The sequence below is a fragment of the Haliotis rufescens genome, unplaced genomic scaffold (genome assembly GCF_023055435.1).
Source record: "Haliotis rufescens isolate VD_foot unplaced genomic scaffold, xgHalRufe1.0.p SCAF_15, whole genome shotgun sequence".
NCBI lineage: Eukaryota > Metazoa > Mollusca > Gastropoda > Lepetellida > Haliotidae > Haliotis > Haliotis rufescens.
Genome location: NW_025963835.1, coordinates 34577668 through 34706408, shown reverse-complemented (window position 1 = coordinate 34706408; position 128741 = coordinate 34577668). Strand labels below are relative to the sequence as shown.

The 128741-nt window shown below is 44.9% G+C and overlaps 5 protein-coding genes and 1 long non-coding RNA gene across 11 annotated transcripts; 3 read left to right on the top strand and 3 right to left on the bottom strand.

Annotated features, from left to right (window-relative positions):
* Positions 1-8146: 8146 nt before the first annotated feature.
* On the top strand, positions 8147-20477 carry LOC124151878. Its single transcript, XM_046524556.2, has 2 exons — positions 8147-8448; positions 18454-20477. The coding sequence occupies exon 2, from the start codon at positions 18487-18489 to the stop codon at positions 19174-19176; it is 690 nt and encodes a 229-aa protein (XP_046380512.1). The 5' UTR covers positions 8147-8448; positions 18454-18486; the 3' UTR covers positions 19177-20477.
* A 4600-nt stretch (positions 20478-25077) lies between these two features.
* Positions 25078-58153, top strand: LOC124151876 (BICD family-like cargo adapter 2). Of its 5 annotated transcripts, none has more exons than XM_046524551.2 (14): positions 25078-25202; positions 34935-35233; positions 38022-38237; positions 38718-38834; positions 39234-39380; positions 39879-40064; positions 40948-41139; positions 42352-42540; positions 43634-43849; positions 45657-45746; positions 49421-49554; positions 51467-51587; positions 52036-52059; positions 57199-58153. In XM_046524551.2, the coding sequence occupies exons 2-14, from the start codon at positions 34976-34978 to the stop codon at positions 57358-57360; spliced, it is 2052 nt and encodes a 683-aa protein (XP_046380507.1). In that variant the 5' UTR covers positions 25078-25202; positions 34935-34975; the 3' UTR covers positions 57361-58153. The 5 variants fall into 5 exon arrangements, with proteins under 5 accessions (XP_046380507.1, XP_046380511.1, XP_046380510.1 ...); XM_046524552.2 differs by having other exon boundaries at positions 25079-25238; XM_046524555.2 differs by lacking the exon at positions 45657-45746.
* Positions 58154-66565: 8412 nt separating this feature from the next.
* LOC125379970 (interleukin-17C-like) lies at positions 66566-68538 on the bottom strand. The gene is made up of 2 exons (XM_048395895.1): positions 68499-68538; positions 66566-67090 (listed from the first exon to the last, which is right to left on the bottom strand). Exons 1-2 carry the CDS (start codon positions 68523-68525, stop codon positions 66566-66568), a joined length of 552 nt encoding a protein of 183 aa, XP_048251852.1. The 5' UTR covers positions 68526-68538.
* Positions 68539-93319: 24781 nt separating this feature from the next.
* LOC124151875 (alpha-L-fucosidase-like) lies at positions 93320-110241 on the bottom strand. Of its 2 annotated transcripts, XR_007221089.1 has the most exons (9): positions 109853-110241; positions 108006-108112; positions 100865-100995; positions 99886-100016; positions 98279-98376; positions 97902-98034; positions 96695-96865; positions 95070-95759; positions 93320-94760 (listed from the first exon to the last, which is right to left on the bottom strand). XR_007221089.1 is itself a non-coding variant. In XM_048396500.1 (8 exons), the coding sequence occupies exons 1-8, from the start codon at positions 110203-110205 to the stop codon at positions 95492-95494; spliced, it is 1392 nt and encodes a 463-aa protein (XP_048252457.1). In that variant the 5' UTR covers positions 110206-110241; the 3' UTR covers positions 93320-95491. The 2 variants fall into 2 exon arrangements, 1 of the variants encoding a protein (XP_048252457.1); XM_048396500.1 differs by having other exon boundaries at positions 93320-95759.
* A 3424-nt stretch (positions 110242-113665) lies between these two features.
* On the top strand, positions 113666-114193 carry LOC124151906 (interleukin 17-like protein). The gene has a single exon (XM_046524596.2). It carries the CDS (start codon positions 113666-113668, stop codon positions 114191-114193), a length of 528 nt encoding a protein of 175 aa, XP_046380552.2.
* A 1634-nt stretch (positions 114194-115827) lies between these two features.
* On the bottom strand, positions 115828-117817 carry LOC125379992. Its single transcript, XR_007220987.1, has 2 exons — positions 116866-117817; positions 115828-116476 (listed from the first exon to the last, which is right to left on the bottom strand). It is a non-coding gene; the product is annotated as an uncharacterized LOC125379992 (long non-coding RNA).
* Between the last annotated feature and the right edge of the window lie 10924 nt (positions 117818-128741).

Sequence of the window (128741 nt, the reverse complement as noted above, 5' to 3'; positions counted from 1 at the left end):
AGTGACGTACAGTGATGTGAGTAAAGTGATGTGAGTAAAGTGACGTAAAGTGATGTGAGTAAAGTGACGTGAAGTGGTGTGAGTAAAGTGATGTGAGTAAAATGATCGGAGTAAAGTGACGGTGAAGTGATGTGAGTAAAGTGACGTAAAGTTATCTGAGTAAAGTGACAAAGTGATCTGAGTTAAGTGACGTGAAGCGCCCAAGTAACGTAACGAGAAATGATCTGAGTGAGTGAGTGAGTGAGTATGGTTTTACGCCGCTTTTAGCAATATTCCAGCAATATCACGGCGGGGGACACCAGAAATGGGCTTCACACATTGTACCCATGTCGGGAATCGAACCCGGGTCTTCGGCGTGACGAGCCAACGCTTTAACCACTAGGCTACCCGACCGCCCCGAGAAATGATCTGAGTAAAGCAAAGTGACGTGAAGTGATCTTAGAAAATTGAGGTGAAGTGATCTGAGTAAAGTGACGTGAAGTGATCTGGGTAAAGTGACGTGAAGTGGTCTGAGTAAAAGTAAAGTGACGTGAAGCGAAGTACTCAGCTAATGCAAGAAGTGACGCCAGAACATTTCCAGTAATTGCTCCCGTATATCTATGTTGCTGTGAATTTGAGGGTCAGGGAGGGGAGGAAGGGGGGAGGGTAACACAACATTGTGACCATGAGGTTATGCTGTCCCTGTTGACCGCGTGACTTGACGTTGACGCCGCTGTCAACAGTTCACTACCAGTCAGGTCAATGTGTGAGGAGAGTCGATGACACAGGTCGTACACCTTCGGCAAAATTGGGGAACCCACGAGGTGGGAAGTCGGTATGTTTGGGAAACCAACGAGGTGGGAAGTCGGTATGTTTGAGAAACCCACGAGGTGGGAAGTCGGTATGTTTGGGGAACCCACGAGGTGGGAAGTCGGTATGTTTGGGGAACCCACGAGGCGGGAAGTCGGTATGTTTGGGGAACCCACGAGGTGGGAAGTCGGTATGTTTGGGGAACCCACGAGGTGGGAAGTCGGTATGTTTGGGGAACCCACGAGGTGGGAAGTCGGTATGTTTGGGGAACCCGCGAGGTGGGAAGTCGGTATGTTTGGGGATCCCGCGAGGCGGGAAGTCGGTATGTTTGGGGAACCCGCGAGGTGGGAAGTCGGTATGTTTGGGGAACCCACGAGGTGGGAAGTCGGTATGTTTGGGGAACCCACGAGGCGGGAAGTCGGTATGTTTGGGGAACCCACGAGGTGGGAAGTCGGTATGTTTGGGGAACCCACGAGGTGGGAGGTCAGTATCTTTGGGGAACCCACGAGGTGGGAAGTCGGTATGTTTGAGAAACCCACGAGTTGGGAAGTCGGTATGTTTGGGAAACCAACGAGGCGGGAAGTCGGTATGTTTGAGAAACCCACGAGGTGGGAAGTCGGTATGTTTGGGGAACCCACGAGGTGGGAAGTCGGTATGTTTGGGGAACCCACGAGGTGGGAAGTCGGTATGTTTGGGGAACCCACGAGGTGGGAAGTCGGTATGTTTGGGGAACCCACGAGGTGGGAAGTCGGTATGTTTGGGGGTTCGTTGTTGTAAAGACCGAGATTCGACCTGAGAAGGCATTGGTTATAATGTTTGTGAAAAAAGAAAAATGAGAGGTGACGGGCATACTTGTAAAACCACCCCTCCCACATCCCAAAGAACATGACGAACGAAGCGTGGTTTATTTCACGATAAAACATTGCTCTGTCATGACGTCATTTCTGGAAATTCGAACATGCGTGATGACGTCGAAGTGTGTGAGTGAGTTGGGTTTAACGCCGCTTTTAACAGTATTCCAGTTATATCACGGCGTGTCAGCTTCATGTGGGAGGAAAACCCGAAGTGATGCAGGTCTTAGACGTTTACCACTTCGGTGAAACCCACGAGCACGGGTATGGTGCTAGATGAACGCAATGGCCGGACGATCGCTTTCACAAGTGGGAGAGATTTGACAATCGGTACTTATTTTTACGTCGTTTATCTATACCTTTTCTGTACAGATAGCCGACGTGAATATTGTGAAAATATGCGGGAAAGACCAAATTTAATCCCCCTGTTCATAAAATGGGCATTGCCGCGGTCGCGGTCGCGTTCTGTTCAGGGAGTCATCATTATTTAAATACGGGTAAAATATTGTTTTAAAGCGTGTACTTTTTACTAACATCCTTAAAGAGGCCGTACGTTATGTTGATATCTTATAAAAGAAATAAACGACTCGTGGTCGTTGTTTACCTTCACTAAAACACTGCAGGGACTGAGCCCTTCGTGGTTTATTCGTCCTGTAGTGTTTTATTGTACAATAAACAACTCCCACTCGTCGTTTATTTCTAATAAGAGACGTCGGGACACTGTAGATGGCGTCCTGTTGGCTTCTGTATCATCTGTTTGTGTATATCCGGCGGAGTCCGGCCATTACATGTGGGAATTTCTGACAGATTACACTGGATATATTTTTAGGGCAACACCTGTCATTTGATATCATGACCACCTCACTATCGTATGGGACATCAGAGCGCAGGGAAAGACTTGTCCAATGAGAGATCGATATTGGATCACGTGACGTACATACATACATACATACATACACACACACACACACACACACACACACACACACACACACACATACATACATACATACATACATCGATAAATACAGTGCATCTTATCTTTGTTTATTTATAGTCTGTGTATCCATAGCGTAACTACATATAAATCTACATGTGTCAGTCATTTACCTGGTGAAGGGGGAAAAGGTTGCCCTGAAACGTAAGTAAAAAAACAGAAGTTGTTACCCATAGTTACATATACCCTGTGGAGACAGAATGATACCACTTGTGGCCTGGACGTGTCGTTAGTCGTTATTGCACAGTGTTATATTTGCTGTGTTTGCTTGTTGGTTGACGCCGCACTCAGCAATATTCCACCTTTTTGAATACCGCTATAAATAATTGAGTCTGGGATAGACAAACCAATGACTGATATCATGAGCCACCGGGGTACGATGACACCCTATAACCAGGTCACCACCCATCCATATGGTTGCCTCTAAATAAAGGCCTGCAAATAATCGAGGCTGGACCAGACAATCCAGTGAATGATATCATCTGCATTGATCCACGTTGTTGGGATACGTTGGCATGCATTTACCAAGTCAACAAGCTTGACCACCCAACCCCGTTAGTCACCTCTTAGGACAAGCATGGTTTACTGAAGACCAATTCTAACCCGGATCTTCACAGGAATACGTGCTGTGCACAGTACAACGTATATGAGTAGAGGAGGAATGGCGGCATCGCCATGACAACACTGCATGCTCGCCTCAGATTACTGTGTATCCAATACAGGGCGTTGTGGTAACCTAGTGGTTAGATCTTTACGCGTTGGGGTAACCTAGTGGTTAGATCTTTACGCGTTGTGGTAACCTAGTGGTTAGATCTTTACGCGTTGGGGTAACCTAGTGGTTAGATCTTTACGCGTTGGGGTAACCTAGTGGTTAGATCTTTACGCGTTGGGGTAACCTAGTGGTTAGATCTTTACGTGTTGTGGTAACCTAGTGGTTAGATCTTTACGTGTTGAGGTAACCTAGTGGTTAGATCTTTACGTGTTGAGGTAACCTAGTGGTTCGATCTTTACGCGTTGGGGTAACCTAGTGGTTAGATCTTTACGCGTTGGGGTAACCTAGTGGTTAGATCTTTACGCGTTGGGGTAACCTAGTGGTTAGATCTTTACGCGTTGTGGTAACCTAGTGGTTAGATCTTTACGCGTTGTGGTAACCTAGTGGTTAGATCTTTACGCTTTGGGGTAACCTAGTGGTTAGATCTTTACGCGTTGTGGTAACCTAGTGGTTAGATCTTTACGCGTTGGGGTAACCTAGTGGTTAGATCTTTACGCGTTGGGGTAACCTAGTGGTTAGATCTTTACGAGTTGGGGTAACCTAGTGGTTAGATCTTTACGCGTTGTGGTAACCTAGTGGTTAGATCTTTACGCGTTGGGGTAACCTAGTGGTTAGATCTTTACGCGGTTGGGGTAACCTAGTAATTAGATCTTTACGCGTTGTGGTAACCTAGTGGTTATATCTTTACGCGTTGTGGTAACCTAGTGGTTCGATCTTTACGCGTTGGGGTAACCTAGTGGTTAGATCTTTACGCGTTGTGGTAACCTAGTGGTTCGATCTTTACGCGTTGGGGTAACCTAGTGGTTAGATCTTTACGTGTTGGGGTAACCTAGTGGTTCGATCTTTACGCGTTGTGGTAACCTAGTGGTTAGATCTTTACGCGTTGGGGTAACCTAGTGGTTAGATCTTTACGCGTTGGGGTAACCTAGTGGTTAGATCTTTACGCGTTGGGGTAACCTAGTGGTTAGATCTTTACGCGTTGTGGTAACCTAGTGGTTAGATCTTTACGCGTTGTGGTAACCTAGTGGTTAGATCTTTACGCTTTGGGGTAACCTAGTGGTTAGATCTTTACGCGTTGTGGTAACCTAGTGGTTAGATCTTTACGCGTTGGGGTAACCTAGTGGTTAGATCTTTACGCGTTGGGGTAACCCAGTGGTTAGATCTTTACGTGTTGGGGTAACCTAGTGGTTAGATCTTTACGCGTTGTGGTAACCTAGTGGTTAGATCTTTACGCGTTGGGGTAACCTAGTGGTTAGATCTTTACGCGGTTGGGGTAACCTAGTAATTAGATCTTTACGCGTTGTGGTAACCTAGTGGTTATATCTTTACGCGTTGTGGTAACCTAGTGGTTCGATCTTTACGCGTTGGGGTAACCTAGTGGTTAGATCTTTACGTGTTGGGGTAACCTAGTGGTTCGATCTTTACGCGTTGTGGTAACCTAGTGGTTAGATCTTTATGCGTTGGGGTAACCTAGTGGTTAGATCTTTACGTGTTGTGGTAACCTAGTGGTTAGATCTTTACGCGTTGGGGTAACCTAGTGGTTAGATCTTTACGCGTTGGGGTAACCTAGTGGTTATATCTTTACGCGTTGTGGTAACCTAGTGGTTCGATCTTTACGCGTTGGGGTAACCTAGTGGTTAGATCTTTACGTGTTGGGGTAACCGAGTGGTTAGATCTTTACGCGTTGGGGTAACCTAGTGGTTAGATCTTTACGCGTTGGGGTAACCTAGTGGTTAGATCTTTACGCGTTGGGGTAACCTAGTGGTTAGATCTTTACGCGGTTGGGGTAACCTAGTGGTTAGATCTTTACGCGTTGGGGTAACCTAGTGGTTAAAGATCTTCACGCCGAAGGCCTGGGTTCGATTCCCAACATGGGTACAATGTGTGCAGCCCATTTCTGGTGTCCCTCGCCGTGATGTTGATGGAATATTGCTAAAAGCAAACAAGCAACCAATACGTCACGTCACTCTGTGTTTGTCTGCCGTACATGACACTTGGTCTCCCTACTCTGTTTGTTGTTTTACGCCGCACTCAGCAGTAGGCTGTTTGATGCGGCTTGTAAATAATCGGGTCTTGATAAGACAGACGATTAATAGCCCAGGCAACAGGCCACAGTGTATGAGAACGCCGACACAAAACCAAGTCACCGAGCGGGACCCCCGATCCACTTGGTCGCTCTTAGGTTACTGGGGACCACGTGACACGACAGTGGTGACGTCACACGAATCGTTCTCTGTCGTAGACTGGTTCCCGGATCCTCCGCTTGGTGTCGCTGCTCTTGCTCCGCTTTCCAATGAAAGGACCAGTCTGTCGCAGGAACGAACGGGAAGCAGTCTATCTCCATCATCACCTGGTAGACGATCTGGACCACGTGACGCGAGAGTGGTGACGTCACACGGATCCGGATGCGTCATAACATGTTAGACGTCGTAAAATGTCTGCCTCATGTCAATCTCATTAAAATTAGTTCTGAATACTCAGAACCGCTTCACAAAAGAGCGATAGCGAGCAATGTGATCTGATTTTAATGTGTTTACCTCAGAGTGGAAGAGAGCCGGTAGTAACGGTTGGTCAAACACAGAATTCTCACACACTCAAAATTCAAATCACACGAAAGTCTTTGAACGTCTAAGTATATCTATTCCCCACTGTCCTATAACGATTTTTATACAAAAGTGGGAATCAATACATACTGTATACCAGGAGTGGTTCCTTTATAACGCGGGAAGACGGTGGTCCAGTAGTGTTCCACGTGCAGAGTTGTCTCCCGTCAATGTGTCAAGATCCGCCTTTCGTTTGTTCGAATCCCAGATTTTCCCTGATAATTATGCATGGTTTGACATCACCACTCGTATATGAATACACTACACTTCTTTATGGATAACAACTTCGTTTATTCTTTTTAACGACGTTTCAGAGCTACTCCTTGCACCTTCATCGAGTGAACACTGAGTAAGCGGAAAGCGTTTATATATATATATATATATATATATATATATATATATATATATATATATAATAACATATATATGACATTCGGGGCGATGGCTAGCACAGTGCTCAAAGCGTTCGCTCGTCACGCCGAAGACCCGAGTTTGATTCCCCACATGGGTACAATGTGTGAAGCCCATTTCTGGTGTCCGCCGCCGTGATATTGCGGGAATATTGCTAAAAGCGGCGTAAAACAATACTCACTCATGACATTCATATGTATACCTGTATAATGTTGGGGATAGCCACTGAAGGTGATAAAGATGTGTGTTAGATGTGTGATGTCTTTGTTAGTCAGGATTGCAGATGGCGATGAATCGTCGTGAGTGAGTGAGTGAGTGAGTTGAGTTTAACGCCGCTTTGAACAGTAATTCACTTACATCACGGCGTGTCAGCTTCATGTGGGAGAAAAGCCCGAAGTGATGCAGGTCTCAGACGTTTACTATGGTGAAACCTACGAAAACAGATATGGTGCCGACAAACCACAAACATAATCGGGGGGAAGCTTGGATTTGAACCTGTGATCATAAGTGTCTGGCACACTCAAGGGAGGGAACTGCGAACCCAAGGGACGACAATAGCGGCGCCCTCGACGACTGAGCAGCAGGGGCCCCTTTGAGGTCGGAGGCAAGATGCTCATCAGTCTGAGATGCGGTATTGCAAACATGAAACTGGCTAAGACGTCATTAATCAATCATTTATTTTGATATGTAGAATGCCACATGTCTGTTTTGTGCAAGAAGTTGTGCTGTCCATATAATGCCTGCTTTGTGCTGTCTGACCGGGAGACAGAGAGAGGCCAGCGTTAACAGGCTGCCACGTGCAGGAACATTGTCGTAATTATGGATTAGTCTGGAAGATAAATCGATGAGTCCCGTTACGTCAGCTGTTTCATCACACTACTACGACAGCACCTACCGCAGAATAATTTCACCAGCGAGCGACTTTGTAGTATGATAACCACTTCATTCACAATGTCGGCATGACATAGAGGTATGTCTGCCACATGCAGCATCCCGCATGACGAGGGGGCGGTGGGGTAGCCTTGTGGTTAAAGTGTTCGATCGTCACGTCGAAGACTCGGGTTCGATTCCCCACATGGGTACAATGTGTGAACCCATTGCCTGGTGTCTTCCGCCGTGATATTGCTGGAATATTGCTAAAGGCGGCGTCAAACCATATTCGCTCTCGCATGACGAGCAGGGAGTGAAAGACTTCATGGCCCCTTGTCGGCGGTGGGGTAGCCCAGTGGTATAGGCGTTCGCCCGTCATGCTGAAGGTTCGGTTCGATTTCCAGAATGTGTGAAGCTCATCTCTTGCATCTCAAAAGTGATGTTGCTGGAAATTTCATAAAGTCACTCACTCACTCACTCACTCACTATATGAACAGTTTCTAACTTTCTATACCATTAAGAGAGGTGCAGTTCAAAGTTGGATTTCGAAATATGTTGCACTCGAAGACCAGGGTATTAGTGAGCCCTGCTTACTTTTGCCATGTTTTGACTGGGATAGTTTGAATATTTTCTCACTCACTCACTCACTCACTCACTGAAACGGTTCTATTGTGTGTAAACTGAACGTTACAAGGCAGTCATTAACTGTTAGATTGATGTACTAAAGTAAAGTTAACAGCCAACGTTGGGTTGAATGACGTGAACGTGCCTCGACTGTTGTCGAAAAAACAAAAACACAAGGGGGGTAACTCCTGCTTGTCTTGGGTCACGTTTCCAAGCTGTGGACAAGGAGGGTCTGCGAGCGTCACTGTTACAGCTGCTATTTGTCCCGTCATTAATCTGCCAAGAGCCTCTCCCCCACAGAGCTCTACCCTGACACCCGGGGACATGTGTTAACACACATGGTGTGAAAGATGAGTGACCTATAGAGATATAACCACCCAGTCTCGCGGTGAACAGACCCCGGCGAAGTAAGACTCATTTAGTCATACCTGACAGGTGTTTAAGACCAGTGGCAGGTGAGCAGCCCGAGGATATACAAGCAAGCTCCCCTGGCAGAACGCAAGACATTTTGTTGGAATCTGTTTCAGATAAGTAAGTATCATTCATACCTTTATAATGTATATTATCATTTGTCCGTATAAAAACAATATGCGTGTTGTACGTCCATGTGTGTTGATCAAGTGGTGTGTTCGATGTGTTTAAAAGACATGAATATCACGGTGTACGTCAATGTTTGTTGGGGTAACACTGACACTATTCGTAGTTGTGTCTCACAATCACACGTTAGTGTACTGATGTATTCCCCAGTGTAAAGCTCGTGAATACAACACTGTGTTTACAAATAAAGACAGACTCCGTTAATCCGTGCCGTTCAGAGGGAAATCGTTCAGATTAACTAATATCTGGATTAACGTAATCGTCCGCAATGCGGGATGTCCGGATAAATGTAATTGTCCGCAATGCGGTGTGTCCGGGTTAGCCGGGCGGAGTAACGAGGATCGTAGAAGGACAGAGTATGGCACGGAACTGCAGGTTTCAACTTAAAAGAAGCCAACGATACAATGATCGTTTACGGCTTGTTTGGTGTGCTGCCATGCGGAAAGAGAGATAGATCTGTTCGTAACCCCATCCAACGAAATAACGTTCGAGTGCCTTTCGCGTAATGTGTAGTGGGAGTGTGGGTAGTAAGAAGAGACGCTTGTCAGATCTGCTTAACAGCAACGTCAGTGACGACGACGTCATTCAGTGTGACGTAGATGAGGACAGTGACAGTGATGAGAACTGGACTATTACTATAGAAGAAGTGAGGTATGTGCTAACGACTGCTAAAGGTGTGTGTGTGTGTGTGTGGGGGGGGGGGGGGGGGGGGGGGGTATAGAAGATCTAACTCCTCCGCGTTATAAACTTTACTGTTTAGTGTTGAACTACAGACTGAGCAGTTGCGTAGAATCAGACTCCCTCCTCCATGACTACCAGAACGGTTTCAGGACAGACAGATCTACCATTGAACGTGTATATAATGTTACTACTATATATTATAAAAAAAAACACAGAAAAAGTATGAACAAATCTACGTTCGTGGCTTTGGTGGATTTTAAAAAAGCCTATGATTGTGTTAATAGAAATATTTTATGGCATAAACTGTTTTCCAATAACGTAAGGGGCAAAATGTACAATGGTGTTTTTTCCCTGTATAAAATGTACAGTGATCTGTACGTCTGAATGGTATACTTACACCCTGACGTCAAATGCGGCCTTAAACAAGGCTGTTTATTGTCTCCTTTGTTATTTACCATGTATATAAATAATGTGTTACATGCACTAGATAATTTATCAGTCGGTGTTAAGATTAATAACACAACGGTTGGTGTTTTAGCCTATGTTGATGATATTGTTAATTCAAATTCTGTATACAGTGATAAATCCCAAGTTATTAATTTTAGGCCACAATCTGTTATTAAATCAAATGTTTTATTTATGTGCCTGTCAATCAGTGGCTATATACACGCCCATGTCTTTGCCAGTCAATCAGTGGTGTGTGTGTGTGTGTGTGTGTGTGTGTGTGTGTGTGTGTGTGTGTGGTGTGCGTGTGCGTGTGCGTGTGTGTGCGTAGACGCATGTGTGTGTGTGTATGTGCGTATACGCATGTGTGTGTATGTGCGTATACGCGTGTGTATGTGCGTATACGCATGTGTGTGTGTGTGTGTGTGCGTAGACGCATGTGTGTGTGTGCGTATACGCATGTGTGTGTGTGTATGTGCGTAAACGCATGTGTGTGTATGTGTGTATGTGCGTATACGCGTGTGTATGTGTGTATGTGCGAATACGCATGTGTGTGTGTGTGTGTGTGCGTAGACGCATGTGTGTGTGCGTGCGTATACGCATGTGTGTGCGTGCGTATACGCATGTGTATGTGTGTATGTGCGCATACGCATGTGTGTGTGTGTGTATGTGCGTATACGCATGTGTGTGTGTGTATGTGCGTATACGCATGTGTGTGTATGTGCGTATACGCATGTGTGTGTGTGCGTATACGCATGTGTGTGCGTGCGTATACGCATGTGTGTGTATGTGCGTATACGCATGTGTGTATACGAATGTGTGTGTGTGTATGTGTGTATGTGCGTATACGCATGTGTGTGTGCGTAGACGCATATGTGTGTGTGCGTATACGCATGTGTGTGTGCGTATACGCATGTGTGTGCGTGCGTATACGCATGTGTATGTGTATGTGTCTATGTGCGTATACGCATGTGTGTGCGTGCGTATACGCATGTGTGTGTGTGTATGTGCGTATACGCATGTGTGTGTATGTGCGTATACGAATGTGTGTGTATGTGTGTATGTGCGTATACGCATGTGTGTGTGTGCGTAGACGCATATGTGTGTGTGCGTATACGCATGTGTGTGCGTGCGTATACGCATGTGTGTCTATGTATATGTGCGTATACGCATGTGTGTGTATGTGTGTATGTGCGTATACGCATGTGTGTGTGTATGTGTGTATACGCATGTGTGTGTGCGTAGACGCAGATGTGTGTGTGCGTATACGCATGTGTGTGTATGTGCGTATACGCATGTGTGTGTGTGCATAGACGCATGTGTGTGCGTGCGTAGACGCATGTGTGTGTGTGCGTATACGCATGTGTGTGCGTGCGTATACGCATGTGTGTGTGCGTGTGTGTGTGTGTGTACGCGCGCATGCATATTTACTTTGAAATGTAACAAAGGGACAAAAAATGGGAAATGAGAAGAAACCAACTTAACTATTAACATTTGTGTGTGGGGGATCACGCCAATGTACGTATATGTGTGTGAGCGTGAACGCTTGTAAGTATATGTGTGAGCGTGCACGCATGCACGTTTACAATCGCCTGCCTCATCAAACAGTACAGTTGGTTGCTACTGTTATTCACAGCTCTAATCGCCCTTGTAATGTGCTCAGGCTGGTGTAGTGACACGTGGGTTAGGCTGGGCTATTGGGATAAGTCCCCCCAGTCCAGATTACAGCACACAGCCCCATTGTCCGTTCCTGCTGTGCGTAGCTTGCCAAGATCGATATCTGGCCGGAACACTTCGCAGCTGTCAGCGCTTAGCCTATTAGAACCTACATGAAATATTAATATGGTCTGGATCCGATATTAACTACAGCAGATTAACTTTGACCGATGTAGTTCTTATCTTTTCTCAGGCTTGACGCGTACGGTGAATTGTCTTTACTTAACAGAGTATTGTACATATGGTTAGTGTGATTGTGCGTGTATCGTTAATGATTGATTTACAGATATAAGCGTGTATATAGGCTCTTAATGACAAATATAGATATAAGAGCATTTGTAGCAAGCCGCTGATTGACAGACATAGACATGGGTGTGTTTATAGCCACTGATTGACAGACGTAGATATGGGTGTGTATATAGCCACTGATTGACAGACATAGACATGGGTGTGTATATAGCCACTGATTGACAGACATAGACAGAGTATTGTACATATGGTTAGTGTGATTGTGCGTGTATCGTTAATGATTGATTTACAGATATAAGCGTGTATATAGGCTCTTAATGACAAATATAGATATAAGAGCATTTGTAGCAAGCCGCTGATTGACAGACATAGACATGGGTGTGTTTATAGCCACTGATTGACAGACGTAGATATGGGTGTGTATATAGCCACTGATTGACAGACATAGACATGGGTGTGTATATAGCCACTGATTGACAGACATAGACATGGGTGTGTATATAGCCACTGATTGACATGCATAGATATGGGTGTGTATATAGCCACTGATTGACAGACTTAGACATGGGTGTGTATATAGCCACTGATTGACAGACATAGACATTGGTGTGTATATAGCCACTGATTGACAGACTTAGACATGGGTGTGTATATAGCCACTGATTGACAGACATAGACATGGGTGTGTATATAGCCACTGATTGACAGACATAGACATGGGTGTGTATATAGCCACAGATTGACAGACATAGACATGGTTGTGTATATAGCCACTGATTGACAGACATAGACATGGGTGTGTACATAGCCACTGATTGACAGACATAGACCTGGGTGTGTATATAGCCACTGATTGACAGACATAGACATGGGTGTGTATATAGCCACTGATTGACAGACATAGACATGGGTGTGTATATAGCCACTGATTGACATGCATAGATATGGGTGTGTATATAGCCACTGATTGACAGACTTAGACATGGGTGTGTATATAGCCACTGATTGACAGACATAGACATTGGTGTGTATATAGCCACTGATTGACAGACTTAGACATGGGTGTGTATATAGCCACTGATTGACAGACATAGACATGGGTGTGTATATAGCCACTGATTGACAGACATAGACATGGGTGTGTATATAGCCACAGATTGACAGACATAGACATGGTTGTGTATATAGCCACTGATTGACAGACATAGACATGGGTGTGTACATAGCCACTGATTGACAGACATAGACCTGGGTGTGTATATAGTCAATGATTGACAGACATAAACATGGGTGTGTATATAGCCACTGATTGACAGACATAGACATGGGTGTGTATATAGCCACTGATTGACATGCATAGATATGGGTGTGTATATAGCCACTGATTGACAGACATAGACATGGGTGTGTATATAGCCACTGATTGACAGACATAGACGTGGGGGTGTATATAGCCACTGATTGACAGACATAGACGTGGGTGTGTATATAGCCACTGATTGACAGACATAGACATGGGTGTGTATATAGCCACTGATTGACAGACATAGACATGGGTGTGTATATAGCCACTGATTGACAGACATAGACGTGGGTGTGTATATAGCTTCTCACTGACAGGAATATGCTGATGCGTTATGGGGTGAGAGGCATAACGAACGCAAGCCTCGAGTTTAGCCGACTTTATACCTGCTTTAATGTTGCCTCAATAGACTATCGTATACGTAGAGACATATGAAGGCATCTGAAGCATTCCTTGTCTTCGCCAAGACCGCCGTGTTATATCTGCCACTGACATCCAGCGCCGTCAACAGCAGCGTCTGGCCAAGAATAGCATGCTGTCGATGTCGTCACCGGCGCCGAAAACGTCTTCTGCAGTGACCACACACTTATAAATATACCATCTCTCTATGGCAATGCGAAATATACCACCTCTATATAACAATACGAAATACTAGAATACCACCATTTTGGAAATATACAAAATATACCACCTCTTTACAATACAAAATATACCACTCTTTATAATAATACGAAATATACCACTTTTAATAACGATACGCAATATATCTTTAGAAATAAACAAAATATAGCACTTTTTAAAACAATATTATTATATGGTAAGTGATTCCGTGGCATCTGATTGGCTTTGTTTAGCGGTAACGAGAACTAAGATCTGATTTTAATGAGATTGCTGATTGGCTAACCAAACAATTGCTTTGGCGCCATGTTTCCATGCCCACTGACGTATTACTAACTCCTGATTGGCTGATACCTTACCTTCATCTCCCATACAGGTTGCAGTGTTGTACATTATTCTGTTGTATCTACTGAGTTATTTCCAAATGTATTAGATATGTCCGTTTCACCACGCACAGAGTCTGATCACTTACCTGCAGTATGCAGTTTCAAGGATATTGTTACTGCTGGAGTCTACAAGGAAAGAACTGCTTCTGTTAATTTATCCTATGTTCCTAAATATAAATAATCTTCAGAACAGTTTTCATCTTATGTTAAGTATCTCAGCGAAGATATTTGTTAAGTGATGTTTGAAGAATATATATTATTGGTAGATCAAAATGTAAATGCTGCAGTATGTAAGCTGAGAGATATCATACTCTACTGTGCAAAGTCAGCTGTTTCTATAGGAACTTCAGGTAGACAAAGCTATCAGCCTCCGTGGTTTGATAAGGAGTGCGAGTTTCTGAAGTCCGAGAAAATACAGACTTTTGAATACATTTAGAAGTTGTAAGTGTGATTCAAACTTAAAGCAGTACATATCAGCCAAATATGGTTTCAAGAAATGTTGCAACAAAAAGAAAGAAATCAATACCGCTGCTAAACACAGTGATTGTAAACAGTTTTGGAAGACAGTGAAGAAGACCATACAGCGACGTCCACTGAGAAGCTACATATCTCCAAGTGACTGGCTGACTTACTTTAGAGATCTTCTTTATCCCTAACAAGGAACTGATAATAATGAGTTTGGTCGTTTTGTGGAGGAGTTTCTGCACTCTCATACATGTGATAACTGTAATGATTCACCCTTTTCGGATGAGGTCCTGTCAGGTGAGATCACTGAAAGAGAGGTCACGGACGCTATAAATAATCTGAGTACGGGCAAGTCCGCAGGTGAAGATAGGATACTCCTGAATTCTTTAAACTACCATCGAATCTCTTTTCACCATACTTGAAGCTATTGTTCAATAAGACTTTAGACATGGGTGTGTTTCCAGAATCTTGGAATATAAGTATGAACGTACGGAATGCTTTACAACATCTCCGGTGTACGACAAGGTTGTGTTTTAAGTCCGTTATTGTTTATTTATCTCGTAAATGAACTTGATATAGAGCTGCAAAATAGTTGTCAACATGGGATATTTGTAACACAGGATATGATGGACATTATGCTCCTTCTCTTTGCTGATGATGTTACAGAGTTACTGTTCAAAATGGAGTCTTGAAGTAAATCTGAACGCCGACGCCGAATCTGAATGTTGTAGTTTTTAGAAAAGGTGGTATTGTTGCAAAACATGAAAAGTGGTTTCTTGGTTCGTCTGCCTTGAGTGTAGTCACTTACTTTAAATATTTAGGTCTTATGTTCTCCTCTAGATTGTCATGGTTTATGGCATGTAAGCAATTAGCTGCTCAGGCGTCTCAAGCCATTATACCTCTTTATAATTTATTCAGGAAAAATAGTCGCGTGTTTTTTTTTCACAGCATGTACCATTTTTGAAGGCAAAATTATGCCTATACTTTTGTATGGTTTTGAAATATGGGGTGCTAAGTATTACGCTACATTTGAAAAAGTTCACACTTCATATTTCAAATGTTTTCTAGGTGTTGGTAAGTTTGCCTCAAACAAGGCAATCCTTGGTGAAACAGGCCGTACTTGATGATAATGGAAACATAATTGGGTTTCAGATGTGAGAAATCCATTATTTATCAGAGGCTTTTCATATGTATGGATTTCCCAACATGTGGGAGATCCAAAGTTATTTTTATGTGCATTTAAGCAAAGACTAAAGGATATATTTTGTCAACAGTGGCACCAAAGTATTTCTGAATCACTTTATCTGATCAATTACAGCAAAGTAAAATCATTGTTACAAACTGAAAGATATTGAACTTCTTTAAATGATAAAAGTTTAATCAGAGCTTACTGTAAACTTAGAATTTCATTGCATAATTTTAATGTAAATATATGTCTCAAGTCCAAAGACGGTGATATTGTGAACTCTATTTGTACAAACTGTTTATCCGGAGAAGTAGATGATGAATACCATGTCCTACTTATATGTGAAACGTATTCCCATTTAAGGTACAAATTTCTCCCAATGTAGCAAGGTATTTTTAAAGACCGTCAGTTAATGATAAATCTGCTAAACTCTGAACATCCTGATATGATCCAGGCTGTTTCTGTTTTCTTAAAACATGTCTTTATAATGAGGAATGTGTAACTTGATTTAAAATCTAATCATGAACACCACGTGACAAATGTTAATATCCAGTCTGCTTTGTACTATGGGCCTTGATGCCTAAATTACTGAAAACTGTCCGTCTGTCTGTCTGTCTATCTGTCCGTCCGTCCGTCCGTCCGTCCGTCTGTCTGTCTGTCCGTCTGTCCGTCAGTCTGTCTGTCTGTCAGTCTGATTGGTTGACAATGGAGAAGGTGAGGGTTGTTTTGTATCATGGCGTTGATCGATGCCACTGGTTCGTATCATTGTCTGCGGGGCTTTCATGTTCATGACTAAATAAGCAGTCTGGGAAGCTGTTAATGTTGTTCTTATCTATTTATAAGAACTGACTTCAATGTTATTGTTTGTTTATGGAGTTATAAACGTAGACACTTTGCTTGTAAACAAGCTACTCGGATAAACACAACAGAGCTCCGCATAAGCTGCTTACTTGCGTAAATACGTATTGCCCAGTTAATGTTGAGCTGCTTATGTATGTATTAGTGAGTGAGTTGTGTGTGACCCCGCTTTTAACATTATTCCAGTTATATCACTGCGTGTCAGCTTAATGTATGAGGAATGGCCGAAGTGATGCAGGTCTTAGACGTGTACCACTTCGGTGAAACCCACGAGCACGGGTATGGTGCTGACAAACCAAGAAACATAATCGGGGCGAACTGGGATTCGAACCCACAAACACAGCGAGGTGCCGGCCCCCTGACGACTGGGCCATCTCTGCCCCCCGCATACAATTTAAAAACACGCACCAGTGTAACAACACACTGCGTAATTATCTAAGTATCCTTTTGAACTTGCCCACCAATATATCTGTACAGATCTCTATTTACTTACTGAATGCAGACATCACGCATGCATGAATCCCATTGCAGTGAAGATGCACAGACAGGGCTCTCCATCTCGCCTACAGTTAATCAGACATGAACATCGGTGTTTATGCGTCATGTTACCCACGTGGGTCAGCACACGAACAGATACATTTTAGAAGTCACACGAAACAGCATTTTTTGGTGTAAACAACTCAATATACTGGACCCACGGGGTGCTGATGTGGGTTTTAATCATAAAAGAGAGCTGAGATTTTTCCAAGTCGCATTTTAAATTATACATATGGACGGAATGTTGAAATTATCTCACTATCTACTTAATTATAAATTAACAGTACAGACATATGTGCTTTTAAAACAATCCACGTATTTCTGCGTAAAAAAGAATTTGATTGATTTATGGCCCTATTTAGCTATTGAATTCCCCGCCCCCAGGCCAAGTTAGCAAAATAAAAAGCAAATAACACCGCTCAATAGCGCTGAGTAGTACGTACTTCATAAAAAGCAATAGTGTTTTCCTAAAAACAACGCTTATATCAATGCTTATTCTGTTTGCGGAGTAGATGTCATCAAAGTGGAAGTCCTCACCCAAGGAATGGTAATACTACCGGATGTCCATTATGTAATTTCTAGTTGTTGGATGACATATTGTTCTCAGTAACCGTAATGTGGAAATAGGTAGTTGATTGGTTTTATATTCAAGTGGTTATTTCCGCTATTCAAAGTGTTCAGTGAGGCCGTCTTATCAACAGTCATTTCTGAGACATAAATGCAAAGTATAATTACCGTATTCGACGTAATAAGCGCCCCGCTCTAATAAACGCCCAAGGCAATATTTGCTAATATATTGGCTAGTGAACAATCCCAATTAGCACCCCTTCAGATTGATTAATGTACACAAGACTTCTTTATTCGCGTATAATATCTGTCGTACATAAACATTTCAGGCTGTCAGCATAAACTACGAAATTCATCTTTCAACTCAACTTTTTTTTCACCAAAATAATATTCTAATTTTGAGAGCGCCCTGGGCGCTTATTACGTCGAATGCGGTAATTAAGTCTACGCTAATTTGTTTGCATTTATAATTAACTCTAACGTTAATTTCAAGATTTACAGTACATACTATTCAAAAGAGAAGTTAAAGAACACCCGATTCCTTCATATGACTATGGTTAGCCATTAGAGGAAGCGATAGAGCAAGAAAGCGATAAAGCGAGAAAGCGATAGAGCGAGAAAGCGAGAGAGCGAGAAAGCGAGAAAGCGAGAGAGCGAGAAAGCGATGTCCCCTCTCGGCCACCATAATTTTAACCAAGGCGGATTGAATATGGTTTTACGCCTCTTTCAGCAATATTCCAGTAATATCAGGGCTGGGGACACCAAAACTTGGCTAGACACATTGTACTCATGTGGGGAATCAAACCCGGGTCTTCGACGTGATGAGGGAACGCTTTAACCACTAGGCTACCTCACCGCCCCTTTAACCGGAAGTCACCTCGGGCACATAATAATGCAAAGAAATGTAACATGTCCTTGTTGTTTTTCAGACGAGAGCAGGCCTGTAGGGACTACCGGGTGAGATGGGTGAAATGGTGAGACGTCTGGAGTATGAACGCCGAGCCAAAACTCTGGTGAAACACCAGTCTCGAGACAAACTGACGGGCCGAGAGTTCACGCAACCGGTCCGCGCTGCCAACGTCAGCGTCTCAAGGTCACTGGAGAGTACGGTGAAGAAGGTCGATGACGCAAAGAGAGTATTCAGGAACCGATACTCCAAGAGCCTGGGAAACATATATGAATTTCAAAGAAATCTTTCCTCCAGGTCACTGAAATTCACGGATGATAAATTCAACAGCGAAAATCGTCTGCTCCTACCGCCAATCACCTCTGGGGTCCAAGATGGCGGAGGTTTAATGACACCAGACATGCAAAAACCAAGGCTTCGTCGTCGACAGAGTGGAATGTCCATCGCTTCATTACTGGAGGAACAGACAGGGGGTGACATCAAGCCTGATGACACGTATGTGCCTTGTTTCCCTGATGGGACTCCCACCGACAGTGCCCGCAGAGGCAGCACGGCGGGTAGAAGGGCGAGCCTCACGGAAGGCAGGTCATTCCGGGTGCTGAAGGACAAATTCACCGCTCCACAAAACCCAGAGTCGAACCCCCGCACCAGGAAGATTCTTGACTGCAAGGCAGCGGAACACAGGCGGGGCAGTCTCCTTCATGAAAAGATTCAGAATCTATATCAAGGCGTGGAACAAAGCTAGCTTGACTTCAGCTGTGGCAGTTTGTCCGTACAATGCATTTACATGACAATTCCAAGTGCGGGAGTGAGATTGGTTCAACATCGCTTTGATTCCAGTTAAATCGCGCCCTTTCAGCTTAATGTGGGAAGAAAGCCCGAAGTGATGCAGGTCTTAGAGACTTAGACGTTTACCACTCTGGTGAAACCCACGAGCTCGGCATGGTGCTGACAAACCAGAATCATATTTAGGGCGATCCGGGAATCGAAGCCAGATCAAATGTTCTGCCACGTCTAAGGGACGCAACTCTGCAAGGCGAATTACGGCACCAGAGACACGTTGACCATGTCGCCGACAACTCAAAAAAGCCAGATTGATTGGCTGGGGCAAATGATGGGAAGGGTATCTATGATGTAGGGGGGTAACGCCATATTGGGAGCACAATAGCCCATGTAACTTGATATATAGGTAGCACAAACATCCTATAAATGTTCATGTTTTGAACGGTTACGATTGTGTTTACAGTCAGTTTATCGCCCCATTTAGCAATATTCCGGGGAAAACGGGGCTCCCACACTGCTATCATGGGTGTCGTCGTTAATCCATCGGTTTACCCAACGCCCTTGGTAATAGTGAAACGGATGTAAATCCATTTATTCACACTCACTACTGGGACGATTTTGCGACAATGAAAATATACACCTAAATTTAACTGTGGGCGTTGCGATAGTCTAAGCGCCAAGATCGCTTTGTGAAACGGGCACGCCCTAGACCACGTAGCCCTAGACCGCGTTAAAGCGTTCGCTCGTCACGCCGAAGTCCCGGGTTCGATTCCAGACATGGGGTACAATGTGTGAAGACCATTTCTGTTGTCCCCCGCCGTGATATTGCTGGAATATTGCTAAATAAAGCGGCGAAAAACCACATTCACTCACTCACTCACCTGGAGTTTGGAGCACTCAACTCAACACTTCCTACATCAGGGTACCCTCAGTCCCATTAAAATTAGATATTTTACTTTAATACGATCTGGTGAAGTTTTCAACGCAACATTTCAGATCCCTGACTCCCCATGTGGGTTGTCCCTTACGACTAGCGGTGAGTGAGTGATTGAGTATGTTTTACGACGCTTTCAGCAATATTCCAGCAATATCACGTCGAGGGACAGCAGAAATGGGCTGTGCCAATGTGGGGAAGCGAACCCGGGCCTGGGGCGTAATGAACGAACGCTTTAACCACTGGGCTACCCGACCGCCTCCTACAGACAGGAGGTGACCAATCGACGCGGACTAACTTCAGGGACGGGGGAGTCATGTCTGCCTCAACCATGCTAAATAAAATGGGGGGGGGGGGGGGGGGGGGGTGGGGGGGGGGGTGCACTACTTAGATCTATTTATTGTCTTTGGTGGTAATTTATACAGAAATAAAGTTTTTTTCGAAATAAAAAGGGGCACCCACCCTCTGTATCCGCCTATGCGTTGGTTTAGAATTCTACTTTGATGTCGTATTTCAGAATCTACACAATCCACAACATCTCTTTCTAAATGCGCCATTGTGTGCTTCCCTCAAACATTACAACTGTAATAGTGTCTTCAGACACCCATGCTTGCTGTAAAAGGCGATTATGCTTGTCGTAAGAGGCGACTTAGGGGATCGGGTGGTCAGACTCGCTGACTTGGTTGATACCGTATCCCAGTGAAGTAGATCCATGCTCATAATGTCAATCACTGGATTGTACGGTCTAGACTCGATTATTTACAGACCGCCATCATATAGAGGTAATATTGCTTATACAAACAAAGAAACGTATATGCGCAACCTACACCATAAGTCTCGTGCTGCACGCGTCTCTCCTCCGACTTGACCCTGGGTTGACCTGAATCTATAAATACTTTGAATTAAGTCTGATGACGCTGGACGCAACAGGCTATATAGAATGTTAGTGAAGTCACAGCTGTGTGTGTGTGTGTGTGTGTGTGTGTGTGGTCAATAGGCTGTCTCAGATAAACCTAGCATCACAGCTGAGACTCTACATCCGGTTGTCAAGGTAACCCTATCGCACGAAAATATTCTGATCCAAATCGATGGACGCTGACACACGACAGACTTAAACTGCATGGGATTTCAAGCACGGTGTTTAGAAATACCGGCAAGATGAAAGCACCTCGTGAACAGCCGCTGTGACCTTGTTCTCACACACATCTACGCAATAGTGCCACGATATGTTTAGGTGTGTTTGTTTGTTGTTTTACGCCACACTCAGCAATATTCCAGCTTTATGTCGGCGGTCTGTAATCGAGTCTGGACCAGACAATCGAGTGACATCGTAAGCATATGGATCTAATCAATGATCTAATCGATGATACGCATCAGCCAAGTAAACGAGCCCGACTACCTGATACCGTTAGTCACCTCTTACGACAAGCATAGTCGCCCCTTACGATAATCTTAGTCGACCCCTGAAGATCCGGGGTAGGATTTCAGAAACCCGTGCTTGCTGTAGGAGGCGACTAACGGGATCGGATGGTCAGGCTCGCTGACTTGGTTGATGCATGACTTCGTATCAAAAATGCGTGGATCGATGCTCATGATTTCAATGACTGGATTGTCTGGTCCACACTCGATTATTTACAGACCGCCGCCATAGAGCTGGAAGATTGCTGAGTGCGGCGTTAAACAACAAACAAACAAACAAACAAACAAGCATAGTCGCCTCTTACCACAAACATGGTTTGCTGAAGATCAGTAATATCCTGGGTGTTCACGGGTTTAAGGTCAGTGTGAGGCAACATTCACTGTGGCATACGCAGTAGTATATGACATTGTCTATATGACATAGTATATGGGTATATAACAGTATTTATAACATAACAGTACAGATTGCATATATGACAGTGTACACAGCCTATATGTTTCATATAACATGGTCAGAGCATATACGGTAAGGAAGTGTGGTGTTACGGCGCTTACAGCATCATTCCAGCAACATCACGACGGTGACACCAGCAAGGGGCTCCACCCATGTGGGGAATCGAACCTGGGTCGGCTGCGAGACGAGTAATCACTACCTGACTAACAACTGCCCCACCCTGCTGACAGTGACACGTATTTAAACACATTTATACACACTCTCTTCTGTGGGGGATCGTGTTCGGTTATGTAACATCTGTCATAACCTATGGCATACAATATATACTCACACGCAAAAGAAACGCAAGTGGTTTAAGAAAATAGGTAACAAACACGGAACCATAAATTGATACGAGTTTTAGCATGTAGTAAAGCCTGATGGTGTTATCAATATTTTTGGTTGCATTTTGGAAGCCCCGAGTAAAAACGCAACATAAAAAACGAATCGCCAAAACGCACCATTCCAATGAATATGTGAGTATCAGGCACCCATTTCCCGCGAAATCGAAAATGCACGAACTGTAGTGGGTATAAAACTGTGGCCGTTTCTTGGAACTACCACTCCTTAGTCAACAATGCCACGCCTAACTCAAATTCAGAGAAACCAGGCATTCGGACGTTTGGAAGCTGGAGAGTCTGTCCAAGATGTTGCCCGTCATTTCAACATTAACATAACCACAATTTACTGTCTCCTGCATCGATACAATGCTACACAGACCACAGATGACCTTCCTCGGAGCGGTCGTCCTAGGGTCACCACACCTCGACAAGATCGGCAGATTACCCGTCAACACCAGCGACATCCGTTCCTAACTGCAAGTGAAAGTGCTCGACAGACCATAGGAACACATAATCGACACATTAGCCGGGACACTGTGATCCGACGTCTCCGTTCAAACAACCTCAGATGTCGCCCACAATCACGTCGTCCTGTTCTCAACCACGGCATCGACAAGCACGACTTCAGTGGGCACAGGGTCATCGCAATAGGCGTCATCGTGAGTGGAGGCGTGTCTTCTTCTCTGATGAAAGTCGCTTTTGTGTCTCCCATGCAGACGGAAGAGTCAGAATTTGGCGGCGTCGAGGTGATCGTTTCGGTGACAGAAACGTTGTGGAAAGGGATCCATGAGGTGGACCTAGCGTCAGGATATGGGCAGGGATTGGACTTAATGCGAGACTTGGACCCATGTGCTTTCTGAATGTTGGTCAAGGTCGGGGACACGGCGTCACTGCTCAGCGGTATATCGACCAAGTGATCAGACCCCACGTTGTTCCATATTTTGCACAACATCAACAACACATTATCCAGCAGGACAACGTTAATCCCCATGTTGCCAGAGCTACCATGGCCTTTCTGCAACAACACAACATCCGTGTTCTACCGTGGCCAGCCCTGAGCCCTGATCTGAACCCCATCGAACACTTGTGGTATGAGGTTCAAAGGCGTATGCACAATGTGCGCCCAGTCCCTACAACTGCCGATGAACTACACACAGCTGCTCTGGATGTGTGCAGGAGGATCCCTAGGGCCTTCACAAATCGTCTGATCCACTCAATGTACAGGAGATGTGTGGCAGTGATCAATGCTAATGGTGGTCACACCAGGTATTGATTGACATTTTGGGTATTGACCCGAAACTGTGTCAGCCCTTAACATCTGAAAAAAAACCAATTATGTCCTCTGCCTTTTAATCCATTAAACTGTCTTTAGTCATTTTTTTTGTCAATCTTGCCCTATTAGTATTTCTTGTCTTTACTGTTGAAAATAAATAACATGTATACTATCTATCTATCTATCTGACTTAGTATATAGTAAATTGTGTTATTGACATGCTCTTGAGACCCGTGACGATCCGGGATAGAATAGGTCTTCAGCAACCCATGCTTGCCGTAAAAGGCGTCTATGCTTGTTGAAAGAGGCGACTAACGGGATAGGGCGGTCAGGCATGGTGACTTGGTTGATGCATGTCATCGTTTCCCAATTGCGTGGATCGATGCTCATGATATCAATGACTGGATTGTCTGGTTCAGACTCGATTATTTACAGACCGCCGTCATATAGCTGAAAGATTGCTGAGTGCGGCGTTAAACAATAAACAAACAAACAAACAAAAACATGCGCTTGAAGGTCATACCAAGTAGCCGGAAGATAATGTGTATGTATGGTGGAATAACACTGGCAGTACTGTAAACGTAGCACAAATGTACCTCCTCCAATAGACTGATGAAAATAGAATATATCTGTTATTACATGTAATTTGGGAGTTGGTTGGGTATCGACAGCTACGGGAATATAGTTGTGACACGTGACTGCTTCCATCTTGGAACGAGCACGTCCCAGCAGCTGGCGGACGTTATCGTGTACAGGCAGCGACAGGTGCTCGGTGATAGGTCACTGTCGACAGGCTCTGGTCTCGGACCTGCCCTGGTGTTAGTCGACGTGCTGGTAGTATTGACCCGAGGAGATCTGGTGGTCTTAGGGACCCGTGCTTTGTGAGAGGCGACTCACGGGATCGGGTTGTCATGCTCATGATATCAATCACTGGATTGTCTACCCTAGACTCTGTACAAACCGCCGTCATATAGATGGAATATTGCAGAGTGCGGCGTTAAACAACAAACAAACAACTAGGTTAGTAGTATTACATCACCAGAGTCGTACATGGCAGGACGACTTGTAAATAATATAAAACTGTAAACGCCTAAGGGCTGCATCCATCTGGGCTCCCCCTCCAAATCTGCCTCTGGGGTGAAATAGGGGTCATAAAGCGGAAGGATATATATTTTTACACGTCTACATATTAGTTTTCTTAAACGTGTGCGCGTTTAGCAAGATGTATGGTGCAGGTTCATTGATTAATATATCCTAAACACGACAACAATAGCATCAAATAGCACATGTCGCTAATATGATGGAAAGTTGGAATGATAAACACTAAACATGCGTTTTCGCACGTTTCAATTCTGAAAAACAGACGAGAGCGCTACCGCTATTCAGTCAAGACGAGTTACTTGCCCTTCCGTACCCTTACGTCATTTCCGGTTCACTTGCTGGCACTGGGAGAGATGCACTGCACATTAATACAGCCTCATTTGTGAATCAACAACGCCAAAATGCCATCAACATGCGCGTTGGTCAGGTAATCCATATGAAAATATGAAAGATAAGCAAATTGGTGAGTTCTGACATTTTAAAATGGCTTGGTGTGCTTTGGCTTCATGTGCTCTCGTTCTCACCTCGTCTCGACTTCGATTTTTCGAAAACAACGCGCCATGCACCCGAGATGTCAGTGTCACCAGTTTGGTAGTTTGTTGATTGAGTTTGCTTCAGATGGTCGGAATACGATGTCTCCATGCAGCTTTATATGTGATGTTTTGAGATTTCAGCATATATTATCATTATGAGGCTACACTCATGACTCATTCTCGCATATCATTAGCCTGTGACCATTGCTAGTGCCAGTGCTGTACTTAACAGCAGAACTTCTGCCGCCAACTGTGCCTAAATATAGTCAAATTAAATGTCTCTTCTGAATGGATGGAGTCTTTGTGTGAATTTAATTATGTTTCAATAAATAGAAAACGTCTAGATTGTTGGTTTCCTGGTTTTGAGTCTAGAATGGATCCAGTTCTGCGGAGCCTGTTGGCATATTTATAGCACTGAATAGAAATATTGGTTTAATTGTCGACTTTACAAACTGCATGATTTATGAACTCGATTCAAGTTTTTAAGACTTATGATTTTGTTTTAAGTAGTATTGAAGAAATTCCTTCTAATCTGGTAAACATAAAATGATACATTAACATGTTGAATAAGGAAAAGTTAGTTATTAATGCATCGTTTGCAAATGGGTATTAGGAGAAAGTCTGCTGATCAATATAGGATATTCCTTAAATATATGAATACAGACATTTTTCTAATGGCCATGTAAGTGATGTTCATTAGTTGTCAAATTTAATATTAATAGAAACTTTTTCACTTCCAGGTCCAAATTTTCTTTTTCTTTTTTTTTTTTGTAATCACTAGTAATTGGTCTTCCTTTTTAAGCCTAATTATTGACATGCCAATTTAACTTCCTGTTCCAAAATATATAGTGTCATTTGTCACATAACATGGCTAATGTTAGAATAGGTAGTTTGTTTTCTGATCTTTCGAAATATGTTTTTACTATGTTTACACTATCACTTTGGGATCTCCTCCAAAATCAAGCTGGTACACCAAGGTGTGACTGAAATACTGTACACAGTTGGTAAATATCACAATGATCACTTCAAGATGCCTTGCTGTGTTTTGCGTAATCATTGCAATAACTTTGGCCGGGGGCACGGGTAACCCGGTCGTCTAAGGCGCCGAGATTCGCTGTGCAGAATTGCGCCCTTGGGCACGCCAGAAACCTATGATTGTGGGTTCGAATCCTGGTTCGCTCCGATTATGTTTCTAGGTTTGTCAGCACCATACCCATGCTTGTCGGTTTCACCAAAGTGGTAAACGTCTGAGACGTGCGTCACTTCAGGCTTTCCTCCCACATTAAGCTAACATGCCGTGATATAACTGGAATACTGTTAAAAGTGGTGTTAAACCCAAGTCACTTACTCATTGTTATGGCCAATCATGACATAGTACAGCTATCCATGTATCTTGTTTCCATGTTTTATTATTATGTTATTTATATTAAAGATGCTCATCTCACTGTACAGTGTGTACACATTTTAGACTATCGCATGTATGGGGGATACACAAATGTACCATTCTTACTTTGGGGAGATTTTGAATGTACCAGTTACATCTTTGTAATTGTTTTTTCATTGTGTATCTTTTAAGCAGTGTTGCATCAAAGGGCAAGTAAACTGAACATAGCAGCTTTGCATACTTAATACTTTAGTGCATGCTAAGTCACAACTGCTTGACCAAATTTGAAAGACGCAAATAGTGTCAGACGATGAAACATGATATGCTAAGTCCTCAGCCAAATTAAAAAAAAACACCACTGGGGTTAAGACATGTTCCAACTGTTTGTCGCACTGTGCAATTTCGACATTTGGCTCAGATTTGTTAATTGCACTGCATGGCTTTTCTGTCTGTTCATCCATTTTATAACCATGTTCACAGCTTATGCCAAAAAATAGTAACGACATAGAGAATGCCTTCAGTTGTCTACTCAATGGATTAATCCCAGACTAGCGTTCATTATGTGGAATAAGGCCCAGGACACCAAGTGGTTCAGTGTACCCAAACAGGATGTTAGTTAAAAAAATCTGGTGACAGACATTAGTTCTTATTTTAATTACCATATTCAACGTAATAAGCGCTCCGCTCCAATAAGCGCCCATGGTGATAATTGCTAATATATTGGCTAGTGAACAATCCCAATTAATTATGGGCAATTAAATTCTGGAAAATATATCTATCAGGTATGATACGCACATACTTTTCTTTTGTATCATTTCAGGCTGCAAACATAAACTACGAAATTTACAATCTTTCAACTCACCACTTTTTTTCTCACCAAAATTCTATACTGATAAGAGCCCCCTATTTCTAATTTTGAGAAGGTGCTTATTACATTGAATACGGTAATCACAAAGTCAAGATCAAAGGTTGTTTCATACACTCAACAATGTATGCAATGCTGTTATTTATGTAGGATTACCAGAAATAGCCACACCTTTAGATTTTCTCTTGACTTGCTGGTCATTTCCTGGTGTAGCCAAGTAGCTGCTAAGTATCACCACTTATGTGTTTTAGTAGAAAGATGTGATATCATATATCAGCCAACGAAAACATTGTCACCCATCGTTGCGTCGGTAGCTTTAGCATGTTTAGGCCATGCCTGCCAAATAGGTTTGTTTGGAATCCTTTACAGAGCGTGTGATTTCAACAGTTACCTGGACATGAAAACAATTTCAACGTATGTTATGATTTTTTTCCTTTTGAAATTGACTTCATGTGTCTAGAAAAAAAGATATTCACAACAAAATTGCAGTCAATATTTTCACTTTACTTGCCCTTAAAGCATTGTTTAGAAACAAATATATGTTATTATTATCCTGATTGATTGTGTGCAATGTGCATGTATAACATACATACTGTATTGAGGGCGTATTCGACGTAATAATCCCCCAGAGCGCTCTCAAAATAAGAAATGGGGGCTCTTATTAGAATATTATTTTGGTAAAAAAAAAACAGAGTTGAAAGAGAAATTTCGTGGTTTATGCTGACAGCCTGAAATGTTTATGTACGAATAAATAAGTGTTGTGAACATTGATCAATCGGAAGGGGTGCTAATTGGGATTGTTCACAAGCCAATATATTAGCAAATACCGCCGTGGGCGCTTATTAGAGCGGGGTGCTTATTACGTCGAATACGGTATGTGTCACATCAACCTTTTGACACGATGCTCCCTAACCAGCCCTGCTCACTGTCGTGTTCCAGTTAACATGTTACTAGTTTCAATACAGTAAATTCAAGAAGATTCCACAGCATGATAGAATTACTTGTTAGCACATGCATCAATAGAAACTCATTTTGTGCTAGTCTGAATATACATGGCAGTGTAATAGTCTGTGTGAAAAACTTGTTTACCAGCCCGAAAGAACCGTGAAGATCTGGGTTAGAATAGGTCTTCAGCAACCCATGCTTACAGTCAAAGGCGACTATGCTTGTTGTAAGAGGCGACTAACAGAATTGGGTGGTCAGACTCACTGACTTGGTTGATGCATGTCATCGATCCCAATTGTGTGGATTGACGCTCATGATATCGGGGTCAGGCTCGCTGACTTGGTTGATGCATGTCAACGTTTTCCAAGTGTGTGGATCAATGCCCATGATGTTATATCCTAGATTGTCTGGTCCAGACTCGATTGTTTACAGACTGCCGTCATATAGCTGGAATATTGCTGAGTGCAATGTTAAACAACAAACAAACTAGCCCAAACATTGCTCTTAACATCAGTTTCATTAGATTTTAGTGTCATTATATTATTAATTGAGCTTACTAGACTGAACGACCCGTGAAGATCCGGTGTAGAATAGTTCCAGCAACCCATGCTAGCTGTAAACAGCAACTGTGCCTGTCGTAAGAGGTGACTAATGGAATTGGGTGGTCAGACTCTCTGACTTGGTTGATGCATGTCATCAATACCACTTGTGTGGATTGATGCTCTTGATATTAATCCCTGGATTGTCTGGTCCAGACTTGATTATTTACAGACTGTCATCATATAGCTAAAATATTGCTGAGTGCAGCGTTAAACAACATAAATCAAACCATACTAGACTGAACAGGGGGCCACAAGTGGCCCAGTCTTTTTCCTGAAGCGCTGCTAGCTGCTGAACCGAGTTGCATCCTTTGCCAGATACTTGTGATTAGGGCTGCAACGATACAGGAAGGTCACGATAAGATACCCATCTCAATATTCTGGTCACGATACGATACGTATCTCGATACACAATGATAAAAAAAAAACAAGACTTAAAGCATGTAAAGATTGAACCTTTTGGAACAGTCAAAATTATTTTATAATGACAAGACTACTGAAGTTTTTCAACTTTCCTTCAAAACAATTCAAAGTTCAAACACCAGAAAATAATTAATGTACTCCACCAGTGATACAACTTCAAAGAATTTTGATGCAATGGTCGAAAAAATTGTATCTGAAATTATTGTTTTATCAGGAATAATTTATTCCAATATCGTGTTACCTTAGTTGCAGCTTTCACTATATAATTATATATATAATTATAAGAACCACAAGTGTAGCATTTTGGTACTGGTGATTGCTGTTACAGGATATTTTTACGTATGGAACAATTTGACCAGTCACCCTAGGGACTTCCCGTCCTACATGTATTTCGATTGCGATAACGTTTTGTTGACATAAATTAGCCAAATTGCCACAAATATGACTTTTAACGAGTCAAAGTATGGCATTTTTAATATATGTATCCATTCTCTAGGAACTAAAGTTTGTTTCAATGCCTCAAAAGCGGTAATCTGACCGTGGTTGCTGTATCTCTTCACACACGATTTCACATTACTTAATGAAAACAATATTAATGAAATTTTGAATAAAATTAATAAAATATATTACAAACACAAGTCCAGATATACAATGAACACGTTTTAATAACAAGATAGTATAATAATGGTATTGAATTGCGTACTTTAGTTCGGATTTGCTGACTGGTATTTTCGGTGTTATGTGCTTGCGGTGATCAGCTGATAATGTTTTATGAGATGGGGAAAAACATCTGTCGGTGTAAAACCTGAGCTTATTAAAAATGTAAGTACGTTTTTGGGAACCATGCGTTACGGTGCGCTATAACCAAGTTAGCAGTTTATTGAAAGGCACAATAGCGAGGAAACGCTGTACTTGAGATTTGCGTTCCGTATCGTGGCGTATCGATAAATGGGCCCACGTTTATCGTATACCATATCATGGGTCAAGTATCGCGATGCATCGGAATATCGGTGTATCGTTTCACCCTTACTTGTGATTGTCAGTGTGATTCTGGGTTTGCAGGGGTTGAAAAATACCATTGCCTGACGCCGGTGCCAAGTACGGTTTAGATGTCGGGCGAGTTTCTAGCATGCCTGTGGACAAGTAGAGCATACAAAATGAACTGGGTCAAGTTTCATGAGCATGTAATCATGTGATCATGTTACGATTATTCATTGGCTAATATTTTGCTAATGTAACAGAATGGCAATCTAATTTGCATACACTTACACCAGTCAACCAATGGGATTAATACACTTTGATGTCAGGCAGGTCAGCAACAATGAGAACCAGGTTTGTCTCATTGGTAGATCGTAGTAACACTTCTTGGAAATTGAATGATGGACAGTTGACTACATTTCTTGGAATTTGTAATGCGAGGTAGGTCTAGTACTGACTTTAGAAGCTTCGCTTGGTCTAGCTTTGACGAAATATTATATATGAACACACAAGTCACGGTAGAGGCTCACACACTCTCGATCGCGAAAACTTTGTTGACACATAAGTCAGACTCTAAGAAATATGACTTTTAACGAGTCGTAGGGAGTATACAAAACAGTATACATGCTCTGCCTACCTAACACTATCTATGTTGTACATTTCAGAGTTTAAAATAAGATTAGAATAGAAGTTGTTAATGTAAAATGTATTTCCTGCTCTCCAAGGCATTGTTTTATATGCAGAGATTAAGATTACCATGGGTATTTTCTCGTAAACTAAGCCGGAAATAGCAATCAGCTGTGCACACGTTTCCTCCCATTCTAGCGGGGATTCAGTTTAAAAGTATCCAATGATACAACTTCAAAGAATTTTGATGCAATGGTCGGAAGAAATTGTATCTGAAATTATTTTTTTATCATGAATAATAAATTCCAATATCATGTTATTTTAGTTGCAGCTTCCACTAAATATACTTAAAATTATAAGAATTATAAGCGTAGCACTTTGGTACAGGTGGTATGCAGGATATTTTGTTTACGTATGGAACAATTTGACCAGTCACCGTAGGGACTTCCCATGCAACATGTATTTCGATTGTGAAAAACGTTATGTTGACATTTAATAGTCAAACTGCCTCAAATGTGACTTTTAGCGAGTCATGGTAAGGCATTTATGATATATCATATTGGATAAAACAAAACAAACTTTAATTGCAGTGCACTTGGCCTCTCATGTTTTATGTTTGATGTATATTTTAGGGTGAATTGTCACTGCATATTATGTTGATTGGCCTTGATTGAGTATTGCCAATTGTCAGTGACTCTTACTGACACTGAATGGGATTTCTCAGTTGACTCTTCCAATCAGTAATTAGTGGTATTTTGGGAGCATCAAGTATCAGTTCACTCTACCCATCACTAGTGGTATTTGGCTTGTCAGAAATCAAATATCAGTTGACTACCCATCACTAGTGGTATTTGGCTTGTCAGAAATCAAATATCAGTTGACTACCCATCACTCGTGGTATTTGGCTTGTCAGAAATCAAATATTAGTTCACTCTACCCATCACTAGTGGTATTTAGCTTGTCAGAAATCAAATATCAGTTGACTACCCATCACTAGTGGTATTTAGCTTGTCAGAAATCAAATATCAGTTGACTCTACCCGTCACTAGTGGTATTTAGCTTGTCAGGATCAAATATCAGTTCACTCTTCCCATCACTAGTGGTATTTGGCTTGTCAGAAATCAAATATCAGTTCACTCTACCCATCACTAGTGGTATTTGGCTTGTCACAAATCAAATATCAGTTCACTCTACCCATCACTAGTGGTATTTGGCTTGTCAGAAATCAAATATCAGTTGACTACCCATCACTAGTGGTATTTGGCTTGTCGGGATCAAATATCAGTTCACTCTACCCATCACTAGTGGTATTTGGCTTGTCAGAAATCAAATATCAGTCTTTCTACCCATCACTGGTGGTATTTGGCTTGTCGGGATCAAATATCAGTTGACTCTACCCATCACTAGTGGTATTTGGCTTGTCAGAAATCAAATATCAGTTGACAATCCATCACTAGTGGTATTTGGCTTGTCAGAAATCAAATATCAGTCTTTCTACCCATCACTGGTGGTATTTGGCTTGTCGGGATCAAATATCAGTTGACTCTACCAATCACTAGTGGTATTTGGCTTGTCAGAAATCAAATATCAGTTGACTCTACCCATCACTAGTGGTATTTGGCTTGTCTGGATCAAATATCAGATCACTCTACCCATCACTAGTGGTATTTGGCGTGTCGGGATCAAATATCAGTTCACTCTACCCATCACTAGTGGTATTTGGCTTGTCACAAATCAAATATCAGTTCACTCTACCCATCACTAGTGGTATTTGGCTTGTCAGAAATCAAAAATAAGTTGACTCTACCCATCACTAGTGGTATTTGGCTTGTCGGGATCAAATATTAGTTCACTCTACCCATCACTAGTGGTATTTGGCTTGTCGGGATCAAATACTTGTTGATTCTACCCATCACTAGTGGTATTTGGCTTGTCAGAAATCAAATATCAGTTCACTCTACCCATCACTAGTGGTATTTGGCTTGTCAGAAATCAAATACTGGATGATTCTACCCATCACTAGTGGTATTTGGCTTGTCAGAAATCAAATATCAGTTGACTCTACCCATTACTAGTGGTATTTGGCTTGTCGGGATCAAATATCAGTTCACTCTAGGGTGAAACAATACACCGATATTCCGATGCATCGCGATACTTGACCCATGATACGATATACGATAAACGTAGGCCCATTTATCGATATGCCACGATACGGAACGCAAATCTCAAGTACAGCGTTTCCTCGCTATTGTGCCTTTCAATAAACCGCTAACTTGGTTATAGCGCGCGGTAACGCATGGCTCCCAAAAACGTACTTACATTTTTAATAAGCTCAGGTTTTACACCGACAGATGTTTTTCCCCATCTCAAAAAACATTATCAGCTGATCCTCGCAAGCACATAACAATGGAAATACCTGTCAGCAAATTCGAACTGAAGTACGCAATTCAATACCATTATCATACTATCTTGTTATTAAAACGTGTTCATTGTATATCTGGACTTGTGTTTGTAATATATTTTAATAGTTTTTTTCAAAATTTCATTTAATATTGTTTTCATTAAGTAATGTGAAATTGTGTGTGAAAAGATAAAGCAACCACGGTCAGATTACCGCTTTTGACGCATTGGAACGAACTTTAGTTGCTAGAGAATGGATACATATATTAAAAATGCCATACTTTGACTTGTTAAAAGTCATATTTGTGGCAATTTGGCTAATATATGTCAACATAACGTTTTCGCAATCAAAATGCATGTAGCGCAGGAAGTCCCTATGGTGACTGGTCAAATTGTTCCATACGTAAAAATAACCTGCAACAGCAATCACCAGTACCAAAATGCTACACTTGTGGTTCTTATAATTATATATATAATTATATTGTGAAAGCTGCAACTAAGGTAACACGATATTGGAATAAATTATTCCTGATAAAACAATAATTTCAGATACAATTTCTTCGATCATTGCATCAAAATTCTTTGAAGTTGTATCACTGGTGGAGCACATTAATTATTTTCTGGTGTTTGAACTTTGAATTGTTTTGAAGGAAAGTTAGAGAAAGTTCCACTTTGAAGCTGAACAACTTCAGTAGTCTTGTTATTTTGACTGTTCCAAAATCATAAAAGGTTCAATCTTGACATGCTTTTAGTCTTGTTTTTTTTATCATTGCGTATCACTAGTCGTATTTGGCTTGTCAGAAATCAAATATCAGTTGACTCTACCCATCACTAGTGGTATTTGGCTGATCAGATATCAAATATCAGTTGACTCTACCCATCACTAGTGGTATTTGGCTGATCAGAAATCAAATATCAGTTCACTCTACCCATCACTAGTGGTATTTGGCTTGTCAGAAATCAAATATCAGTTGACTCTACCCATCACTAGTGGTATTTGGCTGATCAGAAATCAAATATCAGTTGACTCTACCCATCACTAGTGGTATTTGGCTGATCAGAAATCAAATATCAGTTGACTCTACCCATCATTAGTGGTATTGTTTGTTTTTTCTTTTCTTGGGGACACAGCACAGGAGTTTCCACTTAACTTTTGGAATGAGATGACATAAGCAATTAGTATGAGTCAGGATAAGTATAAAAGATATTTTTACCCTAAAAAATATGTTTTTGTAGCTTTTCTAACTGTGATGTATGTAGTAAGTCTTGTGTTGAGCATGTTGAGAGTTCCTTGTATACTGACACATAATTTTCATGTTCTAAGACACATTGGCAACCAGGAAATATTTTATAAACTAAACACTAAATATATGGTCGTTTGCTAATTCGAAGTTTGGCATTGCAGCATTGTAAGGACAGTGCCCACCCCAGCGCAAGGGGAGAGCCATGTGTGCATGCAAGCTAGACTTGTCTCCTTCGGGATCCACTCCAGCACTCTGTGAACTTGAAGATCTCCTAACTCTTGTGTCCATGGCGTCCTACCAAGGGGATTCCCCCAGTGAGGGCGACCTATATGCTCAGTTGGCTCAGAAAGAGCAAGACCTGATCCTTGCAGCTGAGCTTGGGAAGGCTTTGCTGGACAAAAATCTCGAACTCTCGACCAGGAATGAACAGCTACTGGAAGAGTACTCCTCGAAGATAGAGGTATGTGACATTCAGTGTTCAAAGCTGCTACTTGTCGGCTATCCCGAGGCTGGAAACATTTCTATCTATTCACAAAAATCACATATACATGCTCACTCACTCACTCAATTACCCTCCCACACAGTCAACCTCACTCACTCACCCTCCCACACAGTCAACCTCACTCACCCTCTCAGTCAACCTCACTCACCCTCCTAGTCAACCTCACTCACCCTTCCACACAGTCAACCTCACTCACCCGCCTACAGTCAATCTCACTCACTTACCCTCCCATGCAGTCAACCTCACCCTCCCACACAGTCACTCTCACTCACTCACCCTCCTACAGCCAATCTCACTCACTTACCCTCCCATGCAGTCAACCTCACCCTCCCACACAGTCAACCTCACTCACTCACCCTCCTACACAGTCAACCTCACACACCCTCCTAGTCAACCTCACTCACTCACCCTCCTACACAGTCAGGGGCGGTCGGGTAGCCAAGTGGTTAAAGCGTTGGCTCGTCACGCCGAAGACCCGGGTTCGATTCCCGATATGGGTACAATGTGTGAAGCCCATTTCTGGTGTCCCCCGCCGTGATATTGCTGGAATATTGCTAAAAGCGGCGTAAAACCATACTCACTCACTCCTACACAGTCAACCTCACTCACTCACCCTCCCACACAGTCAACCTCACTCACTCACCCTCCCACACAGTCACTCTCACTCACCTACCCACACAGTCAACCTCTCACTCATCCTCCAACACAGTCACTCTCACTCACCCTCCCACACAGTCACTGTGACTCATCCTCCAACACAGTCACTCTCACTCACCCTCCCACACAGTCAACCCCACTCATCCTCCAACACAGTCACTCTCACTCACCCTCCCACACAGTCAACCCCACTCACCCTCCCACACAGTCAACCTCACTTACCCTACCACACAGTCAACCCCTCACCCTCCCACACAGTCAACCTCACTCACCCTCCCACACAGTCAACCTCACTCACCCTCCCACACAGTCAACCTCTCTCACCCTCCCACACAGTCAACCTCACTTACCCTACCACAGTCAACCCCACTCACCCTCCCACACAGTCAACCTCACTCACCCTCCCACACAGCCAACCTCACACACCCTCCTAGTCAACCTCACTCACTTACCCTCCCACACAGACATCCTCACTCACTCACCCTCCTACACAGTCAACCTCACTCACCCTCCCACACAGTCAACCTCACTTACCCTCCCACACAGTCAACCTCACTCACCCTCCCACACAGTCAACCTCTCTCACCCTCCCACACAGTCCCACTCACTCACTCACCCTCCTACACAGTCACTCTCACTCACTCACCCTCCTACACAGTCAACCTCACTCACCCTCCCACACAGTCAATCACACTCACCCTCCCACACAGTCAACCTCACACATCCTCCTAGTCAACCTCACTCACCCTCCCACACAGTCAACCTCACTCACCATCCCACACAGTCAACCTCACTCACACACCCTCCTACAGTCAACCTCACTCACTCAACCTCCTACACAGTCAACCTCACTCACTCACCCTCCCACACAGTCAACCTCACTCACACTCCCACACAGTCAACCTCACTCACTTACCCTCCTACACAGTCAACCTCACTCACTCACCCTCCCACAGTCAACCTCACTCACTCACCCTCACTCACTCACCCTCCCACACATTCAACCTCACTCACTCACCCTCCTACAGAGTCAACCTCACTCACTCACTCACTCACCCTCTCACACAGTCCCACTCACTCACCCTCCTACACAGGCAACCTCACTCACTCACCCTCCTACACAGTCAACCTCACTCACTCACCCTCCTACACAGTGAACCTCACTCACTCACCCTCCCACAGTCACTCTCACTCACCCTCCTACACAGTCAACCTAACTCACCCTCCCACACAGTCAACCACACTCAATCACCCTCCCACACAGTCAACTTCACTCACCCTCCCACACAGTCAACCTCACTCACCCTCCCACACAGTCAACCTCACTCACTCACCCTCCTACACAGTCAACCTCACTCACTCACTCACTCACTCACCCTCCCACACAGTCCCGCTCACTCACACTCCCACTCACTCACCCTCCTACACACTCACTCTCACTCACTCATCCTCCCACACAGTCAACCTCACTCACTCATCCTCCTACACAGTCCCACTCACTCACCCTCCTACACAGTCACTCTCACTCACCTACCCACACAGTCAACCTCTCACTCACCCTTCTACACAGTAAACCTCACTCACTCATCCTCCTACACAGTCAACCTCACTCACTCATCCTCCTACACAGTCAACCTCACTCACTCACTCACTCACCCTCCCACACAGTCCCGCTCACTCACACTCCCACTCACTCACCCTCCTACACACTCACTCTCACTCACTCATCCTCCCACACAGTCAACCTCACTCACTCATCCTCCCACACAGTCACTCTCACTCACCTACCCACACAGTCACTCTCACTCACCTACCCACACAGTCAACCTCTCACTCACCCTTCTACACAGTAAACCTCACTCACTCATCCTCCTACACAGTCAACCTCACTCACTCATCCTCCTACACAGTCAACCTCACTCACTCATCCTCCCACACAGTCCCACTCACAGTCCCACTCACTCACCCTCCTACACAGTCAACCTCACCCACATCCTCCCACACAGTCACTCTCACTCACCCTCCCACACAGTCAACCTCTCACTCACCCTCCCACAGTCACTCACATCCACTCACTCACTCTGTGCAGGAACTGGAGCAGGAACGGCATGAGCTGCATCTGCGTCTGGAGAAGATCGAGGCAGAGTATGAGAACACCGTGAAGGAGCTGCAGTATGACATCGGCTACCTGCGCCACGAGCTGCAGTCGAGCAAGCAGCAGGAGCAGACGGGTGACAGGGAGCGCTCACAGACCATCCGCAGCCTCAAGCAGCAGAATGAGAGACTCAACGAACAGCTCAAACAGGTAGTGGTCAGGAACAGCTATAAGGTGTTACAAGGTCCTGAAGTTGTGTTTGATGATCCAATAGAATTTTCACTGTTTATGTGTGCTAATAATACTCTTTGACATTCAAGACAAACGTCAGACACCACTGTCAGCTTGTGACAATGTCAGGTGTCCAACACTTTAGGCCAAACACTGGATATTTGAAACAACTTGGCCTCATACAATCTGAGAATGGCAGAAAAAAAAGGTTCATTCAAATGTTGAGATTGTAAAAAGTTGCTTATACATACATGATATAGAACAATTGCGATTTAAATCATTTATGTGAGAGTATTACAAGTGGTTCTATTACTAACTGTTGTGGTAAGTGTCTAAGACCTGCATAACTTTGGGCTTTCCTCCCACATTAAGCTGACACGCCATGATATAACTGGAAATTTAAAAGCTGCTTTAATCCCAACTCACTCACTCACCTAACTGTTGTTTCCATGGTAACAGTCTGCGTACCGTGAGGAGGAGTTGGGGGAGGAGGTGCAGACTCTGAGGGAGCAGATGATGTCGAAACGGACGTCGATGCACGAACATGTCATCCACCTGGAGATTCTCCGGGAAGAGGTGAGTACACTCAGGTCGATCAACTTCGCCGATGTGAGTATCATTGAATTATGTACCTTGGGTATGTCCATTTCTGGAAATAATACAGTGTTACATTTGTCAAAATAGACCGACACAGGTTCTTTGTATACCTTTGTATTCATCAGCCAACACAATACACCTGCTGCACTCACACATGTGGACACTCAACTGCTAACCTAAAGCAAACAAAGATGGCCACCGTAAAGTCATTCCCAAAAGCAGATGACAGTTTCGTATTTGAGGGGAAGTTTTGTATCCACATATCAACAACTTTTGTAATGTGTTTATTTCAACTGATGCAGAGTTTAGTCTTTAAATACAAAGATAATGCATGTCAAATGAGCTTCTGACACCGGTTTTGTGTTTGTGATGTCACAGAAAAACCAAATCCAGGAGAAATGCCATGAGGTGGAGAAGCGGATCGGGATGCTGACCGAAGAGCGTGACGCCCTGGCCTGTAGTCTGGAGGAGTCCCACGACCGCATCATGATGCTGGAGAGACAAAAGCAGGAGAAGGATCAACAGGTAACATGGGGAATGCCGACAGGTGTCATCCCTTTTGGGATTTAAAGTCTGAATTTGATCTACATCTCTTTAGCTTAATTTGCTGTTATGCAAATGATTGCTAAAATTGTTGCTATTCATAACTTATCACTGTTTGTTGTTTAACGCCGCACTCAGCAATATTCCAGCTATATGACGGCAATCTGTAAATAATTTAGTCTGGACCAGACAATCCCGATCTTCACGGGTCACTTCTCGCTGATTAAATGAAAGATAGTGTAACAAGACTGATCAGTGTGCCGACTATTACATTTGACATCTCCAGTGAGGACAATAGTGTCTCAAGCACCATGATCCAAGTATTTCAGAGCATTGTCTTCCTGCACAGTGGTGCAGAGTAGTGTGGTCCAGAAAGTCTAGGTACAAACTCTGAGGACTAGTGAAATAAGGTACCGGACGGGTGTTCAAAAACTGAATGTCTACTGCTGCACCTACACTGCCATCTTGTTCCTGTTCTAGCTCCACCAGCAGCAGCGGGAGGTGATGGAGCTCCAGGAGGCCAACGCCCAGCTCCAGGCACAGGTGGAACATTTGTCTCAGCAGAGTCAGTCCAGCTCCACCGGGCCCTCCATGAACCTGTTCAGCGAGCTCACTGCCATGTCGCCCGGCTTCGAGAATTCCCTACACAGCGAGATGCGGGAAGATGTAAGTAGGTGCTGCCAGGACGTGGGTGGGTCTACCTTGCTCGTGGTGTAGCTCTACAAGAATGTGGGTGGGTCCATCTTGCAGGTGACTGGCACTCTAGGATGTGGGTGGATCCATCTTGCGAGAAGTGTAGCACCCCTAGGATGTGGATGGGTCCATTGTACCAGTGTCTGGCACCCCTAGGATGTGGGTGGGTCCATCTTGCCAGAGGTGTAGCACCCCTAGGATGTGGGTGGGTCCATCTTGCCAGTGTCATAGCACCCCTAGGATGTGGGTGGGTCGATCTTGCCAGGTGTGTAGCACCCCTAGTATGTGGGTGGGTCTATCGTACCAGTGTCATAGCACCCCTAGGATGTGGGTGGGTCCATCTTGCCAGGGGTGTAGCACCCCTAGGATGTGGATGGGTCCATCTTGCCAGAGGTATAGCACCCCAAGTATGTGGGTGGGTCCATCGTGCCAGTGTCATGGCACCCCTAGGATGTGGGTGGGTCCATCTTGCCAGAGGTGTAGCACCCCAAGTATGTGGGTGGGTCCATCGTGCCAGTGTCATGGCACCCCTAGGATATGGGTGGGTCCATCTTGCCTGTGTCATGGCACCCCTAGGATGTGGGTGGGTCCATCTTGCCTGTGTTGGGGCACACCTTTGACATGGGTGAGGCCACCTTGCCATTGGTTTGTCACTTCGAAGACGTAGGTGGGTCCATCGTGCCGGTGTTGTGGAACCAATCCTTAAACCTTTTCACCTCTCTCTTTGATGCCTATGAATACTATTAAATACATTTATGAGGTCATGGAGTGATCACAGTCAGCCGTACAAAACATTTGTCTTCTCCTTGGTAATGTACACGCCAGTACTGATGGTATGAATGTCGTTACACTTCAGCACCCTCTCAACCCATGGCACCGCAGCATGTCGGCAGAGATGCTGGATGAAGACGACTATGAGTGTGATGATGATGACGACCAGTTCGAGATGGCGATGCTGGCCAACTCCACAATATCGAACGAGAGCAGCTTCCTAACAGAGTTCCAGGAGGCCACGGCCACCTCATCCAGCAGAGAGGAGGAGACAGAGGTGATCCTCCCTTTCATATCTGTTCTTCCTCAGCTGCTGCAATTCCCTGTCTAGAGTTACCTCCCTTTGATGTGCCATAGCCTCAGGGGAAGATAGTGATAACTAACAAAAGACTGATTTTGAGAAAATCGCATTTGAAAATTTGAGGTTGCCTGAAAAAGGTTGAAATTAGTTTGGAAAAAGGTCTTCATTTGTTTGTTGGATTCTTTGTTCATACAGATTGTGTTTCTAGCTTTTGTCAGCAATAACTCATGCTCTTGGGTTTCATCAAAGTGGTAAAGCTCTAAGATCTAAGATCACTTCAGGCTGTCCTCCCACAGGATGCTGACATGTGATGATATAAACGTGAAACATTTGAAATTGGTGTTAAACCAACACTCAGTGACTCACCCCAGTTAGACTGTTGTCCAGCACTGATAGTGTGTGGTGTTGAAGACCTCAGTGGGAAACTGTTTCCCCCGTGATTGACATTACACGGGGCATCGATTGACATGACAGTTGTTATGGGAGAGTGGGTACAGGGAAAAGTGATTATACACTAGATTAACATTAAATGTCCCATGCACTAGGCATGATGATGATGATGATGGTGATGATGATGGCATCCTTAAATTCTCTTCTTTGTGTGGATCACTTCTTAATGCCATTCAAAGACATGATCATGATAGGCCATAGACTGCCTCCATGGTCAAGTGGTAGAGCGTCCGCCCGGAGAGCGGTAGGTCAGGTTCGATCCCCGGCCGCGTCTTACCAAAAGACGTTAAAAGATGGTACTTGTTGTTACCCTGTCTGGAGCTCGGCATTAAGGGGTTAAAAGCAAGGATTGGTTGGCTCGTAGTCAGTATAATGTGTCTGAGTGGGATATTCATGTTAAACTGCGGCATGGTATCTCAGTGGGCTAGCACTATAAATCAGCATCAGTCCGGTCTAGTACAAGCAGCCACACACACACACACATGTATGCACGTCGCTATATAAGTGCAATAAACTTAACTTTGAATGTATGACATGGTTTTTGAGATTTTAACATTGAGTTTTAGATATATGCGACTCAAAAGCAGTATACAGTCCTATGAGAAAATCGGCTGTTCTTATAATTAGTAGTTTGTTGCGGTGTCAAGAATACAGGTATTTTACATGCCTTGCTTTTCACACTTGAAGAGAAAAGATGTTGTCATGGGTAGTGTTTCTCACTGGTGGTGTTGTCTCCAGCTGCGCACCGAGGTGATCGGGACGTACAAGCAGCTACAGAAGATGCTGAGAGTCATCAAGGGGGAGAGCACCTGTTCCAATGACTCCTCAGATGAGGATGCTGGGGCCCACGGAGGACAGGCCGGCAAACTGGGCGACTGTCTACATGATCTACAGCAGCTGATGCAGGACATGATGAGCATGCATATGGTGGGTGGCGTGATGTACAGTGTGTGTACAGTGTGTGAAGTGTGTGTACAACATGTACAGGGCGTGTATAGCATGTGTAGTGTGTGTGCAGCGTGTGTGCAGCGCGTGAATAGTGTGTATACAGTGTGTGAACAGTGTGTGAAGTGTTTGTACAGCATGTACAGGGCGTGTACAGCATGTGTAGTGTGTATGCAGCGCGTGAATAGTGTGTATACAGTGTGTACAGCGTGTGAACAGTGTGTGTACAGCGTGTGTACCGTGTGTGTGTGTACCGTGTGTGTGTGTACAGCGTGTGTAGTGTGTTCAACGTGTGAACAGTGTGTGTACAGCGTGTGTAGTGTGTGTGCAGTGCGTGAACAGTATGTATACAGTGTGAACAGTGTACAGCGTGTGTAGTGTGTGTACAGCATGTGTAATGTGTGTACAGTGTGTGTACAGCGTGTGTACAGGGCGTGTACATTGTCTGTGAAGTGTGTGTACAGCGCGTGAACAGGGCGTTTACAGTGTGAACAGGGCGTGTACAGTGTGTGTGAAGTGTATGTACAGCGTGTGTGAAGTGTGTACTTTGTGTGTACAGTGTGTGAAGTGTTCAGTGTGTGTACAGTGTGTGAACAGGGCATGTACAGTGTGTGTACAGCGCGTGAACAGGGCATGTACAGTGTGTGAAGTGTGTGTACAGCGTGTGTGTACAGTGTGTGAAGTGTTCAGTGTGTGTACAGTGTGAAGTGTACAGCGTGTGTAGTGTGTGTACAGTGTGTGAGGTGTACAGCATGTGTAGTGTGTGTGAAGTGTAGTGTGTGTACTTTGTGTGTAGTGTGTGAATTGTACAGCGTGTGTAGTGTGTGTACAGTGTGTAGTGTGTGTACAGCGTGTGTGAACTGTGGTGTGAGAACTGTGTGTACAGTGTGTGTGCAGCACATGTACAGTGCGTGTACAGCACGTGTACAACATATGTACAGCGTGTGTAGTGTGTACAGTGCGTGTACAGTGTGTGTATGCCACTATACTAGTGCAATAATATTGACAGCAACTTTATTTCGGCCATTTTATTACCTCCCGTCACCATCTCAGTGTATCAATTTGTTTGTTCCAGGACCAAAGTGACTACTCCTATGGGGGAGCCACAGCGTCGGCGTCAGCGTCTATGGTGTCATCGCTATCCATGGACTGCATGGAGAAGTCTATCAGCGACCTTCACGTGGAGCTGATGACGGCGCAGCGTGACCTGAACAAGGTGCAGCAGGAGTGTGCCACTCGAGATGCGCAGCTCATGCAGAAGAGTGCGGAGTTTGCTGCCATGGCCCAGAAGGTAGTCATCGACTGTGTTTGTCCATGTACTGCCCCCAGTGTTACAAATTAAGCACGAGAGTCAAGGGGTGTTTGACTGCTTGTCATAGCCCCGAATCTTAATAATCAAACATTTAAGTACAAAAGCTTGTCAAAAAAGTAATGACTTGTTTACATGATTATATAGCTTTAACATTGTCTATGCAAATTTAAATTTCAACTTTCCCACAAAAAGGCAGTAAAGGTCAAGGACCCTAGACACCATAATTTCTAACACTGCTCGACTTTGTAACCTGCATATCTACCTGTTCTTGTGTATAGACAGTAGACATATAGACTCCATAATGCGTGCATATTATCAGCATCTTGTTCTCTGCAGTAGTAGAGAGTCACTGAAGCATGATCCTAGTGGTTGTATGTACTCCTTTCTTAACTAACATTGTTTTTGTGTACGTTTTCTCATCTCCTTATGTAATGACAATGTAATCAACAATGAAGGTGACCCAGCCAAGGACTTCCAGTGTGGTACACGTGCTTGACACCAACTAGTGTTTGAAGGAGGGGTACAATGACATAGTAGTCAAGCATCCTATCGTATACTCTGCTGAAACAGTAGGTCCTGCAATTGTATGTGCAGAGTTGTGTCCCTTAGTCATGCCAGAATCCTATGATCATGGGCTCAAATCTTGGTTCGCTCTGACTATTTTTCTAAGTAACTCAGCAACATCCAGTTCTTGTGGGTTTCACTAAAGCGGTAAACGTCTGATACCTATATCAATTCAGGCTTGCCTCCCACGCCAATCTGACATGTCGTGAAATAACTGAAATACTGTTCAAAATGGCAGTAAATCAAACTCACTCACTTTCATATTAGCTCCCAGGGTACCATCGTCTATACTTGACAGGTGTTGTAGACGCTGCTTCATGCCCAGTGAATACATAAGTCCCTGTGCAGTGTGGCAATGCCTGTCTATTCAGTTAACTATTGAAAATGAGGTTGTTAGTAACTCACAGAAGTCAGATGACCCCTACTACGTGCATGAACACAGGTCATCGCACAAATGGCAATATTCTTCCTACAGCTTTTGTCAGCCTTGCGGCCATCTTCTCTACAACAGCAAGGTCGTTCAAGGTTAATCCACAGAGTTAGGCTTATTTGTCGTCCCGGAGTTCTACTCTTGATGCCTCCCTGCTACATTGCACATCGGCTCTATGTATTCACTGTGTATTCACGTGGTGAATACAAACCCCTGACGTATGACAATAAGCATCTGTATGACTGCACCCTAGCAGTTAGGGCTGTAATAATTCTCCGATACCTACGATATCATTGATACTAAGGTACAGACACTATTTGAATCGTCAGTTTGTGAGATCATGATACGCTTCAAATAGAACAGAAACTGATACAGTTACTTCCCGTAAGGGAAGGAGTAGCATTGCTCAACTTGTAAGCATGGCGTAACACAAGGAAGGGATGATAGAGGACAAGCGAGATGCATATTAAAAAACTGTTTTGTTCTTGGTTTTTTTTCGTTAACAAGTTTGTTTTTGAGATAATAATTAGTAAATGAATGAGTCCAGAGGTGTATCGTGATACGTATTGCATCGCAAGATACAAGGCGGTACTTAGCTGTACTAGCAATGAAATGTGTGTGTGTGTCACTATGTTCCTGGTGTGGATTCACATCATTAGCCTGGATGTATGCAGCCTTTCAGTCCATAAGGCAATACAACAGGTGAGACACATTAAAGTTGCCATCAAATCTTTATTATTTTTTCCCACCAGGGAGTAAGTTTTAATTGTTTGGGTCGTCTTTGTGTTGAAGTATCACCCGGGGGCCATGCTGGCTCACTGCTGCTTCCCTTGGATGGCCAAGTTAAAGATCAAACTGGCTCCGCTGATGGTGTGTTACCTGGTATGTCCGACGCCGACAGCGTTCTTTCATCTTCCTAACATTGCCGCTAACCTAACAGCTTTCATCATTCAATAGCATCCTGCTCACATTGCTGCTAATCCATTTTGTTGCCGCTGTAGATGTGTTCGTGAAGCAGCTCAGTATTAAGTGTTTCCTGGACCTTGGCATCCCTGTTTGTCGGAGTTGCTCAACCATGCACCCTTTGCACAAAATGATCTTAGTGCTACGATTGTTATCAGTTAATGTTAAACTATGGGAGTTACGATTGTGTAAGTGCTACGGTTGTTGTAAGTCTACGGTAAAGTATCGGAATGACAATGGTCTTAGCACTGTGATTGTCGTAAGTGTATGTAAACGTGTTGGAGTTACCATGGTCTTAGCACTACGATCGTCATAAGTGTAGTTTAAAGTGTGGGAGTTATGATTGTCTTCGCGCTACGATTATCCTAAGTGTATATTTAAGTATGGTAGTGACAATGGTCTTAGATTAGCGCTATGATCGTCATAAGTGTATGTTAGAGTGTGGGAGGTATGATTCTCTTAGCGCTTCGATTGTAGGAAGTGTATGTTAAAGAATGGGACTTACGACGCTAAGCTCGCTTTGTGGAACAGGGCCCAGATAGTTGGTCACACAAGCCTGTCCTAAGTCATGCCAGACATTATGACAATGCTGTGTCTGAAATTTATCTTTTTTTAACACACACTTATTTGTATAGTTTACCTCTTCTCTCCTGGCATATTCATCCAGACAATCTGTAAAACAGGGAAGTAAGTTGGATGTCTTTATCCTGCTAATTGACATGAGTAAATCTAATGTTCCCAACAGTTGAAGGTTTTCTCAAAACACAGCAGATACATTGATGAGTAATATTCCCATGTTCCATTCTTCAAGATGGGGAGTATTTAACACTGTCAATTACATGCAGAATAGTATCTGGAGGCTTGGACACCCAGTTTTCCTGTTTGAGTTTGTTTGTGGAAGTATGCTTAGAAAGCAGGTATAGTCAGTAGAAAAGTAAAATTAGCTAGGATTTCAGGTTTCTTGTACTTTGGACATGTGACTAGCTTGAACTGACACTGGTTGGCAACTCTGTACAGGGCGCTGTTGTATAAGGCGATCTTAGCGCTAAGGTTGTTGTTACTCCCATACCCTAACATAGACTTACAACAGTCGTAGCGCTATGGTTGTTGTTACTCCCATACCCTAACATAGACTTACAACAGTCGTAGCGCTATGGTTGTTGTTACTCCCATACCCTAACATAGACTTACAACAGTCGTAGCGCTATGGTTGTCTTGTACACCCAGGACTGTAGTATTGGTGCTCCTATTGCCAGGCTTGTACACTTGTAGGTACACTGCTGCTTTCAGTATGTTGCTAGTATCCCATCATCATGACAGTCATCATCATCATCATCGTCATCATCATCTTCATCGTGGTGGACTGACGCCTCCTGTCCCTACTGACCCCTACTGACCCCTACAGTCAGTAACCTCCACGCTGCATGTCTCCTGTATATATGTTCAGGTCAAGGACGTTGTGGTTCATGAAACATGAAGGTCAAATTGTCACGACTTAGTCACATATGGTCTTATTTCAGTGTAATTTTAAAATATATTTACTGTGTAAGCACGATTGTGTAAAAGACATGTACCTTTGTCAACATTGTCGGTGTTGTTACTTGGCACCATCCTGTTATGAGAACCACAACCATTTATAAAAAGGCTGTAATATTTAGTGGTATGTATTCCATTTTATGTAACATATCGGCAGTGATGTTTGTTGTGAAGCATGCCAAGTTTAGTTTCCTCAATCTAACCATGCTAACCTTCCTATGTGTGTGCATGATGAGCTGGTGCTAGTCTTCCCCTGGCTTCCCCTGGCTTCCCCTGGCTTTACCTGGCTTCCCCTGGCTTCACCTGGCTTCCCCTGGCTTCCCCTGGCCTCCCCCTGGCCTCCCCCTGGCTTCCACTGGCTTCCACTGGCTTTACCTGGCTTCCACTGGCTTCCCCTGGCTTCCACTGGCTTTACCTGGCTTCACCTGGCTTTACCTGGCTTCCACTGGCTTCCACTGGCTTTACCTGGCTTCCCCTGGCTTCCACTGGCTTCCACTGGCTCTCCTGGCTTCCCCTGGCTTCCACTGGCTTCCCCTGGCTTCCACTGGCTCCCCCTGGCTTCCCCTGGCTTTACCTGGCTTTACCTGGCTTCAACTGGCTTTACCTGGCTTCCCCTGGCTTCCACTGGCTTCCCCTGGATTTACCTGGCTTCCCCTGGCTTCCACTGGCTTTACCTGGCTTTACCTGGCTTCCCCTGGCTTTACCTGGCTTCCACTGGCTTTACCTGGCTTCCCCTGGCTTTACCTGGCTTTACCTGGCTTCCACTGGCTTTACCTGGCTTCCCCTGGATTTACCTGGCTTCCCCTGGCTTTACCTGGCTTCCACTGGCTCCCCCTGGCTTCCCCTGGCTTTACCTGGCTTCCCCTGGCTTTACCTGGCTTTACCTGGCTTCCAATGGCTTTACCTGGCTTCCCTTGGCTTCCCCTGGCTTTACCTGGCTTCCACAGGCTTCCACTGGCTTCACCTGGCTTCACCTGGCTTCCCCTGGATTTACCTGGCTTGTACATGTAAAATGTTTTTTCCTGCACTCTGAGATTAAATCTTGGCTTCCATTTGCCTCATTCCATGGTGATTTATGAGCAAATAAAGAAGTTGTTGTACACAACAATACAAAATGGTGGCGGGTTGTCATTCTGCCAAAATGATCCAGTTAAAAAAATGGAACATACACGGAGAAGTGGTGAAATTTTGACAGATGGGCTTCTACTTTACGTTTCAGCAAGCCCTTTGTAATTTACCTGACACAAGACAACGGGCTAGCAGTTAAATCGACCCCTGCTGGACACTGACTGTTCAAAGTACTCAAGTATACAACAGGAGTGTTGTTGATACCAATGTTGGCTTTTGGATTGCAATTCCTGTGTTCATGCCTTAATACTTACTAAAGTTATGAATGTGTTGTCATAGCATCTGACTGTAGGCGTATTTATTGCCATGCTCTTGCAGGAGCAGCAGTATCATGATTGTTATTATGTTACATACATGTTGTCATGGCAACTAACTATAAGCATATTTATTGGGTTGCACCTGCAGGAGCAGCAGTATCATGATTGTTATTAGATTACATACATGTTGTCATGGCAACTAACTATAAGCATATTTATTGGGTTGCACCTGCAGGAACAGCAGTATCATGATTGTTATTATGTTACATACATGTTGTCATGGCAACTAACTATAAGCATATTTATTGGGTTGCACCTGCAGGAACAGCAGTATCATGATTGTTATTATGTTACATACATGTTGTCATGGCAACTAACTATGAGCATATTTATTGGCTTGCTCCTGCAGGAGCAGCAGTATCATGATTGTTATTATGTTACGTAGATGTTGTCATGGCAACTAACTATAAGCATATTTATTGGCTTGCTCCTGCAGGAACAGCAGTATCATGATTGTTATTATGTTACGTACATGTTGTCATGGCAACTAACTATGAGCATATTTATTGGGTTGCACCTGCAGGAACAGCAGAATCATGATTCATGCCCATTATTGTCACTGGTTACGGATGTGTTGTCATGGCAACTAACTGTAGTTGTACTGCTTTACAGCTGCAGGAGCAGCAGGACCGCCTGGTACAGCTGCAGCGTGAGCGGGACCAGCTGCAGGACTCCATGATGGGCGACATCTCCAAGGACAACATCCTGCAACAGACCAGGAAGGACCGAGACCTCGCCATGGAGAAGTAGGGGCACCCACTTCCTCACATGGGGCTACAGTGTCTATCACTCTTTTGTTGTTCTGTAAATGTTTCATTGCTAAACTTCTGATGTATGTCCCCAGTAATGCATGCTTGTCCTTGTGGGGATTCCAAAACAGAACATGCTCCCAGTGCCCCTAGTTGTCTCCCTGTGAGAATTCCAAGGCAGAATATGCCCCCCCCCAGTGCCCCCAGTTGTCTCCCTGTGAGGATTCCAAGGCAGAATATGCCGCCAGTGTCCCTAGTTGTATCCCTGTGGGGATTCCAAGGCAGAATATGCCGCCAGTGTCCCTTGTTTTCTCCTTGTGGGGATTCCAAGGCAGAATATGCCCCCAGTGCCCCTAGTTGTCACCCTGTGTGGATTCCAAGGCAGAATATGCCCCCAGTGTCCCTAGTTGTCACCCTGTGTGGATTCCAAGGCAGAATATGCCCCCAGTGTCCCTAGTTGTCTCCCTGTGTGGATTCCAAGACAGAATATGCCCTCAGTGCCCCTAGTTGTCTCCCTGTGGGGTTTCCAAGGCAGAATATGCCCCCAGTGTCCCTAGTTGTCTCCCTGTGTGGATTCCAAGACAGAATATGCCCCCAGTGTCCCTAGTTGTCACCCTGTGTGGATTCCAAGGCAGAATATGCCCCCAGTGTCCCTAGTTGTCTCCCTGTGTGGATTCCAAGGCAGAATATGCCCCCAGTGTCCCTAGTTGTCTCCCTGTGTGGATTCCAAGACAGAATATGCCCCCAGTGTCCCTAGTTGTCTCCCTGTGTGGTTTCCAAGGCAGAATATGCCCCCAGTGCCCCTAGTTGTCTCCCTGTGGGGATTCCAAGACAGAATATGCCGCGAATGTCCCTAGTTGTCTCCCTGTGTGGATTCCAAGGCAGAATATGCCCCCAGTGCCCCTAGTTGTCTCCCTGTGTGGTTTCCAATGCAGAATATGCCGCGAATGTCCCTAGTTGTCTCCCTGTGTGGATTCCAAGGCAGAATATGCCCCGAGTGTCCCTAGTTGTCTCCCTGTGTGGATTCCAAGGCAGAATATGCCCCCAGTGCCCCTAGTTGTCTCCCTGTGTGGTTTCCAAGGCAGAATATGCCGCGAATGTCCCTAGTTGTCTCCCTGTGTGGATTCCAAGGCAGAATATGCCCCCAGTGTCCCTAGTTGTCTCCCTGTGTGGTTTCCAAGGCAGAATATGCCGCGAATGTCCCTAGTTGTCTCCCTGTGTGGATTCCAAGGCAGAATATGCCCCCTAGTGCCCCTAGTTGTCTCCCTGTGAGGATTCCAAGACAGAATATGCCCCCAGTGTCCCTAGTTGTCTCCCTGTGGGGATTCCAAGGCAGAATATGCCGCAAGTGTCCTTTGTTGTCTCCCTGTGGGGATTCCAAGGCAGAATATGCCGCGAGTGTCCCTTGTTGTCTCCCTGTGGGGATTCCAAGGCAGAATATGCCGCGAGTGTCCTTTGTTGTCTCCCTGTGGGGATTCCAAGGCAGAATATGCCGCGAGTGTCCTTTGTTGTCTCCCTGTGGGGATTCCAAGGCAGAATATGCCGCGAGTGTCCCTTGTTGTCTCCCTGTGGGGATTCCAAGGCAGAATATGCCGCGAGTGTCCCTTGTTGTCTCCCTGTGAGGATTCCAAGACAGAATATGTTCCCAGTGCTCCTAGTTGTCTCCCTGTGGGGATTCCAAGGCAGAATATGCCCCTTGTTGTCTCCCTGTGGGGATTCCAAGGCAGAATATGCCCCCAGTGTCCCATGCTTATGTCCCTGTGATGTTTTCAAGGGCGAATATGTATCACTCACTCACTCACTCACTCACTCACTCACTCACTCACTCACTCACTCACTCACTCACTCACTCACTCACTCACTCACTCACTCACTCACTCACTCACTCACTCCTGTGTTACTGTTGTAGAGGACATCAGCTGGAGGTGGAACTTGCCAAGTCCAAAATGGATCTAATGACTCTCAACCAGCAGCTGGTGGGCGCCATCAAGCAGAAGGTGACTCTCTCACAGGAGCTTGATCAGTGGCAGGTGCGCACATACTAACGCTTCCTACAGCCATACAAACACTGCCACAGGAGTGATCTAGTTGTAGTACTGGCTATCAACTAGCTCTCTGGGAGCATGGAGTTCTCCATTTTGGCATTTGAAACACTGGTAAAAAAACTGGTTGAAATTTCATCCAATTTGACTAAGTTAATTACATTTAGAAAAGTGTTGTGATTTTCAAAATTGTCTTTAGTAAGATGCAATCTTTCTCTTTCATGTTTTGAGAACCCTGTTTATTTAGGCGGTAATCCTGTGAAATCATCCAGATTAACAAATAACAGGATTAACGCATTGTGGGCGGTCACTGTGACATTGTGTTTGTATGGCAACCTCTTACACTTCCTTCCTTGCTGCCTTTCAGACTAACCAGTTACATGCAGTAATCTAATGTTAACTGTTTAACACATGCTTTCTAATATGTCATGAATAGATCATGTGGACGACTTCTACCTCAGTAAGTAGAAATCTATTCTCTCATATTGCGGGATTCTTTGGAATATGAATTCACTTACTTCTATTCTTGTTAACATCCTTAGATAATCACTGTTGAGAGAACATGTTTGGTTGCTGTGATTGCATGTGCATCTATCCCATCCCCAGCCTCGTCGACAACATCTTGGACATCACATCCTGACCCACCCAACTCCAATCTCGAACATCACATCCTGTCTTTCCTATTCCTGCCCTCATCCACATCCTCATCCGCACCATCTTGGACATCACATCCTGACCCCCACAATCTTGGACATCACATCCTGTCTTTCCCATCCACACCATCTTGGACATCACATCCTGTCTTTCCCATCCACACCATCTTGGACATCACACCCTGTCTTTCCCATCCACACCATCTTGGACATCACATCCTGTCTTTCCCAAACCACACCATCTTGGACATCACATCCTGTCTTTCCAATCCACACCATCTTGGACATCACATCCTGTCTTTCCCAAACCACACCATCTTGGACATCACATCCTGTCTTTCCCATCCACACCATCTTGGACATCACACCCTGTCTTTCCCCTCTACACCATCTTGGACATCACATCCTGTCTTTCCCCTCTACACCATCTTGGACATCACATCCTGTCTTTCCCCTCCACACCATCTGGGACATCACACCCCGTCTTTCCCATCCACACCATCTTGGACATCACATCCTGTCTTTCCCCTCCACACCACCTTGGACATCACATCCTGTCTTTCCCATCCACACCATCTTGGACATCACATCCTGTCTTTCCCCTCCACACCATCTTGGACATCACATCATGTCTTTCCCATCCACACCATCTTGGACATCACATCCTGTCTTTCCCATCCACACCATCTTGGACATCACACCCTGTCTTTCCCATCCACACCATCTTGGACATCACATCCTGTCTTTCCCATCCACACCATCTTGGACATCACACCCTGTCTTTCCCATCCACACCATCTTGGACATCACATCCTGTCTTTCCCATCCACACCATCTTGGACATCACATCCTGTCTTTCCCATCCACACCATCTTGGACATCACATCCTGTCTTTCCCAAACCACACCATCTTGGACATCACATCCTGTCTTTCCCATCCACACCATCTTGGACATCACATCCTGTCTTTCCCATCCACACCATCTTGGACATCACATCCTGTCTTTCCCCTCCACACCATCTTGGACATCACATCCTGTCTTTACAGCTAACACATCTGGGCTTTGTTTCACAAAGTGATCTTCGTGCCATCAGTCTGTGGTAGCCTAGTCACAGGTTAAAGCATTTGCTTGTCATGCCAAACCCCTGGGTTCGATTCCTCACACTGGTACAGTGTGTGAATCCTATTTCTGGTGTCCCCCGTGGTGATAGTGCCGGAATATTCCTATGTCAGGTGTCCCCATGGTAATTGTGCTGGAATATTCTAATGTCAGATGTCCCTGTGGTAATTGTGCTGGAATATTCCTATGTCAGGTGTCCCCATGGTAATTGTGCTGGAATATTCCTATGTCGGGTGTCCCCGTGGTCATTGTGCTGGAATATTCCTATGTCAGATGTCCCCTGGTGATAGTGCTGGAATATTCCTATGTCAGGTGTCCCTGTGGTGATAGTGCTGGAATATTCCTATGTCAGGTGTCCCTGTGGTCATTGTGCTGGAATATTCCTATGTCAGGTGTCCCCGTGGTAATTGTGCTGGAATATTCCTATGTCAGGTGTCCCCCGTGGTGATAGTGCTGGAATATTCCTATGTCAGATGTCCCCATGGTAATTGTGCTGGAATATTCCTATGTCGGGTGTCCCCGTGGTCATTGTGCTGGAATATTCCTATGTCAGGTGTCTCCGTGGTGATAGTGCTGGAATATTCCTATGTCAGATGTCCCTGTGGTGATAGTGCTGGAATATTCTTATGTCAGGTGTCCCCTGTGGTGATAGTGCTGGAATATTCCTGTGTCCCCTGTGATGATAAGGCCAGCATATTCCTATGTCAGGTGACTCGTGAAGATCCAGGTTAGATTAGGTCTTCAGCAACCCATGCTTGCTGTTTAAGGCGACTACGCTTGTCGTTAGAGGCGACTGACGGGATTGGGTGGTCAGTCTCGCTGATTTGGTTGATGCATGTATCCCAATTGCGTGGATTGATGTCCATGATGTCAATCACTGGATTGTCTGGTGCAGACTGGATTATTTAGAAACCGCCATCATATCGCTGGAATATTGCTGAGTGCGGCGTTAAACAAACAAAGGTGTCAGGTGTCCCCCGTCGTGACAGTGCTGGAATATTCCTACAAGTGCCTATCTTTGTCTATGTTAGAGTAGGGGTGTTTTGCCCATTTCTAAACAGAGATCACTTTGTGACAACAGGTCCATCTTTCCTTGACTGCTGTCTGAGCTGTGTTCCTGACAGGGTCCACCAGGGCGGGGTTTGGTTGTGGGTTGTGCTTTAAGTTGAACACGTTTGATTCACACGATTGGATAACTGTAACTGAGTTGATTATGTTTCACTGAAAATGTTTGTAGTTGTCCCGATATATAAACACATATATTGAAAAGTTGATTGAAAATATAAAACATTTTCTCTTTATTATATATGTCTTATGATTTGATTTCCTTTTTCTTAATTTGAAAATATTTTCTGTTTGTAATATCACTTGATTTTATATGAATATTTTTCATGATTTCCCTAATACTAAATTGTTTTCTCTTTTGAATTTTTTTTATTTCATATTATGCTTTTTTATGGTCTTCACCTAATAAACGTCTTCATAATGATTGACTTATGATTTCGTGTTCAACTTGATTTCAGAGGAAGTGTTATAAAACATTGTTGTCTTGCTTTTTGGAATACATGGTATTTGGCCCAGTCCGGAGTCCGGGTTAGAACTGGTCCCCAAAGGCGGTTGTAAGAGGCGATTTTTCTGAATTTGATGAGCAGGCATGCTGACTTTGTTGATTGAGTGTCATTGTACACCAACACCATGACATTGCTCATAATATCTATCACTGGATTGCCTGGTCCAGATTTGATTAGTTACAGGCTACTGTCATATCACTGGAATATTGTTAGATATTGACTGGGGCATTAAACAACTGACATGACATGGTATATCTCATGTTATTAACTGTAATGAATGATTGTTTAAACCAATCCTCACTACCACTAGACTGGACTAACATTTTGTTTTGTTTGTTGTGTAAAGCTGCACTCAGCAATATTCCAGCTATATGACAGAGGTCTGTAAATAATTGAGTCTGGACAAGAGAATCCAGTAATTGATATCATGTGCATCGATCCACACAATTGGGATACGATAACATGCATCAACCAAGTCAGCAAACCTTACCATCCAGTCCTGTTAGAAGCTTCTTACAACAAGCATGGGGTACTGTAGATCTTAACAGGCATACAAATGATATGAGTATTTAGAGCATAGTACTATAACCAGGATATTATATCAGTGATCCCACATGCACAGAGTTGTGTGCCTTTGTCACGCCAGGATCTCCTGCTCTCTAGTTGGAATCATAGGTTTCCCTGATTATCATCCTTGGACTGACAGCACCTGTGACTTGTCCCTGTGAGAGCCTGGGACAAGTGATGTTATCCTGAATGTCTTGTTGAGATAGGACTAGGGGACTTGGCAGTGGTGTTGATGTTACCATGGACTCTGGGGACTTGGCAGTGGTGTTGATGTTACCATGGACTCTGGGGACTTGGCAGTGGTGTTGATGTTACCATGGACTCTGGGGACTTGGCAGTAGTGTTGATGTTACCATGGACTCTGGGGACTAGGCAGTGGTGTTGATGTTACCATGGACTCTGGGGACTTGGCAGTGGTGTTGATGTTACCATGGACTCTGGGGACTTGGCAGTTGTGTTGATGTTACCATAGACTCTGGGGACTTGGCAGTGGCGTTGATGTTACCATAGACTCTGGGGACTAGGCAGTGGTGTTGATGTTACCATAGACTCTTGGGACTTGGCAGTGGTGTTGATGTTACCATAGACTCTGGGGACTTGGCAGTGGTGTTGATGTTACCATGGACTCTGGGGACTTGGCAGTGGTGTTGATGTTACCATAGACTCTGGGGACTTGTGCAGTGGTGTTGATGTTACCATGGACTCTGGGGACTTGGCATCAATGTTCAGATAGACTCATGGTGTCTTTTAGATGCTTTTGATGTTGGAATAGGCCCTTGGTGATAAGGAGATGAGGTTAAGATTGACCTATCGTGACTAGGCAATGGTGATGATGTTGAGATTGACCTATGGTGACTAGGAGATGGTGTTAATGTTGAGACAGGGATGTATCAAGACCTGCTCAGAGTCGATATTCGGCCACATGTCTGAAGCACGTCAGTAAAAATTCGAAAATCGGAAAAATATAAAAATTCCCATTTAATGTTTATATATATGTAAGTAATAGCTGAGGCTTTGTAGAGATAACCTGTTCTTCAATGAGAACAGGACCAATAAATGGGAAGGTTTCAGTGCTTAGTTTTATGTTATTGCATAAGGATACAATCAGAACATGTTTAAATACCTATAAATTTAAGAAAATAAGAAATGAATTTATTTTTTCCAATTTGCCAGGGTCACATAGTTTAGAATCCTGGATACATCACTGTGAGATAATCCCATGATGTTAAAAATAAAATAAATGGTGTTGATGTTAAGATAGATCTATGATGACTAGGAAATGGCGTTGATGTTGAGACTATCCCATGGTGTTGACTGAATGGTGTTGATGTTAAGATGATCCCATGGTGTTGACTGAATGGTGTTGATGTTAAGATGATCCCATGGTGCTGACTGAATGGTCTTGATGTTAAGATGATCCCATGGTGTTGACTGAATAGTGTTGATGTTAGGATGATCCCATGGTGCTGACTGAATGGTGTTGATGTTAAGATGATCCCATGGTGTTGACTGAATGGTGTTGATGTTAAGATGATCCCATGGTGTTGACTGAATGGTGTTGATGTTAAGATGATTCCATGGTGCTGACTGAATGGTGTTGATGTTAAGATGATCCCATGGTGTTGACTGAATGGTGTTGATGTTAAGATGATCCAATGGTGTTGACTACATGGTGTTGATGTTGCAGACGGACATGGAGCATCTCCTCCACTACCAGAAGAAGGAGACAGTGGAACAGTCGCAGAACGAGAAGGAAGCGGAGGCCGAAGAGGATGATGATGAGCTAGAGGAAGAACATATGAAGAAATCCACTTCTGCTAGCTCCTTCTTCGCTGGGAAGAAGTCATGACATCATCGCTGTGTGGACTCCAGGTCCATGGTGTGGCTGGATGATGAAGTGGTGTTTGTGTTACAGCCGGGGGAAGTACTTCATCAGTAGGCAGCCAGTGGCGTTTGTGTTACCATGGTTACACATGGGGAAGTATTTCATCAGTAGACAGCCAGAAAGTGGATGGTCAGCAATCTGTGGTCAGCCAGATGTCTTCAGTAGGGAGGTACAGGATGTATTTCCCTACTTCGTGGTTTACATCATCAGTAGTGTGGAAAGACCTTTGAACTTGTCATCAGTGTCATTAGTTGATGTGAAGTTTGTCATCATTTATTGGGATCTCGTGTCTATAGTAATATTATCATGATTATGGAGCTAGATACCATTCAGTAGTGGATGTATTTGTTATGACACTTGTCTGTGACTCGTGTCAAGATTTAGATTACAGTTTCATATTCAGCAACATTACATCAGGTGTATTTTCATTACTAAAAATATGAGTGTAAAAGAGTCAACTTGGATATGAGCTCAAATATATGAACTGCATGATAATGTGAATTGTAGGCATCCCAGGGCTGCTCTTTGTGAGCAAGACAAGGACGGTGACTATGACTTGACTATCCAACCCTATTACCAGCAGCGCTTGTGTATGTGAGGAATGTAAGCTTCAGTGTCTGCAAACAAACATTCAGGTGTCCCAGGAATAACTGTCAGTTCAGGGCAATATTACATTGTAATTCTGCACTGATCTAGCCACTTAGTTTTGAATATGGTTTATTATGTATACTGAATTTAAAATTTAAGGAAATCAAAATGGGTGTTTTATTAATTCAGAAACAACTTATTGTTTAGGGGGAAGAAAAATGCCTACTTTAAATCAAAATGGTCTACATCCATGTATTATCATTGTTGACCTTGTATTTCATAGTTACCCATCGGATAATACATATTATTGTTATGTATGCCTATAAGCATTGATAATGTCCCAGCTGTTATTCCACATCGGACTTGACATAATATACACCATCTCATCATCCTGTCCAATGTGCTGAAGGTATTGGTCGTGGATGACGCATATTTGATGTATTCTCATCACAACATTCTGTGAGGGCTGATGCTGTGTAACATGAACCTTTTTGTATTTATATTTATGAATATGTTGGATCATCGTCGCTGTTCATGCTTCAGAGAATCTCTGTTTGAAATCTCAAATCCAAAGCTACACAACCACGTTTCAACTACATGACATTCAACAGATTCTGGCTCACCAAGAACTGATACGTCCTCGAAACCCAGGAGTCAGGGTTCATATCTTGCCTCGCAGGAAAACATGGTCTTGTTGGTTTGGGGGACGGAACAGAGCTGGGTGGCCCATTTTCCTCTCAGGAATACTCCTCGTTTAGCTGCCAGAATCTACCACAGAGGACTCTGTGTCCAACAATAAGAGTATTGTGTCACAGACAATAGCGCATTGTGTCACTGACAATAGAGCATTGTGTGACAAAACAATAGTGCATTGTGCCAGACAATATGAGCATTGTGTCACCATGAAGAACATTGTGTATTGTTGATGATGGGATAAGAAAACTACTGACACATCATTGATGATATGAATATGGTATGAACTATTGTACCTGTATTGTGTCGGTGAGGATAAGGGGGTCCCTCCCACATACATTGTGTCGGTGAGGATAAGGGGGTCCCTCTCACGTACATTGTGTCAGTTTGTCCTTGACTGTTCAAATAAAGGAGTAAATATATTCTGTGGAATTGGCCCCTGGACTTGCCCATGCCTGATCTTCTACAATCTCAAGTGTTCCATGGGATCTAAAATGGTGCAGATATATTAAAAATCTGAACAATTGCTGTGAAGACTGTTGTACGCAACTGCTATCATCCACATTGGAAACACTGCATTTGTTGAAGTGAAATTCTTGACTCTTGATACAGCTGTACCATGTAATACTATGTACAGGAGTTACCTCCCTTGTGTTGTACCATTTTGTGTTGTTTGTACCACAGTACCGCAAGATGAGTCTACAGACAGTCGTGGGGTGAGTGGATTGCCTGGAAGACAGAGGAAATAAAAATAATGAAACCTGCTGACGAGATTTCTTCACACAAGAAATCAATTAATTCCAAACTCCCATGAAGGAAATAGAAAACAACCATGTTCCGCTGACTTGCTACAAGAAGACCAGGGCACACACACAGCTGTGGTAGCAGCATACTGACATAGAGATAGGTCATGTTTAAGAATAGGTCATGTTTACTTGTGTAAGTTAGATGTGTACGATCTGTCATTTCATTGTTAAATTTCTTTAACATACATATAAGCTATGCCATTTGAAACAGTGGAGCATAATTCTGAGATTATGGTTAAGCTGAGTAGTGTTAAACTTGAAGAAATTTTATAGTATGTACATTTATGGGACTGACTCGCAGGCTCGAGATATTTAAATACACATTAGTAAAAAGTTGCATACACAAGACCAATGAATTACATATACATATGTATCTTATATATTGTATATTATAGATACAAGTTTGAGACAATGTAATGCTAACTTTACATTAGATTTCAACTTAGTATTGCTAATCGTAGTATATATCTTAATATGACCGACCCAACAGATTCTGTTTTATGTTTTGAACATGATTACTTGTTTGAAGAGAGTGCTACACTGACAGTGGGAAGATGGAAGGACAGTTGAACTAGTCCCCACCATGGTCAGGAGTCTGGGGGATGGAGAGTCAAGTGTACAGGCCTATCAGTGGGAAACTGAGATTTGTCCGTAAAGATAGAACATCAAGTTGCTTTGTACGATCTCAAGGTATATTTCAACTCTTGGGTATATTGGTGTGCCAATTTGAAAAAGCGCATTCGTTTCTATTTTTAGGGACACACCTTCGTGTTTTCATAGGGCTGCTGATGTAGAAAGTTGTCTATAGTCGATATTGAAGTATTATATATTTGTCTGTCATTTTTCTCCATATGGTAAATCCTATTTATTCCTTGATATTTGTAATATTCAATCTAGTCAATCATTCATTGCACATTTGTGTAATACTTTTAAGTGTGTACATTAGGATGTATTTCACAGTACCCTGTGAGTGTAAACATTACAGGTGCAGAGTTGGGTGGACAGGTTACTATGGTAACTAAGAATTATTGCAATGCTCTCATTCAGTGGTTTATTTGCTCAATATTGTGAACTTTGCTGCAGTTTTACACGCAATGTTTTACTTTTGCACACCATGCCGACTTTTTGGTGAATAATATCTTACTGGATGATTTTAATCACATTTAATCTATTATCATATATTTCATGTCAAGAACATTCAGCGGAAACGTTTTTTAGTTGTTTTTTACATCATGTCTACATCAATGATTAGCAAACCCGTATAATCAACCATGTGTTCAAACCTGATCATGACATTCAGTGATTTGAGGATTATATACCATTCTCAGTATGTAAAATATTCAACAGGGTATCTATAGATAATTTACAGACACTGAAAATATCTGATATCCCCGAATCTGAACACTTCGGCTGTTGATTGGTCTCAGTTGGGGGCCCTTTAATATTACTTGTGATACCCAGGAGAGAAACCAACTACGAGGTGCCAGTCCACCTACACAGTCTGTCTACAAGCATTGAGCTAGGAGCTGAAGTACATGTCATGCCTATTAATTTTTTATAATGGCTGGACCATTTTGATTTGTGAAAGGATTGATACACTGAAATCCAGTTATCTCGGGGACGTTCTAATTTGCATCATGTTACCTGCTTTGTGCATCACATCACATCAAATGAAGCTCCAGGGGGCATGTGTTGTCCTACATGCTCCAGAGGGCACCTGTTGTCCTACCTGCTCCAGGGGCCACCCACTGTCCTACATGCTCCAGGGGGCACCCACTGCCCTACATGCTCCAGGGGGCACCCACTGTCCTACATGCTCCAGGGGGCAACCTATTGTTCTGGATGCTCCAGGGGGCCACCTATTGTTCTGGATGCTCCAGGGGGCACGGGTGGCCCAGGTGTCTAAGGGGCCCAAATTCTGTGCAGAGTTACGTTCCTTTGGCATGCCAGAAATCTATGATCGTGGGTTTGAACCCTGATTTGGCCCGATTATGTTTCTAGGTTAAACTGGTTTGTCAGCACCATACCAGTGCTCGTGGGTTTCACTGAAACGTGGTAAACGTCTGAGACTTGCATCACTTCGGGCTTCCTCCCACATTAAAACTGACACGCCATGATATAACTGGAATACTGTAAAGAGCAGCGTTAAACCCAACTCACTCACTCACTCACTGGATGCTCCAGGGGCCACCTGTGGTTTTGGATGCGTCAGGGGGCACCTGCTATCCTGGATGCTCCAGGGGGCACCTGTTGTCCAGGATGCACCAGGGGGCACCTGTTGTCCTGAATGCTCCAGGGGGCACTTGTCCTGGATTTTGGGGGCACCTATTGTTCGGGATGCTCCAGGGTGGCACCTGTTCTAGATGCTCCAGGGGGCACCTGTTGTCCTGGATGCTCCAGGGGGCACCTGTTGTCCTGGATGCTCCAGAGGGCACCTAATGTTCTGGGAGCATCTCAAATGCCATTGGTAGCTTTCATACCCCCATCCTGCCTGTAAATGCTTCATGCCTCATGAATGATCTCAGGTGGAAAAGGCAGAAAATGAGATTTACATGATCATGATAGACTTGTGTTTGTTTGCAAACCAATGATGGATGATGATGTTATAAGTATGAAAATGAGAAGCAGTAACTATGGATATTTCTCCCCTGAATGTTGGCAGGGTCAGCTCTGGCGTTAGGTTAATCATAACAAGTCTCTTCAAGCAGCAGTTCATCAGGTTCTATTCCGTGCTTGTCAATAATGCAATAAACCGGTTGACCTTGAAACATTTAGTGAGTTGGTGCATTTGAATTGATGTCCAATCTTTGGTGGTAGAGACAGCTTTTACAGAAAGCTCAGAGGCAATCAGTACACTATTTGAATTGGAAGAAAGACTTGATCTTATTTCTAAGGTTTATGATGCTATCTTTGATAGTCGTATTTGATATTAGTTTGTTGACAAATGTCATAGTTTTAATTTTTAAGGATGTGCCAGTTTTAAGGGCGTTGTTGCTATAGTTACACCACAGTTATATCAGGAGCCAGGAAGCTTTGTTATTTATGTTGCACAAATCTCTACTATATGTTTTTGTTAGTAGAATTATTTATCAGAATCCTGTAGTCTTCGGGTAATGGTCCGAGGAAATTAACCATATGACATTTCTCATCCTGCGAGTTCATTATCAGAAGCTATTTAACTTCCATGTCCGTCAAGTACCAGAGAAATAAGCCAAAGACTTCACCAGTCATCCCGAGCACATGTTTTAGAAGCTCGTCACGACAGGAACTAGCGAGTTCCCTCACAAAAACATCTAGATCTCAGCTTCACAAGAAATTGCATAAATACCATAGCTTCTCATCAACCGTCTAGCATGAGTGTGTCAACCATTGTTCCGTCACTTGTCATCTATGATAACAGGACGCTTCCATGATAACCTGCACAGTGTCCCAGGTAGATGTACCTGATGCCAAACATTTAGTGGTCCCACTCTTGTTCCTGGCTTGGAGTAGACACAGGCGTGGACCTCCTCCAGTAGATGTACCCAGTGATACACAGACCTGCTTGCTTCTTAGTCACGTTACACACATGTATTGTTTCTTTGTTTAAAGTGTTACAGATCTCACTGCATGTGACAGTACTAGTTATTGCTTGTTATGCTGTTAAACATTAGTAGGGCGGCCCCAACTAACTGACGTGATCGGCGGATGCTCGGAGGGCGCACTGTGGCAGGGTGAAGGTCAGGTTGATGGGACCATGTGTTAGAAGTGGCGAGGGAAACACTATGGAATAATGATGTAGGGTGAGGCACATTGTGACAGTATACCGATGACATCACCTGGGATGTCCATTGACATGACAAAGGGGTCCTTGGTTCTTGAAAAAATATTTTAATTAGAAGTGCATGCAAATCAGTTTCCTGAAAGATTTAGTCTCGAATAAGATAAACTGTTTGGCCTGTATCTTGAAATTTGTCGTTCTAATTGCCATAGTATGTTCTTGCAGTATGTGAGAAGCATCGATCCCCCTTCAGAGGAAATGCAGACATGCACCCTCACAATCACTAGGTCAGTGCCAATTTGACACCCATCAACCACCACCCCATCACATGGAACGTCCTGTCGGGACTCGGGTAGCCTTTGTATCTTCTCCCAGCACGGCTTGCTTGTTACAAGAGGTTTGTCGCCTGATAACCTGTGATGTTGTTAGGTTTAACCACATGTTAATGCTGTTGTAGACTACTTCAATTTGTGGGTGGTTGTAGATGTACACATTATGACCAATAAACATTTTGAAAAACACTAGTTGCATATTGTTGTTTTTCTGCACGTCATCTTTTGGGGATCTTATGTTTCTAGGTTTGTCAGCACCATACCCATGCTCGTGGGTTTCACCGAAGTGGTAAACGTCTGAGACCTGCATCACTTCGGGCTTTCCTCCCGCATTAAGCTGACACGCCGCGATATAACTGGAATACTGTTAAAAGCGGCGTTAAACCAAACTCACTCACTCACTCACTGTTTTTGGGATCTCACAACCGAACACACAATTAGAGTGGAAATTATCACTGCAATACTTTTCAAAGCAGCTTGAAACCCCCACCCCACCCCACCCCACCCTTACTTGTATTATCACATCAGATGAACACAATTTGTTGAATTGTATTATGCAAGTCGAGGTAGTCTCGTCCACGGTGGGATTTTCATGATTGATACACAGCTGACGGATATCAAGAGTGTTTCGTATTGATCATGGAATATGAATTACATTTTACTTGAGAATAGTCCATAGATTGAAATATGCATAATGTGCAAGTAAATGAGAAAATCTGATACTTTTTGACCAACCTGAAATGAAAATATCAACGAGAAACAAATGACGACTTAAACCCAACATCTTGGGCAAACCAAACAGAAACCAAAATAAAGTACCAATGTTATGACATCAGATGCCCAGGCATGTTTGCCACTATTTTCTAAAATAGCAGGGGTGGTCGGGTAGCCGAGTGGTTAAAGCGTTCGCTCGTCACGCCGAAGACCCGGGTTCGATTCCCGACATGGGTACAATGTGTGCCCATTTCAGGTGTCCCCCGCCGTGATATTGCTGGAATATTGCTAAAAGCGGCGTAAAACCATACTCACTCACTCTAAAATAGCAACCGACTCTGGCAAGGGCAACGATTATGTGTCATGCGAAGGTTGGAACAAATATATACACTCGCGGGCCAAAGAAACCATACGTAGCACGATATGACAAGACCGCTGAGAAATGATGGTTGTATATGCCAAATACGTCATTTTGGACGAGCATTAAAAAAGTACCCAATGGCAAGTTGTTAAAATGAAGCGTATGTGGGGCACTCATGAAGGTGGGGTAAGCTGTCCGGTATCGAGCGTTCAAAAATGCATTTAATAAACCATAAAAGGTCCGTCATGGTTGCATGATGATCACACATCTTGTCACTATCATGAGACCCCGGGAAGATCCGGGGAAGAATAGGTCTTCAGCAACCCATGCTTGCCGTAATAGGCGATTTTGCTTGTCGTAAGAGGCTACTCACGGGATCGGGTGGTCAGGCTCGCTGACTTGGTTGATGCGTGTCATCGTATTACAATTGCGTGGATGGATGCTCATGATGTCAATCACAAGGATGTCTGGTCCAGACTCGATTATTTACAGACCGCCGGCATATAGCTGGAGTGCGGCGTTCACCAACCAACCAACATCAACGGGCGACAAAAATCACAAATATTCGACGCATGTTTGAAAGGCGAAGTGTGTCGTAGAGATTAACTTGAATATTGCGGCGGTAAACAACAAACAAACAAACAAATCTCACCTTTGCCCTTTCCCTCTTGTCTGTCCATAGCCTTGGCATGGTCGTTGTGTCTTTACGCTGATCTGGGTGCCACGGGTGACCATTACACTGCCTCTATACCCAAACCGTCCATGTGACGTCGTGTTGCAGGTGCATCTTATATTCACGGTTAAAAGTCATTTTGTACGTGATCCCGTAACAAGAAGTAACGTCTTTTGGTATGACGCGGCCGGGAATGAAACCCCGGACCTTCCGCTCTCCGGGTGCTCGATTTGGCCACTAGACCACGGAGGGTGTCTACGGTATATGAGTGAGTGAGTTTAACACCACCTTAAGCAATATTCCAGCGGAGGTCACCAGAAATGGGATTCACACATTGTACCCACAATACACAGCTCGAACCCGGGCCGTCGTCGTGACGAGCTAACGCTTTAACCACTAGGCTACCACACCGCCCTTACAGTATATGTATTTAACACTAAAGGTGAATTTGAACAGTATATGTTTGGACTTAGAGTTAGACGTGCTACTCTCGTGAGGGGAACATGCCGGGATCAAGCTGAGTTTTCCACCAGAGCGCCATCTTCCCTTCGCAAGGGAGTTAACTGACTGTAAAAGTCTTGTTTCCACTCTTGCCGCACCGGGCTGGAATTATGGAGTTATATTTTGGATGGACTAACGAGTCTACGCATAGCCCAATCAAAATCGACATCCGGTTTATAAAGGCCATGGCGACTGCCGCGGAGATTTCGGTCGATTGCAGGATTTGCAGAGCATGTGTACCGTCAACTGGGCGTCGACATATTTTCCAAATCTTTTGGTGTGATGAACGTTCTCAAGTGATCTGATTGTAACACCCGTTTTATAACGATAAATATTTTGACTATCGATAAGGTCGTCTTGACTGAGCGCCACCATTTTGTTTAAAGCAAATCCATGTGATATGAGAGGTGGAATCTGATTGGACAATAGGAGGTACATAACTCGTAAATACTACTGGTGTCGCCACGACCGAGCCACTAAAGTCCGGGCTAGTTCGGAAAGGGTGGAAACTGGAATTTTACGGTCAGTTAACTCCCTTGCCTCGAGAAGATGTCAGAACACCAGAAGGTTAGCGAAATCACACTGTTGTAAAAAGTTGTTTTATTGAAAAAATAATCTTTGGTAAAAACATTACAACACACAAAAGGTATTATAAAAAAACAAACATTGTGTTCAAGAAAAACAACAATAACGATATAAATATTCAAATGTTGCATTATGCAGACAATAACAAAGAGTACACTACTCCGCGAAGCCATAGATACTCTGTAACGATCCACTCTCCCTGACGAGGGGGAAGACGCACGTGTAGGCCACGGGCACCTGCTCCTCAGTCAGATTGTACCGCTTGATGCCGGAGCTGCACCCTTCGTGTCTCAACACTCTCACTGTGTCGAATATAGGCAGACATCTTCCAGCCGTCATCTCAACCAGGCGGCCGTTTCGTTTCGGCCGTCGACAGAAATATCCACATTTTAGCTCCGCCCGTAGAATCATATTGGGGAACCTGGAACTGTCTGTTTGAGGCGCATAATACCAGGGGCAGTTGCTCCGGTCGCTGATGGGGCCGGTCGTGGGGACGTGTGACGGACAGTCTGTGGATAGGGGTTCGTTGAGCCGCGGTCTGGGGTCTGGGGTTTCTAGGCTGGGTGGGAGTTGAGAGTTACTGGCGGACAATCTGGCAGATAGGTCAGGGGGGTCGACGCACCGGTCGCGCACTGATGCAGGAAGTGTTGTATGAAACACCGCGGTCAACACGTATCCACACTGAAACACAGAGGCACCGGTTAGAGTGAGTGAGTGAGTTGGGTTTACCGCCGCTTTGAACAGTATTGCAGTTTTATCACGGTGTATAAGTTTGATGTGGAAGGAACCCCGTAGTGACCCAAGCAGGTCTCAGACGTTTACCACTTTTGATAAACCCACGATCACGGGTGTGGTACCGACAAACCTAGAAACATTATAATGGGAACCGGGATTCGAACCCACGACCACAGGTTTGTCACGCCATGGGACGACAACCTGTGTCCCTCAAGACAGAAAGTAGAATTGTAACCTGTTCATCTGTACGACTGGTTCGAATTCAGAGAACAACAGGCGACCATGCTTGTGGTTAGAGGCGACTAGCGGGATCGGGTGGTCAGGCTCGCTGACTTTGATGGCATGCCATCGTTTACCAATTGTCTCGATCAGTGCTCATGATATCAATCACTGGATTGTCTGGTCCAGACTCGAATATTTACAGACCGCCGTCATATAGCTGGAATATTGCTCAGTACAGCATTCAATAAGAAACGAAAAACAAAAAGAACTGAATTGCATGAGTCTTAATATGAAAAGTATATCATTCTCAAATAAAAAGAATCATCACCATTGTATAAGTCAACGTCAGCAGGTAGTACAGGAAAGTTTGAAGTACCAAGCCGTCACACTGACAGAGGATGTTTTGATGATGTTTGTTGTCTTGTTTGTTGTTTAACGCCGCACTCAGCTATATGACGGCGGTCTGTAAATAATCGAGTCTGGACCAAACAATCCTATTACTGACATCATGAGCATCGATCCACCCAATTGGGATACGATGAGATGCATCAACCAAGTCAGAGAGGCGGACCACCCGGTCCTGTTAGTCGCCTCTTAATACAAGCACGAGTCGCATGAAGATTAATTCTTACTCGTAATTTTCACGGGATTGTTTGGGGTGACTGTGTTCTGTAGATTTTTCAACCCTGCAGTGTATCGGGCTTAATACTCGTGGTTGTATTTATATGTTTTTGTGTTGTTTAACGCCGCATTTAGCAATATTCCAGATATAACACGATGTCTTGTAAATAATGAGTCTGAACCTGACAATCCAGTGATTGTCATTATAAAAATCGATCCACGTAATTGGCATTCCTTGTCAACAGGGGCGGTCGGGTAGCCTAGTGGTTAAAGCGTTCGCTCGTCACGCCGAAGACTCGGGTTCGATTTCCCACATGGGTACAATGTGTGAAGCCCATTTCTGGTGTCCCCCGCCGTGATATTCAGGAAATATTGCTAAAAGCGGCGTAAAACCATACTCACGCCCTGACAACAACTAACTACATTGCAGTACAATCTATATACATAAACGGTTAATGTCATGAAAGGTTTTCGTGCACTGGGGATTTAAACCTGATTGTGAAACACTCACCAGAAACAGACTTCTGCACCCACTCATCACGGGAATAATGCTCATCTCGTCTGTACGACAGTCTACCCTACCACTCTGTATTTTATACCCCAACATATCCTGTTCTATAAATAGGGCGTGTGCCCCTAATTACGGGAACACTAGTACCACGACCGTAACACTTTCAAGTATTGTGTTGATACTTTCATCGTCGTGTCATTCGTACTGGTTTGAAGACGGCGCGAAAACTGTGACGTCACGCAGCAACATACAGTATCTACGGGTAGAGCTTTACATTCTGATAAAAGTATTCGAAAGAATACCCCGACAAATATAGAATTGTGATGTCACGGAAAACCGTTCGAGAGAATTCCTCAAACGCCAGGGAGGGAGTGTTGGCAACGCGGGTACCCGGGACGGGAAGAATGGTTGTGCTCCATGTGCTGCATTGTCAGCTGTGTTGGTGATGGTAGAACGCGAACTTTCAAGAATTCGTGTTAGATACGAAACATTTTAACAAAAAATATGCGGACGTGTGATACCATTGTACGGATGTTTGAGAGAAGTCTATTTTTTAACAATAAGTTTTTTAGATAAAGTTTATTTAAATGAAAGAGATAAGTATAAATTGCTGCCTTAGTTTATGTCGCACAGCCGACTGTGAAGTATGTTTGGATAGATGTTACAGATAACACTCTACTTTGTTACCCCCCAGAGTCCCCACCCCCTACTCCTTCATCTTGAAGACTAATGTCACATATACCTGAAGACTAATGTCACATATACCTGAAGACTAATGTCACGTATACCTGAAGACTAATGTCACGTATACCTGAAGACTAATGTCACATATACCTGAAGACTAAGGTCACGTATACCTGAAGACTAATGTCACATATACTGGAAGAGTAATGTCACATATACCTGAAGACTAATGTCACATATACTGGAAGAGTAATGTCACATATACCTGAAGACTAATGTCACATATACTGGAAGACCAAGGAAACATATACCTGAAGACTAATGTCACATATACTGGAAGAGTAATGTCACATATACCTGAAGACTAATGTCACATATACTGGAAGAGTAATGTCACATGTACCTGAAGACTAATGTCACATATACTGGAAGAGTAATGTCACATATACCTGAAGACTAATGTCACATATACTGGAAGAGTAATGTCACATATACCTGAAGACTAATGTCACATATACTGGAAGAGTAATGTCACATGTACCTGAAGACTAATGTCACATATACTGGAAGAGTAATGTCACATATACCTGAAGACTAATGTCACATATACTGGAAGAGTAATGTCACATATACCTGAAGACTAATGTCACATATACTGGAAGAGTAATGTCACATATACCTGAAGACTAATGTCACATATACTGGAAGACCAAGGAAACATGTACTGGAAGACTAATGCCACATATACTGGAAGACTAATGTCACATGTACGAGAAGACTAATGTCACATGTACGGGAAGACTAATGTCACATGTACGGGAAGACTAATGTCACATGTACTGTAAGACTAATGTCACATGTACGGGAAGACTAATGTCACATGTACGGGAAGACTAATGTCACATGTACGGGAAGACTAATGTCACATATACGGAAAGACTAATGTCACATGTACGGGAAGACTAATGTCACATGTACGGGAAGACTAATGTCACATATACGGAAAGACTTATGTCACATGTACGGGAAGACTAATGTCACATGTACGGGAAGACTAATGTCACATGTACTGTAAGACTAATGTCACATGTACGCGAAGACTAATGACACATGTACGGGAAGTATAATATCACACACTAATCAACAGCCAAGGTACATATCGGCCTTAACACAGGGTGTTATCAGTTCAGGAGAGTGCCACAGAGGGAAAACCAATATTTGGGCTGAATTCGTCCACACAGCGTGCTCATCCTGACAGCCCAGCTGAGCACCGTGAGTGTGTAAAATCCGGGGATGTCTTGGTATCGAGACGGCCGAACACTATCACTGCCATGGTGAAAATGACGAAAGAAACACACCAGTAAACACAAAGTAGCAACAATGTACAGCCGCGTTCTCGTTATCTACAAATCGACGTGCGTTAACGCTTCGATCTTCCAGCGCGTGCGGTAACGAAGTCGCAGAGGCTACGTTGGGGCGTAAAAAACGCAGGTCAGAGGCACGGAACACAGGCACACAGATACTGGCATGAGCCGTGAACCAATAGCGCTGGGTTCAGATATCACCCTGGTCTCCCATGTCCTGATCATGAAGCTGTGTTGTCGGTATGTTCCGTGTTCGGAAAGATTTGTAATGCTCTCCCCGCATCTGATTGGACGGCCACAACCAACGGAAGCCTGGACGTTTGTGCCGACATAAACAATGTTTAATAATGTCAGCACCATACCCGTGCTCGAGGTGGAACACCTGAATCACTCCAGGCTTTCCTCCTACATCAAGCTGACACGCCGTGACATAACAGGAATACCGTTAAAAGCGGCGTTAAACCAGACTCACTAAACTATATTAGTACGTACAATATAAGTACGTACGTAATAATAATCGAAAAGAAATACATCAAACGTAAATGAACGAAAAAAACTATCAACTACATAGTTACAATGCATTCACGGGGTATTTTTAATATTTTATTATATGACCAAACATTTATTGAAGAAATAAACGACGAGTGGGAGTTGTTAATCGTACAATATAAAATAGCTCTGCTATAAATCGCAAAGAACAATGAAGAACGAAGCGTGGTTTATTTCACGATAAAACATTGTTCTATCATGACGTCATTTCTGGAGTCGAATATGCGCTCGCAACTTGATGACGTCTAATTTAGGACGACGTTATTTTTGAGAGTGTCTGGTAAGTTGTTCCCAATAGCTGTAGCTGGGCTGCGCAGATTAACACAGTGGCCGAACGATAGAATTCCAAAAGTGGGAGAGAAATGACAATCGGTATTAGGAGTGAGTGAGTGAGTTTGGTTTTACGCCGCTTTAACAATATTCCAGCAATATCACGGCGGGGGACACCAGAAATGGGCTTCACACATTATACCCATGTCGGGATTCGAACCCGGGTCTTCGGCGTGACGAGCGAACGCTTTAACCAGTAGGCTACCCGAAAGCCCCCGGTATTAGGAGTGAGTGAGTGAGTTGGGTTTAAAGCCGCTTTTAACAGTATTCCAGTTATATCACGGCGTGTCAGCTTAATGTGGGAGGAAAGCCCGACGTGATGCAGGTCTCAGACGTTTTACACTTCGGTGAAACCCACGAGCACGGGTATGGTGCTGACAAACCTAGAACCCACAAACATACCACAAACATAACTTTCTGGCGTGCCCAAGGTACGCAACTCTGCACAGCGAATCGCGGCGCCTTAGACGACTGGTCCACTCGTGCCCCCGGTATTAGGAGAAAAAGTACAGTCAATCGACGTGAGGATTGTAGGAATATGCTGGAAATACCAAACTCAACCCACCTGTTCGTAAAATGAACTTGTCCGACATTTCCGAGAAAGTATTATATTCAGGGAGTCATCAATATTTAAATGCGAGAACATAGTTTTATAAAGCTTGTACAATTTTTTTAGATTCGTAAAGGGAACAAACGACTGGTGGTGCAGGAGGACCGATCCCCACTTTTTGAAAAACTTATGGAGGTAAGTAATCTGTGCAACCATCAATCTGTCGCATTATCACCCCCAACCCATCCTAATTAATCCTACTGGCCTCCATGTGTCCATTGCTAATCACCAATCACTGCTTATACCCAATGGCTTCCCTTGTTGCGTTTCCCGACCCCGTGAAGATCCGGGGTAGAATAGGTCTTCAGCAACCCATGCTTGCCCTAAAGGCGACTATGCTTGTCGTTAGAGGCGACTAACGGGATCGGGTGGTCAGGCTCTCTGACTTGGTTGATGCATGTCATCGTATCCCAGTTGCGTTGATCGATGCTCTTGATGTCAATCACTGGATTGTCTGGTCCAGACTCGAATATTTACAGACCGCCGTCATATAGCTGGAATATTGCTCAGTGCAGCGTTAAACAACGAACAAACAATTTTACGTTTCCACCTTAAATTATTAGTTCCTTGGTTTTTAAATGTACGTATATATGCTCTCTTGAAATATTACTCCATCGTCTTTCTTATGTACACTTATCCTGTGTACACTTATCTAATGTACACTGATCTTATGTACACTTATCTTATGAACACCTATTTTATGTACACTTATCTTATTTACACTTATCTTATATACACTTATCTTATGTACACTTATCTTATGTACACTTATCTTATGTACACTTATCCTGTGTACACTTATCTTATGTACACTTATCTTATGTACACTTATCCTGTGTACGCTATTCTTATGTACACTTATCTTATGTACACTTATCTTATGTACACTTTTCTTATGTACACTATTCTTATGTATACTTATCTTATGTACACTTATCTTATGTACACTTATCTTATGTACACTTATCCTGTGTACACTTATCTTATGTACACTTATCTTATGTACACTTATCCTGTGTACACTATTCTTATGTACACTTATCTTATGTACACTTATCTTATGTACACTTTTCTTATGTACACTTATATAATTTACACTTATCTTATGTACTCTTTTCTTATGTACACATATCTTATTTACACTTATCTGATGTACACTTATCTTATGTACACCTATCTTATGTACACTTATATTATGTACACTTATCTTATGTACACTTATCTTATGTACACCTATCTTATGTACACTTATCTTATGTACACTTATCTTATGTACACTTATCTTATGTACACTTATCTTATTTACAATTATCTTATATACACTTATCTTATGTACACTTATCTTATGTACACTTATCTTATGTACACCTATCTTATGTACACTTATCCTGTGTACACTTATCTTTTATACACTTATCTTATGTACACTTATCTTATGTACACTTATCTTATGTACAATTATCCTGTGTACACTTATCTTATGTACACTTATCTTTTGTACACTTATCTTTTGTACATTTATCTTATGTACACTTATCTTATGTACACTTATCTTATATACACTTATCTTATGTACACTTATCTTATATACACTTATCTTATGTACACTTATCTTATGTACACCTATCTTATGTACACATATCTTTTGTACACTTATCTTATGTACACTTATCTTATGTACACCTATCTTATGTACACTTATCCTGTGTACACTTATCTTATGTACACCTATCTTATGTACACTTATCTTATGTACGCTTATCTTATGTACAGTTTTCTTATTTACAATTATCTTATATACACTTATCTTATGTACACTTATCTTATGTACACTTATCTTATGTACACTTATCTTATGTATACTTATCTTATGTACACTTATCCTGTGTACACTTATCTTATGTACACTTATCTTATGTACACCTATCTTATGTACACTTATCTTATGTACACTTATCTTATGTACACTTATCTTATGTACACTTATCTTATGTAAACTTATCTTATGTACACTTATCTTATGTACACCTATCTTATGTACACTTATCTTATGTACACTTATCTTATGTAAACTTATCTTATGTACACTTATCTTATGTACACCTATCTTATGTACAACTATCCTCTGTACACTTATCTTATGTACACCTATCTTATGTACACCTATCTTATGTACACTTATCTTATGTAAACTTATCTTATGTAAACTTATCTTATGTACACTTATCGTATGTACACTTATCTTATGTACACTTATCTTATGTACACTTATCCTGTGTACACTTATCTTATGTACACTTATCTTTTGTACACTTATCTTTTGTACACTTATCTTATGTACACTTATCTTATATACAATTATCTTATGTACACTTATCTTATATACACTTATCTTATGTACCCTTATCTTATGTACACCTATCTTATGTACACATATCTTATGTACACTTATCTTATGTACACCTATCTTATGTACACTGATCCTGTGTACACTTATCTTATGTACACCTATCTTATGTACACTTATCTTATGTACACTTATCTTATGTACACTTTTCTTATTTACAATTATCTTATATACACTTATCTTATGTACACTTATCTTATGTACACCTATCCTCTGTACACTTATCTTATGTACACTTATCTTATGTACACCTATCTTATGTACACTTATCTTACACCTATCTTATGTACACTTATCTTATGTAAACTTATCTTATGTACACTTATCTTATGTACACTTATCTTATGTACACCTATCTTATGTACACCTATCTTATGTACACTTATCGTATGTACACTTATCTTATGTACACCTATCTTATGAACACTTATACTGACATTTAAATGTGTGCCTGTCTTTCCGCCATGTTGTGTATGAGTATTAAATACGACGGTGGTTCGTCCTATAGAACGTTGTGTATGAGTATTAAATACGACGGTGGTTCGTCCTATAGAACGTTGTGTATGAGTATTAAATACGACGGTGGTTCGTCCTATAGAACGTTGTGTATGAGTATTAAATACGACGGTGGTTCGTCCTATAGAACGTTGTGTATGAGTATTAAATACGACGGTGGTTCGTCCTATAGAACGTTGTGTATTGAGATATTTGGCACAACCCATGGTCCTCTACATAGCCAGTTACCCCATCCGTGATACAAAATAATATCTACAGTTTTTCTAGTTAACCAACTACGAATGTCCGGCTGTGCTCGTCCTGATCTCGGGTAATCCCTACTCGTCTATTATTATCTCGTTGTGGCCGAAATCGGGTAAGGAATGTTACAAACTTCCGCTCCTGTCGGCCAACAGTGACGTGCCCCGAGACAGGTGGAAATAGCATCTCGGCTGTCATATCTACAAAATCAAAACAGTGAATCTAAAAATTCACCCGCTCTGCTAACTTCACCGCTTTCCTGTTGACACGATATTGTACACGTGTATCCTGACAAGCCAACTAGAATATGCTGTCTGCTGTATACGCATCTAACGTACACATACTGTGTATATTATATGTCATGTGAAAATATGTAACATCATATACTGAACTGAATAAAAAAAAATATTATCTTTCAAAATCAGATATTCAGTGGGAAAAAAAATCACCCCGAGGTGACCCGACCTCACCGTCAGTACTGCCTAGAATCTGGCAATGTAGGACATATCGTATTTCCTGCAATAGACGCTCTAACGTTTATAGGAATGAGTGAGTGAATGTCTATTTCTTGACGCCGCATTAGTAATCAGCATATATTCGAGGCGAGCGTTTACACGAGCCTTGATGTCTGTTTCTTCACGGGGAGAATTCATTACATGATTTCTAAGAGGGGGCCATTCATTTACTGTTATACTGGAGCCGATGTCTATCAGAATCCCAGCGTCTATCAGAATCCCAATGTCTATCAGAATCCCTGCGTCTATTAGTACCCCAGCGTCTAACTGAATTCCAGCGTCTGTCAGAACCCCATTTTATAAATGGAATTAAATATCGCTGGAAATAAGCTAGTCTGCTGTAAATATCTTTGGACGCAAAAAGACGTCTTCTAGAAAGAAATCTAAAAATAAAGCATTGTGTAATAGGACTTGTAAATCGTCCCGAAAACATTATCAGTTGCGTAAGAAAATATTTGGATGACGTAAGGGCAAACAGGAACATGTTCCTGTCTGCAAGCAAGCATAACAGTAAAACTATCACTACAGGATAAATGTATAATGTGTATCAAAGAAAATGTACCCTACGTAAAACAAAGAATGAAGACCCAAAAAAGTTCTAGGGCATCATAAAGTCATTTGGTCAAAATGAATGTAAAACCTGTCCTATTAAAAAAAGAGCATTGCTTAGTTATTCTAGACATTTTAATATAAATAAAGTTGGTGATGATGAATATGTAAGTTATTGAAAGGCATTTAGAAGTGATACACATAAGGAAGAGAAGTTATCGATGTCAACTTCTTTATTATGAGAAACACGTATATGCTTTTTCCTAACGTGTCCATATATATGTTCTCTGCCTCGTAGCATTCATTCACCTGATGGAGGAGTAGGTATGTACCCCGAAGCGTTGTGTTCCTCATTATAAAGAAGTCGACATAAATTCTTCCTAATGTACATGTGAGGTGAAGTGAAATTGGGTTTAACGTCTCGTCCAAAATTATTAGCACATATAGCAACGTACATGCACGTGTGTGTGGCTGCTTGTACTAGTCCGGACTGATGCCGATTTATAGTGCTAGCCCACTGAGATACCATGCCGCAGTTTAACATGAATACCCCACTCAGACACAGTATACTGACTCCGAGCCGACCAGTGCTTGTTTTAGCCCCTTAATGCCGAGCGCCAAACAAGGTAACAACAAGTACCATCTTTTAACGTCTTTTGGTATAACGCGGCCGGGGATCGAACCCCGGACCTTCCGCTCTCCGGGCAGACGCTCTGCCACTAGACCACGGAGGCGGTCCCCTAATGTACATATAGATGTGGCGGATGCACAGCCAGGTGAGATGTTAGATTGCCGTCTTACTGAAGAGGATAGTATGTCATGTGTCCAAGATCTGAAAAATAAACAAAGCCTGTGGTCCGGACAATACAAATAATGAGTACACCAAAGCCTTCATTCATGTTATAATGCCAGCTTATGTTAAGCTATCTAACCTCATTTTAGATCATGGCGTATTCCCAGAAGACCTTTTTTTTAAAGCAATGGCAACAAAGCCGATGCTGAAAATTACAGAGGTACAGTAAACTACGTTTATCACTAACACGCTTATACCGAACTGACGGATATAACGAACTGTTTTGGGGTCCCGTCTATTTGCTGTATATAGGGTGTATTTGTGCCTAAAACGAACGACGGTTAACGAACTCAGGTTAGTGGTCCCATTTAGTTCGCTATAACGGCAGGTTACTGTATTTCTGTTGTTAGCTGCTTCGATAAGCTTTTCACGGTAGTTATCCCCAAGCGTCTGCAGACTATAGACACCTGACAGGGGGAAGCCAAGCTGGGTTTTGTGAGTCTCAATCTCCAATAAACAATATACGTGTACTAAAGGCTCTAGTTGATATGTCCTTTGTCTATATTGATTTTAGTAAAGCTGTCGATAGTTTGGAGGAAATGCCTGTGGCTTAAAAAGGCGAAACATAATATTGTCGGTTAATCGAATTATTCATAGCATGTATCAACATATTAAATCTTGTGTTGCACTTAATGACACTTTACCACCGTTTTTCTCTTGCAATAATGGAGTACAAGGTGAAAACTTATCACCCTTTTTATTTGTACTGTATCTAAACGAATTGGAGTCTTTTTAAAAAATAATATACATAATTTTGATGGCCTGAAGAATATAATTCTTATGACCTAATTGGAATATATATGAAACTTCTTATCCCATCATGTGATGATGATACTGTTATATTTGCTGAACGATCGGCGGGGGATCTTTAAAATGCACCAACTATTTTTTTCTGAATAGAGGTTGTAGAATGTGGAAACTTGAGGTAAATGTCTTAAAATCTAAAAATGTAGTTTTCTCAAGAGGAATTGTAAAATGTCTCGGGCTTATAAATGTGAAGATACATATATTGATGTGGTAAAGGAGAATCTATACCTTGGTACACTGATAAGCAATAATGGTCGTTTTTGTAAAGGCATAAAGCGGCTTTTTGACAGAGCATTTAGAGCAATGTATTACGAAAGGTCCGAATGTCAGAAGTACGTACCTTTTGTAATTAAAGTTTGATCAGCTTGTACAACCGGCATTACTGTACGGCTTGGAAGTGTGGGGGTTTGAAAAGATGGAAGTGATAGAACGATTACACATTACAATTTGCAAATATATACTGAATGTTAAACTCCCCATCCCTGATTAGTTTGTATACGGTTAACTGGGCAGATATCACCTCAGCATTAAGTTAGAATGATCTCATTCTGGAGGAAAATGCTGCTAACGCGTGGTCGCTTGTCACATTAGGTATAGTCCACCATGTATCGCCTCATCTATGTTTAAATTTAAGCTGCTAAGCACTATGGAAGATATTTTACGTGATACCGGTTTTCATTATGTCTGGACCTCCTAACATGTGCCTGCCCAATATTTGTCAAAACCAACTATTAAACCTATCATCATTGACCAGTTTCTCCAACAATGGAATGCATCTGTAAATAATTCATCAAAAGGTCAGCTCGTATAAACTGTAGAAACAAATGTCACCATTAGAATCATATCTACTTGTTTTGACGTATTACCTAAGAGCATGGCTCACACATTTCGACTGTCTGACCATAAATTACAGTTAGTTCCGAAACAACAGGAGAGAATTAGACTAAAAACATTTTAATATATACATGATAATATATACTCAATATACATGGTATATACATAACTACAGTATTGGCATAATATTGGGGACTGGCTCGGTTGCTGCATAGGATATAGTGGTGGGTGAACCCACTAACCTGAGGGTGAAGAATCGAACCCAGCAGGCAAAGTAAACATTGGGACATATATGGGTGAAGACTCGAACCCACTAACCCGAGGGTGAAGAATCGAACCCAGCAGGCAAAGTAAACATAGGGACATATATGGGTGAAGAATCAAACCCACTAAAATGAGGGTGAAGAATCGAACCCAGCAAGAGTATGTTGGTGAATTGGGGGCCATAAAGCAATCCGAACAAACACGGTTTGGATTGAATTGACGCCCCGATAAGAAAATATCCTATGGAACCGATCAGCCCCAGGTGAAGTTGGGGATGGAGGCGTGTAATTAGAATTTAAAGAAGCAAGACAACAGTGTCAGATATCGGTTACGTCCCTGCAGGCGAGCTGGTAGTGTATCGTAACACGTTCCCTTGATATAATTGTAACAGAGCCTTTCCACCCCACGAAGATGGAATTCGCAAGCCTAGGTCGGCTATTTACCTTTTCAAATCGGCAGCAGTGAGGTAGGGTGACGAACGCAGTTATGGCAAAGCCGAAGCTGGAATTTGTTGGCCGCCATTACTGTCTTGGTTAGAGGTCGAAGTTGAAGGTTCGCCCCTTTTGGTGCCTTTCTTGGCACCTCGCGGTGAGGCAGAAGATTTGGATGCCATATTCGTATCTGTCAAGTGCTGTGATTCATTACTCCCCTCTCCTCCTCCTCCTTCCTCTCCTCCTCCTTCTCCACCTCGTCCTCTACTTCTTCTCCTCCTCCTTCATCTCATCCCCTCCCTCTTCTCCTTCTCCACATCCTTCTCCTTCCTCTCCTCCGCCTCTCCCTTCTCTACCACCTTCTCCTCCTCCTCGTCCTCCTTCTCCACATCCTTCTCCTTCCTCTCCTCCGCCTCTTCCTTCCTCCCCCTCCTTCTGCTTCTTCTTCATCTCCACCTCCACCTCTTCCTTCTCTACCCCTTCTCCTCCTCCTCCTCCTCGTCCACCTCCTTCCTCTCCTCCTCCTCTTCCTTCTCTACCCCTTCTCCTCCTCCTCCTCCTCGTCCACCTCCTTCCTCTCATCCTCCTCTTCCTTCTCTACCCCTTCTCCTCCTCCTCCTCCTCGTCCACCTCCTTCCTCTCATCCTCCTCTTCCTTCTCTACCCCTTCTCCTCCTCCTCCTCCTCGTCCACCTCCTTCTCCTTCCTCTACTCCTCCTCTTCCTTCTCTACCCCTTCTCCTCCTCCTCGTCCTCGTCCACCTCCTTCCTCTCCTCCTCCTCTTCCTTCTCTACCCCTTCTCCTCCTCCTCCTCCTTCCTCTCCTCCTCTTCCTTCTCTACCCCCTTCTCCTCCTCCTCGTCCTCGTCCACCTCCTTCCTCTCCTCCTCCTCTTCCTTCTCTACCCCTTCTCCTCCTCTCCTCCTCGTCCACCTCCTTCCTCTCCTCCTCCTCTTCCTTCTCTACCCCCTTCTCCTCCTCCTCGTCCTCGTCCACCTCCTTCTCCTTCCTCTCCTCCTCCTCTTCCTTCTCTACCCCTTCTCCTCCTCCTCCTCCTCGTCCACCTCCTTCCTCTCCTCCTCCTCTTCCTTCTCTACCCCTTCTCCTCCTCCTCCTCCTCGTCCACCTCCTTCTCCTCCTCTCCTCCACCTCTTCCTTCTCTACCCCTTCTCCTCCTCCTCCTCCTCGTCCACCTCCTTCTCCTTCCTCTCCTCCACCTCCTTCCTCTCCTCCTCCTCTTCCTTCTCTACCCCTTCTCCTCCTCCTCCTCCTCGTCCACCTCCTTCTCCTCCTCCTCGTCCACCTCCTTCCTCTCCTCCTCCTCTTCCTTCTCTACCCCTTCTCCTCCTCCTCCTCCTCGTCCACCTCCTTCTCCTCCTCCTCGTCCACCTCCTTCCTCTCCTCCTCCTCTTCCTTCTCTACCCCTTCTCCTCCTCCTCCTCCTCGTCCACCTCCTTCTCCTCCTCCTCGTCCACCTCCTTCCTCTCCTCCTCCTCTTCCTTCTCTACCCCTTCTCCTCCTCCTCCTCCTCGTCCACCTCCTTCTCCTTCTCCACCTCCTTCTCCTTCCTCTCCTCCTCCTCTTCCTTCCTCCTCCTCCACCTCCATCTCCCCCTCCTTCTTTTCCTCTACCCCCTACTGCTTCTCCTCATCTTCTTCTCCTCCTCCTCCTTCTCCTTCTCCTTCAGAATCCTTACGTCTTGTAAAGGAAATACGGTATGTGTTCAGCTCGCGGTACATGCGGGTAACGATGCTGTCCATGATGTTTCCACAAGAAATCCGACAGAGGACATTTCATGACCCACCTTAAATGTTTCCAAATAAACTGTAAATCATACTCTATCGGCAATAGATCAATCATCCAATATCGGAACTATGACGTATTACATATCGTCATGTCTCAAGTGTAAGGTTATCCGGAGTCATAGCGGATCTTCCTGTGCACTAAGTGAGACTGTCGACCAGATGTCGAGACTTCACAATGTGCCTCGACCAGTAGGGTAAAAAAAATAGAAATCACTCGGAGCGTTAATAAATTGGAATCCGTCACATATTGTTCAATTGCTTACCTCTGCGCAAATTATCAATAAATACCGCATAGCCCACTGCTAGTGTACACACATATCGACATGTCGTGATAGCATCGTCTGAGGTCCCGCAATTCGCTGTGCAGAGTTGCGTCCCTTGGGCTCGCCAGAAACCTGTGATTCTGGGTTAGAATCCCGGTTCGGTGCGATAATGTTTCTAGGTTTGTCAGCACCATGCCCGTGCTCGTGGGTTTCACCGAAGTGGTAAACGTCTGAGACCTGCATCACTTCGGTCTTTCCTCCCACATTAAGCAGACACGCCGTGATGTAACTGAAATACTGTTCAAAACTCACCCACTCACTCACTTAGACGTCCCACAAACTTGTGATCGTGGGTACCGGGTTTGAATCCCGGATCCCCCTGATTATGTTCCTTGTCAGAACCATGCCACTAAAGTGTTAAATGTCGAAGTGTGTTCTGTAAGACCTTAACCAGTACGGCTCTCCGCAGCATTTACTTTCTAATTTCTGTGTAAATAAATATAATCAGTGATACTATCTCAGGGGCGGTGGGGTAGCCTAGTGGTTAAAGTATTCTCTCGTGACGCCGAAGATCCTGGTTCAATTCCACACATAGGTACAATGTGTGAAGCCCATTTATGGCGTCTCCCGCCGTGATATTGCTGGAATAATGCTAAAAGCGGCGTAAAACCATATTCACTCACTCACTCACATTTCTTAACTTACACGGGGGCACGAGTGGCCCAGTCGTCTAAGGCGCCGCGATTCACTATGCAGAGTTGCGTCCCTTGGGCACGCCAGAAACCTATGATCGTGGGTTCGAATCCCGGTTAGCCCCAATTATGTTTCTAGGTTTGTCAGCACCATACCCGTGCTGGTGGGTTTCACCAAAGTGGTAAACATCTGAGACCTGCATCACGTCGGGCTTTCCTCCCACATTAAGCTGACACGCCGTGATGTAACTGAAATACTATTAAAAGGGACGTTAAACCCAACTCACTCACTCTTAATTTATACGCTCGGTAATATCAATATTATCATATTCAGAATGATTTACACGAAATACGAAAAGGCAACAATGTTGGTAGACCGTTTCATACGGTATGGCTGTTCCTTCGACACCGGCGTTTCCAAGCCATCAAAGGCGATACGTTTTGATACGAACTAGCCACGCCCTCAAGAAAACGTGTCTAAAATGACCTCCGAGTGGAGACCCCTGACCTTGTGTCTGCAGGGTCAATCCACCCCAGTTCCCAGCCCCCACCCCACCCGAAATATCGTGACACCCATAGATAGATGGGGAGGAAACACTTGTCACACAACTTAACCTTGCCAATAACGTGTGTACCTCAATGAGTGGCCTTACAAGTGAATATTTTGACGACCGTTGCAGGAACGAGTGTAGTCAGCAGGTCAGGTCAAGAGAGTTAGGTTAGTACCCGGAGGATATCCAGATATGTCAGGTTTTTTTAAACAACCAGGGGCAGATGACTCTAAATACTAGTTATAGTACAAACTCATTCTGGAAATTTCCACTCGCTGCTGCTGACTACAGTTCAAATCCGACCACGACAGCACTTGATTTGTTATCCGAGTAGATCAATATTTTGCAGTCACAAACAATCACCACAATTATATTTCTGCTGCCACATAACATTGTTGATCAGTGAAAAAGACATTGTAATATAAGCATTGTCTTGCATCATTGTGCACATTTGTAATCAACTCATACACAGCGATAGTACATTGGCTGTCAAGAACGTCATGTGACTGTACAGTGGTTGTCAAGAACGTCATGTGACTGTACAGTGGTTGTCAAGAACGTCATGTGACTGAACAGTGGTTGTCAAGAACGTCATGTGACTGAACAGTGGTTGTCAAGAACGTCGTATGACTGTACAGTGGTTGTCAAGAACGTCATGTGACTGAACAGTGGTTGTCAAGAACGTCATGTGACTGTACAGTGGTTGTCAAGAACGTCATGTGACTGAACAGTGGTTGTCAAGAACGTCATTCGACTGTACAGTGGTTGTCAAGAATGTAATGTGACTGTACAGTGATTGCCAAGGACGTCATGTGACTGTACAGTGGTTGTCAAGAACGTCATATGACTGTACACTTACTCACTCACTGACACTCACTCACTCACTCACTCACTCACTCACTCACTCACTCACTCCTGTGTTACTGTTGTAGAGGACATCAGCTGGAGGTGGAACTGGCCAAGTCCAAAATGGATCTAATGACTCTCAACCAGCAGCTGGTGGGCGCCATCAAGCAGAAGGTGACTCTCTCACAGGAGCTTGATCAGTGGCAGGTGCGCACATACTAACGCTTCGTAGACCAACCTCCCAGCAGTATCTTTCCAAAGAACATCCCTCTGTCCCGGGGATATCCCTAGGGGTGTCCCTCTGCCTCAGTGACGTCGCGTATCACGTACCTACATGTATATGCAAGCTAGAGATATTTTACGTCCGTTTCCGAAGTATCGCGGAAAAATATGTTTGAAACATTAAATTGTTGATAAATGTTGTCTCCGATTTTGACAGACAGGGAAAGCACAGGGAAGACGGCAACAGGGGAGGGCCTCTGTTTGTCCTTTACATGTCACCAAATACCTCCCACAATGGACAACACCGTCGTCTACTGTCTCCCTTTCACGTGTCACCAAAGACCCTCCACAATAGACAACACCGTCGTCTACTGTCTCCCTTTCACGTGTCACCAAAGACCTCCCACAATAGACAACACAGTCGTCTACTGTCGCCCTTTCACGTGTCACCAAAGACCTCCCACAATAGACACAACATAGTCGTGTACTGTCTCCCTTTCACGTGTCACCAAAGACCTCCCACAATAGACACAACACCGTCGTCTACTGTCTCCCTTTCACGTGTCACCAAAGACCTCCCACAATAGACAACACAGTCGTCTACTGTCTCCCTTTCACGTGTCACCAAAGACCTCCCACAATAGACACAACATAGTCGTGTACTGTCTCCCTTTCACGTGTCACCAAAGACCTCCCACAATAGACACAACACCGTCGTCTACTGTCTCCCTTTCACGTGTCACCAAAGACCTCCCACAATAGACACAACATAGTCGTTTACTGTCTCCCTTTCACGTGTCACCAAAGACCTCCCACAATAGACAACACAGTCGTCTACTGTCTCCCTTTCACGTGTCACCAAAGACCCCCCACAATAGACACAACGTAGTCGTGTACTGTCTCCCTTTCACGTGTCACCAAAGACCTCCCACAATAGACACAACACCGTCGTCTACTGTCTCCCTTTCACGTGTCACCAAAGACCTCCCACAATAGACAACACAGTCGTCTACTGTCTCCCTTTCACGTGTCACCAAAGACCTCCCACAATAGACACAACATAGTCGTGTACTGTCTCCCTTTCACGTGTCACCAAAGACCTCCCACAATAGACACAACACCGTCGTCTACTGTCTCCCTTTCACGTGTCACCAAAGACCTCCCACAATAGACACAACATAGTCGTGTACTGTCTCCCTTTCACGTGTCACCAAAGACCTCCCACAATAGACAACACAGTCGTCTACTGTCTCCCTTTCACGTGTCACCAAAGACCTCCCACAATAGACAACACAGTCGTCTACTGTCTCCCTTTCACGTGTCACCAAAGACCTCCCACAATAGACACAACATAGTCGTGTACTGTCTCCCTTTCACGTGTCACCAAAGACCTCCCACAATAGACACAACACCGTCGTCTACTGTCTCCCTTTCACGTGTCACCAAAGACCTCCCACAATAGACAGCACAGTCGTCTACTGTCTCCCTTTCACGTGTCACCAAAGACCTCCCACAATAGACACAACATAGTCGTGTACTGTCTCCCTTTCACGTGTCACCAAAGACCTCCCACAATAGACAACACAGTCGTCTACTGTCTCCCTTTCACGTGTCACCAAAGACCTCCCACAATAGACACAACACAGGCGTCTACTGACCACCTTGCACGTCTCACCCAAGACCTCCCACAATAGACACAACACAGGCGTCTACTGACCACCTTTCACATGTCACCCAAGACCTCCCACAATAGACAACACCGTCGTCTACTGTCTCCCTTTCACATGTCACCAAAGACCTCCCACAATAGACAACACCGTCATCTACTGTCTCCCTTTCACGTGTCACCAAAGACCTCCCACAATAGACACAACACAGGCGTCTACTGTCTCCCTTTCACATGTCACCAAAGACCTCCCACAATAAACACAACATAGTCGTGTACTGTCTCACTTGCACATCTCAACCTAAGACCCTCCACAAAAGACACAATACAGGCGTCTACTGACCACCTTGCACGTCTCACCCAAGACCTCCCACAATAGACACAACACAGGCGTATACTGACCACCTTGCACATCTCAACCTAAGACACACCACAATAGACACAACACAGGCGTCTACTGACCACCTTGCACGTCTCACCCAAGACCTCCGACAATAGACACAACACAGGCGTCTACTGACCACCTTGCACGTCTCACCCAAGACCTCCGACAATAGACACAACACAGGCGTCTACTGACCACCTTGCACGTCTCACCCAAGACCTCCGACAATAGACACAACACAGGCGTCTACTGACCACCTTGCACGTCTCACCCAAGACCTCCCACAATAGACACAACACAGGCGTCTACTGACCACCTTGCACGTCTCACCCAAGACCTCCCACAATAGACACAACACAGGCGTCTACTGACCACCTTGCACGTCTCACCCAAGACCTCCGACAATAAACAACACAGGTGCCTACTGTCTCCCTTGCATTGTTTTTTGGCGCTCATTTGTTTACCACAACTGTAACTTTGTCCTTGGACGTTAATATTCATTCGTTGATTGTGCACAAATGTGAGTATGGTGCTTTCTTTTTCTATGTGAGTGAGGCAGTGGTGAGTGAGTGAGTTTGGTTTAACCGCTTTTAGCAATATTCCAGCAATATCACGGCGGGGGAAACAGGAAATGGGCTTCACACATTGTACCCATGTCGGGAATCGAACCCGGGTCTTCGACGTGACGAGCGAACGCGTTGACCAAAAGGCTACCCGACCGCCCTTTGTGATTGTAAATGATGAATGTACAGATACTAGTATATGAGTTGTCAATGGAAGGAACACTTAATTGTAAAAACCCGTGGTTACGTCTTCTGTTACACCTACGTATAACAAGACAAAGCAGTCGATACGTTCTCTAAGTGCGGATACGCTCTATAACAATATCTGATATCACAGTTAGTGCACTGAACTTTCAGGAAGTACCGAACACAAGCTGGTCACGATGGTGCTATCAGATAGTGCTCTGTTGTCGTCGTGGATTGTTTCACGGAAAAGGAAGACTGTATTAAGATTTGATAACTCTGGGTGTTTGGAGATTGAGAAAGTAAATAGTTTACCAGAGGATAACTCCAGTATGTAGAGGTTAGCAATCGTATGCCGGTAGAGGGTAACTCAAGTTGGAAGAGGTTAACAATGGTATGCCAGTACAGTATGTAGGGGTTAACAATGGTATGCCAGTACAGTATGTAGAGGTTAACAATGGTATGCCAGTACAGTATGTAGAGGTTAACAATGGTATGCCAGTACAGTATGTAGAGGTTAACAATGGTATGCCAGTACAGTATGTAGAGGTTAACAATGGTATGCCAGTACAGTATGTAGAGGTTAACAATGGTATGCCAGTACAGTATGTAGGGGTTAACAATGGTATGCCAGTACAGTATGTAGAGGTTTACAATGGTTTGCCAGTTGATCCTAACTTAGGATGCACAGTCAGGGGCTTCTCGTGTTATTGTCCAGTGAGGAAATGTGGTTGTGTTGTTCGTCCTCATGCGTGTGATCATTTTCATTTTGCCAGTACACGCATTGTTGTATATGCTATTTATCCCACATGTGATGTAATCTTTAAAATGTTTACAAACAAGATTCAAAATGCCCAGTTGAAATTTCAAGATGCTGTGTTACAATTTCAAGATACTAAGTTGACATTTCGAGATACATACGTTGAAATTTGAGGTTATCTTGAAAATTTTAACTTAGAATGTACGTTGAAATTTCAACTTAGTATCTTGAAATGTCGACATAGCATCTTGAAATTTCAACTTGGTATCTTGAAATTTCAAGAAACAAGAAAAAACAAATGGCCCTAAAAGGCTTACGTAGTGTGAAGCAGGGTTGATGATGGACGAGGTACTGGGAATCTTGTCAGCAGTATTGCCCAACTATCTGTAATACTTTCACTAGTCTGCCTTACTCTCTGTAATACTTTCACTAGTCTGCCCTACTCTCTGTAATACTTTCACTTGTCTGCCTTACTCTCTGTAATACTTTCACTAGTCTGCCTTGCTCTCTGTAATACTTTCACTAGTCTGCCTTACTCTCTGTAATACTTTCACTAGTCTGCCTTACTCTCTGTAATACTTTCACTAGTCTGCCTTACTCTCTGTAATACTTTCACTAGTCTGCCCTACCCTCTACAATACTTTCACTAGTCTGCCTTACTCTCTGCAATACTTTCACTGGTCTGCCCTACCCTCTACAATACTTTCACTAGTCTGCCCTACCCTCTACAATACTTTCACTGGTCTGCCTTACTCTCTGCAATACTTTCACTGGTCTGCCCTACCCTCTACAATACTTTCACTAGTCTGCCCTACCCTCTACATTACTTTCACTGGTCTGCCTTACTCTCTGTAATACTTTCACTAGTCTGCCCTACCCTCTACAATACGTTCACTGGTCTGCCTTACTCTCTGTTATACGTTCACTGGTCTGCCTTACCCTCTACAATACTTTCACTGGTCTGCCTTACTCTCTGTTATACGTTCACTGGTCTGCCTTACTCTCTGTTATACGTTCACTGGTCTGCCTTACTCTCTGTTATACGTTCACTGGTCTGCCTTACTCTCTGTTATACGTTCACTAGTCTGCCTTACTCTCTGTTATACGTTCACTGGTCTGCCTTACTCTCTGTTATACGTTCACTAGTCTGCCTTACTCTCTGTTATACGTTCACTGGTCTGCCTTACTCTCTGTTATACGTTCACTAGTCTGCCTTACTCTCTGTAATACTTTCACTGGTCTGCCTTACTCTCTGTTATACGTTCACTGGTCTGCCTTACCCTCTGTAATACTTTCACTGGTCTGCCTTACCCTCTGTAATACTTTCACTGGTCTGCCTTACTCTCTGTAATACTTTCACTGGTCTGCCTTACTCTCTGTTATACGTTCACTGGTCTGCCTTACTCTCTGTAATACTTTCACTGGTCTGCCTTACCCTCTGTAATACTTTCACTGGTCTGCCTTACCCTCTGTAATACTTTCACTGGTCTGCCTTACTCTCTGTAATACGTTCACTGGTCTGCCTTACCCTCTGTAATACTTTCACTGGTCTGCCTTACCCTCTGTAATACTTTCACTGGTCTGCCTTACTCTCTGTAATACTTTTACTGGTCTGCCTTACTCTCTGTAATACTTTCACTGGTCTGCCCTACCCTCTACAATACTTTCACTGGTCTGCCCTACTCTCTGTAATACTTTCACTAGTCTGCCTTACTCTCTGTAATACTTTCACTAGTCTGCCCTACCCTCTGTAATACTTTCACTGGTCTGCCCTACTCTCTGTAATACTTTCACTGGTCTGCCTTACTCTCTGTAATACTTTTACTGGTTTGCCTTACTCTCTGTAATACTTTTACTGGTTTGCCTTACTCTCTGTAATACTTTCACTGGTCTGCCTTACCCTCTGTAATACTTTCACTGGTCTGCCTTACTCTCTGTTATACGTTCACTGGTCTGCCTTACCCTCTGTAATACTTTCACTGGTCTGCCTTACCCTCTGTAATACTTTCACTAGTCTGCCTTACTCTCTGTAATACTTTCACTGGTCTGCCTTACTCTCTGTTATACGTTCACTGGTCTGCCTTACTCTCTGTAATACTTTCACTGGTCTGCCTTACCCTCTGTAATACTTTCACTGGTCTGCCTTACCCTCTGTAATACTTTCACTGGTCTGCCTTACTCTCTGTAATACGTTCACTGGTCTGCCTTACCCTCTGTAATACTTTCACTGGTCTGCCTTACCCTCTGTAATACTTTCACTGGTCTGCCTTACTCTCTGTAATACTTTTACTGGTCTGCCTTACTCTCTGTAATACTTTCACTGGTCTGCCCTACCCTCTACAATACTTTCACTGGTCTGCCCTACTCTCTGTAATACTTTCACTAGTCTGCCTTACTCTCTGTAATACTTTCACTAGTCTGCCCTACCCTCTGTAATACTTTCACTGGTCTGCCCTACTCTCTGTAATACTTTCACTGGTCTGCCTTACTCTCTGTAATACTTTTACTGGTTTGCCTTACTCTCTGTAATACTTTCACTGGTCTGCCTTACTCTCTGTAATACTTTCACTGGTCTGCCTTACTCTCTGTAATACTTTCACTAGTCTGCCATACTCTCTGTAATACTTTCACTAGTCTGCCCTACCCTCTGTAATACTTTCACTAGTCTGCCCTACCCTCTGTAATACTTTCACTAGTCTGCCCTACCTTCTACAATACTTTCACTAGTCTGCCTTACTCTCTGTAATACTTTCACTGGTCTGCCCTACTCTCTGTAATACTTTCACTGGTCTGCCTTACTCTCTGTAATACTTTCACTAGTCTGCCTTACTCTCTGTAATACTTTCACTGGTCTGCCTTACTCTCTGTAATACTTTCACTGGTCTGCCTTACTCTCTGTAATACTTTCACTAGTCTGCCTTACTCTCTGTAATACTTTTACTGGTTTGCCTTACTCTCTGCAATATTTTCACTAGTCTGCCCTACCCTCTGCAATACTTTCACTGGTCTGCCTTACTCTCTGCAATACTTTCACTAGTCTGCCCTACCCTCTACAATACTTTCACTGGTGTGCCTTACTCTCTGTTATACTTTCACTGGTCTGCCCTACCCTCTAGAATACTTTCACTAGTCTGCCTTACTCTCTGTAATACTTTCACTAGTCTGCCATACCCTCTGTAATACTTTCACTAGTCTGCCCTACTCTCTGTAATACTTTCACTAGTCTGCCTTACTCTCTGCAATACTTTCACTAGTCTGCCCTACCCTCTACAATACTTTCACTGGTCTGCCCTACCCTCTGCAATACTTTCACTAGTCTGCCCTACCCTCAAGAATACTTTCACTAGTCTGTCCTACCCTCTACAATACGTTCACTGGTCTGCCCTACCCTCAAGAATACTTTCACTAGTCTGTCCTACCCTCTACAATACTTTCACTGGTCTGCCTTACTCTCTGTAATACTTTCACTGGTCTGCCCTACCCTCTACAATACTTTCACTGGTCTGCCTTACTCTCTGTTATACTTTCACTGGTCTGCCTTACTCTCTGTTATACTTTCACTAGTCTGCCCTACCCTCTACAATACTTTCACTGGTCTGCCTTACTCTCTGTTATACTTTCACTAGTCTGCCCTACCCTCTACAATACTTTCACTGGTCTGCCTTACTCTCTGTTATACTTTCACTGGTCTGCCCTACCCTCTGCACATACGTTCACTGGTCTGCCTTACTCTCTGTTATACGTTCACTGGTTTAACCTCTGCCACATATCACTGATAGCCTAGTTCCTGGGAGGACGTCTACTGCCAACGTTTTCACTCCTGTGTCACAGGGGAGGAAGCAGATCTCGAGGAACCAAGTCACTCATTCATGTTTCTAGGATGAAATCTTATTCACGAAAGACCGCTGCTAGTGTGACGTTACACTGGGTTCCTGCATCCCCGATTGGTTCTGTTCAAACGGACATACCAACGCTTTACATTCCATTCATCTTTATGGCTAAGGTTTCCTTGTTTGTGTCCTAAACATCAATACCGAGTGTGTCAGTTGGGTTCAGCTTGATGTGGGGGGAGAGTTCTCCAGCTTGCTGAAATCCACTAACACGGATATGGTTCTAACAAAAACATAATAGACCCGTGAAGATCCATGTAGAATATGTCTTCAGCAACCCATGCTTGCCATAAAAGGCGACTATGCTTGTCGTAAGAGGCGACTATCGGGATCGGGTTGTCAGGCTTGCTGACTTGGTTGATGCATGTCATCGTATCCTAATTGCGTGGATCGATGCTGATGATGTCAATCACTGGATTGTCTGGTCCATACTCGATTATTTAAAGACCACCGTCATAAAGCTGGAATTTTGCTGAGCGCGGCGTTAAACAACAAACAAACATAATACGGGCGAACCGGGATTTGAACCTATCGTCAGATTTCGGGTAGGCCTATGGGATGCAATCCCAGCGCCTTGGACAAGTGGACCGACCACGCCCCAGTGCGATAAAGTTTTGTTCTGATAAGGCCCTGATAAATGCCACAACATGCACACATTCTGCAGTACCTCGTCTCGCCAAAGAAAAGTGAAAAACTCTTTTCACGTTCATAAGCAATCTCGAAAGGTCGACTGTACGATTGCGACCATACCATGAGCATGTGTCCTTGAATCACCATCAAATAGTGATGGTACCAGGTGTTTATGAAATGGTGAGTAGATCTTGCCCCATCGCTGGCACACCATCACAAACACATGCAACAGCAAGTCAATTATTCACCGGAAAAAAAAAATTCAATTTTTTTTTTCAAAATAGGGCACTGCGTTGGCTATAATTTTTCTCACTGATGCAACAAATTTGGGAATGTCAATCATCCACATGTCAGCCATTTAACTTTTTGAAAGCTTTATTGAGGCCTTGAATGCTGTAACCTTGATGAAACCACTTGAGAAGAAATGGACCTTAAAGATACCAGTGCACACACATTCCTCACACAAACCTCGTATCATTAACAGGGCTAACCCACAACTGGACTCTGCCGCCGTAGACGACTGGGCCACCTGTACCGCGCCTCATTTAAAGATTTCCTTCCTTCAACGCTATTGTTGACTACAGCTGCCTAGATCCTTCTTTAACAATTTGCATAGCAAGGAAGTTAAACGTAAACCTTGAACCCGTCTTCCAGCTGACATACTGACCTACCCCTAAACACACAACTGATAAGTGCTTGTGAAACATGTGACTAACTGAGTGAGCAGGCTTTCCCCCAAAAAGAGGAAAACTTGGGTGGGGGGTAAACATTTGATTGCATCTTAAGCAATTTCGTGCAGTTTGGACAACATTCGCACCAAGAAATGTAATAAGTCAATGACAAAAGTGAAGTCAAATAAACAAAGATGGTGGATGCAGTAAAATTTTGAAGTTAAATCAGCATGCCACACCTCACATTATAGTGCAAGTATTCGTGATAGAAAACGTATGATGTTCGAAAACCAAGGATCCGACGATAATAGTATTGTGATATGAATAATAATAAGGCATATATGATGCTGAAAACTCTGATCGAAAACAGGATAATTCGCGACGGTTGTCCAGAAACGCGATAAAACACCAGTATTATTTTTAAATCTTTGATTATATTTACGCGGGAGAATATTTTTTGAGGACAACATATTAAAAAAAAACGAATTTCCTCGTTCCCGCGGAGATTTCACATCCCTGAACTGTCTCAGAGTTCCAGTCCTGCAAACTGGTCTCCCGTTGCGCCAGATGGGACATTACAAGAAGTCCCTGCTGTCACAAGACGTCTATACGTAGAACTCCCTGCTGTCACAAGACGTCTATACGTAGAACTCCCTGCTGTCACAAGACGTCTATACGTCTAATGTACACTCACAGATCTCAAACAGATCAAATATGCTTTGATAAAGGACAAATATAAAGCCTTGAGTTGAAAACATTTTATCACAAAATAAGATCTGAAAATATGTGTAAGAAAACTGTACTCAGCAGCGGAATGTGTGGCGTTCATGACGCCCGAGATATAGCATCCCAGTATAACCAACATCAGCAGTCAATATATTACATGAGTATAATCAAATGCTGGCAACATATATTTTGGACTAACCTTCTGTATGTCAGACATTTCTAACCAGGTTAAAAAACAGATCAGTCAGTTTTTCGCGTCGACCATGTAGGAAGTTTGCGCAGACTTTTTGATGGAATTGTAAAAATTAGTTGAAACAGGCATTGTAAATGTTAAAAACCAATGTTCATATACACAGACACAGATACACAGTCTCTGGATATACACCAGTGAACGTAAGCTAAAGGCGCCCCTATTCTGAAAACTCATAAAAAGGAGATGTGGGTGAAACATGCTAATCAGTTCGCGTATAAATAACACTGAGTGCCTGTGTAGAGCCACAAGCAAAATAATAAATTTGGAATACAGAAAACTACGGATATATCGAACTCAAAGGGAGCTCTAATTCTAGTTCGTTATAGTTGTTAGTATTAATGGTGTATACACTATATATACAGCAAGTTGCTGTGACCACAAAGGACAGTTCGTTATATCCGTCAGTCCCTTATTATCATGTTCGTTTTAAACGTAGTTTACTGCAATGATATCAGGACCTTCAAGTATTTCACCTGTCAGAAATATTCATTCTTATGTATAAATCTGGATCATGGCATAGAACGTTTCAAAACTAGCAGTTCTAAGTTGGCATGTGTGACAAATATAGTTTGATTTGATGAAAATAAAATAAAAGTATATTATGACCAACAAGCTTCCTAGAAAAGCATGATGATGAAATACCTGAGTGGAACACCCATTAGACCCAGAAACAAAGAATCATTTATGGTCAAATTGTTTACCATCACGCACAGGAGCTAACAGTAAAATCACAATCTCATAAAAAGATCTGACCATCTCCCATGACAACTCACATCAGAACAACCCTTCACAAACTTTGAGCGACCAATGACAAGATTACCAGGAACTCACAATAAGCCAATCAGAAAGCCGCTTTCTCAAGGATAACGGTACCAGTTTCAAAGTGGAGACTTTCATTTCAGTCAAGGAATGAAAAGTAGTTTGATACCATTCTTGATTTAAAATTTGCAAAATGAACAAACAAAATTTGGGAATGTATGATGGAAAGGTGAGATTGCATTACAATAGTTTCTGTTTCAAATGTTTATCCCTTTGAAGGAAGAGATAGACGATGACTTTGACAGAATCAGCTGGACAACCATTAACTGTTATTGGGAAAACCCCTGTTAACCGTTTGCATGATTATGAAATGTATTCAGACTTTCACGTTTACAATACCGTAGCAACACTCTGATTGGTCGGATGAAAGGTCATTCTGACGTGACCTGTAATAGGATGTCCTCAGATCTATGCACAGTAGCAGAGAGCCATAACATCTCATGTATCTCATCTCAACAATAGGACAGAGTTTGGATAAATGCTGGTTTGAATAGTATTCTAATTCTATCCCTGTGTGTCAGTTTAAAGTGAGTGAGTGAGTGAGTATGGTTTTACACCGCTTTTAGCAATATTCCAGCAATATCACGGCGGGGGACAACAGAAATGGGCTTCACACATTGTACCCATGTCGGGAATCGAACCCGGGTCTTCGGCGTGATGAGCCAACGCTTTAACCGCTAGGCTACCCGACTGACCTGTAATAGGATGTCCTCAGATCTATGCACAGTAGCAGAGAGCAATAAGATCTCATGCATCTCATCTCAACAATAGGATAGAGTTTGGATAAATGCCGGTTTGAATAGTATTCTAATTCTATCCCTGTGTGTCAGTTTAAAGTGAGATATAATGTGATGCTGGTGCTTAAAGATTTCCACTTTGGTGAAACTCATGTGTAGACAAACCTAGAATGTTAATCAGAGCAAATCTGGGATTTGAACCGAAGTTCATAGAAGTCCAGACAGCGAACTACCTCAAAACAACCAGGTTACATGTGCCCCTTACTGATGAAGAATAAACCCCTTATTAATAAAGAATTGACTCCTCATTGATAAAGAGGTGCCCTCTGCTGGTTACAGATAGATATGTTGTCAAACAATTAACTAGTTAGCAAGGTCCATCAGTTAGCCAGGTTCGTCATTTTGAAGATCCAGGCATAGTCACACGGCATCTCATTAAATCCAATCTCAGGAATGTCAATCATGACCCCTGACCCTGTGGGGTTAGGCATGTAGGTCAAAGGTTTTGGGTAGCCTAGCAACGTGACATTGGTCTGCTTGGTGACCCTCGGAGCATCAAGACCAAGGATGCTTCCCTTAGGCCAGTCAAGCACGAAGGCATAGATGGACGTCTGAAAGGGGGCGGATGTCGACTTCTTCATCGTGTACCTGGAACAGGAACAAACAGCTGGAGTGAGTGAGTGAGGATGACGTGTGTGAGTGAGTGACTGCGTGTGTGAGTGAGTGGCTGTGTGTGTGAGTGAGGGTGTGCGTTCATGAGTGACGTGCGTGAGTGAAGTGCGTGAGAGTATGGGTGTGAGTGAGTGAAGGTGTGTGTGAGTGAGTGAGGGTGTGCGTTCATGTGTGAAGTGCATGAGTGACATGCATGAGTGAAGTGCGTGAGAGAGTATGGGTGTGAGTGAGTGCAGGTGTGTGTGTGTGAGTGAGTGAGGGTGTGCGTTCATGTGTGACGTGCATGAGGGAATATTGGTGTGAGTGAAGGTGTGTGTGTGTGAGTGAGTGAGGTTGTGCGTTCATGCGTGCTTGCGGGAGTGAGTGAGGCTGAGTGAGTGAGTGTGTGTGTGTGTGTGTGTGTGAGCGCTTGGGGGCGAACAGGACAAACCCACAACAGACAAACCCACAATCATCGGTTTCTGGCGTTCACAAGGGACACAATTCTGCACCGCAATTTGCGGCGCCTTAGACGACTGGGGCACCCTTGTCAGATATAGATGCTTACGTGCAGGAGAACTTATGACTCTAATGACATGAACCTTTAAGTGAGGTGACGTGAAATGGGGCTGGCTTATTGACGTCATGTTCAAGATTATTGCACTTCTATAGTGATGTGCGTGAATGTGATAATGTGTGCGTGCTTGCATGCATGTGTATGTGTGTGTGTCTGCATGCATGTGTGTGTGTGCACATGTGATAATGTGTGCGTGCGTGCATGCATGTGTATGTGTGTGTGTGCGCATGTGTGTGCGTGTGTTTCACATTCATAGGCTTGCAGCAGATGTGAGACACAAAACAAATGGTGGCGCCTCAGACGCCAGGGCCACGTGAACAGAATGGATGCCACTAACAACACTGCACCAACTCACCACACGTTGGGTGTGACTGTATCGTTCTGGTGGGACCATGGCTTGGAGGAGTACACAGCTTCCCCATTCACTTTCAGCCACGCCCCCAGCTGCCTCAGACGTTCCTCGAAGACCGGGACAATCCGTCCGTCGTGTGTGGGGCCCACATTGATGAGCATGTTGCCCCCACAGCTGTGGAACAGACATTACAACATTACACCTGGACATGGCCAAACACAAACTAGTCTTGGTTCTCATACACTGGAAATTCAGCAAAAAAAACCAGATAGAAATGTATGTTTCTACAGCTCTTGGACTAACTTGCACAATGACCTCCTGTCTCTATGACCTCCTGTCTCTATGACAACCAATCTCTATGACAACCCATCTCATCTTCCTGAGGCAAGGGAGTTAACTGACTATTAAAGTACAGTTTCCACCCTTACCTTACCAGGCAGGAATTTCCAGGGCTGATTGTAGTGCCAGCAGTGGCTATTACGAGTTATATCCTCTTTCCTATTCTCCTCTCGTATCACTTGCATTTGTTACAAGATAAATGGCAGAGCCCATTCAGGACGGTCTGATCAATAATCAAGACCTATATTGATATAAAACGGTCGTGCCCAGCGAAGTGCATCAAATTTTTGTGCATCAAAGATTTGCAATTTGACGGTACACATGCTTTACAAATCATGAAGTTGACTGAAATCTGCACGTTGTAATCCATGTCGTTTAGGAACCGAATATCTAGTTCGTTACGTGATTTTGATTTCACTATGCATACACTCATTAGTCCAGCCAAAATGTAACTCTGGAATTCCAGCCTTGTTCAGAAAGGGTGGAAATTGGATTTTGTTAGTCAGTAAAGGCCCTTGTCTCAGGAAGATGAACCCATCTCTATGACAAGCCACACCATGACAACCCATCTCTATGACAACCCATCTCTATGACAAGACACTCCATCTCTATGACAACCCACTCCAAGACAAGCCATCTCTATGACAACCCATGTCATGACAACCCATCTCTATGACAACCCACTCCAAGACAACCCATCTCTATGAACAACCCACTCCATGACAACCCATCTCTATGACAAGCCACTCCATGACAACCCATCTCTATGACAACCAACTCCATGATAACCCATCTCTATGACAACCCACTCCATGACAACCCATCTCTATGATCATGATGATAACCCATCTCTATGACAAGCCTGACCCACCTGATTGTCTCTGCCAGTGTCTTAGTGAGCTCCTTCATGGTCATGTAGTCGGCCAGCACGGCCTCGCGACGGTAGCCCCACGACTTTTTGTCCAGCGTCAGGCAGTTCTCCCACTTGTGTTTCTGGAGGAATCCTGGTCAACATATCAATTGCTATGGTTACAATAGGTAATACGTGGTAGTGTCTCATGGTGGCCTTATATAGGAAGACTAATACAGACTACTTCACAAACTATCTACATCCTCAAAGTGCATCCCCGACACAACACTGATGCAGGTGTTATTTCACAGAGCTACATCATCAGGGAGCGTGCTGTGTCCAAAAGCTATCAAGAACATATTCAAGCTGCACTGATCCCTAAAGTTCTCTTTTCTCACCTGGGTTGTAGCGGTCAGAGCAGGTGAAGAAGCCGCCATGTTTGCAGCCCGTGTCCGACCCCCATCGGTCATTGGTCACCACGGTGTCCTTCACTGGGCTGCCAGAGTAGAAGGTAACAAGGTGAGGTGTGAGATCAACATCAAAACTCCCCACTGTGAATAGGTGGCCACAACCATGCTTGGAGTTGAACTCGCAACCGAATGACCGTTATGTTTACAAACAAGTGGCGACTGTCGTGACGCCGTATACACTTATTGCTGCTAAATTACTTTCTTCGTTTGTCAATTTGAATTTCTGTTTCATTAAAACTATCGTGTTATTGATATAGTAAGAATGTAAGGGAGAAGTTGGTTGATTTTCCGTTAGTCTGCAATCTCGAACCAATCTGATTATCAAAACAACAAAGTAAATTCATCTGGAAAACATGGTCAGTCGTAAACTTTTTCAAATTGAAATATGATGGCATTCCCAAAGACATAAACAAAGGTATAAACGTTACTACATATGGGGTTGGAGGGCAAATTTCGAGATTCTTGTAATGGCCACGCCCCCACTGGTGGCAGCGATGTTACCGAGAGTGTAACGAAGGTGTCACACGCTGGGAAGGAGCTTGAGCTTACCTGTCAATGTAGGGCTGTGTGGAGCTTACCTGTCATTGTAGAGCTGTGTGGAGCTTACCTGTCATTGTAGAGCTGTGTGGAGCTTACCTGTCATTGTAGAGCTGTGTGGAGCTTACCTGTCATTGTAGGGCTGTGTGGAGCTTACCTGTCATTGTAGAGCTGTGTGGAGCTTACCTGTCATTGTAGAGCTGTGTGGAGCTTACCTGTCATTGTAGGGCTGTGTGGAGCTTACCTGTCATTGTAGGGCTGTGTGGAGCTTACCTGTCATTGTAGAGCTGTGTGGAGCTTACCTGTCATTGTAGAGCTGTGTGGAGCTTACCTGTCATTGTAGAGCTGTGTGGAGCTTACCTGTCATTGTAGAGCTGTGTGGAGCTTACCTGTCATTGTAGAGCTGTGTGGAGCTTACCTGTCATTGTAGGGCTGTGTGGAGCTTACCTGTCATTGTAGAGCTGTGTGGAGCTTACCTGTCATTGTAGAGCTGTGTGGAGCTTACCTGTCATTGTAGGGCTGTGTGGAGCTTACCTGTCATTGTAGAGCTGTGTGGAGCTTACCTGTCATTGTAGGGCTGTGTGGAGCTTACCTGTCATTGTAGGGCTGTGTGGAGCTTACCTGTCATTGTAGGGCTGTGTGGAGCTTACCTGTCATTGTAGAGCTGTGTGGAGCTTACCTGTCATTGTAGGGCTGTGTGGAGCTTACCTGTCATTGTAGAGCTGTGTGGAGCTTACCTGTCATTGTAGAGCTGTGTGGAGCTTACCTGTCATTGTAGGGCTGTGTGGAGCTTACCTGTCATTGTAGAGCTGTGTGGAGCTTACCTGTCATTGTAGAGCTGTGTGGAGCTTACCTGTCATTGTAGGGCTGTGTGGAGCTTACCTGTCATTGTAGAGCTGTGTGGAGCCTACCTGTCATTGTAGAGCTGTGTGGAGCTTACCTGTCATTGTAGAGCTGTGTGGAGCTTACCTGTCATTGTAGAGCTGTGTGGAGCTTACCTGTCATTGTAGAGCCAGGCCAAGAACTGTGTGGAGTTCCAGTAAGAGCTGTTTGCCGGACATCCATCAGACCAGATAATGTCAGGTTTGTATTTGTTGACCAGCTCGTACAATTCGGGTCCTGTCTTGTGCTGCAAACATAATCACTGATACTGCAAACATCATCACTGATACTGCAAACACAGCTCCATTGGTGGTGGAGTGGGAAAGCGGTCAAAAGCGCCATGCAAGCAAGTGCCAGGTGCTGAGATCGTATCCCACTAGTGACTGTGTTGTTATTCAGCCTTGGAACCAACAATGTTTACAGGTCCTTACAGTGTTGTCACTACCCCTAGTGTACAGTACATTCACCCTGTGCACTCAAAAGAATCCACTTGTCCGATGGTAGATGACCAGATGGTGAAAACACGAATACATTCATACACCTGAAACACAAGTGTCAAAACTTGTGATGTCACCCTGGGCAAGTGACTTCGTTCAAATGTGCCTCTGTTCACCCAGCAGGGAACGGGTACCCGACATGTGAGGTGGATGACAAAACCTTCTAGCGCCGCTGGGCAGCTTGGGTTGTATACTCCCCAGGGAGTTGACAATGATAACTCGAATGTAAGCAGATCCACTGGCAGATACAAGTACCTGGATACCTGCCGTATCTAAATGTATAGTCTAACCTGTAAGTGATGAGACTGAGTTAATATTTAAGGTCACATCGGCAGTATCTCAGCCATATCTGAGAGGTTACTTAGACAGAGCCTAAACAACAACGCACCGTGACAAAGTTCTGTGTCTTAAACAACAACGCACCGTGACAAAGTCCTGTGTCTTAAACAACAACGCACCGTGACAAAGTCCTGTGTCTTAAACAATAACGCACCGTGACAAAGTCCTGTGTCTTAAACAAAAACGCACCGTGACAAAGTCCTGTGTCTTAAACAAAAATGCACAGTGTCAAAGTCCTGTGTCTTAAACAACAACGCACCGTGACAAAGTCCTGTGTCTTGAACTTGTTGGCTTTATCAGCATTGAAGAGAGGATTGAACCACTCAAACAGCGAGTGATAGACGCCCATCCTCAAGTCAGTGCTGTTGCGGATTGCATTAGTTAACTCCCCTGAAAGCAACATAACAAAATACATTTGACTACCATTTCACTCACTTGAGTATGTTTTTTGTTTTTTTCAAAAACAAAAATGACACATGCGGCAAACTTTATGATGATGAGGGCCCAAGCCTGAGAACCAAGACTATTATTTTTTTAGCCTGAACATTATAATTAATTATGCAAAACACCAGTGAGTTTAAAGAGATGCACCACAGCCAAGTCACTTTAGAGTAGACTGTGTGTTCGGAACACATACCGATCAACATGAAAGTGATCATGTGATACCTTGCCTATGCCAGTCCTTGCCTACACCCTCCGTCACCAACACCAGCCCTTACCTACACCGTCCCCTACCTACACTGACCCTTGCCAACGCCAGCCCTTGCCTACACTGTCCCTTGCCTACACTGTCCCTTGCCTACACTGTCCCTTGCCTACACCCTCCCTCACCAACACCAGCCCTTGCCTACACCCTCCCTCACCAACACCAGCCCTTGCCTACACCCTCCCTCACCAACACCAGCCCTTGCCTACACCCTCCCTCACCAACACCAGCCCTTGTCTACACTGTCCCTTGCCTACACCCTCCCTCACCAACACCAGCCCTTGCCTACACCCTCCCTCACCAACACCAGCCCTTGCCTACACCCTCCCTCACCAACACCAGCCCTTGCCTACACCGTCCCTTGCCTACATCCTCCCTCACCAACACCAGCCCTTGCCTACACTGTCCCTTACCTACACTGACCCTTGCCTACACTGACCCTTGCCTACACCGTCCCTTGCCTACACCGTCCCTTACCAACACCAGCCCTTGCCTACACCGTCCCTTACCTACACCGTCCCTTGCCTACACCGTCCCTTACCTACACTGACCCTTGCCTACACCGTCCCTTGCCTACACCGTCCCTTGCCTACATCCTCCCTCACCAACACCAGCCCTTGCCTACACTGTCCCTTACCTACACTGACCCTTGCCTACACTGACCCTTGCCTACACCGTCCCTTGCCTACACCGTCCCTTACCTACATCCTCCCTTGCCTACACTGACCCTTGCCTACACTGTCCCTTGCCTACATCCTCCCTCACCAACACCAGGACTTGCCTACACCGTCCCTTACCTACACTGACCCTTGCCAACACCAGCCCTTGCCTACACCGTCCCTTGCCTACATCCTCCCTCACCAACACCAGGACTTGCCTACACCGTCCCTTACCTACACTGACCCTTGCCAACACCAGCCCTTGCCTACACCGTCCCTTGCCTACATCCTCCCTCACCAACACCAGCCCTTGCCTACACTGTCCCTTACCTACACTGACCCTTGCCTACACTGACCCTTGCCTACACCGTCCCTTGCCTACACCGTCCCTTACCAACACCAGCCCTTGCCTACACCGTCCCTTACCTACACCGTCCCTTGCCTACACCGTCCCTTGCCTACACTGACCCTTGCCTACACCGTCCCTTGCCTACATCCTCCCTCACCAACACCAGCCCTTGCCTACACTGTCCCTTACCTACACTGACCCTTGCCTACACTGACCCTTGCCTACACCGTCCCTTGCCTACACCGTCCCTTACCTACATCCTCCCTTGCCTACACTGACCCTTGCCTACACCCTCCCTCACCAACACCAGCCCTTGCCTACACCGTCCCTTGCCTACACCGTCCCTTACCTACATCCTCCCTTGCCTACACTGACCCTTGCCTACACCGTCCCTTGCCTACACCGTCCCTTACCTACATCCTCCCTTGCCTACACTGTCCCTTGCCTACACCCTCCCTCACCAACACCAGCCCTTGCCTACACCGTCCCTTACCTACACTGACCCTTGCCAACACCAGCCCTTGCCAACACCTGCCCTTGCCAACACCTGCCCTTGCCTACACTGTCCCTTGCCTACATCCTCCCTCACCAACACCAGCCCTTGCCTACATCCTCCCTCACCAACACCAGCCCTTGCCTACACTGTCCCTTGCCTACACCCTCCCTCACCAACACCAGCCCTTGCCTACACCCTCCCTCACCAATACCAGCCCTTGCCTACACCCTCCCTCACCAACACCAGCCTTGCCTACATCCTCCCTCACCAACACCAGCCCTTGCCTACACTGTCTCTTGCCTACACCAGCCCTTGCCTACACCCTCCCTTGCCTACACCCTCCCTCACCAACACCAGCCCTTGCCTACACCGTCCCTTGCCTACACCAGCCCTTGCCTACATCCTCCCTTGCCTACACCCTCCCTCACCAACACCAGCCCTTGCCTACACCCTCCCTCACCAACACCAGCCTTGCCTACATCCTCCCTCACCAACACCAGCCCTTGCCTACACCCTCCCTCACCAACACCAGCCTTGCCTACATCCTCCCTCACCAACACCAGCCCTTGCCTACATCCTCCCTCACCAACACCAGCCTTGCCTACACCCTCTCTCACCAACACCAGCCCTTGCCTACACTGTCCCTTGCCTACACCCTCCCTCACCAACACCAGCCCTTGCCTACACCCTCCCTCACCAACACCCTCCCTCACCAACACCAGCCCTTGCCTACACTGTCCCTTGCCTACACCCTCCCTCACCAACACGAGCCCTTGCCTACATCCTCCCTCACCAACACCTGCCCTTGCCTACACCGTCCCTTACCTACACTGACCCTTGCCTACACTGACCCTTGCCTACATCCTCCCTCACCAACACCAGCCCTTGCCTACACCGTCCCTTGCCTACACCCGTCCTTGCCTACACCCTCCCTTGCCTACACACTCCCTCACCAACACCAGCCCTTGCCTACACTGTCCCATGTCTACACCCTCCCTCACCAACACCAGCCCTTGCCTACACCCTCCCTCACCAACACCAGCCCTTGCCTACACCCTCCCTCACCAACACCAGCCTTGCCTACACCCTCCCTCACCAACACCAGCCCTTGCCTACACCCTCCCTCACCAACACCAGCCCTTGCCTACACCGTCCCTTGCCTACATCCTCCCTCACCAACACCCTCCCTCACCAACACCAGCCCTTGCCTACACCCTCCCTCACCAACACGAGCCCTTGCCTACACTGTCCCTTGCCTACATCCTCCCTCACCAACACCAGCCCTTGCCTACACCCTCCCTCACCAACACCAGCCCTTGCCTACACTGTCCCTTGCCTACATCCTCCCTCACCAACACCAGCCCTTGCCTACACCGTCCCTTACCTACACTGACCCTTGCCTACACTGACCCTTGCCTACACCGTCCCTTACCTACATCCTCCCTCACCAACACCAGCCCTTGCCTACACCGTCCCTCACCAACACCAGCCCTTGCCTACATCCTCCCTCACCAACACCAGCCCTTGCCTACACTGTCCCTTGCCTACACCCTCCCTCACCAACACCAGCCCTTGCCTACACCCTCCCTTACCAACACCAACCCTTGCCTACACTGTCCCTTGCCTACACCCTCCCTCACCAACACCAGCCCTTGCCTACACCCTCCCTCACCAACACCAGCCCTTGCCTACACTGTCCCTTACCAACACCAGCCCTTGCCTACACTGTCCCTTGCCTACATCCTCCCTCACCAACACCAGCCCTTGCCTACACCGTCCCTTACCTATACTGACCCTTGCCCACACCATCCGTTACCTACACCCTCCCTCACCAACACCAGCCCTTGCCTACACCCTCCCTCACCAACACCAGCCTTGCCTACACCCTCCCTCACCAACAACAGCCCTTGCCTACATCCTCCCTCACCAACACCAGCCCTTGCCTACACCGTCCCTTACCTACACTGACCCTTGCCTACACTGACCCTTGCCTACACCGTCCCTTACCTACACCGTCCCTTGCCTACACCGTCCCTTACCTACACTGACCCTTGCCTACACCGTCCCTTACCTACACTGTCCCTTGCCTACACTGACCCTTGCCTACACTGACCCTTGCCTACACTGTCCCTTGCCTACACCCTCCCTCACCAACACCAGCCCTTGCCTACACCCTCCCTCACCAACACCAGCCCTTGCCTACACCGTCCCTTGCCTACATCCTCCCTCACCAACACCCTCCCTCACCAACACCAGCCCTTGCCTACACTGTCCCTTGCCTACACCCTCCCTCACCAACACCAGCCCTTGCCTACACCCTCCCTCACCAACACCAGCCCTTGCCTACACCGTCCCTTGCCTACACCCTCCCTCACCAACACCCTCCCTCACCAACACCAGCCCTTGCCTACACTGTCCCTTGCCTACATCCTCCCTCACCAACACCAGCCCTTGCCTACATCCTCCCTCACCAACACCAGCCCTTGCCTACACCGTCCCTTACCTACACTAACCCTTGCCTACACTGACCCTTGCCTACACCGTCCCTTACCTACATCCTCCCTCACCAACACCAGTCCTTGCCTACACCGTCCCTTACCTACATCCTCCCTCACCAACACCAGGACTTGCCTACACCGTCCCTTACCTACACTGACCCTTGCCAACACCAGCCCTTGCCTACACTGTCCCTTGCCTACACCCTCCCTCACCAACACCAGCCCTTGCCTACATTTTCCCTTGCCTACACCCTCCCTCACCAACACGAGCCCTTGCCTACACTGTCCCTTGCCTACACCGTCCCTTACCTACACTGACCCTTGCCTACACCGTCCCTTACCTACATCCTCCCTCACCAACACCAGCCCTTGCCTACACCGTCCCTCACCAACACCAGCCCTTGCCTACATCCTCCCTCACCAACACCAGCCCTTGCCTACACTGTCCCTTGCCTACACCCTCCCTCACCAACACCAGCCCTTGCCTACACCCTCCCTTACCAACACCAGCCCTTGCCTACACTGTCCCTTGCCTACACCCTCCCTCACCAACACCAGCCCTTGCCTACACCCTCCCTCACCAACACCAGCCCTTGCCTACACTGTCCCTTACCAACACCAGCCCTTGCCTACACTGTCCCTTGCCTACATCCTCCCTCACCAACACCAGCCCTTGCCTACACCGTCCCTTACCTATACTGACCCTTGCCCACACCATCCGTTACCTACACCCTCCCTCACCAACACCAGCCCTTGCCTACACCCTCCCTCACCAACACCAGCCTTGCCTACACCCTCCCTCACCAACAACAGCCCTTGCCTACATCCTCCCTCACCAACACCAGCCCTTGCCTACACCGTCCCTTACCTACACTGACCCTTGCCTACACTGACCCTTGCCTACACCGTCCCTTACCTACACCGTCCCTTGCCTACACCGTCCCTTACCGACACTGACCCTTGCCTACACCGTCCCTTACCTACACCGTCCCTTGCCTACACTGACCCTTGCCTACACTGACCCTTGCCTACACTGTCCCTTGCCTACACCCTCCCTCACCAACACCAGCCCTTGCCTACACCCTCCCTCACCAACACCAGCCCTTGCCTACACCGTCCCTTGCCTACACCCTCCCTCACCAACACCCTCCCTCACCAACACCAGCCCTTGCCTACACTGTCCCTTGCCTACACCCTCCCTCACCAACACCAGCCCTTGCCTACACCCTCCCTCACCAACACCAGCCCTTGCCTACACCGTCCCTTGCCTACACCCTCCCTCACCAACACCCTCCCTCACCAACACCAGCCCTTGCCTACACTGTCCCTTGCCTACATCCTCCCTCACCAACACCAGCCCTTGCCTACATCCTCCCTCACCAACACCAGCCCTTGCCTACACCGTCCCTTACCTACACTAACCCTTGCCTACACTGACCCTTGCCTACACCGTCCCTTACCTACATCCTCCCTCACCAACACCAGTCCTTGCCTACACCGTCCCTTACCTACATTGACCCTTGCCAACACCAGCCCTTGCCTACACTGTCCCTTGCCTACACCCTCCCTCACCAACACCAGCCCTTGCCTACATTTTCCCTTGCCTACACCCTCCCTCACCAACACCAACCCTAGCCTACACCCTCCCTCACCAACACCAGCCCTTGCCTACACTGTCCCTTGCCTACACCCTCCCTCACCAACACCAGCCCTTGCCTACACTGTCTCTTACCAACACCAGCCCTTGCCTACACTGTCCCTTGCCTACACCCTCCCTCACCAACACCAGCCCTTGCCTACACCCTCCCTTGCCTACACTGTCCCTTGCCTACACCCTCCCTCACCAACACCAGCCTTGCCTACATCCTCCCTCACCAACACCAGCCCTTGCCTACACCGTCCCTTACCAACACCAGCCCTTGCCTACACCGTCCCTTACCAACACCAGCCCTTGCCTACACCGTCCCTTACCAACACCAGCCCTTGCCTACACCCTCCCTCACCAACACCAGCCCTTGCCTACACCCTCCCTCACCAACACCAGCCTTGCCTACATCCTCCCTCACCAACACCAGCCCTTGCCTACACCCTCCCTTACCAACACCAGCCCTTGCCTACACTGTCCCTTGCCTACACCCTCCCTCACCAACACCAGCCCTTGCCTACACCCTCCCTTACCAACACCAGCCCTTGCCTACACCCTCCCTTACCAACACCAGCCATTGCCTACACCCTCCCTCACCAACACCAGCCCTTGCCTACACCGTCCCTTACCAACACCAGCCCTTGCCTACACCCTCCCTCACCAACACCAGCCCTTGCCTACACCGTCCCTTACCTACACTGACCCTTGCCTACACCGTCCCTTATCTACATCCTCCCTCACCAACACCAGCCCTTGCCTACACCGTCCCTTACCTACACCCTCCCTCACCAACACCAGCCCTTGCCTACACCGTCCCTCACCAACACCATCCCTTGCCTACACCGTCCCTAACCTACACCCTCCCTTACCTACACCGTCCCTTGCCTAAACGGACCCTTGCCTGCACCTTTTTCCTTACCTACAACTTCCCTTGCCTACACCATCCCTTACCTACACTTTCCCTTGCCTACACCATCCCTTACCTACACTTTCCCTTGTCTACACCGTCCTTTACCTACACTTTCCCTTGCTTACACCATCCCTTACCTACAATATCCCTTCGGGGACCCACATCCATCGAGTTCCAGTTGAAGGATGCCTTGGAAGGCCAGTTGGTGAAGCCTTCATGGTGCTTGCTCACAAACACCACGTAGCTGAAACAAGTCAATTGGTTGCCATGGTTATAAAAGTACTCTTGCATCATTAATGTACCACATGACCTTGGGTCACATCCCCTAGCTGTGGCTTGCAGTATAAATAAACCACCAAGTCATATCTAAACAGTACTTTAACATACACAGATATGGTGATCAGCAGGTCCGGAGAACCTCAGAGATGAGGGTTTAATGTCCTTTTCAAGATTACAGCAACGTACATGCATGTGTGTGTTTCTGCTTGTAGTTGTCCTGACTACAGCCAGTTTTTTAGTGCTAGCCCACTGAGATACCATACCAGATATTTAAGATAGATCCCCCACTCAGACAGAGTATACTGGCACCAAGCAGATCAGTCCTTGTTTTATCCCCTTGTGCTGAGCGCCATGCAGGGTAACAACAAGTACCATCTTTTAAAGTCTCTTGGTTGTGGACCGAACCCTCGACTTTCCACCCTGTGACGAAACACTCCATCAATTGACCACTGACGCAGACAGGGTATTGGACCACCCACCTTCTGCCCTGCGGAACGAATCTTGGTCCACTTGACCAAAACCAGAGGTGCATTTGAGTACAATTACAGTACAATCACTGTCCCCAAGTCAGTGCAACCTCCTCGCTCCCACATGCATCCTAGATTTTCTAACCTTGACTGAAAGAAAACTGAAATTATTATCAAGATTTTAAGGTTGTGCTTCAATCATAGAGTGTTGTGGTTGACCAGGCTTCGTCTGAAGGCTCATGGCTATATGTTACACACTGTCACAACATGAGTTGTAGAAGACATCTCCAGTTAATTCCAATTACGCCACAGCTTGTTTCACATTAGTTTAGACCGCCTCTGTGGTCTAGAGGTAGAGCGTCTGCCTGGGGAGCGGAAGGTCCGAAGTTTGATCCTTGCCATGGACGTTAAAAGATGCTACTTGTTGCTACCCTGTCTGACGCTCGGCATTAACATGATTAAGGACTGGGCCGCTCAGAGTCTGTATACTGTGTCTGAGTGAGGAATTCATGTTAACCTGTGGCATTGTATCTCAGTGGGATAGCACTATAAATCAGCATCAGTACAGACTAGTAAAAGCAGCTACACACATACACACTAGGGCTGGTATGGGTAACTCGGGTACCCGGGTACTGAATAGGGATGTGGGTACCCGGGTAGTAAATTTGGACTCGTCCTAGCCCTAATACACACATCTGACTAATACACATGGTACAAGCAGCCACACACAAACACACACCTGGTGCTCAGCATTAAGGGGCTAAAACAAGTACTGGTCAGCTCGGAGTCAGTATGTCTATGCCTTAGTGGGGTATTCATGTTCAACTGTGGCATGGTATCTCAGTGGACTAGCACTATAAATCGACATCAGTCCGGACTAGTACAAGCAGTCACACACATACAGACATGCATGTCGCTATGTAAGTGCATTAGTCTTGGACGCGACGTAAAACCCCATTTCACCTCACCTCACCTCCCTTTAGTTTATAGTAGGCTACCATGGATACAACACTACACTTCCACTAGTCTCGTACCTTCGTCTGTATGTCAAGCCCTGTGATAGTGTGTCATTGACATGACAGCTCCGTGTACATCCCAGCCGAGAGTCGCGATGGGGTCCTAGTCAACACATCACCCATCAGGGCACTCGTCTCTGTACATACCTGGCCATTCTAGACTTCACTCTTAAACATGTCTGTACAAAAACCAACTCGTGACCGATCAATAAAATACATTACCGTGCTCCTGACGCTTGGAAAATGTCTGCCCATCGATAGGGGCTGAAGAACTCGGCTGTGAAATGTGGTGCAAAGTCTGCATACGTAAAACCTGGCCGGTAGTTGTCTTCCATAAACTTGACGACGCTCTTGACTGGTGTGGGGCCCTTCCAGTAATACCAGAACCACTCGTCCACGTAACTGGGCACGGAAAACACTCCCCAGTGAATAAAGATACCGATCTTACTCTCATCATACCAGCTTGGCAGGGGCCTCGAGTCTATGGACTGCCAGTTCGGCTCGTATCGACACTCGCCCAGTGTAAATACAGTAAACAAGCACAACAATCCAGCAACTGCAGAGATGATCGCCATTTTGAAATCGACCGATCACATGACAGATCGAGTCACGTGATCGTTCTAAGCTTTTGTTCGCACGGGTTTGTGTTCGTCATTCTGACACCGGACAATGGCAAATGTTTTTCGTACTCTGTTTTTATTTTTTTTATACCGCGTAGTCGATTAATAATTAATAAATCATTTATATCATTGAATTTTATGTACTTTTTAACACTAATGTGATTGACAAGATTCAGGAAAAACATGGCAAATTTGCGGACCTCGCTTTCGAAATGTCACGCTTGCATCCTTATATAAGACAATTATTGCTTCAAACTGGGTTTTCACATGTGTGGTTGTCTCAGGATTGCGGCGATATAAAATGCTACATGGTTGTATTCAAACAACGATGTAAAGACATAGAATTCAAAAACTGGCATCACAAAATCACCAATTCTTCTTTCCTTGATTTTTATTCATCTTATAAATCACTAATCGAACCAGAAAAATATCTGTCTACGTTAGCATGTGAAGGAGATCTTCCAAGAGCTTTGTGTAAATTCCGTCCCACAGCATCCAGTGGGATAAAATCAAAGCCCTCGCCACCAACCTCAAAGACTTCAAAATCAGGAAACTACAAGAAGCCATCAACAACAAAAGATTCCAATCGTCAATCAACCGTGACCAAGGCGTACCATCATTCCCCCGGCGTACCATCAACTCATCAAAGACACTAATCAGCCATAATCCTGTTGTTTATATTACTGGCTTCATCCTTTGTTTATGTCACTGACTTCACCGATGATTGTCATTACTACCCATGTGTGTACATAACAGGCTCCTCACTCCAGGGGGGCGGTCGGGTAGCCTAGTGGTTAAAGCGTTCGCTCGTCAAGCCGAAGACCCAGGTTCGATTCCCGACATGGGTACAATGTCTATTTATGCACAATTTTAGCGAAATTATAGATTAATCATAACTTGGTTTAAGTCGGAAAAATCACTCGAATATGTTGATTCTCATGAATCAAAATACGGAGAAGGCCAAATGAAAATATACGACCAACATGCTCCCACACATTTAAATAAATTAACAGTAATACAATAATCACCTCTATTTAAAATATCAAATTCAATGTTTGTATAAACTGTATCCAACCAGGGTCGCAACTTTGCAAGACCGTAGCATTGTACAGAATTACTGAGACCTGGGCACACCCTCGGACTGAACCACACATCAACAGCCCAGTCTACTGGGTGAACTCCATACTGCGAGATATTAACGAATCGACGCTGGATTTGACCTCTTGACGGTCCGCCTTTCAGTTCAGCGTTATCTTCATCCGACATGATCATGGACGAGATTTGTCAAGTTAGACGTATGATTCTTTAGCTGCATCACAAAGGACCAGGGAATGCCTGGAGTTGAATTGTTGATGCAAACACCGCGCGTTATTTCATCAAGAGGAAATTATTGTCGCGTGTCTGTGATTCCCTGATACTAGATGGAGCTGGTGAGTAATTGAGTTGGGTTTTTGACACCATATCGTTGCAGGGGATGTCTTGAATGGACTTCACACCTATATACCCATTTGGGAATCGAACCAGGTCTTCCTTGTACCCAACGTTTTACCCATAAAGCTACCCTGCCGCCCACGTTATGAATGAATCTGTGTTTGCACATATGCTGCTGGATAAAACCATATCAACCTGGCACCTCTCTTTAGAGGTATTAGGCGCAGTACGATATTTCCTGAAATGTAAATGTTTTAAACACTTACAGTACGATATTTCTTTGAAAGGTAAATATGTGAACACTTACAGTACGATATTTCCTGAAATGTAAAAGTGTAAACACTTACAGTGCGATATTTCCTGAAATTAAAATGATTTAAACACTTACAGTACGATATTTCCTGAAAGGTAAATATGTGAACACTTACAGTACGATATTTCCTGAAAGGTTAATATGTGAACACTTACAGTACGATATTTCCTGAAATGTAAACGTTACATGGGTAAACGTTAAATGGGTAAACATTATACACACTGTAAGCGTTTAAAACATTTACATTTCAGGAAATATCGTACTCTTAGTGTTTAAAACATTTGATAATACCCTGTGTACACACTGCAATGAAGAAAATAGAAAACAATGAGGTCTTCGATCTGGTTGGTAGTACCCGAAAGTTATCCCTGAAGATCCGGGTCAGAGTTGATCTCAACCCACCCATGCATGTCGAAAGCCACCAATTGGATCGAAGACCTCATTGTTTTCTATTTCATTGCAGTGTGTACACAGGGTATTATCAAGAAGCTTGTGTGTGTGCTTTGGTTATAAACGTGCGGACCATTTTCGTTTAAACTTTGCAATTGCAACAAAAGTTTAACCTATAGTTTTATCCTTGAAACATATTCTTCTTGCACCAGGAACGCATGAATTCCCTGCAGTTCGTGAATAAGTGAGCTAGTATACTTTTGTACCATGTTCCAGACACCGAGAATGCACATTCTCCCCATGGTGTGAACTGGGTGGCAAACGATCTGACGAGGCAACGTTTTAAGCAATAGGCTTCACCCTGCCTAATTTTCCAGCATGTCTGACGAACAAATCATTTTCTTGGGTACAAAACGAGGCCTCTCCTAAAATATTTTGTTCAAAAGGTAATTCATGTAGATTAAGACAAATTGTCAAATTTAAAAATACTTTGTCACCTGTATTTCAATTCCCGCTAAATCAGTCTGAATAAAGTCCTTAATCTGGTATTGGAAGCAACACTCACTCACTCACTCACTCACTCACTCACTCACTCACTCCTCTAACCCATTCACTAACTCACCCACTCACTCACTCCACCAACCCAAACACTCACTCACTCACTCGACCACTGTATTCATAATATAGACTATATCTACAGGAAAAGCTCACATCCTTGAGTGATGACGCAAATACTCTTGTCCATCACGTTGTCCATCAGCACGTGGGGGGTGTCTTTGAAAAGGACGCCTTGAATTTCAAAAGAAATATATCTGTAAATCTGGAAAGTTATGCAAGCAGGAAAGTGCTGGGGCAATTGCGAATGACCCAAACTCGAAATAGTTTCATGACGCAGTTATTTTTCCAGACCAACAACAAACAAAAGGCGTAAGGAGAAGTATTCCTTCCTAATTATCAAATATAACACCTGTATAAATGTAGCTTTGATATTTGGTAATCTCAACAGGGGTGGCAAAGCTTTCCCCACACAGTTAAGACTATTGTCAACCCACCCACAGTAATTTCATGGCACAAAACTTTCCAGATTCACAGTACTTTCTGAAATAACCTTGAGGGTTGATGGAAACTACCTGGAACAGCGTATCATAAAACAAGACTTCATCACGTCAGTATCACATTCTCTTTCAGTAGTATTGTTGAACAGTTCTACTGGGCGATACTCTACTAGCAACGTTGTACCATACGTTCCTATAGTTCTTCAGCGCTAGCGTTCTCCCTACGATGGAAGCGACCAAACCGCCATCATCGCCACGTTACTTCGCAATGTTGCTGCTTGTCTCCTGTGTCGCCGGCCAACACGCGGACTGTGGGGGCCCAGGTAACATCACGGAGTTAATGGCCAGACTGAACAGTCTAAATCCTGGCACGTTCGTCCAGTACGACCCGCAAGGACATCTTGATGGTGTGACCAGGTCGGTCAATACTACTACTACTATTCACTCATACCCCGACTGCCCTACGTCTGTAGGAGATCCATCAGCTGCTGTCAACGACAGGGCGTTGTGTCCATGGCAGAACAGAGAGGTGCACTATCTAGGTCAGTACCCCCCGTCGCTGGTAGAGGCAAGATGCTTGTGTCAAAGGTGTGTGGAGAACAGGGGTTTCAGCTGTGAACCCGTCACGTCCGCCACCTGGGTCCTGCAGCAGACTGGGGAATGTAGATCAGGTGCCCGGATGTACCGAGCGATTCAGAGGAATATCACAGTGGGATGTACCTGTGTCAATCCAGTCACCAATGGACGGACATAAAGGCATCGGCCAGCGTACCACCCAAGTTGAACACGACTGACTTCAGAATCTGTGCAATATCATGATGACTATGGCATACAGTTACCAACCACCATCTTATTAGAGATTATCTTTAGTTTCATACCACGTCTCAACGCCCATACCCATCTTGTAACAAATAATAAAATACATGTACCATGTGATATGGTTTAAGTAGTTTATTTCAACACGTTGACCATTCAATACAATTTCTTTTTGTGTTCACCAACAATTCAAAATCACGTGGAAACAGCTTCAAGCAGATCGCCATTTTTGAAATGGCTAAAAAAGATGAAACGGGGATATCAAGTACGGATACGGATTCGTTTATAATTCTGGGCGGTCGGGTAGCCTAGTGGTTAAAGCGTTCGCTCGTCACGCCGAAGACCCGGGTTCGATTCCCGACATGAGTACAATGGTGTCCCCCGCCGTGATATTGCTGGAATATTGCTAAAAGCGGCGTAAAACCATACTCACTCCAATTACTTACACTCCACTCCACCTTACATTTGAAAATTGTATTATATATTTTATAGAATAGTAACTTGGACTACTGTAGCAGCCAGCCACGAAGTATTCCGGATACTGGAGTTGTTGAAAATATGCATCAGTCACAATTATTTAATATATTTTCATTTTAGCCAAATATTGCTTACATCATAATTCCGTTAAATAAAGTCATAAACGATTTTGGAATATTATTTATCACACGTAGGTGTTGCGATATTATACCAGAATTCAACTTTGAAATAAACTGACGACCAAAAGAAAAAATGAAATTGCAAAAATATAGAACACAAGTTGAAACTAAATCAATTCAAAACACAACATTGCTCTATGCTGAAAGTGATACACATCCACAACACGATTTATTTGTAGAAATAATTATTTGAAAACACGTGCCGCTCTGGCAGCTGAAAATACACGTGCAATAAGGGTATATAATAACACGGACCGCATGTCACACAGTCACGCTGATAAACAACACAACACAGAAATGCCACGACTGACACCTGATCAACACGAGCGGGCCCTGAGTTTGATACCAATGGGAGCTACTCATGCCCACATTGCTAGAACTGTGGTTGCTCCCGTGTTGGTGTAGCTAACCATATGCCACGTTACAGGCAGCCAGGGCAGACATCAGACATGCCAAGAACAGGCAGACCCAGGGTAACTACGCCCAATGAAGACTTCTACTTGGTAATTTGACAGCTGAGCGTTACATGGATAACATTCGTCGTCCGACTGTCCTACAATTTCTACATCTGCCGCGTGGTGTCCGTTATAGGCATGGCAACGCTCGACCCCATACAGCCCGGATCGTACAGAACTTCCTTGCAGCCAACGACGCCAACGCGTTACCGTGGCCTGCACGCTCCCCAGACATGTCCCCCATAGTACAACACTGGGGTGTCATGGATCGTCGTGTTCGACAGCGACCACATCCTCGAGCCAACCGACAAGAATCGATTCAGGCCCCCCAAGAGTGTGTGAGTGAGTGTGGTTTTACGCCGCTTTTAGCAATATTCCAGCAATATCACGACGGGGGACACCAGAAACGGGCTTCACACATTGTACCCATGTTGCAAATCGAACCCAGGTCTTCAACAATAGTGCGCCGGAGAGTTTTGTAGAGTCTTCTCACAGGGGGTGGTCATACACGTTATTAATGTGACATGTCATTGAATTTGGGCGATTTTAGATGTGCGTGCCCTTTGTCCATTATGTTTAAAGCTTGTTTTCACTACCCCACCTCAATTCGGGCAACTGCCATGCCAATATCGGATGCAGTATGACTGTCGCGACACTCTCAATAATTTGCATATTTTCTTCACCCCATATTCCTGAACTGTTTGACCAGACATGTAATACCGTACTATCAGAAGTCGAGACAAGGCAAGCAAGGGGTAAGTTAATTGAAGCCTTGTCTCCAGATCATACCATATGCGTTTTTAATACCAAGGACGACGCACAACATGTACTCTTGATTGCATAAAGTATTTTGTGCTTCGGTCTGGCGTCGTATATGATGATAAGAACATTAACGTCCCTTTCAAAAGCCTGACTGTATTCTCGAGAAAAGCCTGTTGTTCTCAAGAAAATAATTCAATCGAATTTTGAGAAATCTTTCCATAATTTTACATAGATTGGAAGTAAGTGAAACCGGTCTATATGAAGCAGGCGAAGTGGTGGCCTTCTATGGTTTTGGTACTGGAACGTTGATGGCATGTGTCCAGGCTTAGGAATAGTCGCAGAAGATTTCTGATAATTAAAAGAGCAGAATCAGGCATTACTAAAACATCCCATAACACGTCTCATTATTTGTTTATAATGTTGACACCTTTGATTTCATTGTATGAGGATTGGGTGTTTTTGCCAGAGCTACAGTCCAACATGGCCGTAGAAATGTCAGGTAAAGAATGTGGTTTCATGAGTCCATGAGTTCTCTGAAATCCCTCTGGAATTTACCAGAGCTACTAACAGTTTGAAATTATTCAGCTAGTGCATTAGCCTTCTGAAAGTTGGTCACTACACTGCCTCCTACGCCTAAACAGGTATAGGACAACAGCTATGAGTACCACTGATACTTTTTATTTTAGACCAAACAGAAGATAATGGAGTAAATCTATTTATACTTGAAATATAGTTACCCAAGCTTGAGCGTTTAGTCACACGAACAACACGTTGAAACTCGGCACGTTTCTTCCTGAACACTTCCAGGTCACAAGGAGAAGAAGTAGGACACACCCAATTCTAGACTTGTTTCTTTGCTTTGTTAGCCTGTTCACATTCATCGTCCCAGCACACGTTGGGGATGAAGGGAGACTGCTAACTGACGTTTTCCAATAGTATCCCGGGATGTTTACAACAATTGGGAAGTAACGTTGTCATTTTAAACATCAACATCTTCATTTATGAGTTCAGAGAAATGTGTGGCCCACAATGAGAATAAAAATCGGACTAGTTTCATTTTTAAATTTCCTTCGTGGAAAATGCATACAAGGGGATCTAAGTGGAGTGACTTGACCCTATTACAGACGTGTTCCCTTGCTGTATTTGCCTTCATCATCCCTCCAAACTTTGGGGATGAAAGTAGATCGTTTACTTGACGATTTTTCCAATGGTTGCCCAGGATATTTTAATAATTCGTAAAGTAATGTTATCATTTGAATCATCAACATTTTCGTTTATTAGAACCGCGTCCGTGGTCTAGTGGTAGAGCGGCCGCCCGGAGAGCGAAAGGTCCGGGGTTCATCTCCAGCCGCGTCATACCAAAAGACGTTGACAGATGGTACTTGTTGTTAGTTGACAATGGACGGCTTGGAGTAAGTATAGAACCTGATGAGGGGGATATAATCGCAACGTCCAAGGGCAAAAAACACCCATCTCCCCGAAATCCATCCGGGCCATTTTACAAACATTTAAAATCATCAGCTCTGATTCATGTTTGATCTGGTGTACAATTATATCCAAACGTATGTTAAAACTTCAATCACGTTCCACGACATCCACGACCCATTGGCAGCCTGAAGAAAACAGTTAGGGTTCCACGACATCCACTACCCATTGGGAGCCTCAAGAAAACAGTTAGGGTTCCACGACATCCACTACCCATTGGCAGCCTGAAGAAAACAGTTAGGGTTCCACGACATCCACCACCCATTGGCAGCCTGAAGAAAACAGTTAGGGTTCCACAACATCCACTACCCATTGGCAGCCTGAAGAAAACAGTTAGGGTTCCACGACATCCACTACCCATCGGCAGCCTGAAGAAAACAGTTAGGGTTCCACGACATCCACTACCCATTGGCAGCCTGAAGAAAACAGTTAGGGTTTCACGACATCCACCACCCATTGGCAGCCTGAAGAAAACAGTTAGGGTTCCACGACATCCACTACCCATTGGCAGCCTGAAGAAAACAGTTAGGGTTCCACGACATCCACCACCCATTGGCAGCCTGAAGAAAACAGTTAGGGTTCCACGACATCCACTACCCATTGGCAGCCTGAAGAAAACAGTTAGGGTTCCACGACATCCACCACCCATTGGCAGCCTGAAGAAAACAGTTAGGGTTCCACGACATCCACTACCCATTGGCAGCCTGAAGAAAACAGTTAGGGTTCCACGACATCCACCACCCATTGGCAGCCTGAAGAAAACAGTTAGGGTTCCACGACATCCACTACCCATTGGCAGCCTGAAGAAAACAGTTAGGGTTCCACGACATCCACCACCCATTGGCAGCCTGAAGAAAACAGTTAGGGTTCCACGACATCCACTACCCATTGGCAGCCTGAAGAAAACAGTTAGGGTTCCACGACATCCACCACCCATTGGCAGCCTGAAGAAAACAGTTAGGGTTCCACGACATGCACTACCCATTGGCAGCCTGAAGAAAACAGTTAGGGTTCCACGACATCCACCACCCATTGGCAGCCTGAAGAAAACAGTTAGGGTTCCACGACATCCACTACCCATTGGCAGCCTGAAGAAAACAGTTAGGGTTTCACGACATGCATTACCCATTGGCAGCCTGAAGAAAACAGTTAGGGTTCCACGACATGCACTACCCATTAGGAGCCTCAAGAAAACAGTTAGGGTTCCACGACATCCACGACCCATTGGGAGCCTCAAGAAAACAGTTAGGGTTCCACGACATCCACTACCCATAAGGAGCCTCAAGAAAGCAGTTAGGGTTCCACGACATCCACTACCCATTGGGAGCCTCAAGAAAACAGTTAGGGTTCCACGACATCCACTACCCATTGGCAGCCTGAAGAAAACAGTTAGGGATCCACGACATCCACTACCCATTGGCAGCCTGAAGAAAACAGTTAGTGTTCCATGACATCCACTACCCATTGGCAGCCTGAAGAAAACAGTTAGGGTTCCACGACATCCACTACCCATTGGGAGCCTCAAGAAAACAGTTAGGGTTCACACGACATCCACTACCCATGGCAGCCTGAAGAAAATAGTTAGGGTTCCACGACATGCACGACCCATTGGCAGCCTGAAGAAAACAGTTAGGGTTCCACAACATCCACTACCCATTGGCAGCCTGAAGAAAACAGTTAGGGTTCCACGACATCCACTACCCATCGGCAGCCTGAAGAAAACAGTTAGGGTTCCACGACATCCACTACCCATTGGCAGCCTGAAGAAAACAGTTAGGGTTTCACGACATCCACCACCCATTGGCAGCCTGAAGAAAACAGTTAGGGTTCCACGACATCCACTACCCATTGGCAGCCTGAAGAAAACAGTTAGGGTTCCACGACATCCACCACCCATTGGCAGCCTGAAGAAAACAGTTAGGGTTCCACGACATCCACTACCCATTGGCAGCCTGAAGAAAACAGTTAGGGTTCCACGACATCCACCACCCATTGGCAGCCTGAAGAAAACAGTTAGGGTTCCACGACATGCACTACCCATTGGCAGCCTGAAGAAAACAGTTAGGGTTCCACGACATCCACCACCCATTGGCAGCCTGAAGAAAACAGTTAGGGTTCCACGACATCCACTACCCATTGGCAGCCTGAAGAAAACAGTTAGGGTTTCACGACATGCATTACCCATTGGCAGCCTGAAGAAAACAGTTAGGGTTCACACGACATGCACTACCCATTGGCAGCCTGAAGAAAACAGTTAGGGTTCCACAACATCCACTACCCATTGGCAGCCTGAAGAAAACAGTTAGGGTTCCACGACATCCACGACCCATTGGCAGCCTGAAGAAAACAGTTAGGGTTCCACAACATCCACTACCCATTGGCAGCCTGAAGAAAACAGTTAGGGTTCCACGACATCCACTACCCATCGGCAGCCTGAAGAAAACAGTTAGGGTTCCACGACATCCACTACCCATTGGCAGCCTGAGGAAAACAGTTAGGGTTTCACGACATCCACCACCTATTGGCAGCCTGAAGAAAACAGTTAGTGTTCCACGACATCCAAAAACCCATTGGCAGCCTGAAGAAAACAGTTAGAGTTCCACGACATCCACTACCCATTGGCAGCCTGAAGAAAACAGTTAGGGTTCCACGACATCCACCACCCATTGGCAGCCTGAAGAAAACAGTTAGGGTTCCACGACATCCACTACCCATTGGCAGCCTGAAGAAAACAGTTAGGGTTTCACGACATGCATTACCCATTGGCAGCCTGAAGAAAACAGTTAGGGTTCCACGACATGCACTACCCATTGGCAGCCTGGAGAAAACAGTTAGGGTTCCACGACATGCACTACCCATTGGCAGCCTGAAGAAAACAGTTAGGGTTCCATGTCATCCACGACCCATTGGCCACCTGAAGAAAACAGTTAGGGTTCCACGAACTCCACCACCCATTGGCAGCCTGAAGAAAACAGTTAGGGTTCCACGACATCCACTACCCATTGGCAGCCTGAAGAAAACAGTTAGGGTTCCACGACATCCACGACCCATTGGCAGCCTGAAGAAAACAGTTAGGGTTCCACGACATGCACTACCCATTGGCAGCCTGAAGAAAACAGTTAGGGTTCCACGACATCCACTACCCATTGGCAGCCTCAAGAAAACAGTTAGGGTTCCACGACATCCACTACCCATTGGCAGCCTGAAGAAAACAGTTAGGGTTCACACGACAGCCACTACCCATTGGCAGCCTGAAGAAAACAGTTAGGGTTCCACGACATCCACTACCCATTGGCAGCCTGAAGAAAACAGTTAGGGTTCCACGACATCCACTACCCATTGGGAGCCTCAAGAAAACAGTTAGGGTTCACACGACATCCACTACCCATGGCAGCCTGAAGAAAACAGTTAGGATTCCATGTCATCCACTACCCATTGGCGGCGTGATGAAAACAGTTAGGGTTCCACGAACCCCACTACCCATTGGCAGCCTGACGAAAACAGTTAGGATTCCACGACATGCACTACCCATTGGCAGCCTGGAGAAAACAGTTAGGGTTCCACGACATGCACTACCAATTGGCAGCCTGAAGAAAACAGTTAGGGTTCCATGTCATCCACGACCCATTGGCCACCTGAAGAAAACAGTTAGGGTTCCACGAACTCCACTACCCATTGGCAGCCTGAAGAAAACAGTTAGGGTTCCACGACATCCACTACCCATTGGCAGCCTGAAGAAAACAGTTAGGGTTCCACGACATCCACGACCCATTGGCAGCCTGAAGAAAACAGTTAGGGTTCCACGACATGCACTACCCATTGGCAGCCTGAAGAAAACAGTTAGGGTTCCACGACATCCACTACCCATTCGCAGCCTCAAGAAAACAGTTAGGGTTCCACGACATCCACTACCCATTGGCAGCCTGAAGAAAACAGTTAGGGTTTCACAACATGCATTACCCATTGGCAGCCTGAAGAAAACAGTTAGGGTTCCACGACATGCAGTACCCATTGGCAGCCTGAAGAAAACAGTTAGGGTTCCACGAATTCCACTACCCATGGCAGCCTGAAGAAAACAGTTAGGGTTTCACGACATGCATTACCCATTGGCAGCCTGAAGAAAACAGTTAGGGTTCCACGACATGCACTACCCATTGGCAGCCTGAAGAAAACAGTTAGGGTTCCACAACATCCACTACCCATTGGCAGCCTGAAGAAAACAGTTAGGGTTCCACGACATCCACGACCCATTGGCAGCCTCAAGAAAACAGTTAGGGTTCCACAACATCCACTACCCATTGGCAGCCTGAGGAAAACAGTTAGGGTTCCACGACATCCACTACCCATCGGCAGCCTGAAGAAAACAGTTAGGGTTCCACGACATCCACTACCCATTGGCAGCCTGAGGAAAACAGTTAGGGTTTCACGACATCCACCACCCATTGGCAGCCTGAAGAAAACAGTTAGTGTTCCACGGCATCCACTACCCATTGGCAGCCTGAAGAAAACAGTTAGGGTTCCACGACATCCACTACCCATTGACAGCCTGAAGAAAACAGTTAGGGTTCCATGACATCCACTACCCATTGGCAGCCTGAAGAAAACAGTTAGGGTTCCACGACATCCACTACCCATTGGCAGCCTGAAGAAAACAGTTAGGGTTCCACGACATCCACTACCCATTGGCAGCCTCAAGAAAACAGTTAGGGTTCCACGACATCCACTACCCATTCGCAGCCTCAAGAAAACAGTTAGGGTTCACACGACAGCCACTACCCATTGGCAGCCTGAAGAAAACAGTTAGGGTTCCACGACATCCACTACCCATTGGCAGCCTGAAGAAAACAGTTAGGGTTCCACGACATCCACTACCCATTGGGAGCCTCAAGAAAACAGTTAGGGTTCACACGACATCCACTACCCATGGCAGCCTGAAGAAAACAGTTAGGATTCCATGTCATCCACTACCCATTGGCGGCGTGATGAAAACAGTTAGGGTTCCACGAACCCCACTACCCATTGGCAGCCTGACGAAAACAGTTAGGGTTCCACGAACCCCACTACCCATTGGCAGCCTGACGAAAACAGTTAGGGTTCCACGACATGCACTACCCATTGGCAGCCTGGAGAAAACAGTTAGGGTTCCACGACATGCACTACCAATTGGCAGCCTGAAGAAAACAGTTAGGGTTCCATGTCATCCACGACCCATTGGCCACCTGAAGAAAACAGTTAGGGTTCCACGAACTCCACTACCCATTGGCAGCCTGAAGAAAACAGTTAGGGTTCCACGACATCCACTACCCATTGGGAGCCTCAAGAAAACAGTTAGGGTTCCACGACATCCACTACCCATTGGCAGCCTGAAGAAAACAGTTAGGGTTCCACGACATCCACTACCCATTGGCAGCCTCAAGAAAACAGTTAGGGTTCCACGACATGCACTACCCATTGGCAGCCTGAAGAAAACAGTTAGGGTTCCACGACATCCACTACCCATTGGCGGCGTGATGAAAACAGTTAGGGTTCCACGAACCCCACTACCCATTGGCAGCCTGACGAAAACAGTTAGGGTTCCACGACATCCACTACCCATTGGCGGCCTGAAGAAAACAGTTAGGGTTCCACGACATGCACTACCCATTGGCAGCCTGAAGAAAACAGTTAGGGTTCCACGACATCCACTACCCATTCGCAGCCTCAATAAAACAGTTAGGGTTCCACGACATCCACTACCCATTGGCAGCCTGAAGAAAACAGTTAGGGTTTCACAACATGCATTACCCATTGGCAGCCTGAAGAAAACAGTTAGGGTTCCACGACATGCAGTACCCATTGGCAGCCTGAAGAAAACAGTTAGGGTTCCACGAATTCCACTACCCATGGCAGCCTGAAGAAAACAGTTAGGGTTTCACGACATGCATTACCCATTGGCAGCCTGAAGAAAACAGTTAGGGTTCCACGACATGCACTACCCATTGGCAGCCTGAAGAAAACAGTTAGGGTTCCACAACATCCACTACCCATTGGCAGCCTGAAGAAAACAGTTAGGGTTCCACGACATCCACGACCCATTGGCAGCCTCAAGAAAACAGTTAGGGTTCCACAACATCCACTACCCATTGGCAGCCTGAGGAAAACAGTTAGGGTTCCACAACATCCACTACCCATCGGCAGCCTGAAGAAAACAGTTAGGGTTCCACGACATCCACTACCCATTGGCAGCCTGAGGAAAACAGTTAGGGTTTCACGACATCCACCACCCATTGGCAGCCTGAAGAAAACAGTTAGTGTTCCACGACATCCACTACCCATTGGCAGCCTGAAGAAAACAGTTAGGGTTCCACGACATCCACTACCCATTGACAGCCTGAAGAAAACAGTTAGGGTTCCATGACATCCACTACCCATTGGCAGCCTGAAGAAAACAGTTAGGGTTCCAGGACATCCACTACCAATTGGCAGCCTGAAGAAAACAGTTAGGGTTCCACGACATCCACTACCCATTGGGAGCCTCAAGAAAACAGTTAGGGTTCCACGACATCCACTACCCATTGGCAGCCTGAAGAAAACAGTTAGGGTTCCACGACATCCACTACCCATTGGCAGCCTCAAGAAAACAGTTAGGGTTCCACGACATGCACTACCCATTGGCAGCCTGAAGAAAACAGTTAGGGTTCCACGACATCCACTACCCATTCGCAGCCTCAAGAAAACAGTAAGGGTTCCACGACATCCACTACCCATTGGCAGCCTGAAGAAAACAGTTAGGGTTCACACGACAGCCACTACCCATTGGCAGCCTGAAGAAAACAGTTAGGGTTCCACGACATCCACTACCCATTGGGAGCCTGAAGAAAACAGTTAGGGTTCCACGACATCCACTACCCATTGGGAGCCTGAAGAAAACAGTTAGGGTTAACACGACATCCACTACCCATGGCAGCCTGAAGAAAACAGTTAGGGTTCCATGTCATCCACTACCCATTGGCGGCCTGAAGAAAACAGTTAGGGTTCCACGACATCCACTACCCATTGGCAGCCTGAAGAAAACAGTTAGGGTTCACACGACATCCACTACCCATGGCAGCCTGAAGAAAACAGTTAGGGTTCCATGTCATCCACTACCCATTGGCGGCCTGAAGAAAACAGTTAGGGTTCCACGAACTCCACTACCCATTGGCAGCCTGAAGAAAACAGTTAGGGTTCCACGACATCCACGACCCATTGGCAGCCTGAAGAAAACAGTTAGTTAGGGTTCCACGACTTGCACTACCCATTGGCAGCCTGAAGAAAACAGTTAGGGTTCCACGACATCCACTACCCATTGGCAGCCTGAAGAAAACAGTTAGGGTTCCACGACATCCACTACCCATTGGCAGCCTGAAGAAAACAGTTAGGGTTCCACGACATCCACTACCCATTGGCAGCCTGAAGAAAACAGTTAGGGTTCCACGACATCCACTACCCATTGGCAGCCTGAAGAAAACAGTTAGGGTTTCACGACATGCATTACCCATTGGCAGCCTGAAGAAAACAGTTAGGGTTCCACGACATGCACTACCCATTGGCAGCCTGAAGAAAACAGTTAGGGTTCCACGAATTCCACTACCCATTGGCAGCCTGAAGAAAACAGTTAGGGTTTCACGACATGCATTACCCATTGGCAGCCTGAAGAAAACAGTTAGGGTTCCACGACATGCACTACCCATTGGCAGCCTGAAGAAAACAGTTAGGGTTCACACGACAGCCACTACCCATTGGCAGCCTGAAGAAAACAGTTAGGGTTCCACGACATCCACTACCCATTGGCAGCCTGAAGAAAACAGTTAGGGTTCCACGACATCCACTACCCATTGGGAGCCTCAAGAAAACAGTTAGGGTTCACACGACATCCACTACCCATGGCAGCCTGAAGAAAACAGTTAGGATTCCACGTCATCCACTACCCATTGGCGGCGTGATGAAAACAGTTAGGGTTCCACGAACCCCACTACCCATTGGCAGCCTGAAGAAAACAGTTAGGGTTCCACGACATGCACCACCCATTGGCAGCCTGGAGAAAACAGTTAGGGTTCCACGACATGCACTACCAATTGGCAGCCTGAAGAAAACAGTTAGGGTTCCATGTCATCCACGACCCATTGGCCACCTGAAGAAAACAGTTAGGGTTCCACGAACTCCACTACCCATTGGCAGCCTGAAGAAAACAGATTGGGTTCCACGACATCCACTACCCATTGGCAGCCTGAAGAAAACAGTTAGGGTTCCACGACATCCACGACCCATTGGCAGCCTGAAGAAAACAGTTAGGGTTCCACGACATGCACTACCCATTGGCAGCCTGAAGAAAACAGTTAGGGTTCCACGACATCCACTACCCATTCGCAGCCTCAAGAAAACAGTTAGGGTTCCACGACATCCACTACCCATTGGCAGCCTGAAGAAAACAGTTAGGGTTTCACAACATGCATTACCCATTGGCAGCCTGAAGAAAACAGTTAGGGTTCCACGACATGCAGTACCCATTGGCAGCCTGAAGAAAACAGTTAGGGTTCCACGAATTCCACTACCCATGGCAGCCTGAAGAAAACAGTTAGGGTTTCACGACATGCATTACCCATTGGCAGCCTGAAGAAAACAGTTAGGGTTCCACGACATCCACTACCCATTGGCAGCCTGAAGAAAACAGTTAGGGTTCCACAACATCCACTACCCATTGGCAGCCTGACGAAAACAGTTAGGGTTCCACGACATCCACTACCCATTGGCAGCCTCAAGAAAACAATTAGGGTTCCACAACATCCACTACCCATTGGCAGCCTGAAGAAAACAGTTAGGGTTCCACGACATCCACTACCCATCGGCAGCCTGAAGAAAACAGTTAGGGTTCCACGACATCCACTACCCATTGGCAGCCTGAGGAAAACAGTTAGGGTTTCACGACATCCACCACCCATTGGCAGCCTGAAGAAAACAGTTAGTGTTCGACGGCATCCACTACCCATTGGCAGCCTGAAGAAAACAGTTAGGGTTCCACGACATCCACTACCCATTGACAGCCTGAAGAAAACAGTTAGGGTTCCATGACATCCACTACCCATTGGCAGCCTGAAGAAAACAGTTAGGGTTCCAGGACATCCACCACCAATTGGCAGCCTGAAGAAAACAGTTAGGGTTCCACGACATCCACTACCCATTGGGAGCCTCAAGAAAACAGTTAGGGTTCCACGACATCCACTACCCATTGGCAGCCTGAAGAAAACAGTTAGGGTTCCACGACATCCACTACCCATTGGCAGCCTGAAGAAAACAGTTAGGGTTCCACGACATGCACTACCCATTGGCAGCCTGAAGAAAACAGTTAGGGTTCCACGACGTGCACTACCCATTGGCAGCCTCAAGAAAACAGTTAGGGTTCCACGACATCCACTACCCATTGGCAGCCTCAAGAAAACAGTTAGGGTTCACACGACAGCCACTACCCATTGGCAGCCTGAAGAAAACAGTTAGGGTTCCACGACATCCACTACCCATTGGGAGCCTGAAGAAAACAGTTAGGGTTCCACGACATCCACTACCCATTGGGAGCCTGAAGAAAACAGTTAAGGTTAACACGACATCCACTACCCATGGCAGCCTGAAGAAAACAGTTAGGGTTCCATGTCATCCACTACCCATTGGCGGCCTGAAGAAAACAGTTAGGGTTCCACGACATCCACTACCCATTGGCAGCCTGAAGAAAACAGTTAGGGTTCACACGACATCCACTACCCATGGCAGCCTGAAGAAAACAGTTAGGGTTCCATGTCATCCACTACCCATTGGCGGCCTGAAGAAAACAGTTAGGGTTCCACGAACTCCACTACCCATTGGCAGCCTGAAGAAAACAGTTAGGGTTCCACGACATCCACGACCCATTGGCAGCCTGAAGAAAACAGTTAGTTAGGGTTCCACGACATGCACTACCCATTGGCAGCCTGAAGAAAACAGTTAGGGTTCCACGACATCCACTACCCATTGGCAGCCTCAAGAAAACAGTTAGGGTTCCACGACATCCACTACCCATTGGCAGCCTGAAGAAAACAGTTAGGGTTCCACGACATCCACTACCCATTGGCAGCCTGAAGAAAACAGTTAGGGTTTCACGACATGCATTACCCATTGACAGCCTGAAGAAAACAGTTAGGGTTCCACGACATGCACTACCCATTGGCAGCCTGAAGAAAACAGTTAGGGTTCCACGAATTCCACTACCCATGGCAGCCTGAAGAAAACAGTTAGGGTTTCACGACATGCATTACCCATTGGCAGCCTGAAGAAAACAGTTAGGGTTCCACGACATGCACTACCCATTGGCAGCCTGAAGAAAACAGTTAGGGTTTCACGACATGCATTACCCATTGGCAGCCTGAAGAAAACAGTTAGGGTTCCACGACATCCACTACCCATCGGCAGCCTGAAGAAAACAGTTAGGGTTCCACGACATCCACTACCCATTGGCAGCCTGAGGAAAACAGTTAGGGTTTCACGACATCCACCACCCATTGGCAGCCTGAAGAAAACAGTTAGTGTTCCACGACATCCACAACCCATTGGCAGCCTGAAGAAAACAGTTAGAGTTCCACGACATCCACTACCCATTGGCAGCCTGAAGAAAACAGTTAGGGTTCCACGACATCCACTACCCATTGGCAGCCTGAAGAAAACAGTTAGGGTTCCACGACATCCACCACCCATTGGCAGCCTGAAGAAAACAGTTAGGGTTCCACGACATCCACCACCCATTGGCAGCCTGAAGAAAACAGTTAGGGTTCCACGACATCCACTACCCATTGGCAGCCTGAAGAAAACAGTTAGGGTTCCACGACATGCACTACCCATTGGCAGCCTGAAGAAAACAGTTAGGGTTCCACGACATCCACTACCCATCGGCAGCCTGAAGAAAACAGTTAGGGTTCCACGACATCCACTACCCATTGGCAGCCTGAAGAAAACAGTTAGGGTTTCACGACATCCACCACCCATTGGCAGCCCGAAGAAAACAGTTAGGGTTCCACGACAACCACCACCCATTGGCAGCCTGAAGAAAACAGTTAGGGTTCCACGACATCCACCACCCATTGGC

What these genes read in the sequence shown, in the direction of transcription:
- LOC124151878 (XM_046524556.2), top strand. Translation starts at nt 18,487, where the DNA reads ATGGGTGAAATGGTGAGACGTCTGGAGTATGAACGCCGAGCCAAAACT.
- LOC124151876 (XM_046524551.2), top strand. Translation starts at nt 34,976, where the DNA reads ATGTGTGCATGCAAGCTAGACTTGTCTCCTTCGGGATCCACTCCAGCA. An exon ending in TCAACGAACAGCTCAAACAG is followed by an intron (nt 38,238 to 38,717) that starts GTAGTGGTCAGG and finishes CCATGGTAACAG; the next exon opens with TCTGCGTACCGTGAGGAGGA. An exon ending in TGTGGACGACTTCTACCTCA is followed by an intron (nt 52,060 to 57,198) that starts GTAAGTAGAAAT and finishes TTGATGTTGCAG; the next exon opens with ACGGACATGGAGCATCTCCT.
- LOC125379970 (XM_048395895.1), bottom strand. Translation starts at nt 68,525, where the DNA reads ATGAGTGGGTGCAGAAGTCTGTTTCTG. An exon ending in GGTGCAGAAGTCTGTTTCTG is followed by an intron (nt 67,091 to 68,498) that starts GTGAGTGTTTCA and finishes TCTGTGTTTCAG; the next exon opens with TGTGGATACGTGTTGACCGC.
- LOC124151875 (XM_048396500.1), bottom strand. Translation starts at nt 110,205, where the DNA reads ATGGCGATCATCTCTGCAGTTGCTGGATTGTTGTGCTTGTTTACTGTA. An exon ending in CTCTGACCGCTACAACCCAG is followed by an intron (nt 98,035 to 98,278) that starts GTGAGAAAAGAG and finishes TATGTTGACCAG; the next exon opens with GATTCCTCCAGAAACACAAG. An exon ending in ACAGTCACACCCAACGTGTG is followed by an intron (nt 95,760 to 96,694) that starts GTGAGTTGGTGC and finishes TTCCTGTTCCAG; the next exon opens with GTACACGATGAAGAAGTCGA.
- LOC124151906 (XM_046524596.2), top strand. Translation starts at nt 113,666, where the DNA reads ATGGAAGCGACCAAACCGCCATCATCGCCACGTTACTTCGCAATGTTG.